At 38.7% G+C, this 124,220-nt stretch overlaps 3 protein-coding genes and 1 pseudogene across 3 annotated transcripts; 1 reads left to right on the top strand and 3 right to left on the bottom strand.

Annotated features, from left to right (window-relative positions):
• The first annotated feature begins 10,216 nt into the window (after nt 1-10,216).
• On the top strand, nt 10,217-47,207 carry LOC139713171 (uncharacterized). Its single transcript, XM_071624919.1, has 11 exons — nt 10,217-10,571; nt 13,279-13,620; nt 15,241-15,372; nt 15,896-15,970; nt 16,324-17,864; nt 19,434-19,595; nt 20,931-20,936; nt 34,106-34,288; nt 39,618-39,686; nt 41,305-41,369; nt 46,970-47,207. Exons 1-11 carry the CDS (start codon nt 10,217-10,219, stop codon nt 47,205-47,207), a joined length of 3,168 nt encoding a protein of 1,055 aa, XP_071481020.1.
• A 16,696-nt stretch (nt 47,208-63,903) lies between these two features.
• Nucleotides 63,904-85,216, bottom strand: LOC139713170 (XK-related protein 6-like; annotated as a pseudogene).
• Nucleotides 85,217-107,207: 21,991 nt separating this feature from the next.
• On the bottom strand, nt 107,208-114,164 carry LOC139713169 (XK-related protein 6-like). Its single transcript, XM_071624918.1, has 3 exons — nt 113,737-114,164; nt 109,449-109,633; nt 107,208-108,307 (listed from the first exon to the last, which is right to left on the bottom strand). Exons 1-3 carry the CDS (start codon nt 114,162-114,164, stop codon nt 107,409-107,411), a joined length of 1,512 nt encoding a protein of 503 aa, XP_071481019.1. The 3' UTR covers nt 107,208-107,408.
• A 5,630-nt stretch (nt 114,165-119,794) lies between these two features.
• Nucleotides 119,795-123,293, bottom strand: LOC139713168 (XK-related protein 4-like). The gene is made up of 2 exons (XM_071624916.1): nt 123,112-123,293; nt 119,795-120,871 (listed from the first exon to the last, which is right to left on the bottom strand). The coding sequence occupies exons 1-2, from the start codon at nt 123,233-123,235 to the stop codon at nt 119,823-119,825; spliced, it is 1,173 nt and encodes a 390-aa protein (XP_071481017.1). The 5' UTR covers nt 123,236-123,293; the 3' UTR covers nt 119,795-119,822.
• Between the last annotated feature and the right edge of the window lie 927 nt (nt 123,294-124,220).

Genomic DNA, 124,220 nt, shown 5'->3' with positions numbered 1-124,220 from the left:
GGGTATTCAACGCAGCAAATCTTTGAGGTGATAATGCAGGACAGAACGATTGTTTCATGAACATAAAATACCGTGAATGCCATGACAAGAGAGAGAGAGATAGATAGAGAGAGAGAGAGAGAGAGAGAGAGAGAGAGGGAGGGAATTAGAAAAAGGAGTATAAACCGCGGTGAGGAAGAAAGGACCATCAGAGCAAGGGAAAAGAAGAAAAGAGTGGGAAGGGCATTTGACTTTCTATAAAGATATTATTTGTTCTATTTTCCTCCACTTTGCTCCATGCAAATCAAATTTATTTTTGCTTTTAGCTATTTCTTCTTCAATCAAACTATATTTTTTTACATATTGCACAAAATGTTGCCTTTGAGGACATAAACTTTGATATTTACAACTTAAAATAAATTGTTTACTCAATAATAGTATGAAATTGTATGAAAAAACAAAATCGTTCCTCGGATGTATAACACCATATAACACCTTTTGACATGAAAACAATTGCAAGGAATCAATTTTCCTTTTTTCCTCTTTAAACAATGATTCCCAGAATACTGACACCTTCCGACAATCAAAAAACAAATGTTCTATTGTCTCCGGTTCACTTTTACAAAAGGAACATCTTGAGTCGTCTTTTCTTCCTATTCGAACAAGCCACGAATTAACGGGGATCAAATTATTCAATATCTTATATTGCGTTATTCTTACTTTTGTATCCTCCATTGTCAAACGGGCAGGTAATTTGAAAAGAGATTGAACATCTTCAAATCCAATGTCATACATAACGTCAAAACGATCAAAAACACTAGATTTTCCAGGGTTATTCAAATGCAGATATATATTACATAAATGCTTTGTTGTTACGTTATGTAATTCCAACCATCTACCCTTAACCCAAATTAAAGGAATAATACTCAGGGGTTTAATAAAGGGGTGATAATTTTGACGAAGAAAAAAAAAGCTTCCATTCACTTGGCATCTTCTTGAAGCAATCAAGAAGAGTGAAATACTGAGTAAACTGTAAACCTTTACCCTTACAATCCTTCCAACGCAGAGGTCGGCCGTATTCATCTAACATATCAGTTACCTTCAAAAAACCTTTCTCTACTATATGTGTATTAAACATAGACTTCCCGTGAAACAAAATGTATTTATTATTCCAGATTATTTGATTGGGTATGCTTAATTCTCTGTTCTGAAGGAGGGACCACGTTTCTAATACCTCTAAAAACCACCGTGAAACATTAATCTTTAGCTTTGAAACATCGAAGTTGCAGAAGAACAAAAATTCTCCTCCTACAGATGCTAACAAATTCAAACAAATGGATTTCCATCCTTTTGAACATGACCCAAATAACCTCTGCACCCATTTTATTTTTTGAGCTTGCATCATTGACTTTAAACAGCACATTTTCAAACTTCCCTCCTCATAATCTTTTACTAAAACATCGCGCCTTATTCTATCTGGGCCTCTCCAAATGAATTCATAAATAACTTTATTCACGTCATGTATAAAAGAATCTGTCACTGAAACTATACTAGCGATATATAGCAACTGAGATAGAGCATAAGTCTTAACAATCTGAATTTTCCCGTAGAGGGATAAATCTCTAAATCTCCACCTGTGCAGTTGAGATTTAATATTCATCAAAATTTGTTGTAATTGTGCCTTTCGGTCGTGAAAAGAATACGAAATATCTATTCCTAAAATAGTGAGAGCAGATACAAATTCTACATTCCTAAATTGTTGCACGTCCGTCTTAGGTGCAGTAGTAAACACAGATGGACCAATTCGCATCACTTTTGTCTTATCATAATTAATTGATAAAGACGAACAGATAGCAAAATCATCTAAAATCTTTGCCAGATTAAGAAAACATTGATCATTTGTTAAAAAAACTGTGATATCATCAGCATACATAGACAATTTTATTTCCTCTTGTACACTTAACTTTATTCCCATAATTTCTGGGCTAGATCTAATATGAAGTGCAAGTGTGTCTATGGCTACAATGAACATATAAGGGGACAAAGGATCACCTTGGCGGACGCTCCTCCCAATCCTAAAATACCCAGTTGACCTATTATTATTCAAAACACAACTTTCTATATCATTATAAAACACACGCACAAATCTACAAAATTGCTCTCCAAATTTAAAGAATTTTAACACTTCAAATAAATATTGATGATTGAGGGAATCAAAAGCTTTTTTAAAATCAAGGCTAACAATAAAACCACAAATATTTTTCAATCTAGAATAAAAGAGTGTCTCTGAAACGGTGCAAACCGCTTCACCTATATACCTATCTTTGATGAAGGCTACCTGGTCCGAATGAATAATATTAGGTAACACCTTCTTTAACCTCATCGCTAACACCTTCGAACATATCTTGTAATCAACGTTTAATAAAGTAATCGGACGGTAATTCTCAATAGATAATTTATCTTTGCCTTTCTTAGCTATCAACGTTATCATTCCTTGTCGTTGCGACGAACATAATTTACCAGACATAAAACTGTAATTCATAATTCCTACGAATTATGCATTTTATGCATTTTATCTCATTTGTGGATTAGGAGACAATGTGAGTGATATTTGTATAAAATGTCTTTACGTGTGCCTACCTGGCATGGACTCATAATGCACGTGATTGAAATTGAAAATAAAAGACTCTGCGTGGTAGGGTTCAGGGCTTTGACTGATATTTCAAATTCCGATCCTTGCTCTTAAATGTCCACATGCAATTGAGGCTGGCGTTATTGTTTAATAGAAATTCTATACCTTCCTCATGTTACATTTTCTACCACCTTAGATCTTCCACTCTTTTGTCGATTGGATGTTAATTCAATGTAAGTTAGTATAAGTGAGCAATAACTGAAGTAGGTTACCATATATATATATATATATATATATATATATATATATATAATAAAACTTGTTTATTTATTTATATATTTTATATATCATAAACCAATATGCATCAGATTACCTTATCTGTCAATCATTGCATGCTCCCTGCAAGTTATGCTGAGTCGAGAGGAAGGTGCATTCAAATGTGTTTTGTTAAACAACTCAGCACTTAAGCACTGATTGACAGATGAGGTCACAACAGGAATGTTGGTTTGGAAGGATTTTTTTTTTTTTTTTTTTGGGGGGGGGGAGCGTTCCTAAGTAATTTAAAGAAAAAAAATCGTTAAAATTATATGGATTATTTCTAGATATTCGTTTCACCTCAAAAGTCATGTTGAGGGTATCATAGATCAACACAAATCAACATGCATTTGGATGTCAGGGGCCTTTAAAAGCTCTGATTGAGAACAAAGGTCAAAATATGCACACTGTTTGAACGTGTGCTCGATAAGGTCTGTCTGTCTCTGTGTTTAGCACAAAGTCCAAATGGTAGAGTGTATGAATTATGTATATAATTCATCGCGTTAATTCAAATACCAAGACCTCATTTTCGTGGATGTCTTATCGTTCTACAAACTTTATATGCTTGGACACTTCTACGTTGTATAGATATTTCACACAGTAGACCTAGTCGGGGCATATTTTTTTTACACCTATAGGATAATCAAAGGCAATGGTGTTTCTGTGAATTATGCACATAATTTCATGTAAATAATGGAATGAATTACTGATAAATTTGAATACTTTGTTTACATGCTTTATCTAAAAATCACTTTTTTTTTGCAAATAACAATCTAGTAGATGTCTTAAAAACAAAGCACACAAAGCAAACAAACACGCAAAGAAGAGGTTTACCGATTCCTATTAGATTCAGTGGAGACAGACTCACTTTGTTGTTCATAAATATTCTCCCCTATAGCTCCATGCAATATCGACAAAACATTAATACGTGATGACAGTATGAATTGTATCAAATTTATTGAAGTCTGATAAACTATTCAAGACAAACAAGGTTAATCATAAATGTTTACACAACCACAAACAGTGTTACATTCACCTGTCATCATAAATTTCATCACTTGTACTCTTTCGATTCATATCACACTTCCAATATGTAATTTACGTCAAATTCGTACACAGCCAAAATGACAGCATACCAGAGAAAGAATTATATTTTTCTTAATTTTTGTCTGTTTTTTTATTAGCCCCTGAATTTCCCACATCAGAATAATATATATATATATATATATATATATATATACATATATATATATATTTATATATACATATACATATATTTATATATATATATATATATATATATATATATAATATGGTAAAGTAATTATGGGTGATGCTTGTTATTCCGAAGGTCCGTTATTCCATCACACACATTCCGTATTCCACCATGTTCGCTGATCCCCAAATGAAAATTGGGTTTGTTAATCTGATCATCTGACGCCTTATTCCCGAGGTTTGTTACTCAGAAGTTTCGCTGTCTGAAGGATATATTATTTGGAAGTTCGTACCATATATATAAATAAATAAATATATATATATATATATATATATATATATATATATATATTTGTTTGTTTGTTTATTTATACGGATTAATAAATCTTCGGAAACCCTGAAAGTACAAGAAAACCCGACACATGGGTTTATCTGTGCATAGGATCAATATTAAAGCTGACGTACTTCACAGAGTGGTGTATTTATTCTTGTGTATAACTTTTGTAGCCTAAGGTGTCCATATACGTGCCCTTTTTACATTTTCTTTATTTTTCCCCGCCGAGCAGTTATAACGCGATCACCGAAAACACTGCGTCGTACTGTTTATCTGTCGATTTAACGCAGTTGTTGGTGTTTGGGATATTACATGAACAACACCGGTACTAACTGGAAGCAACGTGTTGTGCTTTTGTCAATTTTTCAATATGTTGTCATTCATTTCTTTCTTTTTATGTCGATATGAGCATATAAAGAAAAAAAAATATGATAATTCTACCGAAGACACACTACTATCGTAAAGCTTACAAAAATAAGGACAAAACTGATGAGGCATTAAACATTACATTAACTCTCTATGTGCAATGGTGGAAACCCCCTGTTTGCCATATTATTCTGAGGCACCAACGTAGTCGTGCTTTGAGAAAACATTCTGTTTTTCAAATCTGTATAACCTCTATATAGATTTCAGTTAGGCTGGATATTTAGTGCGCAAAGTTGTAGAAAAAATACCTAGCTTTGCTTTGATGAAAATTGTATCAGTGTATTGGCGGATTTGTGAATTTGAGCAGAATATGCCAGTTGGCACGCCGTCGACTGAGTCGGATGTGCGACGTGGCACTTAAAGAGTTAAACTGTCAAGATTTTGCATTATAATATTGTCATCAATGTAAAAACTAGGACGTGGTTCCCTGTTTCATAACATGAGTAAATTTCCCAGTGCATTCAGATAAAGGTAAGGATATATCATATATATATATATATATATATATATGTTTATTATTATTATTATTATTATTATTATTATCATTATCATTATTATCATCAATATATATATCATATATGTATATATATATATATATATATATATATATATGTGTGTGTGTGTATGTGTGTGTGTGGTTGTGTGTGTGCGTGCGTGCGAGCGTGCGAGCGTGTGATCATGCAGTGGAGTCATCCCAACAGGGTCATTCCAAGATAGTAGTGCTAAATACCCACATTCATATTATACGGCAGGCGAGCTAAACATAGAAAAAGAGATCCATGGGTGATACACCCACGAGTCATACACCCTTAGACTAATTCAGCTCACAAGCTAGACACCAGGTAAAACAGACCAATGAGCTAGACACTTCTACGTATATTCTAAGATGTACCAGCTCGTGTCCAATTCTTTGGGCCTTATTTTCCTAGTGCCTAACTCGTGGTCTTTATTTACGTAGTGTCTAGCTTGTGCGTAGTATAGCTCGTGGGCCTCATTCACTTTAGTGTCAAGTTTGTGGGCTGTTTGACAATCGAGCTGTATCACTGATGACGGGTGTCGAGCTCGTGACCTAAACCACTCGCAAGTACCCAATTTGTAACGTGCTCATAACGGGAATACACAGGAATGGCGAGTTCTGTAGCAGTTATCTCAACTGACACTTCATCATAACTACAACTCATGTCGGCCATGCATGGATCTGAAGACTGTAAGATCTCTCTTTAATTAGATTGTACAGGTAGCACTCCCTAATTATATTCAGGTTGGCCTTTGGCCGCGGAAAAAAAAACAGAAATAAAAGGCCTAATTACGGTTTGTATGCATTGTATGGAAATCATTATCAAAGACGATACAAGCAGATAAAAAAGTTTACTCCTCACTGAAACTTAGACTATGACTCCTACGAACAAACAGTGCCAACAGAATGTTGTATGCTACATAATCTTGGAATATGTACAATATTTAACAACTTAAGAATAGCAAGCAAACGGCTGAGTCGCGGGCAGGAGCGTCACATCCACTCCCAGGCGCTCACAGACGAAATTGATTCTCTCCCGCAATGGTTTATTACTCGGGATGTATTCCACTATTTCCTTTTTTTAATATGATTATTGTAATTGCCTGATAGTATTTTAGGACATTACAGTCCAAACTTGTATTCAATTTATTCTTTATGAATCATATCAATCTCTGAGACTACCTGTGATGGATAAAATATACGACCTATTTCTCCTTTTTACACTGACTGCTACTATGTTCTGTGACCATTATATAAAAGGTAAGTGCAATTTGTTTTTTCGTGAATCTGCACTCAATATGAGTGTTGCCGAGTAATTTCCAAATATGATTGATTGGTTCAAAACGACAGATCCTTCAAAGAAATTACAAAATTCTGAGAATGTCATAAAACACTATTATGGATAGAGTTGTTCGTTATTGTTGTATCTTTTTCACTTGAACCGTTTGAAATTTAGCCAATACAAAACACTCGTGTTCTTGACTTAAATAATAAAGTTTCTTCGGTTCAACGTATCAAATTTAACTTGAAGAGTGAGTGTGTTCTCTCCTCAATTCGTACCAGGTATCAGTCCTAAATATTGGCCCACAGCAATCAATTGAGGGGGTCGGTGCAATAAAGTGCTAACCCACACAATAGTCATTTTGAGATAATCGTTTTTGAAAGTTTGAAAACATCCATGAATCAAATTACTACATTCATATTTGGGTGGATTCAAGAGGATTTTTCAAATCACATTTCGAATATGTGGCTTAGCATTTTATTGTAGCCAAATCCATCATGTATACAAATATTCTTTACTTTTTGAAATCTCACAAAACATCAATACCTCTTCGCTCAAAATGGTTAAATTAATGTGAGATTTGAGTTTCCCTTCTTTAATTAAGACGAGATATATTACTTTTTTTACCATTTCTGCATCGCTTAATCTGTGTGAACTTATGAAGACATACTTTGCATATATTTCAAGCGAGCACAGGGTGAATCGTGTACGCTGAAAGACACCGTAGAGTATGGAGATTTTAATGAACAATTCAAGTTTTAAAAAGACAAAGCATTTACTGTCATAATAGGGGTAATATAATTTGTCGGGAGGGGGGTTATGTCTCATACCATAAAGTAGACTTGTTATAGGATAGATGGGTTTTTTTGTCACCATCACCACTAGTACTCTACAATCCTTTTTTGTTTGAGGATGAATTTACCCCCCCCCCCCAAAAAAAAAAAGTGTTAAATGAGGTCAGATGATGTACAGGTCTCAATGAACCCCCCCCCCCCCCATTCATTGTTAAATGCAGGAATGTGAAATTGTGCAGGAAAGTTGTTATCACAAAATGAATGACGAACTATTAATTAAAAAAATCCATGAAGAGAACAATTCCAAAAAATAGTGAAAGATCTCTTTAGAAGTCTGAACACTTACTAGTATACATTTCTTATATTCGGACAGGGCATACATGCTAGATAAAATATGCTGAATAAGACCCCCAAAAAAAGAAGAAAAAAAAAGTAGATGGTATAACTGACAATGTAAGTTGATATGTATAATTATGTAAATTTTACCCATATGCAACATTGTAGAACACATTTGGATCACAAAGATGGTTTAGGAACAATACATTTGTTTCTATGTCAAAGCTACGATGACAAAATCATACATGAAAAACTAAAAAAAAAAAATCTATGCTTTTTATTGTTTCATTAATCACAAAACTCCAAACTAATTTCAAGGAAACTTTCCTTTTGTAAAGTAATCTGGAAAACAAGCGTGTGATGAACAATTCTGAAATATGTAAAAACCGAATGCAGCAAAGACATTTTTCTCTCCATAATGAAAATTTCTTTATAAATATGCATCAAAAGTGCTGAGTTTAAAGGGTACATTCAGTAGTGGAATAAAGGGAGCTATTGACTCAAAATGGAATTACGATTTTTTAACAAAATCAACAACTCTCAGAGTTCATGCTTTCAATTCCGCTTTTATTGCTTTCAACGTTTATTGATCGACATTGAGAAACGGCAGAGAAATCCACAATGTGGAACTATGACTTTTATACGATAGTATATATTTCATTCGGATTTTAAAAATGACACTTGAATTTATGTTGTAAAGGTAACATGCTTTCAAGGATGTATAAGTGTCTCTGTCATGTAAGAAACTGCATGGAAGCACTGCTGCATTAACAGCGGCGGGGATTGCTTCAGAACCTTGGGGTGAATGAATCGATTTTAGAAATGTATTTTTTTTTGGTCCATTTTGTACTGTCAATAGCTAATCCTCCAAAATATGGTTGTGAAAGCATAGAAAATTACATTTCATCCAAAAAAGACACAATTTCACGGAATAATGGCAATTTCAAATTTTGTTCCATTACTAATCTAACCCTGTGTAAGATTCACCGAGAGAAATGGTACATGTCCAAATATCCAGCTATCCGTACATATTTTTCAACCCATATGAACGTTTTTACTACGCACTTTCGACAATAAAATCACACATATTAAAATAATGAGGATTCATGTTTTCAATATGTTTCATCAATCACTTAACTACCAATAAATTTTAAGGAAGCTCTCCTTTTGAAGTAAAATGTCAGCATGAATAAAGTGCTAACACACTAATGAAACTTTAAGATGCTGGTGCAGACTCTGAACGTTGCTTGATTTTCTTATTGGTCATAAGGCACAATGCTAAACTCCTAAAAACCAATGATTCCGGTACTTTTCTCTTAAGTTCAACAAAAATGAAGAAACTGGCGAAAATGTCATGGTCTGTAGAATTAGTATGAAAATAGTGCTAACCCCAACAGTACCAAAAAATAGCAAAAATTATGCATTAAATGCTTCAAAATTCATTAATGTTTATCTCATCTCCACTTTCATTACTTCCAGAAGAGTATGGGTTATATGATGAATCAATATCAATTTTTTTTTTTTCAGATGAAAGAATCTGCTCACTGTCCTTTTTTAGGTTTTTGTTTTTTTCAGACACCCTTCTGTCTGCTGCCATGGTGGTCACCATCTTGAAAAGTGTGGCTTAATAGCCCTATTTTCCTGCTTATAAGATGTGATTAATTTTCTGGCAAAAAGGTGCCTGCATTAATTAACACACTTATTGATTAAATTTCAAGATGACATTTTTATGGTTTATAGAGGAGTGTTTCAGGATGGTGAAAATGGTGTTTTAGGATGGTGAAGATGGTGTGTAAGTCATTTTCTTAAATATTTATAGATATATATTTTTTATCGAGGACACTGCTGGTTGATTTCAAATCGTTCAAGAGTAGAATGGTAACATGATTATGTGCTTATGATGTCATTTGTGTCGTATTATTCTTACGTCTTATCTTTATGATCATTATCAACTTTAATCAGGATTTACCTATTACCATTTCAAATGGAGAGAAGAAAACAATATTTATATATAAGTTCATTACGAGAACATCGATTATTTTGATTAAAGCTAAGATTACCTACTATTTTCCATTCTTTCGGGCACCTTGGGAATAAGACTCAACTCATCCATAGTTTCAAACCTTTAAGTTATGTATGGAGAAGAAATTTTATGATTGAAAGCGTATTTAAATAAGGGCAATGAGTGAACAACTTTTCGCTAGCAATACCAGACAAACTGGGGTATCAAAAATAATAGTGATAATAATACAAAAATGATCTGTTCTCTTTGTTGCACCTTCCATTTTTTTTATGTATTTATTTTTTTTTGGGGGGGGGGGGAGCATGAAGACAGGCATCATGCATACAACAGGTTTAGAGTAGAAAGTCATATGTATGAATTTCAATGCATGCAAACAATCACGCGAACTCAAATTTCTGCCTTCTAGCGTCAGTGGTAGGCACTGCCCCCAACGTTGAAGGATGGAAAGGAGAAGACATCCTTTTGCGCTGTGACATCAAGGAGGAGCCTCTAGCTATGTACTGGGAAAAGGAGGACTTCTTTAACCCAGAACAGAAGACGCGTAAAGCTCAATATTTTGATGAAAGTTTTGAGAGCTTGTTGGAACGGTTTGATATCGACAAGAACTTCAGCCTCGTCATCAGCAGCTTAAAGATGGCAGATGAGGGTCGTTACTACTGTCAGGTGCTGCTGAAGACTTCTCAAAGTTTGAGAAATTCCACCATCATGACCATTAGATGTAAGTAACAACTGAAGACCTGAATATAAGAACGACCCAAGTCCAATTTTAGGCCAAATTCACTTTGACATGGAAAATAATTGTAGCTTAGCTATGCATGGACTCATCTTGTGTATAAAATGATAAATCCTAATTATCCCCGGAAGTGCCTGAAATGAATGAGTGAAATGTTATATGAATGTAAGAATGAAGGGCTTGGGTCATTTTAAGCACAAAGGTTAAGCACAAAAGACGGGCTACGACAGGAAGCAAGACTAGCACACCGAAGATAGCGATACACGGGGTTTGGACGATGGAAAACAAAACTAAGGCAAAAACAAGACAAGACGGAGAGAACTCCCTCATTATCTAAAACATATAGGGTGCAGATCGTGAGGAAAAACCCATCAACTGCGTTACTAACTTATACAAAAACTTTATTCACGAACTTGGTGGTGGTGATGATGATGATGATAAGGTCTTATTTACCCGGGGTGGCCTCTTCAGTGTTGATACTGCTCTACCAGAGGGCCTTGCTATCATTACTACCCTAGCATTGCCAGGTACCCATTTATACACCTGGGTCGAGAGGGACATTATGGGTAAAAAGCATCTTGACCAAAGACGTAAGCACTGGGCGGGACTCGAACTCGGGTTCTCCGATCGGGAGTCGGGAGTCTTATCCACTATGCCACAGCCCCCCCCCCCCCCCCCCTCCCCAACTATGCCACAGCGCCCCCACGCCAGTACGAGCGACAGTGTGTAAGGAAACTATGCGGATTTTACAAAAGGGGTATCAAAATGAATAACTAATCCGATTCATGACATATGTTATTGTAGAGTTGCCTATAAAAGTTTTAATTTCCGTTTAAATGAATACAAAGAAGGAGCTGTTTTATGTCGTGGTTCAGAGAATTCCAGTAGTTTGGACCAGTGTAAATAAATGAATTTTTCGCTAAAATTGTTCGAAAAAGAGGTAAATGAAATTCATTTGAACGTCGAGTGGGGTAAGAGTGAAATGATTGGTTTTTAAGGAACATCGAATCAAAAATAGATGGAAGTAAACTGTTGTTAAACATGTACATAAATTGACCTAAATTTAATAAGAACAACTCATTTATTTTTATTAACTTATTACAGGTAAACAGTAAATTTGTATGTGAACGTGTAGAAGAATGACATATAATACGGAGGGCCTTTTTCTGCAATGATAACACTCTATTCAAGAGGGTCTGATGAGTATTGCCCCAAGCTAAAATTCCATAATTCAAATAAGGCAATAACAAAGTGGAGTATAACATAAGCAATGACTTTTGAGGAATATAAAATTTCAATCTGTTCAAAACACCTATATTACGTGAAATGATTTTTACAGATATGATCAATACGTGTTTTCCAGGAAAGTTTGTTGTCAACTTTTATACCAAGAAATTTAAAGTCTGATGCTCTTTCTTAATTAAAGTCATCTAAATCTATATTAGAATTTAATACCTCGACAGATATAGAGAAATGCTGGTAGTTTTCAAGAGTAATCGTTGTGATGTATAACGACATTAATTGCAATCAAACCTTTTGCTTGAAAGAAATACAACATGACACATAAAGCATAATAACGTTGTTAATCAGAGCATGTTTACGTATTGTTCATTTTCTCACAAGCACACTCAACCTTTCGTTTAGTTTCTTTTTTGAAAAAGCATTACACTATTTATTAGATTTGCTACAATGACATACCTGAGACTGTTTTCATATCACAAGTTTCACAGCAAACAGATAAATCAAGACAGTAGAGACAACTTTGTAAAAAAAAAAAAACATAAGATTTTGTGTCAGAGAGGAAGATTTACATTTAAAACTATTTTTAGCAAAGGGACCTTGTCTTCTATTTCTTTTCTTTTCTTTTTTTTTTTTTTTTTGGGGGGGGGGGACTATTTCACTCTGTGGTGTCATAGTAACTCTCCTATTTAACATTACCGTTTATGCCTTAACACAAAATAGATGTAGACTGCGGACAGTCAGTGTGTGAACGTTCAGTATAAATCAATCATGAATAATGTTTTGATACAAATAATGTTAAGGCCTTTTTTTCTCCTAAAACAGCAGTTTCTATAAAGGCGTTACCATAACAACCACCAAGTTAAAACAAAGTCAGACTTTTGAAGACTGAGTTTTCTATGACAAACAAAATGTTCACTTACTTGCTCAGACAGGTTCAGTCACTTGTCTCACATTTGAATTTCGCATAATTGGAAACATGTTTATTTTATTACTAGCTTTATAACTACACTATGAATGATGATTCTTCTTTCTGTCTACCTTTGTTACGCTGTTCCTATTTGCGTTTTTCATTTTACTTATGAATTTTTAGGTATATTAACAGTACTTTTGGTATTAAGTCAAAAGCTATATAGATGTAATCATCCTAAATTTCGAATTCAAGTGTAAACAGGTGAGTTTTGTTAATTGTGTGCTCTCATCCCAAACAATATTGTCATAATTATGTTTCTTCTTCTGAGCATTGTCTAGGTTGTAGTCTTATTTGTGAAATAGCAAATCCAAAACAAATAAATAAATAAAACAAACAACAAAACAACATAAAATAAAACAAAGTTACATCTACGAAAATTATCAGGTGATATCATGTCATGTCAGTTATTTGCCGAGTAAAGATTTTGATCCATATTATAACATAAACGTCATTTCAAAAATAATTTTCTTCTTTTCCTAGCGATGGCATCAGAACATACGATTGAGGAGTGTGCTGATAGAAGTCAATCTCGTCAAAGCCGGTGTACATATCAATCTCCCTCCAACATCCCTTCTTTAAATTTTACGTGTGTCGTTAGTGGATTCAAACCTAACGTTTCCATGCTATGGACTGAGGGGTCGGGAAAGAGACTGTATTCCGTGGTTTCACAACAGAATACACTTTCTGACGGCACATTCGAGAGGTTTGAGACAATCACTGTTTCAGCTAAACATGGAACACAGCAAACCTTCATGTGTGTGGCTACCGGTGAATCGCTGAATGGAACGTCGACCAGAGAAATCACAGTTCTGCCTTCATCAGGTTTCGTGAAATGTTGCAAATTATATGTTTCTAAACAATAACTGGCAAGCAATCGATACTACTTAAACCGATGTTCTTATTGAGATTTGTAACGGGGAAGTATAATTCGCTCATTCACATTTTGAGCAAAGTAACCTTTCCGCACAAACAGTGTCCATTTTACTGGTCTCAATTCTTTAAAAAAAAAGAAAAAGAAAGATGCATTCATGAGAAATGTAACCAATTTCAATGAACAAAAAGTACGAGAAGAAGAAGAAGAAGAAGAAGAAGAAGAAGAAAAAGAAAAAGAAGAAGAAAAAGAAAAAGAAACTTAGGATAATAATTGACAGAGGTACGTGTCACAAGTCCGACACCAACGAGCTATAATACAGCACACGAGTCGCACAGTCCATGATATCGACACTTCTAGGCAAGTATGAAGGCCCATGAGTTTAGGTATTAAAAAAGATCCACGAGTCCGACATTTATTACTATCACAATCATGCAGTGTTGGTCTCACAAACCACTGTTTTTGTTTTGTTTTGTAGTGTTTTGTTTTCGTTTTTGCTTTATTTTTATTTTTGCCTATGAGGTCTGACTCTGACCTTTTTACCTAATGTCAAGCTGACAGGCTGTATGACTCGTGAGCTGTTCTATGACTCATGGACCTGGACCTTTTATCAGTGTCGAGCTCTTTGGCCGTATGTCTCGTGGGTGTCGGTCTGGTAGGGTGACTAAATTAGAAGAGTGTCCTTAAAATAATTCTTTTGTCATCATAATGATGATAATAGGTGACTGTGCATCACAAAACCACCAAAAATGTCGCACCCCTTAATTTTACAAGAGAAGCTGAAACAGGTCAACCAAGTCGATTTTAAGTTTTTATACTTTCTGTAAGAGCTATTCTTTGTCTTCGTCTTATTGTTAAAATTGGGATCGTATACCATGAATGGAACAGTGTTTTAAAGCAGTTTTTTCTACAACCATGTCTGGTAGAGAAGTGTGATGAAGTATGTCTTACATGTCCCATTTCATTTCACTTTCAACTCTTATAACTTTTGAAAGAATAATGTTACTGTTTTGAAAGCTTAATCTGATAATTCTGTGTTTATTGTTGTTGCTCTGATCGTTTACATCCTGTATTTTGTCCTTTCACTACACGGGGAATACGGCTTGATATTCAAACGATTAAGCACTTGAAAAGAATCTGTACTTTAGAGCCTCTTTTCTCAGTTCAAACTTTTCCAGAGTGTGTGTGTTTTTTTCCTCCTATATTTAGAAAGGTTAGGGGAGTCCATTTGAATTAAGTTATACACAGTTGTTAAGCTTAGAATTATCTCTTTCAGAATCTACCCTTAATTAAAATCCATGTATTGCGATTTTTTGTTGGTTTTGTGATGCAGGGTCAGATATGTATTCAGGCAATCAACCTCTTCGTTATCAAACATAAATCTTCTCTCTCTCTCTCTCTCTCTCTCTCTCTCACACACACACGCACACACACACACTCACACTCAAACACATATACTAAAATATTAACATTGTATTGCGTATATAAGTATTCATATGTGCTTATTTTACTGTCCTTTAAATTGCGTAATGAATGAAAACGTGTTTCATCGATTGTTTTTCTCTGTCAAGTTTCAGGAAAACGTGTTAATTTGGGTCTGATCATTGGACTCACAATTGGTGTGCCTGTGGCAATAGTCATCATATTTGTCTTTTGGGGGAAATATCTGCTAAGCAAACATCCGGACAACCTACCCCGAGAAGGTATTGGTTTATTTTCTTCAAGGTTAGATATTTGCATTCGTTGCGTTAATGATTATGCGCGTGTGTGTCAGTACGTGTGCGCGCGTGCGTGTGTGTGCGTGTAGATGTATGTTTCTTTGGTATATATATATGTATATATATATATATATATATATATATATATATAAATTTTTAAAATAATTTCGATACAAAAAATAAAATTATTACTAATATTTATCAACATTATTGTGACCGAACTATTGTCCCATGTGAGCAGAACTTGCAAATCTATTATCAACGATGATTACCTTATGTCAAATAGAAGAAATACAAATCTGTAGTACCATTCATGCTGAGGGGGGAATGCATCAGACCACACATCGAAAGCGTATATACTTGAAATGATGTTGGCCTGATAATCTGGTAGTGAAAAGAGGGGAAACGAGAAAGGTGTTAAAAATAAGTTGTGCTCCTGATAAACTGTACACGAATATGTTCATTTATAGTGATGCTCTTGTTGTTATTGATGATGATGATATTTCAGGATGTGGCTGGAATCCCTGCTGGCGAAGACCAAACATACCAGAGAGATTTCATGAGGAAGAAGAATTAATGCTGAGTAAGAAAAATATATAGATAATCACAATTGTATTCGTTGTCTTAAAAAAAGTGTAGTTTTCCATTATGCACAGCGACTTTTATATTTTCGAGATTACGAAATCTCATCTCTTTTAAGTTCATTCTTTGTACAATGATACAGCTGTATTATGTAACACAGATATTAGAAAGAACGATATATCACAATCAAGGCCTTCTTTCTTTTTCTCTCTTCACCCTCTCTCCCTCTCTCTCTCTCTCTCTCTCTCTGCATACAGTTTATTCCTACCTGCCTGCGGGCATTTATGTACACTCATTTTATAATGTTGATTCCATGTTTTTGCTTTTGTCTATCATTTTGGTTTCTCTTCTAAGAACCACCATCGCTTACAAAGGAACAGGTACAGCAATGCAAGGAAGATCTGAAGGCGCATTACCGTGTGTCACGAAGGAAGGTCATGGTGGATCCACTCAACTTTATGGAATGTGTTGAATTGGATGATATCTATACGAATTTAAGTATAATAGACCAAAGCAGCAAGCGAAAGACACCGATAACATACGACGATCTTCTGACAAACAATGAAAATGGAAATCTTTCAAAGCGACTTCTGATTCAGGGTGAGGGAGGTGTCGGTAAAACAACACTTTGCTCTAAGATTGCCTGGGACTGGTGCCACGGGAGGATTCTCCAGGATTTGGACATGGTACTCCTAATACCTCTTCGAGATATCAAGAACGCAACAAGTATTGGTGGTATTGTCAAAACGTACCTCTGTCATTCAAATACGGCAACAAAGAAGAAGATAGATGACTATATTTCAACAAATCTGAGCAGGATTCTCATTATATTTGACGGTTTCGACGAGTTTGACGAAAAATTAAGTGAAACGAGCAGCAGTGAAGTCATTCGCATTCTACGAAGAGAGCAATACGATTCATGCAAAGTAATTGTCACAACACGCCCTTGGAGGACAAATGAATTCATGATGGACAAGTGTCTTGTCGAAGCTTACACTTTTCTAAACGTCGAAGGATTTAACAAGGATAATTTATCAACTTATATTAGGAGATACTTTCGGATTAGAGAGAAGGACAATCTTGCAGAAAGTTTAATCAGCTTTATGCAGGAAAATGATGTCATCCGGTCAAACATGGCCCCGTTTCCTATTTACTGTGCAATGCTTTGCCTCCTATGGAATGACTTCAGTGAAGAAAGACGAAGAGAAATGCAAAAATTGCGCACTTTCTCCCAGATTTTTGGAGAAATGATCTCTTTCCTGAAAGAACACTACGCATCAAAAAATTGTGAAAATCTACAGAATCAGAACACTGTTGAACATTTAAAGGAAGCTGGTAAGGCAATTCTAGAAATAAGTGAGATAGCGTTCGAGGGTTTATTTGACAGGAATCTCTCATTTCCTGAAGAACAATTCAAAGAGTGTCATGATGCCATGGTCACATGCTGCAAAGTGGGTGTTTTGACTATAGAAAAAGATGGCATCACAAGGGGACGTTGGCGCGATGTCAACACTTCATCCTTGGTTACATCAACTGTTTCTTTTCCCCAAAAACTGTTTCAAGAATACATTGCAGGGGTATATATTGAGTATTTATTCCACAATGATCGTGCTAAGTACGACGAGGTGAAAAACAAACTTCTTAGTCGACCTGAGGAGTTTCGCTACGTACTCTACTTCACCTCGGCTTCAGGGAATGAACTCGGCCTGGATATCATTAAGGGCCTGGTGAAGTCGTATCCTAATCAGGAGTTCTGCATTGACGTTGCGTTTGAATGTCACACTGAAGAGGCAGCAAGGGCAGTGGGAGAAGGATGGAATAAATACACACTAAGGTCCTTTGCACCAGAACACACAGTGTCAGGAGTGGTGTTCATGGTGCGCTACAACCAAGTTGTGAGTGACGGAGCTTGAATATTGATATGAAATATTTCAGAAAATATTATGTCGAACGAAAATAAGATTCCTTGTGTGTATGTGTATGTGTGTGTGTGTGTGTGTGTGTGTTTCCCCTGTGCGAAATTTGCAGCACAATCTACAACCTCAACAGCTGTACTCAAAGTTGGTTTTCAGATCTGGAATAAGTCCTAATAATTAGGGAAATCGTTTTGAAATAAAAAATCCTGTACATAATTATAAAAACGATTTAAGTAAAATAAGGATTGTTATGTAAAATAATTGCCTTCCTCGCATGAGACAGTTATATGACGACTTAATGTGTGAGTTCAATCTGAATCGCCATGTAAATTATTTCATTTCTTGTTATTAATAGTTTTGGTGGTAAATTGTATGAAACGTTTTTCATCGTGGTTTTAGAAAGAAAAATAGTTATGAGGAGTCAAGCAATATGTTCTCATAGCAAAATAATTGGACTCCACGGAGAATATAATGCAGTTTCATTGTTTACTAAGAATCAGACCAATTTGCGAAAGTTGCAGTTGTGTGTGTTGTGTTTGTTTAATTTAAACACGGGTAAAAATACTTGCACTCATCCGTTAGGCTGTTTTTTTCAGCAAGTCCGTATGATATACACTGTACAAAGAACAAAATGTGGTACAATTAATCATCGTATAGGATAATACAATCAACGTATAGGATAATACATAGACAAAATCGGTATAACGACACAAAAAAATGAGAGAAAAATACATCTATACACAGCACTCTTTACAAAAACAGTCAGACAGAAACAAAAATTATTACTCAGAAATAGAAAAAATCATAAATCAAGTAAGAAAACACAATCGATATCCTTCAGAAATTGTGTTAACCTTGTACATGTTCTCGTGGCTTCCGGTAAAATTGAGCAGCTATGTAAACAGTACTACTTTTGCAAAAATTGGTCTTTGGTTTTGGTAACGATATTTTAAATCCCGACTTCCTGAGATTATAATTAGATACTTTTACGTTCACTCGATAAGTCAGAAAATTAGGTAAGAGGTTATTTAAGACTTTGTAAATCAAAACAACAAGATCCTTTTTTTTTCACTGTGGCACTGAGGTAGTCAATAGGCGACCTCCCATACAAATCTCTTCTATTGTGACGATTATCCACTTTTAGAACAGTGCGCAAAGCTTGTCATACTGCTCTTTGTAGCAATCATCCAAGTTAGGTCATACTAGAGACGCCGCGTATCTAAGGGAGATGTTAAACTAGATATGATTGTATGATTATAACATATACTTATATGTTTTGGGCATACATCTACTTAGGGCACATAACACGAGTATTTATGCAATCATATTCATCGCCCCTCTGCCTTTCTCATAATATATAAAATCGAAAATGCATTCTTTCCTTCCCGAGTTGTGATAAGTGAAATGACGATATGAATAGAACGTGTATCAAATGATCCTCTTTGCTCGTGAGTTTCAAACCTCCAGTCAACTGCGAGTATCTTATCAATCTTATTCTTCTGTGAATAATTACTCTCCTCTACTGTAAATTCATGTTTGGTCTGTTAGCAATCGCTTGATATGAACCACGTGGAGTGCGGAAGAACTGTGTCACGTGACTTGGCGGAGGGCATGTGTTCCAGCAGTGTACTCCGTATAGTACGACTATGGTTCTCACAATTTCACAAGGAATTCTACAAGATCCTCCGCGCACGGGCTTCAAACTGTCAGGTAAGAACTTATTAACATAGTACTACAACACGTATGTTTTATGCACAGACTATAATGGAATGTTACTAAGATATTTCATAGAGGCAATAACTGGATGAAAAGAAATGTGAAGAAAATAAGTAGGTGCAAACACTGTTTCCTTGCAGAAATATCTTTCCAAACAAAGAAAGCAAACTACATCTAAAAGTATATGTAATGACCATGTTTACTGCCGTAGGTTTGTTAGAATATCTTTTGTGGCCGTCATCTGTGCTTGTAAAGAGCGAAGATCATTAACCATTTTTTTTTCAATCATCACGAAGAATATAATGTGATCTAAATTATAATATGCAAGTTTGAGTAAGATCAAGGTCAACTTGTATGAACTGATGCACTTCAGCATGATTTGAAATGATCACTTCAGATATTTTGTCCAATCATAATTCATTGGTAAAATAATAATTATGGTAATATGAAAACATTATTTTGAGCATGAAAATGAGAAATTCCCCTGTAAGGATCTACACGGGGAGCCACCCGGGCTATACAGATGAAACAGCCGTATACTAGTAAGCAATTCGTCCCTACCGCGTTGTGAAAAAAAAAAAAAGCCTTGTGAAGTGTGACTGCCCACATCCCTTGCTGCATACGTCCACCGGACAGATTACAACCCCTTGTTTGCACCCAAAGAGACATTATACCTTTGGAGGTGGAAAGATCTAATTCATGAAACACGAGAGGGGAAATATAACTTCCCTGCTAATCTGTAAACCCTGAGACATACTGACTGTATCCTCAGCTTAAAGTTCTTTGGAATTTTTATTGACGATCATTTGAATTGGCACACCCATCTTGTTTATTTGAATAACCTGATTTCAAGAAATACAGGTTCAATTTGTAGATTAGAGCAGTTTCTCCAATTCAAATACGTTTGATGTTACATTTGATTTTACATTAAAGTATGAATTTGTCATATTTGATTCATTCAACTCCCGGTTGGTATGCATTCATGAATGCTATCTGGTATACTCGTAACTAGTACAAGTATCCGAAAACCGACTATCTATCAAACATGAGTTATAATGCTCCCTAAGCATTATACTGACTAGCAGTTAAATCCAGATACTTTGAATCATGGTTTCACTCCGTGAAATGCACCTAAACAGGAACTCCATTTCATCTTAAAAAATAAACTTTTAATTCTTTTGCAATACTCTGGTGAGAATGTCAATTGACATTGTGATTTAGCAGATGGTTTGAAATAAATACTGATAAAGATTAGTCGGCATAATTGTAGAAAAAGTCTACATAGTTTTATTTTTAATTCTTTTCTTTCATATTTATTTCCTCTTGCAGCTGCAGGTACTGTCATTAATACTGTCTTTATGGGGGTCTTGTTTGTGATTTCTCCTCCTCTTCTCTCATTCTCTTCTCCTTGTTGTGTGAGTGTGTGTTTGTACGTGTGTGCACGCACGCGCACGCACGCTTGTCTAGGTGCAGTTGCGTGTGTGCAGTGCGTGTGTGTATGTGTGAGCGTAACAGCCTGTGTTTGATATTCTACTCCCTCAAGCATCTGCTTCTATGTAGGCTCTCTCCACACACAATTTTATTCATCAGTCATAAATGTATACCATAGACCCTAACCATGCTGGGGCTTTTTTTTTTTTTTTTTTTTTTTTTTTTGGGGGGGGGGGTGTTTTGTGACCGGGGAGGGGTTGATTCAACCCCCCCCCCCCCGATCTCGACCTTCGATAGCGGAATCGCCATGAAATTTGGCACATGCATTACCTGTGGCGTAATCTACCAAACTATACAAACAGATATGTAAATTTTTGTCATAATAATTAATTATGCTAATATATGCATAAAATCATACATTTTGCTCTAAATCAGAAATTGTAGCTCCTAGAATCCTAATTTTCGTGAAAACATTCTTTTTACCATTCCTTGCAATGTACTTGAAGAAAAATGGTATCAAAATCAATTTCTTATGTATTCTATTGTTTTGTAACTTTCTTATGTATTTCGTTGTTTTTCGACCTTTTGTTTTATCATTGTTATTCCGCAAAATTTATGACAGAACCTATTTCAAGCATAATTATGCTAGAATTGATTAGTTTCAGCCAATGAAAGTGAAAATAATCATATCGTTATGAATAAGTAGAGAAAACTTAATTTGCGTAGACTTTACGCACGATATCACGTTTTTGAGCCATCTTCGATCTGACTGGCATGTATATAACGTCATGCAGCGTCGTAACAGTATGCGCGATTTTCGCGAAAATGGTGTCAAAAGATGCGTGAGACTTGAAAGTAAAAATTCAGCGAATGGCGTGGTCAAAAAATTTCGCGCGGCGGAGTAGTTGCGAAAAATGTCGAGGGGGGTTGATTCACCCCCTCCCCCGGCCTTTTTAGGGTTAAAATGATTTCAATTGATTTGTGCTATGTATGTATTATACTAATATGCTAAACTTGTAACTTATGATTTATGTGTCACTTTACATTATTCTGAATGAATTTAACACAACACTGTATGATTTGTGTGGAAACTTAATAAATGAAATGAAATAAATTAAATGAACCTGTCTCGTATAATTGTATAAATACTGCAATATAACATTCCTCTGATCCTGGGACGTTGCTGTCCCGATCTAACGGACCAATGGGGGGGGGGGGGGTGATAAAACTGTGATATCAAATGTATTTATTTTGATTATACGCTGTTTATTTACAAGGATGTAGTCATGCGAAATGTAAAGTTACTCATTACAACATATTATATCGTGTTCCTTAGTTCAGACTTGCCTAATGATAAAATTGGGGTGAAAGGTACTGAACAAATTGGCTTATGTGGTAAATCACTCTATAGGCACGGTAGACCTTGTATCACCATGTCAGCAACCTAATGAATACAAGTTCCGAGTCATCGAGGTATTACATACAATCCGACGATTCTACTAATTCACAAAAAATGGAAAGAGAAGCGGGTATATGAGTACAATAACAATCTTTTTTTTTTCTTCTTCTTCTTTGAATTGATGTACGGTATTTATAAATTTGATCAAAATTGGATGAAAAATAAGGAAGTTATGACATTTTGAAGTTTCACTATTTTTTTTTTTCGGGGGAGGGGGACAGTTATTGAACAGTCAATACGAATATGCAAATGGCAAAGTGAGCATGTCATTCCCTCACAGCAACCACAGCTGACCATAGTTTGTTCATAACGTTTTGAGATTTCTAATTTTTCATTCAAGCGCAATTATGCCCGAGGCTCAAATCCTTGTCCTATCTAACTGATCAATATTCTAAAGTTATTCAACCAGGAATAATGTCATGTTTCAGATTTCAATGACAGTATTATGTCGATATGGCTGCTTGACATATCTTGCTAACTCGACTTCCCAAACCTCATGTTGTCATTGTGACATACATATCATCTTCCAGGTCTGCTTCATGAAAAAGAATAATTGTCATGGTGACATAAATCATCTTGGTATTCAAAAGTCGTTTCCAAATACTAACTATGATTAACATTAAACCGGTTGGAATTTAGAAGGCAATCCAGGGATACAACAATCATGCACAAAGTGTCCATTTTTGAACTAGGTCATTTAGCAAACGGAAATGAAAATCAATTGGTTTTTGGTATAACTTCCCATCGTAGTAGTACACAGTGGCGAGGTTAGGATTTGGAATCAATTTCGACAAGATGTATTTGCACATGCACGATTGCCGCAAGAAATACTAACTGCACGTCATTATCCATTACTCCCCACCTCCAAATGTGACCCTGCACAAAACAAACAAAAAGTCGCCAGAAATGAATTTTTAGTTAAGACCATTATTCTGAAAGAGCAGACTTTACGCTTTAAAATGATACATAACTCAAATCAAATGGACTCTCCTAACCTACATGTATCTAAATATTGGAAAGAAAGCACAAACTCAGGAAAAGCGTGTGAACTGAGAAAAGAGGCTCTGAAGTACAGCTGTACAGTGTCTATTCAAGCGCTTTATCTTCACCAAACCGTGCTGGCTGCGCGATGAATTGGACAGAAAACAGGACGTAAACCACCGGAGTAACAACAATGAAGGGATTATCAGATTAAACTGAAATTGAGCGTGCCTCATTAACACATTCTGTTCATAAGTAATGCCATCTTTCAAAGCAGTAACGTTATCCTTTCAAAAGTTGTTAGAGTTGAAAGTGAAGAGTGTGTACAAGGTTTCTCGGGAATGAAAAGGGGACTCTCAAGACACACCTAATCACACTATTCTACCAAAAATGTTCGAGATAAACTGCTGAAGAAATAATCGAATACTTTCCTACCCATTTTACGATCCAAAATTTTAGCATAATGTTAAAGAAGACTTGCTCTTTCAGAAAATATGAAAAAGTCAAGATCGGCTAGGTTGACCCAATGCACTTATTTTCAGTCCTCAGGCAAAATAAGTATGTGCGACTTTTTGTTCGTTTTGTGATGTACGGTCACAAATACCAAAATGAGAGCCAGCACGTTTTATCATTTGTATCAAAATAAAAGAATGAATAAACAGTACATTCATGATGCATTCTTCTCTGATTCTTAGGGAATAATACCTTGTGCGTTTTCATATTAACATCACCATCGGAAAGTTTGATATCAGGAAAAAAAGAAATTACAACGTATTTTATATTCATCGAATTCTCGAACGGCAAAATCCAATTTGGTAAAATTGATGATCTTGGGATATCATATGAACATTAAAAAACAAAGCAAAACAAAACTCATTTTAGAGGACAACAAACACCGTAAGCAGCCACTCGATATCGTAGCATAACAGAAAGATGAAAGCGGGGAGATACAACTTTCTTTATCCCTCACGGTGAAGTACATCGTTGATGTTTCACACGTTTTTCAATAAACTCGCTATCCATAATACTATCAAGTTACAAGTTAGTGCCCTCATGCAAAGGTCGATACAAGTGTGATTTCCTTTATTCGTAGTATTTCCAACCTCTTTAGTCTGGTAGGAATGGGGGGTCCCCATGCACCCCCCGAACACATTTTTTTAACTTACTTTTTTGTAACCCTTAGGGTGTCTAGTTAGTGATTTTTTTTGTTCCCAAGAAAAAATCGTGTCCCATGGGGGTCATTGGCGGCCATCTTGGCAGCCATCTTGGATTTTCAGGGAAAATCATTATTTTCCATAACTTTTGAACTACACAGCATAAAATTATAAATAAAGCATTTCTTCAGGGTAAACGTGACACGAGGAATCGATTGCAATGGTTATTCACATGATAAAAGCAAGTTTGAAACAAGAAAAGCCTAAAAATATGCAAATTTTGGTGTCATTTTCACCTAAAAATACCCAAATAGTTTAACTTTTGAATTACACAACAAACAGGGACAAATAAAACAGTACTTCAGAGTTGATACGGCATGAGGAATAGTTTGAGATAGTTATTTACATGATTAAAGCAAGTTCCATACAAGACAAGTCCAAAAATGCAAGGAAAACCAGTGTTGTTTACTCTAGAAATATTCCAAAGTTGTCCATATACATGTAAATGACAATCTCATACCTTCTAAGAGTAACTAACCACTTTTTCTTAACAGTCTGGTAGAAATAGGGGGAGGGGGTCCCATGCACCCTTCTTTTTCTATCCCTTAGGGTGTCTATTTCATGATTTTTTATTTGTTTCCAAGTAAAATCGTGTCACATGGGAGTCATTGGCGGCCATCTTGGATTTGCAAGGAAAATCATTAATTTCTATAACTTTTGAACTTTCAAACATACAAGGAAAAATAAAACATTTCTTCAGGGTAAATGTGACATGAGGAATCGATTGAGATGGTTATTTACACCATTAAAAAACGTCTGATACAAGGAAAGTCCAAAATATGAAAAATTCTGTATCGGTTACACCGAAAAGTACCCAAATAGTTCAACTTTTGAACTATACACAACATACCGGGACAAATAAAACATTTCTTCAGACGAAACACAGCATGAGGAATCAATTGAGATTGTCATTTACATGATGAAAGCAAGTTTGATACAAGAAATGTCAAAAAATGAAAAATTAAGCGCTGTTACTCTGGAAATGGCCCAAATATTTCATGCTACATACATGGCAAATTGCATACCTCACAAAAGTGACTAACAACTTTGTCTTTAGATCATTGCCCAAATAGGCCTTTTTTGTTTGGTATCAAAAATAGAATCTGAAGAGAAAATTAATTTCAAGCATTGTCACCCCTCACTTGGTGAAATCGGATAAGAATGTAAGCACTATGGTAATTCATATGCAAATACCCTTGAAATAAGTGGTCAAAGGAGGTGACACATGATAATAATGTTGATCACAGCATGTGAAAGTGACTAATGGACAAAGATAAAACTTGAACTGAAATGTAACACTCTTTGCGCATTCAATTTCGTTTCATTTTGTATTTAAAAAGAGTTTGAGTTGGGATATTTTCAAGGAAACAATCACTGTGCCAAAATGTTGAGCCGATTTGAAAAAGTTAGATGCCAAAATGTTTCCACCGATTAGTGTTTTCCTGAACACAGTCACGTGATGGAGGTACATTCGTTATGTTTGCCCATGGGCGAACATTCTTGTAATGTTCTCCCATGGGAAAACATGTTCACGTAACAAATGACAGAATTAAGGCCTAGGACCGCACCGCAATTATAACCTCCCTTAATAGCATTTCAAGTATGTTCCCTCCGCCGCCAGTCATCATCTATTATATTTTAACATCTCTGACGTGTGTATATGCTTTTCATGAAGTATACGGAATTAACGTATATTGAAATAATGCCTCTGGCACCACTTCGTGACTTCACTTTTCTAAAAGTATTCTGAATTGTCATTCTGTGTAACTGTACAAACTCAGAAGCGGCTATGCGATATATCAGCTTTCCATTTCACACTTCTTTAATGTCTAGTCATCATCAAAACGATCATTGTAATCAATGTCTGGCTCCTCTTCTTCATCCTCCTTCATCTCCTTAGTAATTTTCTGAAGCAAGTCAATGAGGGAAGTCGGAAAGATAGGGCCACTTGACCACACTGGCTCCATCATAACAAAGGCTATCTTCTGCCATCCTTGTCCAGGTTCAAATGGGTCATATACAGAGCATCAGAAGATTGGTTGGTCAGCTCTCTTTAAGATGGCAAGGCGATGGGTCACACATTTAATGTGTGGGATAAGGTTGTCTCTGCAAGGTGTATATGAGCATGAAGAAATCCACATTGGAGTTTGTCGTCATTTGTTCGCCCTCTCCCATCATCTGCTTTGGATGATGCTGCTGTAAATAGACTTCTCCGGCTCTTATGGTCACACATTAGGCATGTGAATGCTCCAATGTCTTCTGTCACCTCTTACTGGCTCTACAGACCATCCATCACCAAGATTTATGTGGGGGACATAAAACATTGGCACATTTTAAAGTCATGTTCTAAGATTTCAGCAGTGTTCATTAGTATGTAATATTGAACAATTTACCACATTTCAGTAAAATATTGCTGAAATGATAATATCAGAATACTCTCACTTGAATGCTGTTTGATACATGGGGTGGCTTTGTAGATTCTTTAGGGGTCCGACTTTGCCCCTACTCTTGGAGGCACTTGTTACATCTTCCCCTGTAAACACATGTAGTCCAAGTATTGTGGTACAGTAGCCAGCTCTCTTTGATTCTGTATGCCAGTTCACCAACATTCACACTTATCACAATCTGGCAATGCTCGACAGTCCATTTATCAAGGAAGATAGTGAGGGTGACGGAGTAAGCATGGTGCAAGAAGATCAAGAAAATGTCTGTGTCTGGTGTCCTTACCACAGCTGCTTTGTACCCAACCTTAATAGTGGAATACTCGAGGCAGAGCGCTACCCTGGTGTCCTTCTCCTGGTTACAGCAGCTCATGGATAGAGCTTATTGTCTCGTGGGATGAATAATTGAGTGAACAAAAAGAATGTAATAGGAATCACTTAAGCTTCAGAGAATGTGATTTCTGTTTGTTTTGTTTACACAATGATGTGTTCCAGGAGACAATGGTGCGATATCCATGAGTGACTGTCTAACCAGTATAAGGAGACGGACACCACCGTGACGGTCGTGCTCTACCTCAAGTGCGCTGCTAAGCTTGGGTATAAACAAGGTAGCTTTGGTGAGGAATCCAGACACACATTTTCTTGATCCCCTTGGTCCATGCTTAATCAATTCTACAATGTAGTATCTTACTTAATAAATAGACTGTCGCGTATTGCCAGGTTGTGAATGTCAATTAACTTGCTATAGAGTTAACGGGAGCTCATTACTGTACCAAAATACTTGGACTGTATGTGTTTACCGGGGAAGATGTAACAATTAAAGTGCCTTCATAGGTTGGGAAAAGTTGGACCCCTAAAGAATCTACAAAGACACCCCACATGCCACATAGCATTTAGGTTGGGAAAAGTTGGACCCCTAAAGAATCTACACAGCCACCCCACATGCCACATAGCATTTAGGTTGGGAAAAGTTGGACCCCTAAAGAATCTACAAAGCCACCCCACATGCCACAAAGCATTCAGGTGAGAGTTGTTTGATATCATGATTTCAGAAGTATATTGAAATCTGATAAGTTGCTCAGTATTATATTATAATAAACACTACTGAAATCTTAGAATATGACTTTACAGTATGCCAAGTTGAGTGTTTTTCCTCATAAATCTTGGTGGTGGGTGGTCTGTGCAGCCAGAGGTGGCAGATGACATTGAAGCATTCACATGCCCAAAATGTACAGCAAGGCCAGGGAGAAGTCTATTATAATGGCGTTCGCAGCATCATGCTGAAACAGATGACCAAACCAAGGTGGATTTCTCCTTGCTCCCACCTGGCAGAGGCAACCTTATTTCACACTTTCAATGTCTGAACCACGTGTACCACCTTGCCATCTTCAAGCGATCTGACTAGCCAATCTTCTGGTGCGCTACCTCTTTGATCCTGGACAAAGGTGGCAGAAGACAGCCTTCGGTATCATGGATCCGATGTGATCAAGCCGCCCTATCCTTCCCACTTCCCTCATTGACTTGCTTCACAAAGTTACTGCGTAGATGGAGGAGGATGAAGAGGAGGAGCCAGACATCGATTACAATGATCGTTTTGATGATGACTGGAAATTACAGAAGTGTAAAACCAAAAGCTAATATATCACTTACCACATCTGTGGTTTGTATGATTGCACAGGATGAGAATTCAGAATACTTTAGACAAAGTAAAGTCATATTGTGTTACTTTTTCCGATATACGTTAATTCCATACTTTATATATAAATACATACATATATATATATATATATATATATATAGAGAGAGAGAGAGAGAGAGAGAGAGAGAGAGAGAGGGAGTGGATTTCTGGCTGTCAAGTGAAATTCATATGTTGATGCATGGCACAAAAAGTGTTCAATTACATTTTAGGTATGAATTTTGTCGATTAGTCACTTTCACATGTTGTGATCAAAATTTGTTTGTTCACCTCTTTTGATCTGCTTTTTTAGGGGTATCTTTTAATTTCTTTCCGAAGAATTCCGATTCCCAATAATACACTTCAAGCATTTTTCTCGTCCTTGTTGTCCCATGACACGTACAGAGTAAATTCGATTCTATTTGTATTACTTCCGCATCTTATCTTTCTATTTTCCCATATTTCCGTATCCTTTCCACGCATCTCATTATTTTTTCGATATAGTTCTGTCGAGGATCGCTGGATTTGTTTTGCCTTTCTGTCCGTTGTATTGTCTTTCTATTATGTCAGCCTTGTCTCGTTCTGTCTTGTATTTTAGTCCTCCTTTATAAGTGTTGTCGTCCCAGTCTCGTTTAATGTTCATTCGCCTGTGTATGTGTGTGTGTCTGTTACTCTGTCTGTTTATTGTTCTTCGAGACTTTTTTATCTGACTTTATTCTCAAAATTTTCCCCTCTTTGCATCAGTTCATTTCTATTGACATTCTGTACCTGAGGGGCTCACATTCTACAAGCATTGCCTTTTTAGTGGGTCCCTCAGTTTTCGATATTTTGTGTAATGTTATATCGTCTATATCACTTCAGTCAATTTTCATTGCAACATATTTGTTATCTCACGGTTTGACAATTATGTTTTCTCAATTTTCCTTTGTTTTGATTATATGTAACCTTATTCTCTGTTACCAAAGAAAGTGAAATGTTTATGTTCTTCTTTTCGAAAAAATGAAATATAAGTTTGAATTGAATTGAATTGAATCTGCATATGAATTGCCATCTTGCTTACACTTTTCATTTGAATTCAACAAGTGAGGCGTCAAAATGCTTGGAGTTGCATGATGCATGCTTTTTTTTATACAAAACACCATAGTTGAGCTATGGTCTAAAGACAAAGTGCTAAGTCACTTTTGTGAAGTAGTTTGTCATGTATGTATACGGATTTTGGGTACTCTACAGTGTAAATGACACTTAATTTTTGTATTTTAACCATCTCAATCGATTTTTCATGACACAGTTACCCTGAAGAAATTTTATATATATCCCTGTATGTTGTGAAGTTCAAAAGTTACAGAATTTACTGATTTTTCTCTCAAATCAAAAATGGCCGCCAATGTCTCCCCCCTCCCACACGATTTTCACTTGGAAACAAAAAAGAAAATCATCACATAGACACCCTAAGGGATACAAAAAATGAGGGTGCATGAGGATCCCCCATTCCTACAAGACTATTAAGACTTTAGTGGTTAGTCAATCATATGAGGTATATAATTGTCATGTATGTATATGGACTATTTGGGCAATTTCCAGAGTAAACGACACTTTTTTTTCGCATGTTTGGATTTTTCATGTATCATACTTGTTTTAATCATGTAAATAACCAGCTAAATCGATTCCTCATGGCACATTTACCTTGGAGAAATTATTTATTTGTCCTTGTATGTTGGAAAGTTCAAAAGTTATAGAAATTAATGATTTCCCTTGCAAATCCAAGATGGCTGCCAATGACCCCCATGTGACACGATTTTTACTTGGAAACAAACAAAAAAATCAAATAGACACCCTAAGGGATACAAAAAGGAGGGTGCATGTGACCTCCCCCCCCCCCCCCCATTCCTACCAGACTGTTAAGAAAAAGTGGTCAGTTCACTCTTAGGAGGTATGAGATTTTCATGTATACAAATGTATATGGACTACTGGGGAATATTTCTAAAGTAATCAACACTGGTTTCCCTCGCATTTTTGGACTTTTCTTGTATGAAACTTGCTTTAATCATGTAAGTAACTATCTCAAACGATTCCTCATGCCGTATTAAATCTGAAGTACTGTTTTATTTGTCCCTGTATGCTGTGTAATTTAAAAGTTAAACTATTTGGGTATTTTTCGGTGAAAATGACACCGAAATTTGCATTTTTTTAGGCTTTTCTTGTTTCAAACTTGCTTTAATCATGTAAATACCCATTGCAATCGATTCCTCGTGTCACGTTTACCCTGAAGAAATGCTTTATTTATTGTTTTATGCTGTGTAGTTCAAAAGTTATGGAAAATAATGATTTTCCCTGAAAATCCAAGATGGCTGCCAAGATGGCCGCCAATGACCCCCATGGGACACGATTTTTTCTTGGGAACAAAAAAATTCATTGACTAGACACCCTAAGGGTTACAAAAAAGTAAGTTAAAAAAATGTGTTCGGGGGGTGCATGGGGACCCCCCATTCCTACCAGACTACTTGTTTCGATAGTCATTTTCACGTCATTTCGTCAAGAAAAATGGCATTTTGGCTGTAATGAACGACAATGAAACCCGTCTTACCCGCAACCTGTCTATAGCGGCCAATGAAAAAGCCTAGGCACAACATTTCTGTACTAGACCGTTTATATAGCGGTCATCTTCCCAACGTGGATAGCGGCCACTCATTTTGTGTCCCGTGGTAAATATCTACCAGCGTATAGCGGCCACAAAAATTTAGCTGAACCGTTGAATCAGCCATGACTATACGTTGGCTTTCACTGTCATTGCGTAAATTGTACCGAGACATGATTAACAAAATCAACGCAGCTCGTCTTACCACTAACTTGACTAGATCTAGGTTCATGTAATGCCGCTCTAAATAGATGCTACAAAGGCCAAGACACAGCTCCTAATAACATCGTAGAATTTGACCAAAATGCCGACTAATTGATGATTAACATACCTTTGAACAAAGGAGATAGGGTAAGCCTACTCGTCTGAGTATTGTTTGTCGGTTACGTCAGCTTCGCACAATATCAATCCCCTCACACTCATTCGTGAACCCCGTTCATGTAAACCGGTATGAACCAGTGGAATTCTTCAGGCCCGAAATGCTGTTCTAAAAATCAAAAGAACAGAAATAGGCTAAACAAAAAAACAAATCAAATGAAGTAAATTGTAGAATAACCCATTATAATAGATGCACATGCAAACTTACTTACTTCATTTTTAAGAATAACATGAGGTACTTTATGATAATAATACAATGCAAGCGTTGAAATTTGAAATGGCAACAGACCTGTCTATAGCGGCCACTTTTGTTGTTTCACTTGGGTGGCCGCTATAGACAGAATTGACTGCATTTGTAACTACATATCATAATACTCAACAATATGATTTATGTCACCTTAACGACTTCGTGAAGTCGAGTTGACTATGTGATTCATGTTGCTATGACGACATTCACATTTTTTTGAAGGGTACTTGTTGAAATTGTGTAAGTACCTTCGGTAGATTTACACCTGTGCTTGCATTTGGAAACGACTTTTGAATAGCAAGATGATTTGTGTCACCATGATAATTATTCATTTTCAGGAAGCAGACTTGGAAGATTATTATGTCACCATGACAACATGAGTTTTAGGAAGTCGACTTAGCAAGATACGTCAGGCAGCCATATCGACAAAATATACTTAAAATAAAGTTGACCTGATAAGATGATCCTTTGAACTGCTTGAATAACAATGAAAGTGTACTATAGATGTATACACCAGGAACCCAGATCGCAACTTGCCAGGGAGCAGCGCACTGTACGAGTTTGACTGCAATTACAGACAGACAGAAGTGATCAATGTACAGCGTGAGCGTGCTAGTATGTGGAAGTTGCTTCATGTGGAGACAAACATTGTAGATGTAGTAGAAAGAAGGAAATTAGAAGTGTTACTTCATTGCTTTCTTCCTTTGATGCACTTGGTTTTTGCTTGAAAGTGTTGGGTTCTTTTTTCTTGAAAAACAATTTTGCTGTCCTCATTCTATTCTATGCATCAAACTTTTTCTTTCAGTTCAGTCGGGGAGTCTGGTTAAATCGGTAATATAATATTTTGAATAACGATATGCAATAAATCAGACAGTACGTTGTACCCTGCTTGCATTTGATAGCTACATTTCAATGTTAGATTTTCCACTTTACAACATATCCCTCTTGGTTGTTTTGTTTGTTTGTTTGTTTGTTTGTTTGTTTGTTTGTTTGTTTGTTTTTTGTTCATTTCCATGTGAGAAGATGGCTGGATAGCCCATATCCAGCTACGCGAAGCTGGTCTTCCTTGGGGTCCAGCTGGATGTGAGGTGGAACCACTTCACCGGATTAAGAACCCTGCTCTTTGCGATGAATGAATGAAGCGGAATCTTTTACGTGTATGAGTTGTTGCCTGCTCATACAGGGGGCCTGCATTTAATATCCTATCCGAGGGACAGAGCGTTTTGCCTCTTGCTGGAGGGGACGGTATGCTTACACACAACATTGCTCAGTCCAGACTCGGGTTCGAACCCGGGCCGCGTGATTGTGAGGCAGACGCGCTACCGACTGAGCCAACTCACCGCCCAGATTAGGCAACAATAAACTATGTTCTCTCCTTTGGCGAATGCTTTCTTAATAAAAAAAAAAAAGATATCGAGCGACTTTACTCCTCTTGCATGTCTTGTCTGTGTTCAAGGAGACTTTGCGACTATTTCGCCTAGCTGTCCCGCCTCTTTTAGTCCACAAAGACCATTTCACTCTTTTAACAATTTCACCCATTATTAATAATGTTTCACGTTATCATTTTTACTTTGATTCATTCGATGTACATTAATTTTGGATCGTTGTGACTGACAATACATGTATCGGTCCGAACCTGACCAAGAACAGTGTAGGAAGTCAAGTGATATCAACTGCCATTAAGTATGAGGATCATGGACTGTAGGGAATGACGAAGCCATCTTTCATCCACTGACTCAGCTGGATGGGTCTGTACACTCCTGTGTATAAAGGAGAATACATTATACTGCTTTCATTAACGTCGTTATTAATTTTATCGCAACATAATCATGTTAGTGAGTTGATTAAGTAAAAAAATAATATAGCTCGATCTTACGTCTATAGCTTGAAAGTATCCGACCTTTACATCACATGGTAGTCTTCTATCTACCTCTACAACGTTTTTTTCCCCTTCGTGTTCAATTATTCCCTCTTCACATTTTCACACCATTTCATTAATCTCTCTTTTTTAGTTTCACATTTCGATTCCGTTATTTTCTTCAGATTGAAGATCTGGAATTCTTTCTTAGCAGCAGTGATGGTGATATTCTAATGCACTCCTCTGTAGGAGAAGACTTGGCCCAATGGGTGTGTACTATGCCACGTCTTTCGAAATTCATCCTGATGTGCCCCTGCTTTCCCGATAGCTTCTTCTCAACAGCCGCCACCTTAGCATCATCATGCCAGGTATGTAGTACTTGACTGTAATTGATATGAGTGATTTATTGTTGGGAGAGGGCTGTATTTGTGTGGGGTGTTTTTTTTTTCGAGAAATGAAAAAGAGCCTGTATTGTACGGTACTGTAGTAACTCCTTTACCAAATTAATCCTATTTTACTTGATATTGACAAAAGTTATTTGTAACTCCAATCCTCCTTAACATTATGACTTTCAATGTATAAACGAAAGCATAGGTATGAACACTTTTCATGCAATGAAAAATGTATGAAAATCGAGTGCATTGCGTTTCTTCCGTTATCCGGATGGACTTTACCGAGTCTTTTCTTAACTGACAATACAATGTTTCTCTCCAATAGGTTTGATTATGCATTTTTTTTTGCCATGAAACACAACTTGCACAAGCATAGAGAGAGGGGTGGGGTGGAGGAGAGAAAGATGGAGAGAGAGAGAGAGAGAGTGAAAGAGAGGTCAGTGGGGAATCCCTAAATACGGTAACGATGTGGAAGTGGCGCTGTACTATTCTCAGGAAGTAAACATTGTACACACTTTTTTTTACCATAGAAAAGGAGAAGAAAAAGGATATCGTTACTGAAACAAAGACACACAGACACACATACATGTGTCGGGTTAACGAACAAAGAGTTTGGCAAATATAATTCATGTCCATTCATTTCATTTATAATCAAGGAAACATATATTGATGATATGTTGATCTTGGCTTGAAATAAATATTAAGTAGAAATAAATGGCATAATGATACAGTATCAAATCATTATCGTTATTTCTACTATCATCATCATTATTTTCTTATTATTCTTTAGTGATTTTGAATATTTGCATACGGTTTGATGACGCCTGCAGTGGAGGTACGAGAGTGCACGAACCTCGGTTTCAATGTACCATTCGTTCTCAAAGTGTGTTTGTGTGGGTATAAGTGCGTTGTGTCCATAATTATGATGTAAATACGTAAATTATGTCAAGAGTTTTCATCTTAACAGCAAAATGGTTTTTAAGACAACCAACGACGTCACTGGCTGTAGGTATTTCACGTCTTAAATGAATGTATTAGGCCCAAATGATAATCATATCGACGGGGAAAACTCGTTTTAACCCTAAAAAGACTGGGCTATTTTGGTAGCTCGAAAGACGGGGGGGGGGGGGGGGGGGGCCTCAAGGCCCCCCCCCCCCCCCCAGATCTCCCCCCCCCCCCCCCCAGTGCAGTTAGGGTTTTCTTCTCGTGCAGTTTATTGAAATCTTGGAATCCAAACACAGCACGCTACGTGTGCGACTACAAAATGTTTATGCCGCACAATAAGTCCGACTTTTAGAATAAAATGGAATAGAGTAACGATACTTAGAGACAACCTGACCGAGAATGACAGTGGAGGACTCTGTTTGCGAAAATGTGATAGGTGTTTGTAATCACATCCGCTGGCAAAGATTCCATCAAAAAGCAAGGTGGTGGAGCAGTAATTTGCGTTCGTAAGTCACAACTCATTATTTGGATCTAGACGGAAGCATTATACCGTAACGCGAAGGTTACTCATGTGTCTATGACTCTATATGCGGACGCCGAGTCATACAGTTACTATGATACGACTTCCTATCATCTGTCAAAAGTTTATTCTCTCCAGGCTTTACATTAATTGTTTCATGCTGCTGTCATTGACCATTAGTCATAGAGAATGTTAACTTTGCTGCAAGAATTCCATGTCGCGTAGCATTACTCAATAATGTAGCTCAATATACCAGACGTTGTGATTTTTGTTTGTCTGTTCGTTTGTTTGTTCGTTTGTTTGTTTGATTTTTTGTTGTTGTTGTAAGTGATGAATCCTTATCATCTACGCTAGAGACTGATTATTATCATTGCGATGTGTTCCACCGCGAAGATCGTAACAAATACACAACTTAGTGGATTATATTTCGTTGTCTACTTCCACCGAAAATAACTTATTTCTAACAATGACCCCGATTACAGTACAGGGCCGGGCCGAGCCGCGGCCGAACCCGGCCTCAATTGCGGTACTCAGCCCCGCAATTTTGTCCGTTTACAGTACCGGGCCCGGCCCGGGCTTTTAATTCTAACCTTTCAATATTTTGTCGTATAGTGGCGCTCTACTTGTAAAAAACAAACAAACAAAAAAACAAAATAAAACAAAACAAAAAACGGGAGAGCGCCGGTCGCAATTTGGTACCCCATTTAGCCCAGTTTGCGTTTACAGTGAGTAAAGGCTGAGCCGCGTTCGAAACTATCTCCAGAACTTGGTCAAATGCGCGGCGTATTTTGGTACTGCATTGTACCTTTTGCTCGTTTACAGTGAAATGAAGGCTGGGCTCGACCGCGGCCGGGCCCGGCCTTTTCACTGACTGTAAACGGAGTCCTAGTAACGTGTATAATACGCTACCAATGCTCAGAAAATTGCTCAGAGGGAGAGAGGGAGAGAGAGAGAGAGAGAGAGAGAAAGAGACAATCAAAAACTAAAGATGGACAATGGGTCGGTAGTGTTTAAAAATTTTGTGACTTTTTTTTTTCTCTCTCTCTTTCTGTTACAGATCCGCGAATTTGACATAGGTAATTCGGCTGCCTTGTCAAAGGGAATATTCGTCTCAGATTCAGCTGCAGCAAACCTGGCTGAATTTCTGTGTTGTCTGCCCCATCTTACACGTGCCAATCTCAATACGCGTAACCTGCCAAGGACATTCTTCTGGACAATTGCCTCTCAGGCTTCACACTGTAGAGTAAGAATCAGTAATTGTCATATTATATCCACACTTTCTTGTTCAAAATGGGGGGGGGGGGCATCAATTACCTTCAGCATGATATTTCAATTTATTTCACCATGCAGTTATGGCTATCTGGTGGCATTGATTGACGACATCCGCCAATTTCATAGATGAAAATAATATACACTCGTACCAAAAAAGTAAGTTCCCCCTAACATTTTTGGATATATCTAAAAAATTGTTTCACCGATTTCCATAATTCAAACCGGAGTGGATAGGGAATCTTATTACTCATAACATGAATGACATATCACTGCCACCAGATGTCATTATTGGTGTGGAAAAAAAAATGCATTTTATGTCAAAATGCATGGAAAAAGTTGCACTTAAGGTTGTATGTGACCCTGCACCACAAAACAAACAAAACGTCGCTATACATGGATTTTTTAGTTAAGGGCAGATTCTGAAAGAGCAGACTCTAAGCTTTAAAATGATGTATAACACAATTCATATAGACTCCCCTACTCTCTAAAAAAAATCGAGTGAAAATATTCACTCTTAAAGGAGTGAATGCAAAAAAGAGTGAATTCAGAGTGAAATTGGAGTGAATTTTGAGTGAAAATGTTCATTTTCACTCATTTTGGAGTGACCTCAAGGATCACTCGAAGATATTGGAGTGATCCCTAAGGTCACTCTAAAACGAGTGAAAATGAACATTTTCACTCCAAATTCACTCCAATTTCACTCTAAATTCACTCTTTTTGTTATTCACTCCTTTAAGAGTGAATATTTTCACTCGATTTTTTTTTTAGAGAGTAACCCAACTAAATACTGGAAAGAAAGCACACACTATGGAAAAGTGTTAACTGAGAAAAGAGGCTCTGAAGTACAAGCGCTTAATCTTTACCAAGCTGTGCTAGCTGTGCCGGGAAAGGGACAAAACACAGGATCTAAACCACCGGAGCAACAACAATTAATTGATTAGTAGATTAGCTGAAATTAAGCATGTTCTATTAGCACATTCTCCCCATGATTAATGCTAACTTTCAAAGCAGTAGCATGATCCTTTAAAAGTTATTAGACTTGAAAGTAAAGAGTGTGCAAAGGATTTCAAGACATAAAAAGCGGCCTCTAAGTCATACCCGTTTGTTCTACTCTCCCCCCCCCCCAAATAAAGAGTTGTAGGAAAACTGCTAAAAACACACTTTCCCATTCATGTTAAGATATAAAACTGAAGAATAATGTAGAAGAAGGATAGCTCTTTTAGAAAATATGAAAAACTCAAGATTGACTTGGTTGAACCATTTCGCTTTTTTGAGTCCACACTTAAAATCAAGGGGTGCGACTTTTTGTTTGTTCTGTGGTGCACAGTCACATTATGAAGTATATTTTGTACATTACCTATGCAAGTTAGCAAATGACCTTTTTAGATTGTTACGTAATTCTCGGGAATTTCTTCAGGGACGATGTGATTCCTTATTAAACAGATGTTATGTCAGAGTTGTTATTCAATGGCTCCAAAGTTGTACTTGACAAGGTCAGTCTTCCTTCTTTATTGAAAAGGCGTATTGTTTAAAAAGTATGCATAACATCTCTTAAATAGGGAGAAGCACATTGTCCCTGAAGAAATTCCTGAGAATTACATAATATATCCCAAATGCTGGGGGGGGGGGGGGGCACTTATATTTTTCGTTGAGTGTATAGTCGCATACTTCCCCAATTCCAATGTAAGATGTTGTAAAGTTTGAAATAAGAAGGAAACGTTTCAAGCATTGCCATTTGAATCATGTGTAATCTCAATCCGTACTGACGCTCGCCAATCAATGAAAGTTTTGTAAAAGAAAATGTATCAAAATGAACATTTCTTTGCAACGAAGGTGGATGTTCAAATTCATGAAATTCTTCCGTCGAGGTGCTTTTCATGCAACTGATTGACAATTTGATCTACATCGACGTAGATAAGCACTGAATTGATCAGTGTTTTAGTAGTCAGTAGTTAGCCATGATTAAAAAAAAGAAACATGAGCGTATAATTCGAGCAGGATTCGAACCTACAAATTTTGAATAATTACGCAGTACCCGCTGAATGCTATAAGGATTGGAACCACCGCTTGCTGTCGGGCGAAAGCTTGGTGGTCTAGTGGAGATGACGCCTGTCCGGAGAGGTCGTCGGTTCGAGTCCTGCTCGACTAAATACGCCCATACTTTTTTTTTTATCATGGCTACTACTAAATCACTGATCAATACAGTGTTTATTTTATTACTTATTTAGGGCGATTTGTCAACCAATTGCATTGAATGTGGATGTGCCATTCCATATTGGTATAAACATGTGATTCAAATGTTCAGTATGCTACCTATGAAACGATTTCCTTTGGAGAATATCAACATTTATCTATCTATAATTGAAGAGCTTACTATCAAAAGGCGCTAAATCCATTGAAAAATGATGATTTTAGCTCCTTTTGGAAGTAAGCTCTCCCTCTCCATCTCCCTCTCTCTCTCCCTCCCTCTCTCTCTCTCCCTCTCTCTCTCTCTCTCTCTCTCTCTCTCTCTCTTTATATATATATATATATATGAGCCTTTTGTTTATTCTTTCCATCATGCTACAGGTGGAATGCATCACCATCAGTGACAAGCCGTTAAACGAGTTGCTGGGTGGCTATCAAGGAGGCACTGAGGTATACATATTGTGTTTTTATCTCATCAATTATTATACCTTATGGATTATGAACTAGCATTGCCTAGCTTGACAAACAAAACAAAAATCAAAGCAAATGCTATGTTAAAAAAGGGCACACATTAATTGAACCCATTTCATCTACCAACCTCTGTACATGAGACAGTTTCGTGAATTTTATTTTTGATAGCCATATTTTTTCTCAGTAAAGAATCTGTGTTGTGCTATGCTGTGATGACGACATCATGTTTGGCACTACAGAATACGTCTTGAAGATCCCGTCCAATAAATTGATCTCTATTGCATTGTTGTTGATCATTAATGCAGTTCGCCCATTTTTATTCACAACTTAATTTTTGACATTATTTGTCTGCCAAATTCACGTATCAAGACTGGGCCGTGGCTTTCTATGCACCTTTGAGATTTTTATGTCAGGGCACACCTTTAGTTTCAACTTCGAAAATGTTTCAAACCTAAGTCACAATGGGTACGAACATGACATTAGGAAATACGGGTGACTTCAAAAGTGAATTATTGCAAATCGCTACCAGACACGTGCTGAAGCGACAGTCGGCCAAAGAATAATAGTTTGTACTTTTAATTGCATACTCGTATCACGTTTCCGACTCGATTTAGACAGTATATTCTCAGTATCGTATTTTCCATTTGTTCAGGATAATTTCAGGAATTTCATTTGGATTTGCAGTCTTAACCCAGTACAATTGATTCTTTCTAACATAAGTATATCAATATCGCAATGGTGATCAGTGAAGGGAACAAAGAGAAAGTTAAGGTGAGAAAAAGAAAAGAAAAAGGTAAAATACAGCAACGTTGCGTTTCATGCTTTTACATTATATATCAATATATCCTTCTCATTGATATCAAGGCCTACATTTTTTAACGACGTAATGTCAGTAACTTCAGAAGTAAAAAACAAAAGCAAAACATAATTACATAATACACTGCAGTTAAAGAAATGTGTTCCATTCCAAAAAATAATGAGTTCTAGGAGGTAAAATGCTTAGCATGAATTGGAAGAAATGTATCAAACAATATACTTAGTAGAAGGGAGACGAAACATTTCAATTTGTTGTGTATCATGATGGTATAGAAACAGTCATCTCCAGCAAAGCCTAGTTTCGGAAATGACGTGGGTAACCCAAAAGAGATGTATTGACGTCAACTCGCATGTTGTTGCTGAAAACATTCGCTTTTCGAGATCTTCTCCACATGCGCTGCTGCCTACGCAAAATATAAATGGAATTAGCCTTCTTATTTTGGTGCTTTCAAATTTGCGCAAAAGTAGGTTGCTAACTTCAGTTTCAGATATCATACGCAGTGTATACCCTGTAAAAGGTAAGTTATTTTGAGTGACGACATGCAACACCGCATATTTGCGTATTAATGACAGCAGTGCGGAGTTTCGTAAGCGAACAAATTTGGCTGAACTTTAAAGATAATATCACATGATTAACACTAGCAATGCTGACAATAAGAGTTCACGTAAACGAGGTATTTACATATTGTACTTGTTTGGATCAGACGAAAATTTACAAGTCATCCATAACTATCTGACAAAACTTGGTCATTCTATTCAATCTCCTCTCACTCTCCAATAGACACCCAGTGACGGAAACGACTCAGAAGGCGACAGCAGCTGCGAAACTGACCAGGGGTTTTGGCAGTAAAACGTGCACTCTCCGGATAAATCTGAAACAAAAAGTTAATGAAGCATGTTCCTATTCACGGAGTTGGTTTCTTTCAGAGGACCAGAAAAACGATGGACATAATCATGCAAGAGTAAGAAGCAAACAAACCCACAGAGTGAATTCAATGCTGGAGAGGGAAACTAACTAATGTTAAACGTCATTGAAAAGTCGCAGAGTTCTTAGACATTGATAGACAAGCCGCCGAAGGGGGTGGGGGGGGGGGGGGAGGTGAAGAAAGGAAATAAGGGAAGGGAGAGAATGAGAACATGAGAATGAAAGTTTGATAGCAGGCAAGAAGTAACATTCGAATCGGGAAAGAAAAGCAAGAAGGGGCAAAAATCAGTACGAAGGGAGGACGGGACGTATAGCACTGTACAGTGAAAGATCGGGGGAAAATCATTGAAGTGAAGGCCGGCAGATTGAGGGGATTGGACGGCACCCACTTTCCGAACACTTTCCTAACATTCCTAACACTTTCCTAACACTTTCCTAACATTTCCTAACATTCCTAAGGCTGCATTCACATAGGAGTATACTATTCGGCTATACGGTGCACGTTTTCGAGGGCACGCGAATAGACTGAATAGAACAATAGGATTTCCTAATACCGGTTCACATAAGAGGGCACTATTCGAAAATGCCGAATAGCTTAGTGTAGTACAGAATAGTGGGAATCGTGCTTGTCATTTCTCGAACAGCGTATACCATCTCTTGTTTATGAAATGATGAATACTTTTGTCTGGATTTGCCCTTTAGCAAAAATAAACATGTAGAATGACATTCTGATGCAGTTTAGAAAAAGATTGCTGGGATTGTTGGGCTAGGAGGAAGGATAGGGATCGAGTTGAAGGTGCGCCGGGTGATGGTGTACTGGGTCGACTTGCCATGCCCGAATAGCGTATGGCGAATAGCGAATAACGAATAGCGAATACCGTATAGCGTATACCGTATACTTCTATGTGAACGCATTATGCCCTGGTTCCTAGTGAGGAATCCACGTGCTGGACGACGCAACATCCAAGATTCAGAGAGCCTCAGTGAGCTAAGCTGAAATACAATCGACCCCGTTATAACGAAGTCCTAGGGACAGGTAGTTTTCTCCCGTTATATCGAAATTTCTTCATGACCAAACAAATAAACAATACAAACAAAATGAATTTTTTACTACGTTGTAACTGGAGTTTCGTTATTACCGTGTTTGTTGTAACGGGAGTGCATTGTAGTAATAATGGAGAGCTCTATCGATTTACTAGAAGCCTGTGCCTGTGCACTGACGAAAGTTGGAAAAAATAGAAAACGCTCACAAAATTAAATACGACAGATACCATCTTGAGTCGCTACTCCGACAGACAGAAACTTGCAAAGATGCTCTTTTATGGCCAAATGATTTACCTTGTTGATCGGTCTTGTAGATAAACTTGTGTTTCATGTGTTTACTTTAATTTGTGTTCCTTTTATAAGTTATCGTTAAAGTACAATAATGATTCTGTTTTCAAGAATTTTGTGTTTGTGTCATGCAGAATGATCAATTTATCGGTTTTCGAGGAGCAGAAATACGAACAGCAATCAAGACCTTGAGCTAGTAGATATATTGCTATAAAACAACAACCTACAACAGCAACACACACACACACACACACACACACACACACACGCACGCACGCACGCACTCACAGCACACCGGGCAACGTACTTAACAATATTATTACATTGTGTAGAAGAGCAATGTGTTTGGATTATGTTCCCAATTTCACTATGTTCGCACGTGTCCACCTGTTGATACAACATCCATAGTAAAACTTTTTACGTCAACATCAAGAAGTAATATCAACACTCTCACAAAGTTGCAAGAATGTTAGTAAAAAATTATAATAATTGACTTATGAATTTGCATTGTACATTTCGTACATGCAGTATTTTGATCAAAACTTTAAAGCGATCTTCGAATTACTTCTGAATCAGACAAGTGTCAGATAAGACGAATATTTTATCGAAAAACAACAAACAAAAAATACAATAACTCATAAAACCTGGAAGGGGATGAAGAACAAGGGCGTCACACACACACACACACACACACACACACACACACACACACACACACACAAAATGATTATATTACATTGCACACAGGAGCTTCCGCACAACATTCTTTTGTCACATAAAAAATTGAAATCTAAAATCATTATCCTACTCCAGTCATATCCGACTCCGGTGGACCATGCAATTCAGAATAATGTTCGTGTCCAATCAACATTAATGCGTACTGGTAGATCAGAAATTTGATTGTCACAATTGTCACTCTCATAGTTAATTGATTGACACGTAAATTATGATTAGCAATTCAATTATGATATATTTCGTATCTAGACGGTTTGACATGCTGAGACATTTGTTATTGAATTGCTTGTAATGCATGTACACGTGTATATAGAAAAATGTGTTGTTGTTTATAGACCACGAATACTATGTGTAAAGTATATATTAAAGAATGTTCATTGTAAAGATATTCCCTCGTAGTTCTTGGAAATTGCGTACAATGTGCCATTTCTCGCAATGGGACTCATCGTTATCATCCGTATAGCTCATAGGATGTTATCGCCTTTTGTCTTCTTCCTCGTTATGTATTATTTTCATGGAGACCTATTGCGTTTTGAAATGTCATAGATATCACTTGCTCTAGGACGTGCTTTCAGTCCTGGTTCTAGACTAGACTCGTTATTTTGTCATTTAATGAACACTCCTATAATGAGACTGTGGATTTGAATTTTAAATCGAATGAACCCAATCAAATCTACATGATTCACGGATCTGTACACTCCGGAAGTACATTAATATCATGCATGCATTGTGGGCCTTAGTCGATTGATGAAATTAGGTTTGCACCCTGCTCGAGAAATGGAGTTGGGTTAGAGCCTTGCTCGACAAGTGAAATCAGATTTGAACCCTGCTCGAGCAGTGCATTTGAATTGCACCTTGCTAGGAGTCAGATAGGGTTTGCAGTGTGGCTGAGAAGTGAACTTGGGTATATACTCATTTTAAACAGTGAACCTATTTCATTTCAATTCGAGTCATATCCGACTCAGGTCGCCCACTTGCATCATTGAATATCTAGATATAATATTCTTCTCGTCAAATCTAATTTTGGTAGCCGTTCAATCATGAAAAAAATACACAATTTCAGGGATATTTCAGTAACGGTATACCATTCCGATGAAAATACTATAATACATTCGGAGTCATTATGCGTTGCTGAATTAAGCTTTGTATAACTTGTTTCTAATGACCGGGACGTCCACGTTTCTAGATTTTACCGTTGCTGTTAATAGCGCGTTAGTTGTTAAAAAAGTACAGGAAATTGATATTGGTGTAGGTGTTTTTATATGCGTGTGTGCGTTGTTTATTCTATAATTCCATGTAATCGAGATGTCCTGCATAGGACATGTAGGACTTTTATCACATAATGTCCGTTATTCCGTTATTTAGCTGCTGCAATCGTATTCTCGAGTGTATTGTTGTCTCTCTTCAATGTATTTCCGAAATTCCTTCACAATTTTCTTTTTCCTCTGTACATTCAAAAACATACTGCAAAGCTACGGCTATAATTTTCCGATAAACATCATTTTGCAGGTCACTATCTCCATGGATTTACGTCCCTCTCCCCCTCTCTCTGTTGTCGTTATATGCCAGTGTTGTCTCTTATTGTCTTATTTACATATATTTCTCTGAATAGGGCTTCCGAATCAAAGTAAGTAGTATTGACTTTTTGTTTTCATTAGAAGGGCCAGTATTATGACAAGGGCTGGCTGTTCAGTAGGTCGATTCATTTTTCAAACAGAACGTATCTGTTCTAAAAGGAGATTTATTACAATGTTTGTTATGCTAATGATGTATCATAATTTCTCGCTATTGTCATACAAAGTTTCTTTATCAATTTGCCGCTAATGTATATTATGAAATATACATGTTATGTTTTGTCGAAAAATTTGAATAAATTTCCACTGACTTGAATCTTAAAGAACTCGTATTATAAACATGTCTAAAAATTCTTAAAACTCACCTCATAATGTTGTAAAAAAATTGATATCGGCTGCTTCGAGGCGGTATGGTTAAAATAACGATGAGTATGGTTACAAATTGCATAAAGGTAATTTCTCAACTTATGCCACGACTATGCCAATGATAATAATGCCAAGACTGGTATTACCCCATCTACAATGCCAGTCTGGCGAAGCCTGAACAGAATTTAGTCGGGGAAAGCTGTATCATTCTTACTGAAAGAAGTGGGGAAAACTAGTAATCAGATGTATGCTTGCCCAACCTCCAGATGCCCGGCAATGTGACATACATGTAGGTATATCATGTTCAAACATGACCAGAAGCTGTTTAGTGACAAAAAGGTGCACTGCAATATAAAAATCACATGAGGTATTATTGGATCTAGAAAGACCCTTCCACCAATTGAACATACACTGTAGCTACAAAAAGAAAAACCCTCAGCACCTTAAAAAAAAATCCTCTATGCAACAAAAAGAGAAACCCTTAGCCACATAAAAAAGAAAACATACATTTAAATAATGTCAGTTTGTAGCCAGATGTGAAGTTCCAAATTCAAGAAGATGAAGCAAAGCAGAGTATATTATGTATTTTGAAATATAAACCTTAAAAGCTTATGAGGGATTCTATTTTTTTATATTTGCAAGTCAACTATGTGCAGAGGTGATGAGAAGAATAGACTCTTTTTCTATACTAAGGAAAATATGCCTGGATATGCGTACAAGTGATATTTTATATTCTCATCCCTCGTTCAGAGATACATGTAAGTAGGAAAAAAAGATCATGTGCTTTAGAATATTATCTATGTGACATGAAAAGAAAGACGGATTTTTTTTTTAATCTGGATCAGAAACAGGAAAATGGATCAGAAAAATTCAGCCAAAAGTGAGACACCAACAAAAGTGGTGTTGTCACATTTTTGTTGTACACCTATCTCTGTCTTGCAGAGTGAGCTGGGTAGATTTAGGCGTGGGCCCTCTACACTGCAAAAAGTCCGGTGTTAAATAGTGAACACCGAGCTGGTGTTAAATTTTCGGTGCTCATTTATGGTGTTAAATTAACACCTCCGGGTGTCATTTCCAAATTTTAAACTGTTTTTTTGAAGAGTTTCTTATCCAACTGCACTTCTTGTTGATTTTTAAGTTAAACAAGACGATCAAGAATTTTACATTAGAATACTAGATTTTCGAAAAAAAATGTGAAAATAAATTTACACCACAGTAACACCAGCTGGTGTGGTCTCTTATTGAAGCTGGACGGGTGTTAAACCATTGATATTAACACCAACAAATATCAAATCAACACCATGTGGTGTCATTTTTGAATTAACACCAGTACAGTGTAAAAATAACACCAGATACAGTGTCAAATTAACACCACGAAGTGTCAGGTGAACACTTTTCAACACCATCACAGTGCATTTTCTACACCTGTGGGTGTGGTCCTCTATTGAAGTTTGATTGGTGTTAGATTTAACACCCGTGGTGTTAAATCTAACACCGATGTTTTTACATTGTAGTAGGAAAGTGTTCAAGAGCAAAGAAGTCGCCGCTCACCACCGCAAAGACAAAGTCCCATTGGACATGACAGCGGGGGAGTGCATGAAGGCCTACGCCCCCTCCCCGGGCTCCCCCACCAAGAGGGCCGTACCCGTGGTCCACTGGGTGCCCGTGCTGCCCGCCTCCCCGCCCCTCCAATGGGCCCGGGGTAGGGCGTGGGATCGGTGGAGGCGGAGGGGGAGCAACGACCTCACCTAGCAATACGGGCGATCTCAGAACATATTCCTGCTAACATAAGACCAGTGAGGGCGCCCTTACATAGTTTAGCAAAAGGTGTGTGTCATACCTGTCATTTCTATCTTTAATCCTATTGGGAATTGACAGTTCAGAGTTTACCCTAAATGTGAGAGTTTTGCTGAAAATGTGTTTGGTATCCCCACAAAGTGGAGTTAATTAGACTTAAAGGGATGATACAACTTTTGTTGAGATAGGGTTTCAATTTGTGTGTGTGTGTGTGTGTGTGTGTGTGTGTGTGTGTGTGTGTGTGTGCGTATGTGTATGTGTGTGTATGTGTCCAAGACGATAAGAAACTACTCATGAAATATGAAAGAACATACAATTATAAGAGAAAAGTTTATTTGATGAAAGAAATTGCTTTTGAAATGGCTGACATATCCAAAATTCAAAGTCCAAAATCAAAGTGGCCACAACCAAAACTTGTCATCCCTCTAACGTGTGCTTTTGTCCTTGTTTGATGGGCTCTTTCCTGTTTATGACATCATCGCACAAACTGTTTAAGGTGCATTCTTGCAATGAGAGTTAGATGTAAAATTTATCAATAAGTAAAACATTATAAAATCAATTATGATGCTACAGTTTGATTAGTTAGAAATGCAATTTCATATGAAGAGAGCAGGGCAGAAATAATGTTGGTTGGACGTGGATTTCAGATCCATGCACACAACTGTGAACTTGAACAGCCTGCGGAAAAAAAAAATGCCACATTTACTGAAGATTGACGTCTCGCTTTACATCAACAAAAATGCTCTTAAGATAGTAAAAGTAGTGGTTTAAGAAGAATTTGTCCACATTGGGTTTGGGACTCTTGGATTTGTTGTTGTTGTTGTTGTTGTTGTTGTTGTTGTTGTTGTTGTTGTTGTTGTTGTTGTTGTTGTTGTTGTTGTTGTTGTTGATATATATACCAGAGAAGGGAGTTCATTTAAGATGTCCTTGTACGTATATGTAGCCTTGCTTGATTAACAGTTATTAACTCCAATCGTTACTGCCACCTAAACTACCCGATCAGCTTTCAAATTTGTTGCATGCTTCCATAGCTCTCACCACTAGTTGCTCTTTGGATGAATCTCTAAAGCCATCTACTAAGAGCCTGACTGTAATTCTAATCCCGGATACCTGCACAAAGCCTCATGAGGCCCAGTACTCAATGAATACTAAAGTATGCATGAGTTTCATTTGTCGACAGAATGTCGTTTCTACTTTTGAAAGTTTTGTTTTCATGATTACAAGTCCGAGATTGATGCCTCTAAAGTTATCAGACTCAGTCAAACCGAAAGTTGGGCAGCCTGTGCAATGTTCTACCCTTGGAAAGTGTGTGGTGTCCGTTTCCTGTACACTTTGGTGGAAAGGAAATGCCTCAACAACCAAAAAAATAAATAAATAAATAAATACAAAATGAATAAATAAAGCAGTTTCTATTAAAAGCCAAAACATATATTAGGAGACCCATGCTTCAAATTGAGAGTCATATCATGAATATTGGAATTACAGCTTGGATATTTTTGTGACTAAAGTGACAGAGGTGAGATTGTGAATGCATGCACAATCCACAAAAGACTTGTTCTGCCTTTCCATTGCTCACAACGTCAGTGAATGACATACCGGTACTTACATTCATGCAGGTGTGGCTTAAAATTACGAGTGTGACCATAATCTTGTGAGATTGTTTTGTGTGTATATGTTATATGGGGATGGGGGTGGGGAGAGGGGCAGTAGTTTTGAGGTATGCACACACATACACACACAAATGCACACACTTCCCAGTGTCGTGTATGTACTGTGCAGTTATAACTTCAATTCCAAAAGATGTAGGAGAGCTACCTTGTACATGTAAACTGTAAAGGAATGAATTTGTGGCTACAAATAATGCAAGCAGTTATCCGTAATTTCAGCATAGCATAGTAGCGTCATTAGTCACATGAAATATAAAAAATATTTTGTGTTTTCTCTGCAGGTGATAACATTGCAATGTCACATTTTGTAGTAGATACTGTTTCTGGTTGTTCTGGTTTTTTTTTTTTTTAAGTATCCAAATGGGTCACATTTTCTTATGCAGCTTTCAGAACAAAGGAGGTATTAAAATGCATTAATGCAAATTCAACCGATACCACTTTATGACACGGGGTAATCCCAGTAGACCGACACTCACGAGTCATACAGCCTACGAGTTCGACATTAAAAACAGGTCCATGAGTTATACAGCTCACGCGTCATACAGCCCATGAGTTCGATACTAGGTAAATAAAGCCCATGAGACCGACACTGAGTGAACACAGCCCACGAGTTCGACAGATACAACACGGCGCGTAATGTGTCGGTCTCGTGGGCCTTGTTGGCTTAGTGTTAAACTGATGATGGTGGGCTGTATGACTCCTGAGCTGTATAACTCATGGGCTGTATGACTTGTGAGCTGTATGACTCTTGGAATGTGTGATTCGTGGGTGTCGGTCTCGTGACGTACACCCGGCAAACACTCGATGGGTATAGAAGACATTGTATTGATAGTCAAGGCGCTAATTCCCTGTACGGGCCTTAAGGAGTTCGTTCAACCCACCCCGCAGAAAAGGTTTGACCACACAGAGTGGTAGATGGGACCTCCAGGAACACCCCCAGGTAGTATGGGAGTCGAAATTGTGGTATCAATAAAATTTTACAGGCCATTTTTCATTGTTTTTAGTTGGCAAAAACGTAAAAAAGTCTGCGCGCACCAACACTACTAGACGCACCACTGGCACTTGCAGAAAGCTCTACGGGACGTACAGTGCCGGTGGTGCGTGTAGTAGTCTTGGCGCAGACATTTTTTTAAGACCAAAAAAGGGTTTGTGCATGAAAACTGAAGACCCTATCACACCTTTCCGGGTAAGCTACGCCGGCTTGTAACGAGTATGGATTTTCCAGCAATCAGGAAAATTTTCTGCGGACGGAAAAGGATGTTGGCGAATTCCGTACTTGCCTCTTACCTGGTAGATTCGTGCTACTTGCCTGGTACTTGCGTGTATTCCGTGTGACCTGCGTGAAAGCTTCGAAATCGAATCGTTTTCAGTTACGAGCGACATACGGGCGACTGCAAAGTACCTGCGTGGGAGCTGCCTGCGAGGTGCTATCACTTAGGGCCTCCTACTTGTGTTCTGCGTGTACCTCTGCGGGCAAACGCGACTCACATGGAACAAGTTTTGAGCATGCTCAAGGCCTTGTCAAACCGTGCCTGGGGAAGCCTTGCGGGTTCACTTGTGAGGAAACAAAAATAGCTACCCGGAATTCCTTGCAGATGGTCCGCATCTGACAGTATACTCACCACGTTTCTCGCCCGTAGTTGCCCGGAGGTGCGCACGCTAGTCCGATTTACCCGCAGCCAAGTTTTGAGCATGTCCATGCAAAACTTTTTTCCGAGTGAGTCGCGGGGATTGCCTGCAGAGGTCCACGCAGAACACAAGTAGGAGGCCCGTAGCTGCCTCAAGCAGTCACAAGCAGTTGGACCGCTTGAAGTACGTAAGTTGCCCGTAGATTTATGCAAATCAACCAAGCTTAAGTAGCATGGATTCAGCATGATGGACACACACGACACTCGCCCAAACCTAACCTAAGCCTTTTCCGCCCGCAAAAGAAAAAAAAAATAAATAAGATAAAATAAAATCTCCTGCGTCCTGGAAAATCCCCACTCGTAAACTACCTGCGTAGGTTGCCCGGAAAGGTGTGGCAGAGCCTCAAATTGATTGCAGGTAAATAGGACTTGACTACGTAACTCCGGGTTACTATACAGGCGAGATGCATACTAGGTACTGTCATGTGCGGGTTATCTGCGGGGACCTCCGTGTCGCAAAAATTCTTCTTCGCCAGTCGCACGCAAGGCTTGGATGTGACAGTACGTCTTTTACTTTTCATGACAAGTGGTAGGTGACGCTGGTCGCTATCATTTAAAAGTAGATTGTTAAGAAGCGGATAAGATTGAACAGAAAGTATCTTTCAAAAAGAGATAAAAGCTTGAAATTTGGCGTCAATTTTGCTAATGTGTCATACTTTGTGACAAAAATAACACACACACACAAAATTAAGATGGCAGCCATTCATCAAGGTTGTCGTCAATGTATACGTTACGTAAACGGTAATTCTCAATTTATGATTTGATTAAATTGTCACTTTTAATATAAAGGTAAAATAAAATATGGGCATTAGTTCTTAAGTATTGACAGCTGAATCTTGATTGGATATTTCTGGTTGCCATGGCAACAGGAAAAAACTTTTTTTTTTTTTTTTTACAATAATCAATAGAAATGTTTGTTTTTAATTCATCTATCTAAAAAAAAACCTGAACAATGAATACCAAAGTTTGCAGCAGTTGGAGGCATTTTTTGGATTATCAATCACCTGTATACATCTGGTTACCATGGTAACCATGCACAATATTTTAACTTACAATGTATCCCATTGTTTTGCTGACATCTCTAGCAACATATATATATATATATATATATATATATATATATGGTTTTACGGTGTTTTGATGAATTATTCATGAAACAACTGCAAAAAACTGTGAATATGTTGTAATTTTCAGTGCCAGCCGTAACCGACCCCAGTCTAGTTTCTAGTCGTTTTTATTTCGTTTTCATCTCTCCGAGTTGCAGCTTGCGCATGTGTAGAAGCCCACTTTATTGTGCTAAGCCGAGCGAAGGCGCGTACCAAGTGATTGCGACGCCCGAACGATTTGGGGTCACAATCACTTGGTACAGTATACAACCTCACTCGGCTTGCTGCAACTCGGAAGAAATAAACACGAAATAAAAACGACTAGAAACTAAACTACACTGACCCCAGCTAGTGAGTTTGCAGGCAAAAACCCTTGTTTGCCGAGGAAAAAGTCTGCGTGCGCTAAGACTACTACACGCACCACTGGCACTGGCGCCTGTAGCAGTGCTAGTAGTGCGTGTAGTAGTCTTGACATGCGCAGATTCTTTTTCGAACAATAAGGTCTTGTCGCAACTTAAATGGCCTGTAAAATTTTATTGATACCACAATTTCGAATCACATACTACAATTTCGAATCACATACTACCTAGGGGTGTTCCAGAGAGTCCAACCGACCACCCTATGCAGTCAAGCCTTTTCTGCGGGGTGGGTTGAACGAAGTCATTTTTTCTGGGTCCCTGCGCCTGGACTATGAACATCTAATATATATACATGTCATATTTTCGTCCTTGATGTCTGCCAATGCCTTAAAGGCGTCAATGTCCCTCAAGTTTCGCTTCCTTTCACACCGATGGCATGTTATCTCCACTGATTTTCCTTTTGTTAAACAAATGGATTCGAACTTTTGTTGTGATGAACTTAATCTTCTGCAGAGCCGGGAGGATCTGATTGTGCTTAAATTTCCCTGCTAATCTCATCAAGGAAACTCAAGAGCTGGAGTTCCACCTGGCTATTTATTCAAACTGCAGCCAGTTTTGTAGGGATGCTCAAAAGAATGCCAATTTCGTGCTTTTGATAATCGGGGTTTGATGCCACGACCTTCTCGAGCAATCTGAAGATTCATTTTGAACTCAAACATCATATGCCAGTGTTTGTTACTTATTCATAAAATGGAATGAAATTTTACGTACCGAATATGTCCAGCTGAGAATTTTATGTTTTTCTTACAGTACTCTTTGCGCAATTCTATTCAAGTGTCTTCTATTCTCTTCTATTCTATTATATTCATCCCTCTGTCTTTACAATATGCACCACTTAGGGATGGTGAAAAGAATATCATAATCTTGTGAAGACATAGTAATTATCTTCATTATTTTATATACTGGCTGACCATTGTGCAATGAAACATGGATAGATTGTCTTTCTATCATCAGAGGTGGATCTAGCAATCCAGTTGCCACATATTTGAGTGTCAGAGTTCATTTCAAATGGGTCCGCCAAAGGGAATAGGACAGTTGTTTCCCCATCCCTTACATTCAACTTCTTTGATCTTACTTTGCTCTCTTGTAAAACACGTGAAGCTGCTAAAATGCTTTGAAAGAGAAACTGCTTCATCATAGGGGTAGATCTGATGTGGATATGATAGAACGAGTAAAACCCTTTCTGTTGGACAATGTTAAACGCAGTGTGGCGTTTACGATAGAAATCGGCACTCAAAGCACACGAGTTTGGAATTATGGAATTTGGATATTTCAAGTGCTTTTACAGAAAAGTTCTGGTAAACACACAATCAATGCACTACAGCTAGGCACAGGCGACTCCCGTTATAACGAAATCCTCGTGACCAGAAGGTTTCCTTTCGTTATGCGATGTATCGAAAATTTAATTTTGTTGTAGCAGAACAGTAAAGTAAATCACGAAGATAGTATTACAGATTATTTTAGGATTGTAGGAAGTAAGTTTTTCCTGCGTTGTACAGTAACTAAGCATTTCGCCATAACCTATTCGGTATAACGGGAGCGCAGTGATCATTATAATAATTATCCTATCGCTTGTCATGATAAAAATGTGGCCAAACGCTCTCACAAGTTTTGTAGGCCATACCATATCGATATAATTTGAAAACCACTTAAGTGAATAATTCAGCAACATTAGTTTCCCTCTAATGCATAAAATTTTGAGACAGTCAATACTGCAATATCATTACATCTCTATAGGTAATTTGATGTGAAATATTTTTTACTCATTTAAGTTAGAAAAGTAGATTTTCAACACACACACACACACACACATATGTATATATATATATATATATATATATATATATATATAATATATATATATATATATGTATTTGTTCTTTTTTTTTGCAATTCATTCGACAACTGCGGGTTGTGAGGTGACGACGATACAATAATCATCTCATCTAATGTTCATACATTTTGTGACAATGAGCAATATCACTGTTTACAGGAAACATGTGAAACTAAATGAACAGACTCAAAGAAAAAATAAATGTGAATCTCTCTGTGAATTGTTCCCCTATTCTAATGAAACTATCTCGGTCTAAATTCATTGAATGTTACTCTTCTCACTACAGTAACCTTGTATGGAGAAACCGATCTTCACTTCAGAAGCAAAAGAGATCAGATGGTGAGAAAAGGCTTTTATTAATTAAGGAGTTCTTAATAGCGGTCATTTTGTTGAGACAGGTGCCCCTATCTAAGATGGTCGCAACACAATTGCATCTTGAAGGTGACAGAGAATTAAAGGGGATGGAGTTGAATGGAGGCAAAAAATCCTTCAAACGTCTGCGAAGTGTTAACTCATTGTATCGAGGGATTAGGATCGCCGCCAAGTAATAAAAATAATTGGGGTCAAATCGACGAAACTCTTTTCCTAAGACACAGTATCTTGTTATGAAACCTATATTCGATTGTTACATGATTTGAATGAGACACGTCTCTCATGGATGAAGGATCCTTCATCCAAGAGAGATGTGTCTCATTCAAACCATGTAAAAGAGGAATAGAAAGCTAGAATGGCGCCTCGCTCCGCCAGACCGTCCTCATCCTTATACACTGAAAACATTTTGATACAACTGTAAAACACGCCTACATAAAATTTGTTGGCAAAGGTACTAAACTGTACATGTGCTATCTAAACTCACTATAAATCTGGGGAACATCTATAGTTTCTATAATAATACAATTGCAACTCCGCCTTTCCTATCATTTCAGTTTTCTGTGTTGGTGAATTTCATGGTGAAATTTTTATTCATATATTAACAAGAGAAACATATGGTTATCCTTCAAGGAATATGTCAAGCCTCAAGAGGGCTGGATTACTTCTATAGTGATGTCACTGCCAGTGAGCTTAAACATAAGTATAATTGAAATAGTTTGCAAATTCATATCTGCATTTTCTTACTTTGTGCTGTGTTTGTATACACCTCCCAGTGCTTTCCACTAAAACAAAAGTAAATAAAACAAAGGAAAAAGGGAATTTTGGAAGCAGCAACAAGTCTCTAAATATTAAGATTTAGTGAGTGTATGAAATAAATTCCGACACAATTGTAATATTATACAAATTGTGTCGACCTACATTTAAAACACACTGAAAATCAAGTGCGAACTTTATCATAAAAATTAATGAATAAAATTTTCCATGAAAGGCGATGTGTGTGTGTTCACGTGCAAGATACAGAAATGGGTATTTGACTGATGATTGGTATTTTTTCATTGTTTCACCCTATGGAAATGTATAATAAACCAATGATCTTTTGGTTGTTTCTGTTGCTTTGTTTTGGGTGTGTTTCACGGTTTTGTTTTTGTTTTTTGCTATGTTTTTCTTTCTCTTTTTTTTTGGGGGGGGGGGATCTAGAGTTCTTTAAAATGTGATTAACTGATGGAAATTCAAGCCTAGATAAGGTACTATTACAATGATTTGGTACACAAAATCAGGAATAAAAACACAAATATGTTGATTCATATAATTGCCAGACATTGATATAGGCTGACTCATGTTTATTGCAAAATAACATACAAATTAACAGTCAAAATCCACCTTCACATACATAAGGATTGAGAGAATGCAGCAATATTAGTGGAACACATCAGTGAAAGTTTGAGGAAAATTGGACAATCCGTTCAAAAGTTACGAATACTTTAAGTATCTGCGCAGTCACTGCTGGGAGAGAAGACTACTACAGTGTATGATGTCACATGCGTACAACTATATAAGGAAAATAAAAAGAGAATTTCACAAAACTTTACTTTTTGAATAAAGTGCACATTTCTTCAACTTGCTACTGACGTATGTTAAGGGTAATATTATTCCCCCTGCCTTCTGAAAGAGAGAAGTCGAGTGTTCTTTTGTTATGCGAGAAAAATGGAAATATGTTGAATTTTCTTTATTCTTTCTTTATATCGTTGTACTCATGTGACATCACAAGCTATACTAGTCTTTATATCCAGCCGTGACAGAGCAGAAACTTCAAAATTCGTAACCTTTTGAACGGATTGTCCGATTTTGCTCAAACTCTCTCTGATGTGTTCTACTAATATTGCTGCATTCACTCAACCCACATGTCAATGAAGGTGAACTTGTCCTTTAATTTCATATAATTTCCCAAAGCATGTGACTGACGATGATGGGTATAATCCAGATTATCCATGTTCACTCAAAACATCATCTGCAACTTGCATGACATAGCAGTATGAAAGCCAAGGAAACCTTGAAGCTTTATGGAGGAAAAAAAAAACCCTGAAAGAAGCAAAACACTTAACATCTCTTTACTTGTCATTACAATACGATGACTTGATAGAATGCAACAGGTCCTACAGTGCTACCAGCACAATGGTTATAGCCCATATCCTTCTGTACTGAAATACAACGTACAAGTAGGCCGATATGGTCAATATTCAGTGAATGCCTCATGATTAGGTATTTGTCAGTTCCAATCTAAAACATTTTAGTCCCCGCATCCAGTGTGCATGTTTTAGTTTCTGCTATGTCATACAAGCCTCAATCATGCTGTGTAAGGTTTCTGGGATATTCCTAATCACCCACACACACAAAAAAAAAACAACAACAACAAAACAACAACATGATATTTGAATATATCAATTATGCAGCCAGTTACATGCAATCAACCACTGGTTTCTACAAGGACATTATTCATCTCCAGTGTGACTACCATTACTACCTGAGAATGTCATGCACAACATTAAATTGTAAACTTCATTGTAGTACAATGTACATCTATGGCAATTGGTCCTTTCTTGAAATGCAAACAGCTAACATTTGAAACCACAGACTGAAAAGAAAATTAGAAGAAAACTATACTGGTAATGGTAAAGAATAGATTCTCTTACATTCAATCACATGACATTGTCACATGATATTTGACAGGCAGGGCACAGTTCTCTCTGTTTTTTCATGTTTTTGTTTGTTTGTTTGTTTGTTTGTTTGTTTGTTTGTTTGTTTGTTGTTGTTTGTTGTTGTTTTTTTTTTGCTAATAAGTGAGATACAGGTAAAGAGGAATTCTCCATTGTGAAACAAAAATGATAAATCATGAGGTAAATAGAGCAGGCTTTCTACTATGGACTGTATATATATTATATCTCTTCTGTATAGAAAAATATATTGTTTGCACTTGTCTGCTGGAAAACACCACATGCATCATGTACAGAATCCTACAAATGTTTTTTTTTAATTCTTTTCTGCTTATTCATTGTACAGGACCATTTGGGCAATAATGGTGCAACACAACGACATGTACAACCTTATGCCTCTCAATCTCATGCAGTGTTTTCATTCAAACCAATTTACGACAGTATATCCAAGTTTTGGATAATGAGAATGAAGAAAGTGAAATATCTATATAATTTGATTGATGATTCTTTCGTTGGTGCAAGAAATGTCATAGGAAATCAGTTTGTTTTTAAAGAAGTTTTGGGTTAAAAAAGCACTACAAATGTAAAAACATGACTACTAGTTCCATAAAAAGAAATAAGGTTATAAGCCAATATGATAACAAGTATCAAAACATAATCAAGACAAAACAATAAAATCGAACATTAATTACTTGTACTATAGGGCCTAAAGGAGGTATTCCAATAAATTTGAGAAGACAAGTGAACCAGTCTATTGCTTGTAGCTTTCTCTCTGTCAAAAGCATACCTCTGCAATTTCAGTAGTGGATGCTAATTACAATCACAAACATCCAGACACACAGCTGTGTAGTTAAACAGCTGATGGCTTATCAAGGACAAGATTTCACTATACTACTTGAATTCATCAGAACTTAAAGTCACAGTCTCATCATCTTAAGAATGCCTGAAATAAGGTCGGAGAGTGTGTAGAGACAGCTAAAACATACATCGCATTTATACAGCGACTGGGCTGTGTATAGTTAACGCAGCCACAAATGCAGATATGTTTCTGACACATTTAAATCAGTGTCCATAGCATAACAACAGCAGCGACAACTTATAATTCTATATCTCACAGATTACCTTATATTGCCCCTGTATTTGCTTTTCATGGTTAAATTTTGGTACATTTCTGTAGTCTCAGCTGTAATTGCACCTTCACTGAGTTGATTTCTGACAAGATTATCTTATAATAAAAAGATTGAACATTTTCTGAGAATTCTGATTTCGTTTAATCCCCATGTACAAGAGGAAAAACAAACTCTTTTGTTTGTTGTTAAATGCAGCAATATAATTTGTGATATCCACTTATCTTTAGTTGATTCCTTGTGCACTTTCTTAATACATGTATTGCTGTACAAGCTGGGCCATTAATTCCAACAGCTTTCAAGTAATCTCAATATCCAAAAAGTTAGGCTATAAATTGACCTTCACCCTGCTGATTTGAGCAAGGTTGATTCAATACATTGTACCATGATTTTCACTGACACATTTTCCCACCAAAACAGGTTTAAATGAAAATCATCAAATTCTTCTTCACTTGACTGATAAGATCTTACCATGTCTCACTTTAACATTATAATAATAATAATACTTCAGTACTCATATATTGTGTAGAGCACATCACTTCTGCAGTGTCTCTATCCGCTTTAGGCTGCGTTCACATAGAAGTATTCGGTATTCGGTATTCGGTGTTCGCTATTCGAGTACCGAATACACCATCACCCGCACCGTCAACTCACCATCCCATGTAGTGAGGATTTCTTCCTCCTACATCGCAGCAAATCTTATTAAAAATTTCGAAACTGCATCAGAATGTCAGTCTTCATGCTTATATTTGCTAACGGGCAAAGCCAGACCAAAATTGTCATTATTTCATAAACGAGAGACGGTATACGCTGCAAGAAAATCGAACAAGCTCGATTCCCACTTTGCTATACTTTTCGCAGGTATTCGGTACTTTCGAATAGTGCCCTCCTATGTGAACCGGTGTGAGGAAATCCTATCGTTCGATTCAAGCTATTCGCGTGCCCTCGAAAAACGAGCCCGAATACCCGAATAGTATACATACTTCTATGTGAACGCAGCTTTAAGGGAGAGGATTGAAAACGGACAAAGAAATTATAGATCTTCTTCAGATCTTACACATGGTAGAGTATCTTGCTCAGCAAAGCAAAGATGTAGCATTCATACATACATACACAAAGAAATATTAATAGAGTTACTTGGCAATGCACGGCGCCACTAAATACTCACTGGATTATGGTCAAAAGGGAAACAGGATCAACATTGTCATTCCAATTGAATCCTTGTAAAGCATTTGTGCACATACTAAGAAAGTCATTGAAGGCTGGTATTTACAGCTGGAATTAAAACTCATATCTTTGGTCATAAGCTCAGTTAACTTCAATTTGTAATTTTTGCCTTCAAAATGTCAAGAGTCCCAAATACTCATTTCTCCCCTCCCCCCCCCCCCCCACACACACACACTCTAGCTGCTGTGATCGCATTGGAGTTAGCATCCCCTTGGAGGCCACACCCTTTTGCCATCCACCATTTTCACAATGCATTCAAATCAGCATTCAAACTGATGATTTCAATTACAACCAAACCAGTTCTTCTCATTAAGGTTTGATGCTAACAGACCAAAATCATTGTATGTGCTTTTAGTAATTGGAATATTGAAAATTCATATATTCCTAAGAGTCATTTCTAATTAAGGATGGACTGTATATAATTTGCACATATCTTTCTGATTGTAAAGCGTACCTGGGACAACTTGACTGTTATTAGGTCCCGAGCAGAACCTAAACATTGATAAATCTGAATACAATATACAAAACAGATAGGATATATCACAGCACTACAAAATATGCAAGTCATAGCAATTTGCATGAGTTCAATTTTCACAGTCTTGCATTTGTAATTGTTTCTATTAATACTGAAGAAAAAGAAAATTGCTCTGATAAAAGCCATTGTAATGCAGAAACACAAAAGTTAAGTAGACTACCATAAATACATTCTAATGCTGTTCAGAAGAATATATGGACAAGATTATATCATGCAGACAGATTTACTTGAAAGCATGTTACACACTATACAAAATATCTTCAAAATATTTTCTAATAGCATCTGCCTGTCTGAAATTCACCTAATTCAGACCAGTCAATTTGTTTCCAAACAGAGCATTTTTAATGTTTTTGTGACATCCTTTTGTACCAACTGTCAACTTACAAATATATCTGCCTGTGATACAAAGACTGCTTTCCGTATTTAGGATGGTCTTTATAAACAGGTTTCACAGTGCATGCAAGATACATGTACAGTAGTTGTGTGCGTATACAGGCAGGCGTATAAACAACATAATGGAAGATTCAGCATTATAATTAAACACATACATGCATATATCTAGATAGTTTTAAGAAGAAAAAAATGTTTTTCTTTTTTTTTCCAAAGATACAAAATTAATGTTGTTTCTCAAAGGATCTGGAGAAACACTGGAAGATAAAAACACAGTATATATATATATATAGGCACATCAAACAAAATATAAAATAGAAACATTATAATTCTCTAATACTTTGAATATATTCAATATGAAATGCTGTGTGTTGATAGACAGCAACATGAAAAAGAAACAAATGATTTCATGGGACTTTGGACCCACAAAAAAAAAATAATATGAATAGCAGTTCCTTGTTTAGCTCCACTATTTCCTGATCATCATTTCGAGCTTGTAAAGCAAGAAATTTTCCTGGCATGAAATTTTCACGAACTGTCACTGGCATTCAATGCAGACAGTGTAGACAGAACTTTAACATGTTTTAATTTGGCAAAATCAAGCTATTGCGAAATTTGCATTTCCAAATTAAAGTGCATGTAAACATTTCTGCTTATACACTCTACAGTAATCATCACGATAAACAATGACAAATGTCATAACTGATAATTCCAGATCATTTCAGTGTTGATCATCAAAACAGGACAAATGCTAATGACCTGTCCCTACATTGCTATTATTTTGCTGCAATCCATCATGTGCATAGAAGTAATCACTTTGAGAGAAAAATGAAAAATAAATGAAAGAGTGAGAATATGTGATCTAAAATAGTATACAAAATGAATTTGAAATCCCCCCCCCCACACATACACACACACAAAGAGAAAAGTTTGGTCAAAGGAAGGAAATATTTGATCTGCAAATTCGACAGTTTTTTTTCCTGTTCCCTTTCATATCTGTAGCCATGGCAATGCAAAATATTTGATCACTGGACAAGTGTGCAAATACACTCCGAGTCCTACAATTGACAAGTGTGACACTAGCCCTGTCTCACAGGTGGGTCTCCACTCAACATGTGAGGTCTAAGACAAGGAGAAGTCTACATGTATCACACGCGTATAAAAAGCAGAGCATGCGTTAGAGTGATGTGTGTATGGTGTGTCGCCAGCCACCTTTATTGAGGGCAAGTTGATTTTGCTGCTACACCTTTTTTTTTTTTTTTTGGGGGGGGGGGGGGGGTACTAGTCTTCAATGGGTTCAAAGAAAAAGAATCATGTTACAGCTGTATGTCCTTCCTCTTTCGTTTCACATCTTTACGATGTTAGAGTGGCCAAAGGGGGGACGGTGTCTATGTTTTTTCCTTTATCAGTTCTGTTACATGAGAAGCTTGTCATATACGGTGTACAGTTTGCTTCCATCCATGGTCTATTTTCATAAATACCTTTGTGAGCCAAAACAAGGTTATCATTTGCTGATAGACTCTAATCAAGTGGTGCACTGCATGAGATAAATTTATTCAGCTGCAAATTTGATGGCACCACTCTTAACCACAACTGTATGGTTAGATAGTCATGGGTCTTTATTCTGATGTTGGTGCATAATTAAATTTGTTGCTTCTTTCTTTGTCTGTTGATTACAAATTTGCATAAACAGTTCTCGGTTGATTTCGACATATTTCTAAGGGCTGGCAGATGCGATGGAGGTGACGAAAGAAATACGAATATTTTTGGTGATGATACAGATCACTGTGTGGAACCAGAAATTTTAACACTTTTAGATTCTTTACCATTATGAGCTTAAGACAGTTTGAACATTGAAGTGTTATACCTCAACATATACTGAGGAGGATTTTTGCATAGAAATACAGTGGACTCCCGTTATAAAGAATTCCACGGGACTGTCAGTTTTCTTTCTTTATATCGAAATTTCGTTACAACCACACAAATAAAAAAATAATAGGGCTGATAATTTTGCGACCTGGATGTTTACTTTGTTGTAACCGAAATTTCGTTCTAACCGTGTTCGTTATAATGGGAGTGCACTGCACAAAAAAGAAAGAAAATCGAGGACAAAACCTCAAAGCGGATAATACAACACCACAGGATTTAATCTGGGTATAGCGTTATTCTGGATCCCCAGATCCAGTTAGGTTTAAATCATACAAGTTATAAATTGAAAATAAAAATTAGATACTACAGTTTACTTTAGTTGCATAACCATTTAAGGAGAATGAACTGCCTTGACAGAGGTTGTGTTCTCGGAACATTGCTGTCGAGTTGTTTACTTCTCCTTCTGATATCTTGAAGCTGATAACTACGTATTGTAACTTTATAGATGGATGAAAATAGCCTCATGACTCAAGGCCCTGAGAATGTCAGATTCTGGCAAATCATTAATACGAGCACTCACTTTTTTTCTCTCTCTCTCTTTCTACAGCATGTTTGTTGTTTTACATGGCACAAGAAGTCAAAATGCCTTCTTTACACATTTTTGAAATGCAAAATAATTTTACAAATACAGCAGCGAGGCAGATAATACAATGAGTTTGAATAATGCCAACCAAAAGAAGCGACTACACTCACTATGGGTTTTTTTTTTCAAAAAAAGAAAGGATGGCAGGACAAAATTGTTCCATAACTTTTTTCACAATCTTTAATGAAGAATTTAAAATGGAACAAGATCAACCATTATTATCAATGTGTTCATGAAGGTATTGATAGCAAAACATTGCAGACACAAACATATCTTTCACTCACACACAAGACAAAAACCCTTTACTTTCTTTGGAAACTCCACAAAAGTAGGACACATATACTGCGTATGATTTGATGGTCATATTAACTATGGAAATCTAGTGGGCAGTAACAGAATCAACATAAGAACATGACGCATGACACAAACATGAGTATGTTTCTAGAACAGTCATGTACTCACATAGTGTATATAGATAGACACACCCAGGGAGCAGGTATCTTTTCGCAGCATGTCTTAAAGCATATAATTTATTTCTTGTCTGATATTTTTGGCTCTTGAAGGCATCTGAATTGCAAATTTAAACATCCATCAACACTGGCACATCTGTGAACTTATTTCAGACATGTGATTACAACATCGCACTTGACATGCACTGCAGCAAATTTGCCAAAAACATGCAGTAAACGGCTGACGAACGTCACAACGGAAATGGCTTTACAATGTGTTCTCAGAGACAGTTTGCGTTGTGACTTGGCCATTTACCATGCATAGGCCTACTGCATACGTGTCTATGATTTCAGGCTGTGTCCTTGGGGCAGGGACTTGGGTTGAGTGGGGAAGTTTGACGACGAATAAACGCTGCTCTAAATCTTGTGTCCATGCTTGAGAAGGAGATCTGGATGAATGCATCTTCGGCTCTTGTAAGAGAAAAGGTTGACTCGGCAGGGAAGTTGCTCAGGTTTCCTCACTTTATGTGTTTGATCATCTATATATGAGCTCTCGGGTCGATTAACGGCATCCACTTCATCCCTTCCTCACAACAGATGGTCGTGATCTACGTTTACTGGCTGTCCAACAGTTTATTCTGCACGTGTGGATCTTTCTCCGATATATCTTCTGGACTCTCCTTGCGGCGGGTGGGTGAGATGCAGTACGGCAGCAGCCCGTTGGGGTGACAGAACCCGTAGTATGAGGCGGCCATGAAGAAGATGCCCACGAAGAAGCCGCCCCAGACGAACACAAGTGCCGGGATGCTGTACATCTGCTCCTGCGAGTCCCGGTTGCTGTACCAAAGCCCGACCATGACGGTGTTTTCCACGAAGATGACGGTGTAGAAGAAAAGGGCGCGGTATCGCGTTGGGCTCTCCTTGACGTTGAAGAGACAGAAGATGTGGATGATGCCCATGACACAGTAAAAGGGGACCTTCTCAAATTTGAAGGACGTCTCCAGCCAGACCAGCCACACTGTGATGACCAACCAGTGGACGCCGGCCACCACAAACACCCACCACTTGTAGATGGTGGCAAAGAGGGCCATGGCAATGACCCGAGATGTTATAGTGAAGAGCCTCCAAGCCATACGCAATGCGACTCCAACGTATGTGATGTTATTCCGTTCAGCCTCAGGATATGCTTCCAGGGCCTTTGCCAGTGACCACAGTGAAAACAGAACAGAGGCACCTGTAAAATGCAAAGTATGTCTTAGTTCTATCCCTTCTGGTTCTGGAGAATAACATTTAAAAAGATTCCTTATTTTGGGGGGAGGGTGTATGGTCAAACAGGGGGTCATTTGAATAGATTGAGATCATAACCTCCTTGGTATGATACCTGCCAATTCTGATGAAAATTCATCATTGGCTTTCCAGTAACAAGATAAAAATGTACAATTTATCCCCCAATTTGACACCCCCCCCCCCCCAAAAAAAAAAACAAAAAACAAACAACAAAACAAAACAAAAACAAAAAAACAATGAACTGGGGAAGGGATGGACACTCCTGGATCTGCCATTAAAGAAACCAAAAAAATTTAAACTAATGTCATTGTAGATTTTACAGTATTAACTTGGCTCCATCATTTCTGGTTCTAAAGAAAATTGTCAAAGATTACTTAAAGGGCCCCGGAAATCCATAATATATGCATGTTGGTTTGTGTTGATCTATGATACCCTCAACATCACTTTTGTCGTGAAACGAATATCTAGAATCATTTCATACATTTTTCATGATTTTTTTTCTTCTATTTTCCTTCAGATTACTTTGGAAAGAACACAAAAAATCCTTCACAATCAATATTCCTTTTGTGACCTCATCTGTCAATCATTGCTAAAGTACTGAAATGTTTAACAAAAGACATTGAAATGCACCTTCCCCTCGACTCCGCACAATTTACATGTTCCCTCGCCATGTCTTTTTGTAGTCACATTAATATCACAAAAACATGCACCTGTGGGTCCACCATGAACGAACTTGAAACTACATGTAAGTACAGTCAGCATTTTACTTACAGTACCATACATGTATCAACTAAGCTCTATGATTGGTTCTTGAGAGGGAAATTTTTACAATTTCTATTGGGGGCCCTGATGGTGATCATTTAAACAATTTGAGACCCTATTGCCCTAGAAATGCCAATTGCTATTAATAGGTTTGGTAAGAAGATGTAAATGTAAAAAGTTTACGCATGATAAACGCCAGATGAAGAGCAAAGTCCGTTGAGACTTCGGCTCAGGGAAGCTAATGAATTAGCCTTGGAATCAAAAGGGATACTGATAAATGAAATAAGAAACGGATGAAAACAAACAGACAAGGAACCAAGTTTTGTGTTTTAACCAAACAAGATACATGTATGGTGTACCACACACAAAACTAGCATACAGCGCTCAGCACTTTCTCGATCTCAGATCTCGCACATACTCCCTTGTTTCTCAGTTCATTAAATGACTAGGATCTGGGGGTTTTTTAGGTGTTGCTTGTATAAAAAGCAAATTCTAAAAGTGTTTTTTTTTTAATTTCATTCTAGTACAGGACAAGGTATTTTATTTGGTGAAAAATTAAATTTTGATCCATTCAACTAGGCTGCTCGTCATTTGATCACTGAATTGATCATTTTCATATTTCTCTTTGAAATGAAATATTCAGTCCATTGCACTCATAAACATCCATCATCTTCATATTGACAGGTGGGTGTGCTGCAGTGAAATGAATATGAATATACTGCACTACTAGGCGTTACAAAAAACATTTCCCACTTTTTATCCTTGATAGTACAAAAAATACTATCAGATAACACTACCATCAATATGAGTAACAGCTGAAAAGTGTATAATTTAGTAAATGTTAGAAATGATTTGAATATGAGAGCATGCATCAGTTTCATTAAATTCATGTTGAATTTTTAAAGTTAAATTCTGATTGTGGCAAAATTTGAACTTTCTGTACAAAATTGGACTTTACACAGGAACCAATGATGTGCATGTGAGTGTGTACTTACAATGACCCTTAACGATAGACTTGAATACCACGAATACCACAATCACACATGGTGAACCGCAAACCCAGCATTTGTTATGTACACCAGCATGCAAACTTCTTCTTTCAAAGATCATCTGAATACCATTTTTCAGAGCTCTGCTGACTATGCTTCTGATCTCTTGCTCCAAGGCACACAAATGTCTAATTAATATTTATTCATGATGAATTTCCCTGGGCACTGCTAGTCTGAATTCATGGTACAAGGTAAAATACATGCGCATGAGAAAAAAAAAAGTAAGGACATGTTTTCATGTGCTTGCATACACTACATTTTTGGATGAATAAATACTAGCTGTGATTGTGGAATTTCTCATAAAAATGTTATCTTGGCCATTGTTCAGGACCATTGTCAGGGTGTTAACCCCACACTCCCATGCACATCAACTGACCCCTGTGCAAAGTTAAATTTTGTACAGGGGGCTGAAAATAAAGCAAAAATTGAACCTAAATAATTCTTGAATTTAATGAAACGGATATATGCTCTCATTTTTAAATCACATTGTACCTTCAACAAAATTGTACACATTATTCAGCTATTGCTCATATCAATGTCAGTGTTTTATCTGATACATATATATTTTTGAATGATATATTAAAGAAAACGCAAAGAGGAATGTGGATTGAGTGAAAGCAGCAATATCAGTAAAACACATCACTGAAAGTTTGAGGAAAATCGGCAAATAGATGAAAAAGTTATTAATTTTTACAGTTTTGGTGTTGAAACCGCTGAATAAGACAACTAGATATTATGATGTATGTGTGGACAACAATATACAGAAAGTGTAAAGGGAATTCTACAATTGTTTTTTCGTGAAAATTACCCATTCCATCATCTTGATACTGACATATTATGTTAAGAGCCGCAATTATTCCCCTTGCTTTCTGAAAGGAGTTAGTCAAGTACTCTTTCATCATGCTAGAAAAGTGAATCCTACATGGAATTTTCTTTATATTTTTTGATATTGTCCACAGTCACACATACGTCATAAACTCAAGTAGTCTCCTCATCCAGCAGTTCCAACACCAAAACTTTAAAAATTCATAACTTTTGCATCTATCGTCTGATTTTCCTTCAACTTTCACGGATGTGTTCTACTTATGTTGCTGCTTTCACTCGATCCATTTTTCTCTTTGGGTTTGGGTTTCCTTCACGGATCTAAAGTGGGGAATTTATTTTGTACGACCTAGTAGCATTCTGGAAAAGGAAACATAATTATGAGACCAATCTACATATTAGTTTAAAATGTGTGTGAGAATGAAGTGATTGGGGAGGAGGTGGATCTCGCTGCTTACCTGCAAGCCAGTAGAATTCCTCCATCTCCACCATCATGTACACCTGGATAACCAGCTGAGGGGCCGACTCCATGAAGGCCTGCAGGAGGCGCAGCATGGTGATGTTCCAGTTCTCAGAGCTCATCAGCTGGTCGTCTGCCTCCTTGCGGTTCTGCAGGCCAAACTTCAGGATGCGCCAGTATCTTGTGGGGGGGGGGGGGGGGGGGGCAAAATAGGAGGAATAACCATTATCGTAATGTGAATAACCACAAGTTGATATTTGTCATTGTATGTATGCTGTTTGTATGCTGACAAATATATTATCTTAAATACATAATGTCTAAGAATAGCTCACACCATCTGTCATTAATGTACATACTGGTAGATATGTATTGTATGGTTGCTTTTGTGTACGTATACCGACTGACAAGATTAGTGGAGAAGGTTCATATTGTAAAATTGCTAATACAGGTACAAAAAAAAATATGAGAGAAAGGAAAAGCTCACCAAATTGAGAATGTTCTAGGAAGTACCTGTACATTGGCTAAATTGTGAAATACATACTGTACACTTTACAAAACAAGTCTACTTCTAACCCAGTGGGTTTGGTAGCTATTTTTACCCACGCCGATGAAAATCGGCAGGGGGTTATGTAAAGGGTTCCGTATGTTTGTTTGTTTGTTTGTTTGTTACCCACGCCGATGAAAATCGGCAGGGGGTTATGTAAAGGGTTCCGTATGTTTGTTTGTTTGTTTGTTTGTTTGTTTTGTTTTGTTTTTTTGTTTGTTTGTTTGTTTGTATGTTTGTTTGTTTGTTTGTTTGTGTACAAGATAACAAGAGAACGGGTAAACGGATTTGCACGAAATGTTCAGGGAATGTTTGGATAATGACAGGAAAGAATCGATTAGATTTTGGTGATAATCGGTTGACCCTTGCAAATTCTGTGTGACCTTGAAGTTTTGACCCCATGGTATAGTGACCATTCCGAAAATTTCCCGTTTCTCACTTTGCGATTTTCCGCTACCATACGAAGACATAAACTCCCCAACGATCCGACTTCGCTGCTCAAATGTTCGTAAGAATTCCGAAATTTACGTTTAGGCCTATTTGAGGGACTATGTCCTTCTAGATTTATGAAAGTTCGTTCTCCGTCATCACAAACTGGCCCGTATTTTGATGATTTTTCAAATTAAAATTGATTGTTTTTTTCGTTGGAGGAGCATTTTGCTCGGTCGCAGTCACACTGCACGATATGCGCGCTCAATGTCAATGCGTGTGCAAGGCCGCTGAAAATGCATCGCGCTTTACACTGTTGGTGCAAAATTGCACCGGGGACGTTGCGGCGCTCGTTGGTGGCCGAATACTGGTGCAGTAGACATTTGCATTCAACCCTTGCATTGAATAATTCCCGTAGACACTAATCATAGGGGTAATTGCCTAGGGGGTACGTAAATTTTGTTTTTCTTTTTTGCTTTTGTGGATACCATCAAAGATCGTACACTCATACGACCTTTGATATCATCACACTCTCGGCTTGCTATAATCAAAATATCCCGCAAGAAAACGGCGTATTTCTCGATTTTTAGCGCTTTTTCCGCGACCCGTCGCGTAGACAATACTCTTAAAACTGGACTTAATTCGCGCGCGCTTGGAAAAGTTCCGATTCTGCACTTTTGACGGTGGAATTTGGGATTTTCGATGGATTTTTGGAGGAGACTTAAGGGCTTTCCTGTACGTGAATGAGTGTTAATACCGTATGTGTAATTATGTGATTTGCGTGTGATGTGACTGTAGAACCAAAGATCGTACACTTCAGTGTACGATCTTTGGTAGAACTCACTGGCTGGTGATAAAGCACCGAATTCTGGTAGATGACCGAATGCACATTATAGTCCAGGCTAGGCTCCATAGAAAGTGCACCTAACCTTGTTTTTTTGATATATACAATGTTTTTTGATGGTTTCTTGTCAATTCGAGGGTGCTGATTCCAAATCCGATTGATGCCACTCGCGTAACCTTGAGCATTTTCGGCAAAACGCAAAAATCCAAAATGGCCGCCAGATATGCTAATTTGGCCATGATAATCCTATTTATGTCAATTTTATGACAAATTATTCCATCAAAGTTTTTTAAATTTTTGTTCCTTGAGTAATTCTACTTGCACATGCAAGAAATTTTTCATTTGAAGAGGTACATTTAGTATTTTAAGCTTATTTTCAATTCAAAATGGCCACCACTCCTATACTCATGTACTATATGAATGGCAAAAAATATGCATAGAAATAGAAGACGAATTTTCAGTCACATACCTACGCTTTTATCAAGTTTTGCTTGTGCAATGCAAATCAGATGAGTGCCACTAGCAAAACAAGCAAACAAACAAGCGAAAAAACAGAAAGTTTATTGTTTTTAGGCTTATTATATTCTTCTTAATACAAAACTTCAAAATGGATGCCACTCATATACCCCTGCACAATATGAACGGCAGAGCGTGTGAAATAAAAAAAAATAATCTTTTTTTTTTTCTGTCACTCAGGTACACTGTTTTTCAATTTGTGTGCTGATTATAAATCAGAAGGTTGTTACTAATAAAGGCTGTTTTATTTTTTTTTTTGATGCAAACATCCAAATTTGCTACCTCAATCTGAATTTTTCCCCAGGTATTTGGAAAAATCCACCAAAACTTGAATTGACGCCAACATCAAGATCGTTTATCAGGAATTATTAGATATGAACATTTGATACTTACTCTCTAAAAAAAATCGAGTGAAAATATTCACTCTTAAAGGAGTGAATACAAAGAAGAGTGAATTTAGAGTGAAATTGGAGTGAATTTTGAGTGAAAATGTTCATTTTCACTCATTTTGGAGTGACCTCAGGGATCACTCGAAGATTTTGGAGTGATCCCTGAAGTCACTCCAAAACGAGTGAAAATGAACATTTTCACTCAAAATGCACTCCAATTTCACTCTAAATCCACTCTTTTTTTATTCACTCCTTTAAGAGTGAATATTTTCACTCGATTTTTTTAGAGAGTACTTGACTTGAGATGTTCAACATTAAATCATTCATTCTGATTTACTGAATTAAAAGGCTGAATCCTAGATGATGACACAAATGAAATTTCCAATTAACTGTCCTGTTCTACATTATCTAAAAGCGATATTATACAAACTTTTCAGTCCCCTCATCCGAGAAAGAACATGAGGCAGGGGAAATTGGAAAAAGGGACCACCTCACTTCCTGTTGTCAAATCTCTGAAATGAAAACAATGCCCCAAAGTTTTTAATGTTAACCCAGATGAATTATATATGGTAGATGAATTTTACCACCGTTTTTTCGGAGTGAATGTGTTTGAGTATAGGCCTATGATGTCGAGGGAGACTCTGAGATCTGTACAGTGCTGCCTCATTCTGAAAGCAGTGTTATAACAACTTCACATTGCTTGTCTTTAATCTTCAGCATTTGCAGATTCAGGATTGCTCTCGGTAACCAGACCAGCTGTGTTAGGACTCGGAATGATGGCCTCCTTACTTGTGGCTGTAAACTAACTCCACTAGAGGTCTTTTTAACATAGGCTATGTGGTGACATTATATTCACTTCACGTAGGAAGTTTGCAGATGATCTTGCCTTTACGTCTCATAGAAAGTCCTTGGATGACATGAGCCGAGTACTGACCCATCTCAAGACAATAGTGGAGTACATCATCTTCTGGAGACTTTGCCCCAACCTTTGTTAGATTATCATCAGACCCACGCCTTCCATCTTAGTAACCATCTTGCCAACGCTATGTTCAAGGTAGCTCTCTGTGGCAAGCCTTCCAAGCATAGGCTAAGGAAGTCCACCCTCTTTCACTGACACTCGATCACTCTCCCTCACACTGGAAGGAAAGGATGGCCAGTGTCACCAGTGCCGTCAACGCATACCCTGACATTCCAAACACGATAGCATGGGGGGGGGGGGGGGGGGGGGGGGGCATTTCATGAAGCGTTTTGTCTGACAAATTTGTCTGACAAATTTGCTCTCAGCCAATCAGATGCAAGGATTTAATAGCTTATAACAGTTTGTCAAAAAGAAAAGATCTGACAAAACACTTCATGAAATGCCCCCTTGAACAACCTGCCATCAATGCGCCTGAAATCCCACAAGCCTAGATTTCCCTACTGTAACTAGAAAACATTGACCCCAAAACAAGTTGGTGCAGATGCTGGTCTGATGTCATCTCTGATACCGCCCAAATTACCTACAACACTGTCTCTGGCCTTGCAACAAAGCCACAGGGCTTCAACGGGTGGTGATCAAGCAAGTCTTCATGTCTTCATCCTATTTCTATGGCAAGTAATCGCCCTCTAACCCCTGAGGAAGTGCTGAACATCACCAGATGTGGTTGCAATCAAAACAATTGCAGGACTAATATGCATCTTTAGCCTGAGAATTCTGCACATTTGGGGCTGATGTCGCCTGCTGCTAAACATACAATTAAAGGGTTCTTTAAAGACAATAAAAATGACAGTTTTAGTTTTAAGACAAGACTGAATGAGATCATGATGTCAAAGTGTATATTATCAACACCTAGGAACTGTGAGAGAACTGAAAGAGGTATCTCACATTGCTCCTTGGGTGATGTTTAATGAACAGTTTGTACGGTATTGCATTAGGACAGTTTCGTTTATGCCTTCAACAGTTTTTGTTGTTGTTTTAATTCAAGAAGAAAATCAGGTTTGCTCGATAATATCAAGGCGGCACTCCTAAATTAAGTCATATCAAAGTGATGGAGGTTATGATCCATTTCGAACTCGCCTCAGGACTGCTCCCTCCCCCCCCCCCCCCCCAACTCCTTGCTGGAAAAAAAAATCTACAGTGTAAAGGGTTTTTAGTTGTGTCATTAATGTCCGATGTGTTTTTGTCCGCAACCATGTATCTCTGCACTTACTGTATAGGATTTTTTTTTTGTACTTTGTTAATATGGTTTTAGGGGAATGCATATTACAAGCTTTGCTTTCTAGCTTCCTCTCCATTTTTAACATTATTTGATAAATACCATGTATCTAGGCTCCTTAATATATTGTGTTAGTATTACATTTTTATATTCAACCGGCATGTAGAATATGATGGTACATTGATTCCTTGCGAGAAATTGTGTTCAACATCGTAAGGTTTATGAATATTAAATGCTCATATATGTAGGCCCCCTATATATTGTAAGTGACACCCAACATATTGAACATGCAACACTTTATGATAGCGTAGGTACGGGACTGGAAATACAGTAAATTTGTTCTATATTTCCATGCATATGTTTTGCCATTCATATAGTACATAAGCATAGGAATGGCGGCCATTTTGAATAACAAAATGAGCTTTAAATGCTAAATGAACCTATATGAAATGAAAATTCGCTTGCAAATGCAGATGGAGTAACTCTAGGAATAGAAATGTACAAAGTTTGGTGGAATAATTGGTCATATAATGCACATTATTGTGTTTATCACGGCCGAATTAGCATATCTGGCGGCCATTTTGGATTTTTGCATTTTGTCGAAAATGCTCAAGGTTATGCGAGTGGCATCAATCAGATTTGGAATCAGCACCCTCGAATTGACAAGAAACCATCAAAAAACATTGTATATATCAAAAAACAAGGTTGGGTGCCTTCTAGCCTGGACTATTATGTTTACCCCGACTTTGTACTTAGGCGTGGGTCTGCCGCCTTTGACGGCCCCTCTCTAGTTTGTTTGTTTGTTTGTTTGTTTGTTTGTTTGTTTGTTTGTGTGTTTGTTTGTTTGTTTGTTTGTTTGTGTACAAGATAACAAGAGAACGGGTAAACGGATTTGCACGAAATGTTCAGGGGATGTCTGGATAGTGACAGGAAAGAATCGATTAGATTTTGGTGATAATCGGTTGACCCTTGCAAATTCTGTGCGACCTTTAAGTTTTGACCCCATGGTATAGTGACCACTCCGAAAATTTCCCGTTTCTCACTTTGCGATTTTCCGCTACCATACGAAAACATAAACTCCCAAACGATCGGACTTCGCTGCTCAAATGTTCGTAAGAATTCCGAAATTTACGTTTAGGCCTATTTGAAGGACTATGTCCTTCTGGATTTATGAAAGTTCGTTCTCCGTCGTCACAAACTGGCCCGTATTTTGATGATTTTTCAAATTAAAATTGATTGTTTTTTTCGTTGGAGGAGCATTTGCTCGGTCGCAGTCACACTGCACGATATGCGCGCTCAATGTACAATGTCAATGCGTGTGCAAGGCCGCTGAAAATGCATCGCGCTCTACCCTGTTGGTGCAAAATAGCATCGGGGACGTTGCGGCGCTCTTTGGTGACCGAATACTGGTGCAGTAGACATTTGCATTTAACCCTTGCATTGAATAATTCCCGTAGACACTAATCATAGGGGTAATTGCCTAGGGGGTACGTAAATTTTGTTTTTCTTTTGCGCTTTTGTGGATACCATCAAAGATCGTACACTCATACGACCTTTGATATCAACACACTCTCGGCTTGCTATAAGCAAAATATCCCGCAAGAAAACGGCGTATTTCTCGATTTTTAGCGCTTTTTCGGCGACCCGTCGCGTAGACAATACTCTTAAAACTGGACTTAATTCGCGCGCGCTTGGAAAAGTCCGCTGGTAAAAAAAAAGAATAAAAAACTTACCAAAAATGGTAATTCAAGGGTTAGTAAACTACTTTTGTAATCGACATGAAAGGGGGATCAAGAAATAAGATATTTTTCTAAGATTTCTTTTAACCATAATTAAAGAGATACAATATAGCGTGAAACATTGTTCAAAAAGTCCGGAGCCGACAAAATATTGCGATTCAGCGTGATTCCTGGTTGGCATTCTGAATATAAGCAGGATGTGCGCAGTGTGCTCAGAACATCCGAACGGCAAAAAGAGTCGCTGCAATGTTGCGCAATGTGATGTATATAGAATGTACACCTTTGTACCTTACGCTTCGTTATATCAAAGCTAGATCATTAATGATTTTGTTTTTGCAGTATTGCTTTATATACTATGCCTTGCATTGCCAATATTAAGACTTGACCTGGGCTTTTTCCTAACTTTTTCAGGTATATAAAACACACACACACACACACAAACACAAACAATAATATTAGAGGATGTTCTACAGTGCAGATTTTGGATATCCTTCCCCCACTTCGACGCCCCCTCGCTTTTCATACCTCCCCAAATCATGAACATTAACCGACACCCTTGACTACCAGTGGCGGATCCGCCCCCCCCTTAATTTCCAAAGCGAAAAAATATAGCTACAAAAAGGCAGTTTTTGGACTGCAAAATGTCAAAATTTTCAAGCTCGCTCGCTCCGCTCGATCGCATTTAATCGCTATGCCATTCTCCTGATGTTGCTGCCAGTAATTGCCAGCAGTTGCGCCCGGTGCGTTCCCTTATTCAAAAGTATAGCTACAAACGGCAGTTTTGAGACTGGAAAATGTCAAAATTTTCAAGCTCGCTCGCGCCGCTCGCTCGCATTTAATCGTTATGTTATTCTCCTGATGTCACTGCCAGTAATTGACAGCAGTTGCGCTCGTTGCACCCCCCCCCCTTAATTTCCAAAGCCAAAAAAGTATAGCTACAAACAAAGTTTGGGGACTGTAAAACGTCAAAATTTTCAAGCTCACTCGCATTTAATCGCTATGCCATTCTCCTGATGTTGGTACCAGTAATTGCCAGCAGTTGCGCCCGGTGCGCCCCCCCCCCCCCTTAATTTCCAAAGTGAAAAAATACAGCTACACAAACGGCAGTTTTTGGACTGTAAAATGCCAAAATTTTCAAGCTCACTCGCTGCGCTCGCTCGCATATAATCGTTATGTCATTCTCCTGATGTTGCTGCCAGTAACTGCCAGCAGTTGCACCCGGTGCGCCCCCCCCCCTCCTTCATTTTCAAAGCGAAAAAATATAGCTACAACTGGCAGTTTTGAGACTGTAAAATGTCAAAAATTTTCAAGCTCGCTCGCTTCGCTCGCTCGCATTTAATGGTTATGCCATTCTACTAGGATGTTGCTGCCAGTAATTGCCAGCAGTTGCGCCCCGTGCGCCCCCTTAATTTCAGGCTTTCAAGTGGCCCTACTTTTCCTACTTTTTCCTACTTTTTTACTACTGTCCCTACTTTTCCTACTTTTTTGCTCAAAATCCTGCTTTTTCCTACTTTTTCCTACTTTTTTGGTGAAAAACCCCGCAAAAAAAAAATTGTGCGAGGCTACTTGAATAATATGTATTCAGGAATGATGAGCAGACTTAGTTGCAGATTTTTACTGGTGGGGAGAGCCTCTTCAGCATGAAAGAGGGATAACACACACCAATCAACCACAAGACTGCTGCCAGCCTCAGCTTTTGCTCCTGTGCAGATGTGATTGATCCCACTGATATTGCAGCCTAGGACTTGGAGCAGTGCTCAACCAGCTCTCATCATCGCTCAAAATTACCAGGCTCTCCCAGGAGCAAAAGTGAGGCTGAGGCAGCAGGGTTGTGAGCACAAATTAAGATTTACATGTAACATCAAGAGTTCTGGTGAGTATCGACGAAAACTACTCCAAAAAGCCTGCACATGTCCTGACTTATTCCTACTTTTTTTTCTTTAATGCCCTACTTTTTCCCTCTTATGTCCTACTTTTTCCTACTTTTTTAGAGATTTTGTTCCTACTTTATTCCTACTTTTTTACATTATCCCGCGTGAAAGCTTGTTAAATTTCCAAAGCGAAATAATATAGTTACAACCGGCAGTTTTGGGACTGTAAAATGTCAAAATTTTCAAGCTCGCTCGCATATAATCGTTATGTCATACTCCTGATGTCGCTGCAAGTAATTGCCATCAGTTGCGTCCGGTGCGCCCCCCCCCCCCCCCCCCCACTAATTTCCAAAGCGAAAAAATATAGCTACACAAACGGCAGTTTTGGGACAGTAAAATGTCAAAATTTTGAAGCTCACTCGCATTTAATCGTTATGCCATTCTCCTGATGTTGCTGCCAGTAATTGTCAGCAGCAGTTGCGCCCGGTGCGTCCCCCCCTTCATTTCCAAAGCGAAAAAATATAGCTACAACCGGCAGTTTGGGGACTGTAAAATGTCAAAATGTTCAAGCTCGCTCGCTTCGCTCGCTCGCATACAATCGTTACGTCATACTCCTGATGTCGCTGCCAGTAATTGCCAGCAGGTTGCGTCCGGTACGCCCCTTTAATTTTCAAAGCGAAAAAAATATAGCTTCAAACGGCAGTTTGGGGACTGTAAAATGTCAAAATTTTTAAGCTCGCTCGTATTTAATCGTTATGCCATTCTCCTGATGTTGCTGCCAGTAATTGTCAGCAGCAGTTGCGCCCGGTGCGTCCCCCCCCCCCTCCTTCATTTCCAGAGCGAAAAAAATATAGCTACAAACGGCAGTTTGGGAATTGTAAAATGTCAAAATTTTCAAGCTCGCTCGCTTTGCTCGCTCGCATTTAATCGTTATGCCATTCTACTAAGATGTTGCTGCCAGTAATTGCCAGCAGTTGCGCCCGGTGCGCCCCCTTAATTTCCAAAGCGAAAAAATATAGCTACAACCGGCAGTTTTGGGACTGTAAAATGTCAAAATTTTCAAGCTCGCTCGCTTCGCTCGCTCGCATACAATCGTTATGTCATACTCCTGATGTCGCTGCCAGTAATTGCCAGCAGTTGCGTCCGGTGCGTCCCCTTAATTTCCAAAGCGAAAAAATATAGCTACAAACGGCAGTTTGGGGACTGTAAAATGTCAAAATTTTCAAGCTTGCTCGCTCCGCTCGCTCGCATTTGATTGTTTTGCAATTCTCCTGATGTTGCTGCCAGTAATTTGTCGTTTCACACCGTCATTCCATAATCCATAAGGAAAAAATGACTGCGCAGTGGAATGTATCATGCACATTCCGTTATGTATTGCAGTCCCCATTACAGTTTCCAGACTGACAGCACACGCACATACGCGCACACACACATACACACGCACGCACAAGCAAGCATGCATACACACCCTCAAAATTACTTTTCCACGAGGTGCCCCCCCATGTCTTGACCAACCCGCCACGGTACGCCACTGGCTGCACCCGTCCGGTTATGGGCTTGTAATCGTGGTGATGGTGACTATCGCCGATCATCCCCCCCCCCCCCCCCACTCCTCAGCACGGATTTACGCCGTTGACTCACAGCTGTGTCGCTCTAGGTTGGGGATACTTACAGAGCATTCAAGAAAGGGTGAATGCATCTATATGAGCCACAGAAATTATGAAGTAGACAGAGTACCCAACAACTGTGCTCTGAGAGTCGCATCTCTTCTGGCTCTGAAGCAAATCATTATGGTCAGTCCTGTGTTTACCTGGTGACCTGCTATATTTGTGGAGATAGGGCCAGAGAAACGTATTGCCTGTGGCGAATTGGTTTGCCTTCATTGGTGACCGACTCCATTTTAATGTTTGCGGACATTGCTACCACTGAAGCAGTGACTGGATGGATTCCTTCAACTGTAGCTGGATATCATTTGCTGGATTATCCTTCACAATGCCCTTACGAAAAAGTCCTGTGGTACTCCTGTGGTAATTACCACAGGACGGTACCACAGGACAGTACCACAGGACAGTACCACAGGAAAGTACCACAGGACAGTACCACAGGAATTGTCCTGTGGTATTTTGGGACATACCACAGGACAGTACCACAGGAATTCCTGTGGTATTTTGGGACGTACCACAGGGCAGTACCACAGGAAAGTACCACAGGACCGGTACCACAGAACAGTACCACAGGACAGTACCACAGGAATTCCTGTGGTATTTTGGGACGTACCACAGGGCAGTACCACAGGAATTCCTGTGGTATTTTGGGACGTACCACAGGGCAGTACCACAGGAGTAGTACCACAGAACAGTACCACAGGAACTGTCCTGTGGTATTTTGGGGACAGTACCACAGGACAGTACCACAGGTCGATCATTACCACACAGCATTACCACAGGGCAGTACCACACAGCATTTCCATGGTACCACAGGAGAGTACCACACAGGATAGATCGAAAAAAAAAATCTGGGAGACTTTTAGCCACATTTCAAGGAATATTCCTGATAGGTGAGTGATGGATTTCAGGACAAACATGGCCCTACTTAATAACCTGTCCTACTCCTAACATAACCTCAAACAAGAGTCTAATGGCCAAGTGCCAATCTAGTCCTATAATAGATCTATATAGTCATATTCTATTCCTAGGTAGCCATCGACCCTATCAGTACATATATATATGGCCGTCTATCCGTAAAGCATTAAGGCATGGTTACTAACTCGATTATACTTTGTTATCAAGATATGAAATTACACTTTCATAACAATATCTATGATATTGGGAATAACATAACATAATTAGACAATCTTTCATAAAGTTCAAAGTAAGTTCCATCATTAATACTTTGACTTTTTAAGTCATATATGTATTTTCTAAAATCTAGAGTGCTTTTTATAAATATTCATGAGCTATGTAAAAATTTGTACCACAGGAGTACCACAGGAGTACCACAGGAGTACCACAGAAGTCCTTATGAAATTTCTCATGCTTTACATCAGCACTTTCACTAAATAGGTAATACTGTAGGAGTATAGGACAGGATAAGTAATGGCAAATCAATTGTTATAATTCACAGCATAACTCATCTATCAATTAATTGAGGAATATTAATATGTGCTTTTTTGTTTGTATTTTTGTTATAAATTTCAGTTGATTCTGCCTTACAATTTTCCTGTGTGGTACTCCTGTGTGGTACTGCTGTTTGATATTCTCCTGATGTGATAGTCCTCTGGTATAAAATGTTAAGAAAAAAAAAGAATATCCTGTGGCATTTTTCTGTGGTACTTACGAATTTAATTTGCTGTGTGGTACTTCTGTGTGGAATAGCACCATATTATGATGTTCCTGTGGGATTTTGGACAGTCCCTGTGGTACTCTCCTGTGGTATACATCGAAAATTACCACAGGAATTCCTGTTGTACTGTCCTGTGGTACGTCCCAAAATTCCACAGGACAATTCGTGTGGTACTGTCCTGTGGTACGTCCCAAAATACCACAGGACAAGTCATGTGGTACTGTCCTGTGGTACTATCCTGTGGTACTTTCCTGTGGTATTGTCCTGTGGTACGTCCCAAAATACCACAGGACAAGTCGTGTGGTACTGTCCTGTGGTACTATCCTGCGGTACTGTCCTGTGGTACGTCCCAAAATACCACAGGACAAGTCGTGTGGTACTGTCCTGTGGTACTATCCTGTGGTAATGCCCTGTGGTACGTCCCAAAATACCACAGGACAAGTCGTGTGGTACTGTCCTGTGGTACTATCCTGTGGTACTTTCCTGTGGTACTGTCCTGTGGTACTGCCCTGTGGTATTGTCCTGTGGTACTGCCCTGTGGTACTGTCCTGTGGTACGTCCCAGAATACCACAGGACAAGTCGTGAGGTACTGTCCTGTGGTAATATCCTGTGGTACTGTCCTGTGGTACTGTCCTGTGGTACGTCCCAAAATACCACAGGACAAGTCGTGTGGTACTGTCCTGTGGTACTTTCCTGTGGTACTGCCCTGTGGTACTGTCCTGTGGTACGTCCCAAAATACCACAGGACGAGTCGTGTGGTACTGTCCTGTGGTACTATCCTGTGGTACTTTCCTGTCGTACTGTCCTGTGGTACTGCCCTGTGGTACGTCCCAAAATACCACAGGACAAGTCGTGTGGTACTGTCCTGTGGCACTATCCTGTGGTACTTTCCTGTGGTACTGTCCTGTGGTACTGTCCTGTGGTACTGCCCTGTGGTACTGTCCTGTGGTACGTCCCAAAATACCGCAGGACAAGTCGTGAGGTACTGTCCTGTGGTACTATCCTGTGGTACTGTCCTGTGGTACGTCCCAAAATACCACAGGACAATTCCTGTGGTACTGTCCTGTGGTACTATCCTGTGGTACTTCCCTGTGGTACTGTCCTGTGGAACTGCCCTGTGGTACTGTCCTGTGGTACGTCCTAAAATACCACAGAACAAGTCGTGTGGTACTGTCCTGTGGTACTATCCTGTGGTACTTTCCTGTTGTACTCTCCTGTGGTACGTCCCAAAATACCACAGGACAATTCATGTGATACTGTCCTGTGGTACTGTTGTGTGGTATACGTCCCAAAATACCACAGGACAATTTGTGTGTATACTGTCTTGTGGTACTGTCCTGTGGAACTTTCCTGTGGTAATGTCCTGTGGTACTGCCCTGTGGTACATCCCAGAGTACCACACGAGCCTGTGACACAGTACCACACAGTTCCTGTGTTAACATATATTTGTGTGGTACATTGTGTGGTACCAACCAGTACCACAGGGAGTACCACATGAGCCTGTAAAACAGTACCACACAGTTCCTGTGGTAACATTTATTTATGTGGTACATTGTGTGGTACTGACAAGTACTACAGGAAGTACCCTACAAGCCTGTGGTACAGTACCACACAGTTCCTGTGGTAACATTACAAGTGTGTGGTACATTGTGTGGTACCGACAAGTACCACAGGGAGTACCACAGGACTTTTTTGTTAGGGTGTTGGGACTCTACATGTATCGCCGAGATTTGTACTTTGGCTTATAGTAACCTGTGCCCATTGATTTATGTCTGAGGTATCATTAATCAGTACACCAAGGATCATTCATCTGTTCATCAAACATCACCCTTGGATATTTCCAGTGGGGATTAAAATTTAATTTCCATTTAATGGAACTTGTGATGTTTACATGCAACTGTAACACATGTACAAGCTTGTAAAACTGTGCAATCCTATTTATAATACATGTACATTGTACGTACTGATTGATCAGTGTCCCTACAGCAAATAGCACTGATAATAAACTGACTAATATATACAGTTTCTAGAGCATTCTTAGTGTCATCAAAGCAATGGCCCTACTACATGTAGCGACATGTAGTATTTCAAAGGCAGCAATGACAAGTACACTATGGTACCTACGGCTACAAGGTTATGCACTTTATAACACGTGCAGGCTTTATTAATAAGCACAGCTTGCTTTAAGGCCGTGTCACACCTTTCCGGGCATGATATACGCGGGCTTGTGGCGAGGAGGTATAGTTTCCAGCACGAAGAAGATTTTCAGCGGGCGAACAAGAATGTTTGCAATTTTCATTTTCATGCCTTGTCATACCGTATCTGGGGAAGTTTTGCGGCTTGACTTGCGGGGAAACAAATTTACTCCCCGGAGCTCTCCGCAGTTGGTCCGCACCTGACAGTATCTAGCGCGTATCTCGCCTGTAGTTGCCAGGAGGTGGTCACGCAAGTCCAAATTAAAGGGATCGTACAGTTTTTGGTTGAGACCTAATTTCAGGTTTCTAACATTTTTTAGTGAGATAATGAAAAAACCTCTTATAAAATATGAAAGAGCATTTCTATGAGGTATTCAACATTTATTTGATGAAAATTGGTTTTGAAATGGCTTAGATATCAAAAAAAGAGCGATTCTAATACAGTGTGGGACCCACACTTTATTATGATCGCTTTGTTTTAGTTTGTTTTTTGATGTTTCAGTCATTCCACACCCGATTTTCATCAAATAAACTTTGAATTCCTCTTAAAATGGTATGCTCTGTACTATATCATATGTGTTTTCTTGGTATCTCGCAAAAAGTTAAAAGCCCAATTCTCATCTCCACCAATACTGTACCATCCCTTTAACCGCAGCTAAGTTTTGAGCAACACCATAACTTTTTCCGGGTGAGTCGCGGGAATGCCCGGAGAGGTCCACGCAGAACGCCAGTAGGACGCCCTAAGCGGCAGCACTTCCCAGGCAACTCCCACGCAGGTACTTCGCAATCCCCGTATGCAGCTAAGATAATAGGGAGCTTTAGATTTTGACGCGCGGACGTTTGAGATGACGAGCGCGTTGGACGTTCTCCTCTCCCCTGCGTCGTGTAGAAAAGTAGCTTTAGATTACGCTGCCCAGACGCAACGTATAAAAAAATAAAATCGCACCCCCATATGATCGGTGCGTGAAGTAGCTCTCTACGTTGCAAACTGTGCGGACGTAAAAACAGCCCAGTACGCGTAGTGAAAAACTCAGGCGACGCAAGCTAAAAATAGATCGACTTGACGCGCGCTTCTGCGCACGCTCAGAACATGTTTCTTTCCTCTGAACGGCCGCGCGTCTAAAATCTAAAGCTCTCTAATTGACATTCCGTGGGACTTTGCCATTCCATCAGAGGAATTCCTTCACTGAGTTGTCAGCCCCTACGCGACTGGTATAAAAGTCACACAGTATACCCGCAAATAGAATTAAGTAGAACGTGTCCAGCAAGTAAGACACATGCACTGACTCTCCCGAATCCTTGTTCGCCATCAGAAATTGTCGGTATGCTGGGAAATCCCTACACGTAACAAGCCTGCGTAGCTTGCCCCGGAAAGGTATGACAGGGCCTTAAGGCCGTGTCACACCATAACGCGGGCTTGTAGCGAGGAGGTAGTTTCCAGCACGTAGAAGATTTTCAGCGAGCGAACAAGAATGTTTGCAATTTTCATTCATGCCTTGTCATACCATACGGGGGAACTTCTGCGGCTTGACTTGCGGGGAAACAAATTTATTCCAAGGAGCTCTCCGCAGTTGGTCCGCACCTGACAGTATCTAGCGCGTAGTTGCCCGGAGGTGCTCACGCAAGTCCGATTTAACCGCAGCCAAGTTTTGAACATGACCAAAACTTTTTCCGGGTGAGTCGCGGGAATGCCCGTAGAGGTCCACGCAGAACGCCAGTACGAGACCCTTAGCGGCAGTACTTCCCAGGCAATTCCCATGCAGGTACTTCGCAGTCCCGTATGCAGCCAAGATAATGAAATTCTGTGAGATTTCAGCCATTCCATTAGAGGAATTCCTTCACTAAGTTGTCAGCCCCCACGCGACTGGTACAAAGGTCACACAGTATACTCGCAAGTCAACGCGTCCAGCAAGTAAGATACATGCGCTGACTCGCACAAATCCTTTTCCGCCCTTAGGAATGTCCGGTATGCTAGAAAATCCCTACACGTAACAAGCCCGAGTAGCTTGCCCGGAAAGGTGTGACAGGGCCTAAACACGGTTGCGGGTAAAAAAATATGCGTGCGCACCTCCGGGCGACTACTTTTGAGATACATGCTAGGTACTGTCATGTGCGGATATCTACGGGGACCTCCGGGTAGTCAAAATTGTTCTTTGCAAGTCGCACGCAAGGCTGGTGTGACACGGCCTTAAACATGGTTGCGGGTAAAAAGATTTTCGTGCACACCTCCGGGTGACTACGGGTGAGATACATGCTAGGTACTGTCATGTGCGGCTCATTCCGGGGACCTCCGGGTAGTAAAAATTGTTCTTTGCAAGTCGCACGCAAGGCTTGCCCGGAAGGGTGTGACACGGCCTTTATGGAAAAACTCGAGGTTTGCGTGGGCATCATTTGCAGATTTTAGGAGCAATCATGGTTAGTGTATCTCTCTCTCATAAACCAAAATGTATAGCAATGTCACTGGTGTATTGAAGACTTTTTTTTTTTTCAGGCGGTCAGGTTGACATGAGATACAAGCCCAGAAAAATGCTGCAGAAATCAATCACCTTGGATGCCTCCATCTTTCAAGTCATCACCATATCTGCCACAAGTTAATGTCCCTCTGATGACCGTAATTGAAGCTTATCAATCTTGACCACTGACTCAGGATTAACGCAACTCTCCATGCCCTGCATCAAGGATACAGTTGCAAATCAAAGTCCGATTTTGTCCATTATACCACATAGAGTGTCCATATGCAGGCCGTATTATTGTGACTTGTTTCAAGCCGTGTTTATAATGACAAAATTGTCAAACCATGAAGAATTGAGAACCCATCACATCTAATGTATCCTACACCCTATGGGGCAAAAGAAAAAAAAAAGGAAAACAAAAGAAAACAAAATGAATAATAAAAATGTGAGGCTGGGTAATTCAAGAAAATATTTCTCCTCTACCGCCCCCCCCCCCCTTTTAACCTTACCTTTTGAGCATACCAAGCTGGAGAACATGCGTGGCCACCAAATCACACCAACACAGCAGCTTCCTTGCCCAACCTTTGTTCTTGTGGTCAGAGTCGTTCTTCAAGTCAGAGACGAACCACCGGAAGCTGAAACACTGGAGGACGAGGGATGGGATGAGCACGAAGATGAAGGTCAAGATGCCCCAAAAGTAATAGTCGCTGTGGAAATAGTGTACACCCATTAAGAGATCAGTCACCACGTCTGTAACGTACATGATCATCTCACCAAGGGGGATGAAGATGGCCTTTAATACCGTTACATGTACTTGGTTTTTGCAATACCGGTTGTCTTCCTTGCTCTTCTTTGCCATGTCTGCCTTCGTTTTATCAGAGCTGTCATTCTGGATGCGGTCCCTGGACTTAGAGGGAGGAGCATTGTTGCCATTTCCTGCGGTGTTGGATATTCAGAATCCAGCTCCCGCGATGGAGTCTTGCGCAGAGCATTGGTGGAATCCCCGATATCTGTGGTATCCGCTGTCATGGTGATGCAAGTCTCCTACATGAATCCAAACAGGAGTGATTTACCCCAAAATGTAAATAATACAATAACTGCTCTGGGAGGCATTTTTGGCATAACATTTCTCTCTGCTGCCAGCTGATTCAGTGTTGCCAACTGCAGTTATTACAGGTAAGTTTGTTTGTCACTTTTTCTCCACACATTGCATGTGACTAATCCTATAAAACTAGATGACAACAAAACAATGCTGTGCTACCCTGTAAGGGGATGTTGTATCCGCAGAGCTTCACTGATCGATATAAATAGGTCTTGAGCTGGAACACTCAACTATAAGGAACAGGAAGTCCCCGATACAATGTTCTTCTTCCAAATCTGAATACAATCTTCTTTTTTCCTACCAATCAAATGACCAATGAAATTAAGTTTCTTTGTGTCCCAGGACACTCTAATGTCAATCAGTAACTTACTCATATTACTGCACATAAATGACGGTACTGTGATCTAACCTATTAATACACAGATGCACTTAGAAGACAGATCAAAAGAACATGACAGACTAATGCCACAGACTAGAATAAACATTTTGTAAATGACTTATAAAAGATACCAAGATCAATAGAGTGCAAGTAAGATCCTACCACAATGCTTCCTTGTACATGTACAAGTTGTATTTGTAGGAATATGCACAGTACGATGACTTGTCCTGTATCCTCAACTGCGTACCAGTAATACTGGCAATGTGCACAACATTTGAGGAAAATCTGCCTCGACATGATTGTTTACTTCTCATGATGTACATTGTACTAGGGAGGTACGACCTCCCTCCCTCATTGTACCTTGAACTGATAACTGCATATTATGATTAATAAAGATAAATGAAAACAGCCTCACATTCATGACCCCGATAATGGAAGGTTCTAATAATTAACTCAAGCACTTAAGTTGACTGATCACTGTACACAGAAGCACATGACGATGGGAAGTAGATTGCAAAAAAAAGTGCATGTACCTCGACCTAACTTTGTTTATTTCACTTCCTTCTCTCATTTTTTTTTCTTTCTTTCTGGGTTGTACATTTGTACATGTATTGGCATGAAACATCAAAATGTCTTTAAACCACAATTGACAAAATCTGAAATAATTATAGGAATACTACAACAAGGTACATTTAGTTGTAATACAGTGAGTTTGAATGGTGTCAACTTACAGGACCAACTAAAATGCACCCAACACAATGTTCCCAAATACAACATCAGCATAATGTTTTTCCATTTTTATCATTCAGTCCATCCTCACAATTTTTTGAACCATTTTACATTAAACCAGCTAAATCATAGTGTATGCACGCATAGATCTACAGGAGACAAGAGTGCAATTTTACAGATAGTTTTGCGTGGTATAAAGTATGATACACTGTGTCACAGTAACAGTTGATGTATATTCAACAGAAGAAAATTATGGTCTAGATTTAACCATAAAACAAACACATTTTTGTGCAAGCACACTTGCTCCAGCTGAGATGTAACATCATATTATGCATAACATACTGAATAATAGTGTGTAGTCGACTTCTGTTACACAAGTACAGCCTCGTACAATGGAATAGGATGATATGACTTGAGGTACTTATGGTTGATACTGAACATCGATTACAATAAGTTTTTTTTTTATAAGTAACAAAAAATTAGTTGGATAATAAAACCAAATGCATCAAGATATGAAACACGACTGAGATGTTCACTTGTAGTGGAGGCAACATGCAGAATGTTCCATTCGAAGGGCCACATGCTACTGAAGGGGGAAGTAGGGGTCCAGTTATAAAGTAGCAGGATTTCTAACCAGTAACTTCCTCTTAATGACTGTTTAATTACAATTTGGACATTGATGAGTTAACAGGATTTTGAACCTTAGGGTTAGAAAATTCAGTTGATAATATACCCCACAACAAGAGCCATCATCACCACCATGCATCAAACAATTAAACAGGCCTGTATTAAAAGTTAAGAACTCTGACAGTAATACACATTTAAATATGAATTTTAAGCACCGGCAGTGTTCACAGATCACCAACATGCCCACTTAATAATGGCATGAAGTTTCAGATTACATTGTATTTGTCGTGCCCATGTGAAGTGCACATTGTAGTTTGAAGTTCATTAAGCAGTGCTTCCCTCATTTGCCATTAAACACTACAATGCTCTCCCACTGTCCAGAGAAAATGCCCTTCTCCTCAGGGGAGAATGGTACAAGTATGGCCCACCACGACAAGATCACGTTTATTCTAGAGCAGACCTCTCTTTGACTATTAACACAATAAAACAGAACGTTCCATCCATGAACAGAAATAACAAAATATTTGACTAGGACATGATCATGTTGATCAAGAACAGGCAGTTGATTTAACCATTTCACATAAATACATATGAAATATTTGATATTAGAGTGTGTGTCCCCTCTGAATTTTTCTACCACTTTTTTAAGTCATGTAGGTATTCAATTACTAGCGAAGACTAGGATCATCAGTTAGCAATATCAAACATGTAGGGCATCAAGAAGATGATTTCCATATGATGTCAACATTCTCCTGCAGTCATTGTTGATGGCCACATGACAGCTTACACTTTCACAGATGCCATCACACAGCACACACACACACACACACACACACACACACACACAATCACAGATACACACACACATTCTTACATACATGTGAACTCCATTGTTGAGAAAGCGATGTTCCCATATTGTTTGTTCCACAAGAATTGCTTCTTTGTCACTGACACTTCAAGAGAATCATACCTTCATACTCATGAAGCGTAAGGACTGACCAAAAGGCCCCCAATATCAATCGGCTCTGTATTGACTCTCGTTAAAATGTCTGCTCATAAAGCTATTAATGTGTTCATGAAGGTTTTAAAAGCAAAACATGGTAGACACAAAATAATACCGGTTTATCTTTCACTCACACACAAGACAAAAACCCTATACTTTCTTTGGAAACTCCATAAAAATATGACACAAATACTACGTATGATTTGAAGGTAACATTAACAAATTTTTGTTGGGCAGTAGCAGAATCAACGTCAGAACATGACGCATGACACAAACATGAGTATGTTTCTAGAACAGCCATGTACTCACACAGTGCATACATAGATAGACACAGCCAGGGAGCAGGTATCTTTTTGGAGCATGTCTGAAAGGATACAATGTGTTTTGTTTTGTTTGTTTTTTGGCTGGTATTTCTGGTGCTTGAACACATCTGAATCACAAATTCAAACGTCCATCAACACTGGCACATCTGTGAACTTATTTCAGACCTGTGATTACAGCATCGCACTTGTCACACACGGTAGCAAGCTTGACAGAAACAAAATCGTAAATGGCTGACGAGCGTCACAACGAAAATGGCTTTACAACGTGCATGCTCTCGGAGACAGTTTGCGTTTAGACTTCGCCATTTACCAAGCATACTGCATATTTGTCTATGATTTCAGGTTGTGTCCTGGGGGCAGGTATTTGAGATGAGCAGGGAGATGTGAGGATTATGTCGCTCTCACTCTTGCATCTAGACTCAGGAAGGAGATCTGGATGAATGTATCTTCGGTTCTTGTAAGAGAAAAGGTTGACTCGGTATGGAGCAGCCCTCGAGTTGATGCCAACATCTGTTTCATCTGAAGCCTTAGCGTCTGGACTCTCCCCACTACAGGTGGGTGAGATACAGTACAGCAGCTGCCCGTTGGGGTGACAGAACCCGTAGTAGAGGGCCATGAGGAAGATACCCAGGAAGAAGCCGCATCAGACAAACACGAGCGCCGGCAGGCCGTACATCTGCTCCCGCGAGTCCTGGTAGCTGTACCAAAGACCAAACATGATGGTATTTTCCACAAAGATGACAGTGTAGAAGAGCAGGGCACGGTATCGCGTGACACCGCCCTTGACATTGAAGAAGCAGAAGATGTGGATGATGTCCATGACACAGTCAAAGATGTTCGGTGTAATAATGGCAGAGGTAAAAATGGCAGAGGTAAAAATGGCAGAGGTAAAAATGGCAGGGGTAAAAATGGCAGGGGTAAAAATGGCAGAGGTAAAAATGGCAGAGGTAAAAATGGCAGAGGTAAAAATGGCAGAGGTAAAAATGGCAGGGGTAAAAATGGCAGGGGTAAAAATGGCAGAGGTAAAAATGGCAGAGGTAAAAATGGCAGAGGTAAAAATGGCAGAGGTAAAAATGGCAGGGGTAAAAATGGCAGAGGTAATAATGTCAGAGGTAAAAATGTCAGAGGTAAAAATGGCAGAGGTAAAAATGGCAGGGGTAAAAATGTCAGAGGTAAAAATGTCAGAGGTAAAAATGTTAGAGGTAAAAGTGGCAGAGGTAAAATTGTCAGAGGTAAAAATGTCAGCGATTTCGTCAGAGGTAAACGTATGAAGAGGTTTTGAATAATATCCTAGCCAGAGCAAACTGTATTTATCGAATTATCAAATCCAAACTGCAGATTTGAAGAATATTTATGGAATTATGTTTTTAAAAAAAAAAATTAGAGCACTCTCATTATTCTGAGTTTGATTCAAGTGCAGTGGCGTAATCTGTCTGTTCATTTTTACCTGGCACCGTCAAGGTTGACCTCCTCAAATTTGGCGTCGCAGAACGACGTCTCCTGCCAGACCAGCCACACCGTGATGACCAACCTGTAGACGCCGGCCACCACGAATACCCACCACTCATAAATGGCAGCAAAGAGGGCCATGGCAATGACCCGCGATGTAATCGTAAAGAGTCTCCAAGCCATACGCAATGCCACAGCAACGTACACGATGTTCTTCCGGTCGGTGCAGGAATCTCGCAGAGCCTTGTGGTACGCTTCCAAGGCCCACGCCAGCGATGACAGCGATCTATTTATTTATCTTTGATCTATCTTGACGTGGAATGTAGTCATGATTGGTATGGTTTTATTTCTAAATTTTATTGTAGACGGCCCGAGGGAAGTCATATCACAAGCAGCAACGGTGGTCTCCAGGTCTCAAACACTGGCTATGACTTTCTAACCACCATCGTCGGCATCAACAACGGGCTCGACGGCAGCAAAACCATAGCAACGGAGTCCACACTGCTATCGACCATCAGCAAGGACTCGTCCTACCAGATGGACATTCTGTCGGTAAGAACGGTCGCAGACGACACCTTCGAGAAGCGATTGGATGGGACATATGGGGCGCCCTCTAAGGGCAAGAGACGCAGCATTACCCTGGCCTCCTCGAGGGTCCGGAGCAGCCGCGACAGGAGCTTCGAGTACTCTGAGATTCCCGAGAGCACATCCCCAACGGACGAGAATTTCTACCACTTTGCCATCCTGCAGACGCAACAATCTAATCCCAAGGCACCCAAGCTTGGTGTCATAGGGCGGACCAAAGCTCTAGTGAGGAGCAACTCGCTGCCGTCAGGAAGAGTACGGAGAATTGTGTCAGCATTCGAATGGAGGGACCCTACCACATCACAGACCTTATCGGCAACGTTGCTATGGACAACGCCATTTTCCCCTCCATGGAAACAGTTATCTTCGACGAAGTCTCCACCCGGAGGAAGAGTAGTGTGAAGGACGACCAACCTCTACAGAATGTTCCCCAGCAGACTGACCCCAATGCTAACAGATGTGAAGAGCTGAACAAGTCGAGCAGCCGACCAGATTTGATGCTACAGGATAGTCCGAAGCGAGCAGTGGGTGGCCATCAACAGGCAGAAACTGATCAGCGCGTCTACAAAGAACTAGAAACAAAGGGTCGAGGCGATTGGTATATGATCTCCTTGATCACGTGTCATCTACGTCAACGTCACATGATATCAAGCAGTCTGAGACTGGAGAACATGTTTACAAAGCCCTCGAACATCGGCAGCGCGACCAAGACAACTATGATCTCTTGCAATCCACAAATTTGCATACGACTATTCAAAAGCAAGACATTGCGAAATATCACGTTTACAATGAGTTGCAAACACCACAGGACCAGGACAACTACGACCTGTTGGAACCGGAGAGTCCGCAAGTCAAGCAAGCCCATCGCGACCGCTCAGATTATGAAAACCCTTCAACCACTGGGCCCAAACCTGCTTCCCCTTTCGCTCCAAGACCCATGTCACCGCGACAAAATTGGCAGCCGCCCTCTACGGCCCAGAGTGAGACAGCGTCTCCAGCAGCAGCTGTCGATCAGGGTCCGGAAGGTTTCGTCATGGTTCGCGATCCGAAGTACTACACTCTCGTCCCCGACATTGTCCGAGACGCCAGCTACGAGTATCCCGCCGTGGTCTTCCAAGAAATCGACGGCTTCGATGACGACGATGCCAGCGATACGGACTCTAACGCCTACGAGAGTTTCGAGCGACCGGTTACGCCGAAAGACCGACGGCAGAGCTTGAAATCGAATAGCGCGAGCAACGACCGCATCCAGGAGCGACTTGGGAAGAAATCTCAGAGTGACCCTGCCGCCCTAAAGCAGCAGCAGCTGGCTAAATTCTTAGACGATGATTACAATAATATCGAATAGACTTCTCAGGCTACTCGATTTAGACCGCCACCTAACGATCGAGCAAAGTTAGTGTCAGACTGGCTAGCCAAAGAGTTGTTTCCCCAACAAACACCACGTGCCCTCTATATACGCAAATGAACAAAACAGCAGCAGCAGCAGCAGCAACAACAAAACAAAACAAAAACTAGCATTTTTTTTCCGACGACTGGGCGAATTTTTGAGGTCAGGTGAGGCAGATGAAGCAAAAGAGATGAAGTTATGGTATATATGATGCCCACAATATATGCAAGAATCTTCAGCCTATCGAAGGAGGGAGGCAGACTTAATCAGAAGAAGAAGAAGAAATATCAAATTGATGTGATCAGTGCAGGTCAGACTATTGCCGACAGTCCCCCTTCCCGTCCGTTTTGTTTATGATAATCATTATCAACTCCTGAGTCTTTTTTCTTGGGGGGGGGGGGGGGGGTAGGCATAAAGAGAGCAATGGATAATTGTTCTTGCTGCAACTGTAAGCTCTCTTGCAAACAGTATTTGTTATTAAAAGTCGCAGATCTAAATGGTTTAATGACGATGGCAAAACAGTTCTAACTCTACGCTACACTCCTGTATATCAGTTGTATTATGATAATCTCTTTCCCATGGAATCATACTAGTACTGCAGGGCTGGCCCTTGGTCCGACTTGTGAAGAAGGGGTGGAATTGATATTCACATACATGTAGTTATTCTTATCCGTTCTGACTTGGAATTACAATGTATCGGTTCTTGGAAGGATAAACACATTGTGCCAAAGGTACTTGTAAATGCCACTTCTTCTTTTTTTTACAATCTTTTAGGAGATATTTGGTGGTTCATATGACGACAAGAATAGAATGTACATGAATATATATATAATATATATATTTATATATTTTCCCCGTCTCAAGTCATTTACACCTCATTTTTGACTTCCTTCAAAGAAGCTGTCAAAGAGGGCAGTATTTGAGGAGAGACAAGAGTTTGTTTGCAAAAACCGATAAGTCCATTTTTGAAGATTTTGAAGTACGGTCTCTGTCATAAAGTACAAAATCATACCTTTTAAATGATATATTGGTCACTGCATATAAAGGTATATTTTTGAAGTTATGGTCAAAAGAAGCAAAAATTTTCTTATTATTCTCTTTATTTTTCTTGACCTTAAATCGCAAATATCTCCATTTGACAAATATGGACTTATCGGTTTTTGCAAACAAACGCTTCTATTCCTTTCTGCCAGTCGGGTTTTCTCTGGTGTAATTGTGGAACATTTCCGGTAATGAAATGAAATGAAGGTGATGCGAATTATTCTTGATCTCTTGTATGAGAGACACTACTTTGCAATGTATTTGCAACTGTATACGAATATTGTACAATCTTTATGGACAATATTAAGAATATGAAGTGTCGCGCTATTTATCTGGTATAATAGTATTATCTGTATATTATCTGTAATATACTATTTGTAAGCGTTAATATCAGTACTATATCTACTCTGACTGGATCAAAGATTATGTGTCTATCTGTGTATATTTTACATTAAAAGACGAATAAAAAGATATTGCACTAGAGCACACACATATACGACAACGTTCTTCTGATTTTGTGGTAATCCTTGCCTTAATGAGCGCGTTATAAGAGTCCCTCTATTATTATTATTATTATTATTATTATTATTATTATTATTATTATTATTATTATCATTATTATTATCATTATTATTATCATTATTATCTCTCGTAATTCACGTCATACATTTAAAGTTTAATTTTTTTTATTTTCACAGGTTGTATGCATGTACATTATATAGATATATATTCACACATAATTCGTACATGAACACACGCACACACACACATAGTATATACATGTATATATAATATATCATAAACCTAATGCAAGTATAGAAATATACAGATATTCTTCTAAGTAGGGATCTCCCTCCTTTTCCTGTCATGTCGTATTATATACCACGACAGAAGCATGGGGCAAATTATTTGTTTTATAGGGCCTTATCATTTTCTCTCTCTTCCTTTGTTTAAAACAACAACAGAAGCATAATATCTTCTCCCACTCAGTGATTTCCTCCATGATCGAAACGTATTCCACAAAGTTCGTTACATTCACATCTCTCACAGAATTAAAACCACTCTATAATATCTATGTAAATACGTGTAGATATTCGCAGGTTATTATACGGAGGCATGTTGCTCAGAAAAATAGTTTGATTATACATAGTTGCTAAAATCGATTTTTCATAGTGCATTTTTTTTTTCGCCCTCCCCACCTTTTCATCGCTTTTTTTTTTTTTTTTTTTTTTTTGGGGGGGGGGGGGGGCATCAAATTGCGGACTCCACTCAACTTACATTAGTGAAGATTCTCCAGCGCATTTTCCGCTAAATTTGTATTACCTCGTTAACGAACGACCTCGATGCGTAGTAATAAGCTATCCATTACATCTGCTGCTCTTAAAGGGAAGATTGGTTGAGACGGGGATTCAGCTTTTAACTTTTTGAAAGATAATTATACAACCACTCATCTGCTCATGAAATATCAAAGACCATACAATTCTTAAAGGAATTCAAGGTTTATTTGCTAAAAATCTAAGAGCTATCCAAAAACAATGTAAGACATAGGGATCCTAATAAAAGGGGGGTCCCACCTTTTATCAGGATTGCTTTGTTTTGGATATTGATTTATCTATTTATTTATATCCAGTTTTATTTAATCGGGGTAGCCTGTCATTTAAAGAACTGCTTTCAATGAGGGCCCTGCAGATGGGTAAAGACATAGAAAATACAGTACATAACATTTAAAAGCAAAAGTTTACAGATAAAACTGCAAGTGACAAAACATGGATTCAAGACATGATTTCACGTTGATATCTCATCCATTTCAAAACCAATCTCCATCAAATAAACTTTGAATTCCTCTTGGAATTGTGTGATTTTTCACATTTTATAAGCAGTTTGTCATTATCTCACACAGAAAATTTGGAAGCCTGAAGCTCCACCTCAACCAAAACTATATCGGCCCTTTAAAGTACGCTTTGCCTACAAAAGCATCAGCTACTAATAGGACAAGCTGCAACCTCCGTGGTTGTCATGGTTTCCATGACAAAGGATGCGCTGAATTGCTGATTAATCATGTCATTGTGAAATAACACGACTCGATCAATATCAATAAAGATTTGGGACTGCTGTAGCTAAACTTTCATTCAAATTTGACTGATATTATCAGTAATTTGTCTACTTGGTTTTAATGCGCGAATCGGACCACATAATTAGTATATAATATATGAGGCCTCTCGGGTTAGAAAATAATAGGTATAGGCTCTAAGTGCCAGTACTGGAGTGATAATAGAAGCACTGTCCCTCTGATTATACAGTGGCAACAGTGAAGAGGCTACCCTTGATAAAAACGAAGACCACAATCTTCAAATTACTATGGTAAAACAAGTATATAGGCCTACTACTACTTCTACTACTACTACTTCTACTACTACTACTACTACTACTACTACTACAACTACTACTACTACTACTTCTACTACTACTATTACTACTACTACTACTACTACTACAACTACTACTACTATTACTATACTGATAATATTACTATTATGCTATACAATCTGCTATACAATAATACTAATTTTGATATCATACATATTATGTAATAATGATGATCATTATAATAATGATGGCGATAATAATGATAATGGCAATAATAATAATAATAATAATAATAATAATAATAATAATAATAATATTAATAATACAGCATAGTGAAAATCGTTATTTCTATCATTACCATTATCATTATCACTGATATTTTCAAAATAATCACCATCGTCCTCTTCGCCATTAACAATCTTTTTACTCGAGCGAGCAACACTGCTCTCTGCACAAAGCACAGGTGGCCATATCTGCGCCTACGAAGGGCTCAGTCTTCGCCGACATGTGTTGCGCCACCTACGATGTTTTTTCTCAAGAAAGCGAAGCGAGGAATCGCAAGACACGTTTGAAACCAATGGAAAAGAAAGGCCTACCTACAATACGTTGTATTTACATAATGAACATCAGCTGCATCCTGACTTGACGAAAGGACCCCCACTGACACATCTAAGTCCTTGATGCAATGACTAAAACCTATTTTCTTAATTTACTATACATTCCTTACCTCCCATCCTCCTCCCATTAATGCATACATCCTGATCTCCTTGCTATTCTTATGTGCGATGGTCGACAAACATTCATGGATATTAGAAGTGAGAAGGCATTGTACCGAACAGCCCAAATCTTCGGCCTTGCTTTACCATTGCTGTAAACCCGTGAGGTAATGTCCCTTTTTTTCGCTTCCTTTCACTACTATGGTATGTCATCTAGCCTGATTTTCCTTTTGTCACTGTTTGTTATAAAGCTAATGGATTCGAACTTTTATGATGAACTTAATATGCGAAGCCGGAAGGATCTGAATGTGCTTAACATTTCCCTGCTAATTTCACCAAGGATGCTCAAGAGCTGGAGTTCCAACTGACTATTTATGAAAACGGCTTTCAGTTTTCAAAGGATGCACAGAAGAATTCGACAGGTGCATTTGCGCTTTTGATAATCGGGATTTGATGCCTCCACCTTCCTGAGCAATCCGAAGATTAATTTTTCATTCAGTATAAATGTCAGGCATATTTTGCTCGTTAAATGTAATGAAATTTCACGTACCGAACATGCCCAGTTGAGTAATTCAGATTTTTATTTCATTAATCGTTACGCAATTCTATCAGAGGATTCCCCTGTCTTTACAATCATCATGTACTGCTCATCCTTTATATAAGTAGAGATGGTGAAAAGTCATTGCAATCATAAGGATATACTTGTAATAGTGACTATACCTTCATTACTTTTAACAGCCAGCTGCTGGGCATTATGCAAGAAGACATGGATCGATTGTCTTCCTATTAATGAGGTGGATCCAGTCATCCAGTTTGGCCCAAACTTCAGATATGTGCAATCCAGTTTGGCCCAAACTTCACATATTATGTTTGAATGGCAGCTTGATATTGGTTCAAAGAAAATAAGACAGATGTGATCCCATACACATCTCTTCAATTTCCTTGATCTCACTGTGCTCTCTTATCAAACATGACATTGTGTCTAGCTGCAAACGCTTGGAAGGCGAAACTTTGCTCCCATGTGGGAGTAAATCTGATGTGTGGATATAATATATAAAACGAGTAAAGTCAGACAATCCGAATGGTGAAAGTTTCGTTAGCCCTTTCAGTGCCAGGGATGTTGGACAGTATTTTCAACGCTATGGGATTTACTACGAGTATAATAATCGGCACTCAGAGCTCACAGAGGGTAAATGCACGTCGCGCCAAAAGTGGTGCTGTTCTGGAATTTGAATATTCCATGTGCTTTTACCAAAAAGTTCTGGATATTACAATAAGATATACATACAGGCGGCTCTCGTTATAACGAAATCCTCGGGATCCGACAGTTTTCTTTCCTTATGCCTGGCCTTATGCAATGTGTCGAAATTTTGTTGTAGCAAAGCAGTAAAGTATATCATAAAAACATGATTATAGATAATGATTTGATAGGAAATAAGTTTTTACTGCGTTGTACCGATCATTTCGCTATAACCGTAATCGTTTTAACTGGAGCGCACTGCTATAATGTTATTATCTTAACATGATATTATGGCTTGACGCTTCTTTCATAGGTTTGTAGCCACAAATCGATATACAGTGTACAATGTACAATGTATAGTTTGCAAAACATTTGGGTAAATAATTTAGCAACATTAATGTCCGTCCTCACTAAATTTTGAGACAGTCATTACTGCAAAATTATTACAACCCTATAGTGATTTCATGTTGATTTTTTTTCTTTACTCATTAAGTAAAAAAAGAAATAGAGTCAGTATTGTTTGCGATTCATTTGACAACCGCAGGTTGTGAGGTGACAATGATACAAATTACCTCATCTAATTTTCATACATTATGTGACAATGAGCAATATCACTGCTTACAGGAAACATCGTGAAACTAAAAAACAAACTCGAAGGAAACAAATAAAATCACATGAATCTGTCTTAAAAATTTTCCCCCGTTTTAATGACCCACCCTGTCCAGTTTGAAGAATTTTACTCTTCTCCCTACAGTAACCTTGAATGGAGGAACAGATCTTCACTTCAGAAGCAAACGAGATCAGATGGCGAGAAAAGGATTTTATGAAGGAGTTCTTAATAGCGGTCATTTGTTGAGACAGGTGCCCCTATCTATCTTAGATGGTCGCGACATAATTGCATCTTGAAGGTGACAGAGAATTAAAGGGGATGGAGTTGAATGGAGGCGAGAAATCCTTCAAACGTTTGCGAGGTGTTAACTGATTGTGTCGAGGGATTAGGATCGCCGCTAAGTAATGAACATAATTGGGGTCATTACGACGAAACTCTTTCATGTCTTTCGTAAGATTCAGTATCTTGCAGGCTGTCTTGTTAGCATTGTACGATTGTTACGCGCTTTGAATGAGACGCGTCTCATTTGGCTCGAGGGACAATGGGAAGTATATAGAAGGCTACCCGCCATTACCTCCTCACCCACATACTGAAAACATAATTTTGACACAGCTGTCAATAGGACACGCCTAAAATTCATGTTAGCCAGGGTATTAAAATCTACTGTTTAAACTCAACGCAAACATGGGTACCAGATTATCTGCAATTGCAACTCTAGATTTTCTTTCATTTTAGATTTCTAAGTGGTACATTCACAGTGAAATTTTCATTCACACACCAAAAGGGAAATAATTATGGTCACCCTTCAAAAACCATCTTTCATTATCACTGTCCCCTTCTTCTTTGTTTTTCTTTCTTAGCATCACCTGCGTACATGTCCGTGTATGTTTTGTTGTAACTGTTTTTGTTGTGTAAAACTAGTTTGTCTTGTTGTAGTTAAGTAAACCGACAGTTGGTTGAACTGTTTATTTATTTATCTGTGTATGAGGCCCCAATATCAAGCTCGGCTTACTGGGGATCCTCCTGTATGGTACCTTGACTTTTTGTTTATTATCATTATGTCTTCGTTCTTTGTCACAATGATTTGATTACCTGTCATGTGCAAAATCAGCCATGAATTATTATGAATCATGTGTTTATTTCTGAAAGTGATCAGAGTTGATTATATTGTAGCATACAGAAACAATAAAATGAAATGAAATGAAAAAAATATATCCAACCTCTAAGAGGGCTGGATTACTGTCTTCCAGAATATGTCACTGCTACAAGTGTATAATGAACTTAAACTAAAGTAAAATTGAAATGAAAATTCTGTGAAATTTTATCTGCATTTCCTTCACTCAAGTTGAGTGTTGGCATGCATTTCACAGTGCTTTTCATAAAAACAAAACAAAACAACTTGGAACCAGCAACAAGTTTAAGATTCAATAAGTATACTAAATAAAAACCCCACACAATGTTGTAATTACAATTTTTCAACCCACTTTCAAATTACACTGAAAATCAAGTGCAAACTCCTTAAGAATTAATGTAAACAACTTTTCATTAGAGATGATGATGAAGATGTGTGTGTGTGTTTGCGTTTGTGTGTACGGTCATTTGCAAGATACAGAAAGGAATATTGGACTGACGATTTTTTTTTTTTATTGTGCCATCCGATGTATCACAAACCAACGACCTCTGGTTGTTTCTGTTGCTTTGTGTGTGTGTGTGTGTGTGTGTGTGTGTGTGTGTTTGTTGTTGTTTTGGGGGTGTCGTGTGTGCTTTTGTTGTTGTTGTTGTTGTTGCTGTTTGTTTGTTTTGTTTTTGCTTTATTTTTTCTCTTGGGGGGGGGGGGGGGGATTTGGAGGTTTTATATTGTGATTAATTGATGGAAATTCCAGCCTAGATTATGTGCTCATACAGTGATTTGACACACAAAATCAAGAATGTAAACACAAATGTTGATTCATATACTTGTCAGACATGTATAGGCTGACTCACGTTTATTGCAAAATATAACATGCAAATTCACTGTCAAAACTATACATTTAGTTAGTTTCATATAATTTCCCATGTAACAGAAAATGATAGGATATAATCCAGATAATCCATGTCAACTCAAATCGTCATCCCCTGCAACTTGCATGACATAGCAGTAAAAAAAACCTTGAAGCTTCGTGGAGGGAAAAAAAAAAACTGAATGAAGCAAAACACTGAACATCTCTAACAGCATGATGGCTTGCTTGCTTGCAAAAGGGCCTACAGTGTTACTTGTACAATGGGTATAGCCCATATCCTGCTGTACTGAAATACGGTACAAATGTAGGCCAATACGGTCAATGTTCCGGGAGAGCCTCATAATTAGGTATTCGTCAGTTCCAACCTAAGACATTTTAGTCCCCTCAATCTCATGTGCATGTTTTAGTTTCTGCTGTGTCATATAAGCCTCAAGCATGCTGTGCGGGGTTTCTGGAATATTCCTTATCACACACACAAAAAAAACAACAACATATGTAACATATTTGATGTCAATTATGCAGCCAGTTACATGCAATCAACCACTGAAGTTCTGATTAAACAGAAATATAATATGTATCTACAATGATTTGAAACCACAGGCTAACAAAATTAGAACAAAACTACTGGTAATGGTATAAAATAGAATTAGATGCTCTTACATTCAATCACATGACGTTGTCACATGACATTTGACAGGCAGTGACTGACTCTTTTTTCTTTCTTTCTTTCTTTTTTTTTGCTAATAAGTGAGAGACAGGTAAAGAGGAATTCTCCATTGTCAAACAAAAATGATAAATCATGAGGTAAATAGAGCAGGCTTTCTACTATGGACTGTATCTCTTCTGTGAAGAAACTGTAGTTCGCACTTGTTTGCTGGGAAACACCTTATGCATCAAGTGAAGATTCCTAGCATTTTTTTTTTTAAATTCTTTTCTGCTTATCAATTGCACAGGACCATTTTGGGCAATAATGGTGCCACACAATGTGTCTAAATACACATCTACTACCTTCTGCCTCTCAATCCCACACTGTGTTTTCATTCAAACCACAATTTACGACAGTATAACAAAGTTTGAACAATGAAAATTTAAAAATGTGAGATATCAATATCATTTGATTGATGATTCTTTAGTTGGTGCAAGAAACGTCAGATGAAATCAGTTTGCTTGTTTTTAAGAAGTTGCTGATAAAAAAAAAGGAAACCTTGCTAAAAAAATTAATGTCAAAACCTCCTTAACATAAAAAACAAATAATAAGCATACAGACCAATGTGATAACAAGTATCAAAATATAATGAAGACAAAACAATAGAATCGAACATTAATTACTTGTACTAGGGCTTCATGGAGTTACACCAATGAACCTTAACTGCTTGTGGCTTTCTTGCTGTCAAAAGCATACCTCTACATTTAGAGTAGTGGATGCTAATTACACATCCAGACACACAGCTGTGTAGTAGAAGCAGCTGATGGATTATCAAGGACAAGATTTCACTATACTACTTGAATTCAATTGAACTTAATGTCACAGTCTCATCTTGGTACATTTCTATAGTCTCAGCTGTAATTGCACCTTCACTGAGTTGATTTATGACAAAATTATCTTATGATAAAAAGATTCATTATTTTCAGATAATTCTGATTTCATTTCATCCACACGTACAAGAGGTTAACAAACTCTTTTTTTTTATGCAGCAAAACATAAATTTGTGAAATCCACTTATCTTTAATCGACACCTTGTGTACTGTCTAGATACATGTATTTCTGTAAAAGTTGGACCAATATTTCCAGCAGCACCCAAATTATTGAAATATCCAAAAAGCGATGCTACAAATTGACCTTCACTTTGCCGAATCAAGGTCAGGGTTGTGATGATATTAAGGATATGTAATAACACTGTTCTTCACCAAAAAAAGTTTAAACCGGTTTAAATGAAAACCATCAAATTCTCTTTCACTTGGCTACAAAATCTTACCATGTCCCATTTTTACATTATGATAATAATAATCATACAGTGCTTACTGTATATAGCACATATCACTACCGTACTGTCTCTAGAGGGTTCAAAAACAGAAAAAGGAAATAAAGATCTTCTTTAGATCATACACATGGTACAGTATCTTGCTCGGCTAGCAAAGATGTAGCATTCATACATACTCAAAAGATATATCAATAGAGTATACAATGTGCATGGCAGTTCATGGCGCCACTAAATACTCACTGGATTATGGTCAAAAGCCAAATAGGATCAAAATTGTCATTCCATAATTGAAATCCTTTTAATGCACTTGCGCACATATCTACTAAGAAAGTCACTGAAGTCTGGTATTTGAGCTGGAAATAAATCTTCCTTCTTAGCTCATCTGCTTAGTTGCTTTCAATTTGTAATTTGTAATTTGTAATTTGTGCCTTCAAAATGTCAAGAGTCCCAAATACCCATTCCTCCCCTCCCCCCCCCCCCCCCCCCCCCACCACCACTCTAGCTGCTGGGATTGCATTGGAGTTGGCATTCTACCCCCTTGGAGGCCACACCCTTTTGCCATCCACCATTTTCACAATGCATACAAATCAGCATTCAAATTGATGATTTCCATGACAACCAAACTAGTTTACCTCAGGAGGATTGTCATTAAGGTTCGATGCTGATGGACCAAAAGCATTGTATGTGCTTTCAAAAATTGGAATATTGAAAATACAATGTAAATTCCTTAGAGTCATTTCCAATTAACAATGTACTGTATATAATTTGCATATTTCCTTCTGATTATAAAGCGTACTAACAGTACCTGGGACAGCTTGACTGTTATTAGGTCCCGAGCAGAACCTAAACATTGATTAATATGAATACAATAAAAAAATATACTACTATATATCACAGCACTACACAATATGCAACACACAGCAATTTGCACCATGCGTTTTCATACAGCCTTGCATTTGTAGAGCTGTTTCTATTAATACAGAAGAAAAAGGAAAACTGCTCTAATAGAAGCCATTGTAATGGAGAAACACAAAAGTTAAGTAGACTACAATAAATACATTCTAATACTGTTCACAAGAATATATGGACAAGATTACACGCAGACAGATTTACTTGTAAGCGTGTTACACACTGAATGTGCACTATAGATACAAAATATTATCCTTATAACTATTTTCTAATGGCATCTGCCTGTCTGAAATTCACCTCACTCAATTTGTTTCCAAAGAGAGCATTTTTTATGTTTTTGTGACATCCTTGTGTACAACTGTCAGCTTACAAAAATATCTTCCTATGATACAAAGACTGCTTTCCCTATATAGGATGGTCTTTATAAACAGGTTTCACAGTGCATGCAAGATACATATAGTTGTGTGTGTATACAGGCAGGCCTATAGACAGCATAATGGAAGATTCAGTATTATAATTTAACACATATCATATCTAGATGGTTTTAAGAAGAAAACGATAGCTTTTAATTTTTCTTTTTCAAAGATACAAATGTTGTTTCTCAAAGGATCTGGAAAAACAATGGAAGATGAAAATATGGTATATATAATCATAGGCACATCAAACACACAGATAAATAGAAACATTAGAATTCTCTTATACTTTGAATATAATATGAAATGCTGTGTGTTGATACACAGCAACATGAAAAAGAAATCAAAATGAGTTCATGGGACTTCAGACCAAAAAATAAATGGAAGAATATAAATTGTAGTTCTTTGTTTAGCTCCATCACTTCCTGATCATCATTTCAATCTTGTATTTAAAGCAAGAAATTTTCCTGGTATGAAATTTTCAAGAACTGGAGCAGATGGCCTTTGCCCGTCACAAAATTTTCATGAATTGCGACTGGCATACAATGTATACAGTGTAGACAGAACTTTAACATGTTTTAATTTGGCAAATTTTGGCTCTCATGAAATTTGCATTTCCAAATTAAAATGCATGTAACGATTTCTGCTTATACACGCTACGTAATCATCACGATAAACAATGACAAATGTCATCACTGATAATTCCAGATCATTTCAGTGTTGATCATCAAAACAGAAAAAATGCTAATGATCTGTCCTTACATTGCTACAATTGTATATACTATTTTGCTGCGATCCATCATGTGCATAAAATTAATCACTTTGAGAGAAAAATGAAAAATAAATGAAAGAGTGAGAATATGTGATCTAAAATAGTATATAAAATGAATTTGAAATCCCCCCCCCCCCCCACACACACACAAAGAAAAGTTTGGTCACAGGAAGGAAATATTTGATCTGCAAATTCGACAGTTTTTTTTTTCTGTTCCCTTTCATATCTGTAGCCATGGCAATGCAAAATATTTGATCATTGGACAAGTGTGCAAATACACTCCGAGTCCTACAATTGACAAGTGTTACACTAGCCCTGTCCCACAGGTGGGTCTCCACTCAACATGTGAGGTCTAAGACAAGGAGAAGTCTACATGTATCACATGTGTATAAAAAGCAGAGCATGCATTAGAGTGATGTGAGTATGGTGCATCGGCAGCCACCTTTATTGAGGCGAGTTGATTTTGCTGTAACACATATTTTGCATTAACAAATGCCTGAGTATGGGGGTGGGTGTGGGGGAACTAGTCTTCAATGGGTTAAAAGAAAAAGAATCCTATTACTAGCTGTATGTCCTTCCTCTTTCGTTTCACATCTTTATGATGCTAGAGTGGCCAAAGGGTGGACGGTGTCTTTGTTTTTTCCTGTATCACTTCTGTTACATGAGAAGCTTGTCATATGGTGTACAGTTTGCTTCCATTGTCTATTTCAGTTCCTCATAAATGCCTCATGTGAGCCAAAACAAGGTTATCATTTGCTGATAGTCTCTAATCAAGTGGCGCACTGAGATTGATTTATTCAGCTGCGAATTTGATGGCACCACTCTTAACTACAACTCTACCGTGATATGCTCACCTCTACCAAGAATGTCATCATGAGTTTTTATTCTGATGTTGGTGTATAATTCAGTTTGTTGTTTTTTTTTTTCATTGCCTGTTGATTGCATCTTTGGTTTTTGGTTGATTTCGACATACTTTTAGGGGCTGTCAGATGAGGTTCAAGAAAGAAATATTAATATTTTTGATGATAATGCAGATCACTGTCTAGAACCAGGAATTATGATACTTCATGATTCTTTATCATTATGAGTTTAAAGACAGTTTGAACATGCTAGTGTTATACTGTACCTCAAAACATACCCAGGAGGCTTTCTACATAGAAATACAGTGGACTCCCATTACAACGAAGTCCTTGGGACCGGCAGTTTTCTTTCGTTATATCGAAATTTCGTTATGGCTGAACAAATAAACAATAAAAAACATAGGGCTGATAATTTCGCGACCTGGATTTTGATTTCGTTGTAACCTAAATTTCGTTATAACTGTGTTCGTTAAAACGGGAGTGCACTGCAAAAAAATAAAAAACAAAAAATCAAGGACAAAACCTAAAAGCGGATAATACAACACCACAGGATCTGATCTGGATATACATAGCAGTATTGTGGATCCAGTTCGGCTTAAATCCCACAAGTTAATATGAATTGAAAACAAAAATCAAACACTACACAGTAGTTGCAAATCCATTTGAGGAGAATGAACTGCCATGACAGAGGTTGTGTTCTCGGAACATTCCTGTCGAGGTGTTTGCTTCTCCTTCTGATATCTTGAAGCTGATAACTACATATCATTGGAACTTTATAGATGGATGAAAATAGCCTCATGACTCACAGCCCTGAGAATGTCAGTTTCTGGTAATCATTAACACAAGCACTCAAGCTGAACTGATTACTGTGATACACAGAATCACATGATGCTGGAGGATTGAAAAACAAAGTACTGTACATTGTAGACCCCACTCAATTTATTTTGCTCTCTTCTCTCTCTTTCTACAGTATGTTTGTTGTTTTACATGGTGCAAGAAGTCAGAATGTCCTCTTCACACATATCATGAAATGCAAAAAAAGCATAGGAGCAAGGCAGATAATACAATGAGTTTAAATGTCAACTTAAAGAAGCAACTGGACTCAGTACATGGTTTTTATTTCCAAAAAGAAAGGATGGCAGCACAAAATTGTTCCATTTTTATACCATTCTCACAATCTTTGATGAAAGACTTTAAAGTGGAATGAGCTAAATTACAGCGTATGCAAGAAGTATTTTTGCATCTTTACCTTATTGGCCCGAATTCATGCAGACCATGGTTTAAAGTAAGCATTAAATAGGTGTACCTTTATAGTTCAGTTTTAGTTCATTACTGGACGTCTGTTGGCGTACGCAATTTGTCAAGTAAATCTTAATTATACAGAAGGAATTTACATAAACCACGGTTTAAAATGAATTTAAACCAACCTCTTGAATTTGCGCCACTGAGTTTTGACAGTTTTTGGACAAGTATGGTATCTTGGAGACAAATTCTAACTCCACAGCTTGGTGTTATATAAAATGTTACAACTGTGACAGTGGGAATTCAGAGAATAGAAAGTGAGAGTCAAAACAAACAAACAAATCAAACCAAATATGTGCGATCACATTGCTTCAGCTGAAATAATGTCTTACATGTTCAGACAATTAGTTTGCAGGACTTCAACTTCCACTGTACAGCCTCATATAATGGAATATGACAGGACTTGAGGTATTCATGGTTTACTGAACATGGATTACAATGAGTTTCTTTCTGTTTTGTTTTTTCTAAGCAACAAAGACATCATTTGTATATAAAATCAGACGAATAAAGATAGCCAACATGACTGAGATGTCGATTTGAGGTGCAGGCGAAATACAGAATGTTACACCCAAAGAGCCTCATGCTATTGGTGGAGGTTAGGAGTCCAGGCGTTTCAAAGTAACAGGATTTCTGACCAGTTAAATCCTCCTAATGACTTACCCCCAGACATTGATGTATTCATTAAACAGGATTTAAAACCCAAAGGTTAGAACATTCAGCTAATATATTCCCCATAACAAGAGCCATTATCACTGCCATGCATCAAACATGAACGTAAAGTCAAAGAACTCTGAGAGTAATACACATTTATATGAATTTTCCGCACTGGCAGTGTTCACAGATCACCAACATGCCCAGATTATAATGGCATAAAGTTTCAGACTACACTGTCTGAAATTAACTGTTCAAATGTCCACTCATAAATCTATTAATGTGTTCAAGAAGGTAAGCAAAACATGACACTCACACACAAGACAAAAACCCTATACTTTTTTTGGAAACTCCACAAAAATATGACACATACAATTTGTATACTACGTATGATTTGATGGTGATATCAACAATGGAAATCTGGTGGGCAGTAGCAGAATCAACATCAGAACATGACGTACATGTACGACACAAACATGAGAATGTTTCTAGAACAGTCATGTACTCACACAGTATGAATAGTGCATTATATAGACACACCCAGGGAGCAGGTATCTTTTCGCAGCATGTCTCAAAGGATATAATTTATCTCTTGTCTGGTATTTTGGCGCTTGAAGGCATCTGAATCACAAATTCAAACATCCATCAACACTGGCACATCTGTGAACTTATTTTAGACATATGATTACAGCATCACACTTGTCATGCGCAGCAGCAAGTTTGACAAAAACAAACAGTAAGTGGCTGGCCGGCATCATAACGGAAATGGATTTACACTGATGTGTCCTCTGAGATGTGTCCTCTTTCCGTTGTGACTTGGCCATTTTCCCTGCATACTGCATACGTGTCTATGATTTCAGGCTGTATCTTGGGGGTAGTTACTTGAGTTGAGCAGGGAGGTTTGCCAACTATGCTGCTCTCAATTTTGCATCTAGGCTCGGGAAGGAGATCTGGATCAATGTTTCTTCGGCTCTTGTAAGAGAAAAGGTTTACTTGGTACGAAGCAGCTCTCGAATTGATGCCAACATCTGTTTCATCTGAAGATTCAGCTTCTGGACTCTCCCCGCCACTGTTTTTGTTTTGTGAGATGCGGTATGCCAGCTGCCCGTTGGGGTGACAGAACCGGTAGTAGAATGCCATGAGGAAGATGCCCAGGAAGAAGCCGCCCCAGACGAACACAAGCGCCGGCAGACCATACATCTGCTCCCGCGAGTCCTGGTAGCTGTACCACAGCCCGAACATGACAGTATTCTCCACGAAGATGACAGTGTAGAAGAGCAGGGCACGGTATCGCGTGGCGCCGTCCTTGATATTGAAGAAGCAGAAAATATGGATGAAGCCCATGACACAGTCGAAGAGGACCTCCTCAAATTTGGTGCCGCAGAAGGACGTCTCCTCAAATTTGGTGCCGCAGAAGGACAGCCAGACCAGCCACACCGTGATGACCAACCAGTGGACGCCAGCCACCACGAATATCCACCACTCGTAGATGGCGGCAAAGAGGGCCATGGCAATGACGCGGGATGTAATCGTGAAGAGCCTCCAAGCCATACGCAATGCCATAGCAATGTATGTGATGTTCTTCCGGTCAGTGCGTGAATCTCGCAGAGCCTTGTGGTACGCTTCCAAGGCCCATGCCAGCGACGACAGTGAAACCAGAGCACAGGCAGCTATAGAACATAAAAGCGTGGCAAACTGAGTACCGATATTGAAAAACTATCATTATTATTACCATGATTATAATCATTAATTCAACTGGACATCAGATAGGCTGTACATGGCACTGCCATATCACAGCATTTAGAACAAAGAAATGCAGTGTCCATTTTAAATCAGACTTTTGCTCAAAGAAGATAATTCCTTTTCCCATTTTGCATCAGTCCTGGGAGTCATTTCTTTATTCTCCTTTGTACTTTGTACTTGTGCAACACTTTCTGAGGGGTCTAGGGCAATTATCTCCTGGGCAATTACCCTGGACCCTTCCCTTGACTCTAATCCTAATCCTAATACTGAACCTAATCCTAACCCTAACCCCAACTCCCAACCCTAAACCTAACCCTAACCCTAATCTTTACTCTAGCCTTACCCCTGACCAGTATTTAGCCAGGAAGTGATTGCCCTCTGGGGATGTTTTCTGAGAACTGAGACTATACAAATCGTTTTTATGAGCTATTCCCACATTTTCAGTTTAGACAAATGAGTCATTTATTGCTGCACATACTTACAATGTACATAAATGTAAATTATGAGAGAAAAAAAATCATAACAGGTGGCAGATCTTCTTTGGGCATTGCATGAATACAGGCAACTCCCATCGAAACAACATCCTCTGGACCTGCAGTTTTCTTTTGTTATATGGAAATCTTGTTATACCCAAACAAATAGAGTATTTACAATGATATACAGATAACATTTTTGGGACCTGAGTATTCACTTCGTCATGCGCACTGGACTGTAACATAACAATGCATTATCATGATATACCTTCTCAAGAAAATATTTTTTGAAAATTGGTACATGCAAGACAATTTTGCAAGTGATACTGCAGTGACACAATAAGATACAAGTATCATCCTTTTCAAGAGGAAAGAGAAATCCTCACCTTTGGACCAATATACTACATGTTTATCTAACGGGAGGCAATATTTTTGTGAATACTGTTCACTTCACAAAAAAATTGTGATGATAAAGCCATTGAGAAACAGACTGCAAATACAGCATTCTTGAAAAGGAAATGTTGAGACAAATCTACATCATTTGTGTACGAAAAAGAGAAGTGAAAAGGGGACGTGGATCTCGATCCCTGCTGACCTGTGAGCCAGTAGAGCTCCTCCGTCTCAACCATGATGTAAACCTGGAGAACTAGCTGTGGAGCCGACTCCATGAAGGCTTCCAGGAGGCGAAGCATGGTGATGTCAAGGTACTCATAGATCATCAGCTCGTAGTAGGCCTTGTCCTTGCGGCTCCGCAGGCCAAACTTCAGGTTGCGCCAGTACCTTGAGGGGAACAGGAACAGGACAGGGGATATCGAGAAGAAAAGAAAACATGAAAATGCAAAAGAGACTGATGTGGGGATATAGAAAGAATCTGCATCACTGTAAATGACCACAGGCGTAACATACTGGTATTAACCCTAACTTACCTGGGCTATTTAGTGAGCTTGAATTCCTGGGGGGGGGGGGGGGGGCCATTATGGCCCCCCCTTCAGATCTCGGCAGTTGATTGCGCAAACGCCGCAAAATTTTGCATGAACATAAAGCCGGATGTAATCTACAAGACTGTAAAGTTAAATTTTAAAAAAATTTGCATTTTCTATTTCAGATTAATTAATTATGCAAATATATGCAAAAACCCTCATTTTCGTCTGTAATTGGCTTATAAAAGCTTATGGAATGCTGATTTTTGGTGTAAATATTCCTAGTGACATTCCGAACATTTGTGCATTAAAAAAAATTCAGTATCAAAATTAAGTTCTTATGTTTTTTATTGTTTTATCAATTTTTATGTATTTCATTGTTTTTTCCAACTTTTGTTTTTGTTGTTTTTTCAGCAGAATTTGTCATACACATTTTTTGAAGCATAGTTATACTAAAATAAATTGATTTCAGCCATTAAGATTAAAAATATGAATTTTTCTATGAATTAATTGAAAAAACACAATTTGTATTGACTTTGTACACAAAATCACGTTTTTGAGCAATTTTGGGGTTGACGAAAATTTTTTGAAGGGGCGTGGCTTCGGAACGGTATGCCCGGGCGCGACAAATTTGGTCTCAAAAGTTGCACGAGACCTGAAAGTAAAAAGTCAGCGAGTGGCGCGGTCAAAAAATTTTGCGCGCCGGAATGGTCGCGGAATTCGTCGAGGGGGGGGGCCATTATGGCCCCCCCCCCAGGTAAGTTAGGGTTAAGCTGTTTGATAAACCAGGGAGGTGAGACAAAAAGGAGTGGGCACTCTGCCCTGAGGGTTTTCCCTATCACTCAACACAGGATTACAAGGGATCAGTGCCCCAACGAACAAGTAAACGACCTCTTACGTAACGAGGTCAGTCTGATCGTTATCACTGCTGTTTGATGTTCGATCCTCGGGGCCGCGGTGATTTGGCCCTCTATCGTTAGGAGTATGGACAGGCCAGTTGACTTGTGTGTGTTCACAAGGACGTGTATGAGGGTTTTACATTCTTTATGCAGGCTCACACGGCATATACTCTTGGGACCTGCTAGTCTAAGAATTCAGCTCTCGATAGATACAAAAATTTTGAAAATCGGCCAAGAAGAAGTTGAGTTTTGACAATGTAACTGTTTAACAATAGCCATTGTTTTGTTCTTGTCTTAATCAAATTACGACGCAATGTCAAGTGTAAATCCTGACTAGTGCTGACGAAATTCACCTGTAGATCAGCAGATGTTGGGGTTTTTCTTTAGTCTGATACTGCACTTCATTGTTCGCTCGTGTTGGTTCTCTTGTCATATTTTTTGGGAAACTTGCGTACATCCGCCAAGACATGTTTTTTCTGGTCCCACTAACATATTTTTGTGAGCAATTTTAGTTCTCCAGGGGATGAAAACACTATTTGAATGTTTTTTGTTGTATGCTGGGGATATATTGAGGCAGAAGAGCTCGAATCTACAACAGAGTGCTCATGATGGAGACTACTATAGGACCTAATCTTGGTGAAATAACTTGCCTCCTTGCCTGCATGGTGTATGGTGAAAACATGTGAGAGTTCAGTGAGAGCTGAACTATCTCATATGTCCTGTATCACTGTATGCCTGATAAGATATTCACCATGGCGCTTTTTTTTTTGTCTGTCTCTCTGTTTTTGTTTTATTCTTATTTGAAAGCTGAATGGATATTTTTATGATGGTTGTTGCTGTTGTGGTTGGTATTTTCTGTGCTAGCTTGGTATTAAAATTATTATTATCATCAGACATTATTAGGGCCTGTGTTCCACTACTCAGCTGTTCATGTTTCCTTCATATTCTTACAATCAGTATATTATTGTTGGTGCTGCTAGTCATTATTATTAAATGTTTATAAGTCTGTGTTAATTTGTTTCCATTTCATGTAAAAGTTATTTCACCATAATAGCATGCAAAGTACCGGTACATTTGTTCCCAAGAAATTTTATAGTACATGGACATGTAAATGCACATAAATTATAATACCTTGAATACTATAGCTGCAAAATTCAAAATGTGACCATGCAACCAGTTCACTGCACATCACAATGCACCAGTGTTGTTTGCAGCAGGGAGGTGAGACACTCACCTCCCTGTTTGCAGGCACAGCAATGAGTTGAAATGCACCAGTAATGCACCAGTACACACCACCCATCCAGTACCACGTGGAGTAATCCAGGTTCTGGCCAGGGAGGGGTGAGACCCACCAGCCTGTTGACAAGGATTGCGCATGTGCACTGTGCGGCCAAGCGGCAGTAATCTAGTTAGTGGAGTGGTCTCTTGGGGAGTGCGGCTCCGAGGATGGTTCAAAAGACACTAATCCAGTGCCCACTCCTTTTCCTCTCACCTCCCTGGATAAACGAAGTATCTTTAAAGGGTGTGTACAGTTCTGGTCGAGGTGAGGATTTAGCTTTTAACATTTTGCGAGATATTCAGAAACCACTCTACAACTGTATGAGATGCCAAAGAGCATGCGATTCTAAGGGGTATCAAAAGTTTATTCGATGAAAATCGGTTTTGAAATGGCTGAGATATCCAAAAACAACGTGAAACAAAGAGATCCTAATAAAGTTGTGGCATGTCGCCTTTTATTATTAGCACTTTTTTGGATACATATATCTCAGCCATTTGAAAACCAATTTTCATCAAATAAACGTTGAATCCTTCTTAAAATTACATGCTCTTTCATATTTCATAAGAGGTTTCTCATTATCTCACTTAAGAATGTTCAAAACATGACTCCCCACCTCAACCTGTACTGAACAGTCCCTTTAATATGAAAAATGCAAATACTCTGTTGATATCTTTCTAATTCTATAATAAGTCAAAGTTACTGTTGTAGCACACAACATCATATAGACACATTGCAAATGTGCTCAGCAATGACAAGTAAGTTTGTAATTACAGGGTCATCCATCACTATACATTGTACGCGGGCTCTTTAACCCGTTGAGGACAAGCTGATTTTGCTATAACATGCATTCCCCATCGATGCCTGTTCGAGTATTAAAAACTGGGGACTAAAGTAACAGGCTAAAGTAATCACAGCTTTTCTTGAGCATGCAATTTGAAGCTTTCGCCTCAAATGAAACATAGTTGTGATTGATGGCATTCAGTGCAATCATAATCCCAAGACTAGCCATGCACTAGACACAGCTGCAGTCAGTTGTAATCTGCTGCAATACATACTTTTTTCTTCAAACCTCTGGCTTGTGCCTAGTCTACCTTCAAGAGTTTTGTTTTTTACATATACAGAAAATCACGTTGCTACAAATCACTTTGCACTGTCTAAATGCTGGTTCAGTGCATCTCTCTCTCTCTCTCTGCATCTCTCTCTCTCTCCCTCCCTCTCTCTCTCTCTCTCTCTCTCTCTCATATTAAGCAATGTTGTGCCAGTAAACACCAGCTTCATCTGACGAGGAATGCTTCATTATTTTCAAATATGGTTTGATATACATCCAAATGACTGGAGACAAGACTACAGCAATTCGACTGCTGCAGGAAGTTGAAGCTCTGCTTTGAACTACTGCAATCACTATACGGTTATGTGCCATATAAGTAAAGGCCCCTTCGATGAAACTCATTTACATTATGATGACGCTCATTCATCTTGACAACCGACTACAAGATTATACTGCAAGTTCTCTGCACACAGGGTAGTTTCCAAGTGAATTCCATCCATGAAGACAAATGTCATTAACGTTCCATTGGACTTGTTTCAGGCTACGTTCACGGTAACAAAATGACATCCAAGGTAACTTTAACAGTAACATTTGAATGACCACAAAAGCCAAAAACATTTAATGCCTCCTGCATCCTACGGGGCAGAGGCAAAATAAAGACCAAAAAAAAAACTACAACAAACAAATATTATGTTGGGATGTAGTGAAGAATAGCTTTACTCCCTTTTTGCTCTTACCTTTTCAGTGCACCAAGCTGGAGAACATGCGTAGCTAGCCAATCACACCAGCACACCAGCCCCCCTGCCAGGCCTTTATCCTTGTGGTCGGAATCTTTCTCCAAGTCGGAGACGAACCACCTGAAGCTAAAATACTGGAGGATGAGAGATGGGATGAGCACGAAGAGGAAGGTCATGATGCTCCACAAGTAATGGTCACTGCGGAAATACTGCACCCCCACGAGGAGATCGGTCACAATGTCGGCAACATAAAGAATCATCCCGCTGAGCATGAAGATGACGTTCAATATGGTGAAGTGGTCTTCCTTGATGCAGACGAGGCAACCGGACCCATCGCTCTCCTCCGCCTTTGTGGTCTCAGAGCAGCTGTTGCCATTCCCCTGCAACGGTGCCTTGCGCCGTGCATACCCAATATCAGTGGTATCCATCGTTGTGGCAATGCCAGGCTCACCCAAACAGGAGCCAGTAAACCCTCTACGATTGATCCTGTTAGAAACTAGGGACTGACTTTTGCATGATGTTTCTCTCTGCTGTCAGCTGGTTCAGTGTTGACAACTGCAGTTTTCCTTGAACATGCATTTCATGTTCTCTTCATGACTTGCCTGAGACAAGACCTAGGCAATAACTACTGTCCACTTTTTATGTTATATGCCCAAAGAATTGTGTTGTATCTGCAGGCCATCAATAATTGATCTCAAGAGGTCTGCTAGCTAGTTGGAGCAATCACGTTTCGGAAACAAGGAGTCCCCACTGCAACACTCTTCTACCACATCTAAATGCCACTTTCTTCCTCCTGACATTGAGCAAAGAAATTAAGTTTCTTCGTGTCCCAGGGCACTTCTATGTGAATCAATGACTTACTCAGACAGTGAGAGACTGCACATTTCTCACATGGACACAAACACAATAGCGAGACAGACTTCAAAAACACAGCAGACAAACTAGCTGTACATCGTATGCCACAGACTACAGTAGAATAACTGCTGACTGATTAATCCGAGAAATAGAATTGACATCTTAGTACACTGTAATCCTTCCCAGTATTCATTCACCTCTTCTCTATCTAACTGCAGCTTATGAGTACCGTATCACAAGTCATGCAGTTCATGTACATTGTACCTGCCTTCACATACAGTGTGGGTTGAGTTCTCTGAACAGTACAGTGCTGTTGAGTTGTTTGCTTAACCCATGATATCTTGAAACCGATAACCACATGTTGTATTAGTATGGCGATGAAAATAGCCTCATGTTCAAGGCCCTGATAATGTAAGATACACTGTGAGATTCTGGTAATTATTAACCCAAGCACTCAAACTTGACTAATCACTGTTAACAGAATCATAGGTAATATGCTGGAGAATTGAAAAACAAAGCACACTGTACAACGTAGATCTCACTCAGTTAATTTTGCTCTCATCAATTCCTTTCTTTCTCTCTTTTTTTTTCTGTGTTGTTTTGGCATGAAAAGTCAAAATGCCTTTAAACATTTGCCAAATCTGAAATATAAGCAGAGGAATACTGCCACAAGACACAAACAGTTGTAATACAATGAGTTTGAAGGGTGTTAACTTATAGGACCAACTAAATGCACACAGAACATTTTTCCAAAATAAATGTTAGTACAATATTGTTTCATTACCATTCACTCCATCCTCAAATTGTTTGCTGAACGGGTTGACATAGAACAAACTAAATTTACAGTGTAGAAAGTATCTACAAGAAGAATTCACTTTCAAAGACAGCTCTTGGTGAAATATCTATAAGAAATGTTACACCCATGAAAGTAGATATTTAAAATAGAAAATTGATAGTCTAAACAAACAAAAAGATAATCCACATTTGTGCAAGCACATTGCTTCAGCTGAAATAATATCTTGCATATAATGCGTAGTCAACTTCTGTTGTCCAGCCTCGTACATTGGAATATGATAGCATATCTTGAGGTATTCATGGTTTTGTGTTACTGAATATGGATTACAATGAGTATTATTTTTTCTCTTAAGCAACAAAGAAATCATAATGTGTATGATCAAATCAGACCAATGCATCAAGAAATGCAACATTACGGAAATAAAGACTCATGGTGTAGGCAACATACAGAATGTTCTGCCTCAAAGGACAACTCATGCTACTGAAGAAGGTTATGAGTCCAATCACACAAAGCAGTTGGTCTTTTGAACACTTATCTCTTCTTAGAAGGATTTTGAACCGTAAGGTTAGAACATTCAGTCGATAAATTCACAGCAAAAGTCATCATCACTGCCATAGTTGTACATCATAAGGGCAAGTCAAAGAACTCTGAGAGTAATACACATACTATACACATAATTTTTCGCACTGGCAATTTTCACAGATCACCATTGAACATGCCCTCAGTTTCAATACTTGCACTGTTTACCTGCAGTCCATGTTGTAAGATGTGTTTAACTGTTGTAGGTCATAAAAGCACTGCTTCACTCATTTGGCAGTTCAATACAATAATGATCTCCCATTGGAGAAAATGCCCTTCTCCTCAGGGGAAAGCTGTATAAGTATGGCCCACCACTATGTGATTATGATATTTAAGAGCTGACCTCTCTTTGTCTATTCATACACATTATAACAGAATGTTCTGCCCATGGGCAAACATAACAAAATGTCCCACTACCACACGAGCATGTTTAGGAAAGACTGGCAGTTAAAGTGAAAACTAAGTTTCGGTAAGTGCTTGAGAACCCGTCTAGCACCATTTCATTTTTTCTTGCAATATATCGAAAGAGTCCACTAAGAAACTTACCTGGCTGACGCGGTTTGCCGGAATGATGAGTCGGTTTGGAGTATTTTGAGAAAAATAATAATAGTAGGAAAACCGACTTTTATTCTAGAAGGCTCCAGACTAACTCGGTCTCGAGAAAAATTCGACCCTACTTCAGACAATTCACACGCAGTTCGTGATCGCCACATTCTACTGGCCACTGCATAATATACCAAATGAGGCCTAACTGAATGGACAGGAAAATGCGTGCTAACGTAATCCTGTACAAACAAAACAAAAATGACAGCGCGCGGTCTTCAGCTCAGTTGCTGAGACGCGCGGTCTTTGGAGTTTTTGTTGTTGTTTATTAAACGCCTTTGATTGTTTTAGAGGTGCTTGATAGGCGCACACTAATTCTGCATGCGCGCAAAAGAGGTTTTTGATGCGCGCGTTGTAGCAACTCGGACCATTACTGCGAGTAGCCAGAACACGAAGCGCTAGTTTATACAGGCCGCTCTCATAGGACAACACTGTACAATCAGAGGGACAACCATTACAACTAATCCCGCCGTCAAAGCGAAGCCGAGTTATCACCGAGTCCGAGTTTAGCCTGACCCCGTTCGGGTTAGTACCGAGACTGAACCTTTTTTGTTAATATTTCGCATTTTCGTCGTTACCCATCGAATATCTTGTCATAACATCGTTATCCTGCACATTTCCTAAGCATACGTTCACATTTGGGAGCGAAATTTGACAACTTTTGCAGGCGTACCAGAACTTTGTTTGGGCTTTAACTAAACTATTTCATACATGCCACCTTTCACAGGTACATATGAAATATTTGATATCAAATTGTGTGTCCCCTAAACTACACACCCGTCATCCCTTTTCAAACAATGTTTTGTAGGTGTTTAAGACTAAGATTTATCAGTCATAATATTAAACAGGTTACTATGGCACCATGGAAGATATTCATATGATGCACTAGTATCATGAGGAACTAGAATTATCACTGAAGGTGATTAATACCCCCGCCCCTAGTGTTTCTTTAAAGTATGTGATCTCATGAGGGCAATGAGGTTAATACCAAGTTTGAGCACTCGTCGAATTGGAAACAGAATAATTTTAGTTTACTGTACAATTACAGAGTTGACACTGAGTATAAAACTTACAGCAAATGGAAACATGCTTTCCCCCAGCATCACTACACTTGAAGACCATCATACACACCAAATTTGACCTTCATAGCTTGGTTTATTTTGATACAAAAATGAGTGGTTACCATGGCAACACATTTTCCTTAAACTAACACATTAGTGTCTTACAAAACTACACTTCTAGATCGTGATACATACTAAATTTGACTTTAATTGCTTGAATGATAGAAAAAATATTCGATCTGCAAGGTTTTGGTAAAATTGTGGTTACCATGGCAATGGTTTGTGACAAACACACAAATTATGTGTTCCACATCTATACCTCAGGGCCATAATGCCTACCAAATTTGGTTTCAATTGCTTGAAAACTGTGGAAGAAGTTCACTCCACAGGATATAAAAAAAAAAAACTGGTTACCATGGTAACGCATTGTCCGATACAAATAGAAAGGACATTTTCCACGACTACACTTAAAGACCATCATACACACCAAATTTCACCTTTATAGATTAAATGGTTCAATTTGATACAAAAATGAGTGGTTACCATGGCAACACATTTTTCTTACATTAACACATTGGTGTTTTGCGTAACTACACCTCCCGATCATCATACATACTAAATTTGACCTTAATTGCTTGAATGATGTGGAAGTTATTCAATCCACAAGGTTTTGGTAAAATTATGGTTACCATGGCAATGCTTTGTCCGACAAACACAAAAATTATGTGTTCCACATCTGTGCCTCAAGGCCATACTGCCTACCAAATTTGATTTCAATTGCTTCAAAATAGTGGAAGTTGTTCCCTCCACAAGATTTCAAAGAAAACATGCGGTTACCATGGCAACGCTTTGTCCGATACAAATACAAAGAGTGTCTTGCATAACTACACCTATAGATCATCATAGATACCAATTTTGAAATTGATTGCTTAAATACTATGGAACCACAAGGTTTCGGTAAAATTATGGTTACCATGGCAACGCATCGTGTCTTGCACATCTATACCTCAATATCATCATTTACCCCAAGTTTCATTTAAATTGCTTCAAAACTGTACGAGGAGTTCGTGACGCAAGATTTTGCAACAGACCGTCCGACCGCCCGCCCGACCAACATCACGGTGATTCCTATGCCCCCTTCACACTATGTGTGGCGGGGGTACAATGAAGATTAAATCAGCAGTCTCCTGTAGCCATTGTCAAAGGATAGGAGATTATATGCAGCATGTACACTTTAATACACAAATGCACACACACACATACACACACACACACACACATTTTTCCATAAACATGGATTTCAATGTCAGGAAAGCGATAATGACCACATTATTGTGAGTTCCACAAGAATTACTTGTCCGTCACTGACACTTCAACAGGAATCTTCATTGCTCATAAACACAAGGATGTCTTATGACCAAAAGCCCCTATTATTCTTCGGCTTTGTGCTGACTCTCATTATTCTTAGCTCATGAATCAATAAAACTGTGACATTTGTTTCTCTGGTAGGACTGTATGTGTATGGCCGACACAAAAATCTCATTCACACACACACAAACAAGACACCAATTCCATAGCTTCTTTGGGAATTCCACAAAAATATGACACATATATAACATGCTGGCACCATGTTTTAAAAAGTAGGGGCCCACTTCTGTGTTTCATGAGCTAACAAGCAAAAAAAAAAAAAAAAAAAAGGCTTCAGCGCAACTCCTGGCGCCACTTCTTCCGGGTTTCTTCAGCTTTCTATTTCTTTCTAGTGCTACTTGAGCACTTCCGGGGTAAAAAAAGTGGGGGGGGGGGGGCCAAAGTGGGATACCTCTACGTATTCCTTTGTATGGTGGAAGGCCCCCCCCCCCCCAGCTCCTGGTTCCACCAGCCCTGTATACCATATATTGACACACAATACTATAATTCAGTCATGTATAAGTCATGTACTCACAGTATGAACAAGCTTACAGACACAAAGGATACAACAAAATAACTCTTTGCTGGTATTTCTGGTGCTTGAAGACATCTGAATCGCAAATTCAAACGTCCATCAACACTGGCACATCAGTGAACTTATTTCAGACATGTGATTACAGCATCGCACTTGTCATGCACAGTAGCAAGTTTGACAAAAACAAACAGTAAATGGCTGATGAGCATCATAATGGAAATGGCTGATGAGCATCACACCGGAAATGGTTTTACAATGTGTTTTCAGAAACAGTTTGCGTTGTAACTTGCCCATCTACCCCTCGTACTGCATACGTGTCTTTGGTTTCAGGCTGTGTCTTAGGGGTAGGTACTGGAGTTGAGCAGGGAGGTTTGTGGACTATGCTGCTCTCAATCTTACATCTAGGCTCGGGAAGGAGATCTGGATGAATGTATCTTCGGCTCTTGTAAGAGAAAAGGTTGACACGGCTCACTTCATGTGTTTGATCATCTATATGAGCTCTTGGGCTGATAATACCATCCCCTTCATCCTCTTCTTCCTCTCCTCTCAACTGGTGGTTTGTCTGGTAGTGATCTATGTGTAATGGCTGTAATTCCACCAGTTCAGTCTTCACATCTGGAGGTTTCTCCAATACAATTGTCTGATGCCTTTGATCATTTGCACCAGCTCTTAAAGCATGGGTGTAATCCCCTTTGTCTGACGTTACAGTGTCTGGACTCTCCCCACCACAGGTGGGTGAGATGCAATACGGCAGCTGCCCTTTGGGGTGACAGAACCGGTAGTACAACACCATGAGGAAGATGCCCACGCAGAAGCCGCCCCAGACAAACACGAGTGCCGGCAAGCCGTATATCTGCTCCTGTGATTCCTGGTAGCTGTACCACAGCCCGAACATGACAGTATTCTCCACGAAGATGATAGCGTAAAAGAGCAGGGCACGGTATCGCGTGGTGCCCTCCTTGACATTGAAGAAACAGAAGATGTGGATGAAGCCCATGACACAGTCAAACAGGACCTCCTCAAATTTGGTGTCGCAGAAGGATGTCTTCTGCCAGACCAGCCACACTGTGATGACCAACCAGTGGACGCCGGCCACCACGAATATCCACCACTCATAGATGGCGGCAAAGAGGGCCATGGCGATGACGCGGGATGTAATCGTAAAGAACCTCCAAGCCATACGCAATGCCACAGCAACGTATGTGATGTTCTTCAGGTCGGTGCAGGAATCTCGCAGAGCCTTGTGGTATGCTTCTAAGGCCCATGCCAGTGACGACAGCGAAACCAGAGCAGAGGCAGCTGTGGAACACAAATCATAGCAAACTGAGTGAAACTATTAATCATCAATACAACTGGGCATCACGTTCCTGCAGTTTCAGTAGACAAATGAGTCAATTCTTGCTGCAAAGATTTCAATCAATTACTTAAGTATTAAAACTAGAAATATGCCTCCGCCATAATGCATGATTCTCAAAATGGGTGTATAGTACAATGTCTTCATAATGGGTGATGACAGTTTTACATAACTGGCAAAATACTGAAATGACAGGTTTGTCAGAAATATCTTGAATGTTCACTTTCTTCGAACTGGGTTTGCTATAATTGTCTAAGAGTGCAGGTACACATTTTGGGGGAATTGAGAATTTTTACGTGACTTCTGACCGACCCTTTTACAAGTTTATGCATTGAGTGATTTTCAAGGTATGAAGAAAGAGTGTAATTACAGAACAAAATATTTTTTTTTTTGCATTTAAACCTGGCCTTTGACCCTTAACCTTTGACCTTCTGGCTGGAAATTTCCAGGAGAATCTCCATTAGGTAATACATGTATATATTAAGTTTTAAAACTAATAATGCAAGCATTGCATATACTAGTATATGAGGGAAATAGCAAAGTTTTGAGGAGTTGACCTTGACCTTTGACCCCTGACTATTGACCCATGACCCCTAAATTCCCTAGATAATCCCTGCCAGTCAGTGCATGCGCATGTACCAAGTTCCATGAAGATACACTGAACCATTTGCGAGAAAAGTGATATTGCAACATTTTCACCTAACCTATAAGTTGACGTTTTGACCTTTGACCTTATAACATGAAACTCTCTCTGGAAAATCTTTACGCAGTAGTACATGTCTACACTAAGTTTCAAGAAAATACCTTCGGGCATTGCATAGATATGGGGTAAATAGGAACATTTTTAGCATTTGACCTTGACCTTTTGACCTTTGACCTCTTGCCAATGTCACTAAAATCTACTCAACTAATTGCCCCATCATACAACATCCTTGGACCAAGTTTGGCGAAAGCTGCTTCATCCAGTTTTGAGTTATCACTTAAACAGATAAATTTTAGGATTTGACCTTGATCTTTGACCTTTGACCTCTGTCCGATTTCCCTAACAAACTAATCAAGTAATTGTCCCATCATACATCATCCTCAGACAAAGTTTGGTGAAATTTGCTCAATCCAGTCTTGAGTTATCGCATAAACGGATACAATTTCATGATTTGACCTTGACCTTGACCGTTGAACTTTGGCCGATTTCACCCAAAATCTACACAAGTAATTCCACTATCATACTTTATACTTGGACCAAGTTTGGTAAAATTCCAGTCAATATTACTCAAGTTATCGCATAAACGAAGGCAGACGGACGTAAGCATGGACGTACAGACGGACGGACAACCCGAAAACATAATGCCTCCGGCACCACTTCGTGGCGGAGGCATAAAAAATGCTTCTTTGGGAATTTTACATGAATACAATACAGACAGCTCCCATTGTAACAATATCCTCTTGACCTGCAGTTTCTTTCATTAAATGGAAATTTTGTTATATCCAAACAAAGACAGTATTTATAAAGACAAACAGTAAATACTTTTCGGACATGAATATTAATTTTGTCATAACAGGAGTGCACTGTACTGTATAACTACACGTAGTATCATATATATTTTCTTTGGAAAATATTGTTCGCGAATTGGAACTTGCATGAAATTTCTGCCTGTGGTACTGCAGTGACAGAATATTAAAAGAAAACAAATATAATCCTTTTCAAGAGAAAAGAAAGTGATATCCTCACCTTGGGAACAATATGCAACATGTTAGTCTCATGGGAGACAATATTTTTGTGAGTACTGTTCACCTCACAAAATTTGTGATGACAAAGCCATTGAGAAACAGACTGCACATACAGCATATTTAAGTAAACACTGTGGCATAGTGGATAAGACCCCCAGACTCCTGCTTGGAAGACCCTGAATTTGAATCCCGCCCAGTGCTCACGTCCTTGGACAAGATGTTTCAACCCATCGTGTCTCTCTTGACCCAGGTGTATGGGTACCTGGCAACGCTGGAGTATTAATAATGGCAGCGCCCTCTGGTAGAGCAGTGGCAGCACTGAGGAGGCTACCCTGGGTAAATAAGACCTTATTATCACTAATGTTATTATTATTATCAAATGTCTGAGACAAATATACATCGATTGTGTAGGAAAGAGAGAAATTGCAAGAAGGCGTGGATCTCGATTGCTGCTGACCTGTGAGCCAGTAGAGCTCCTCTGTCTCAACCATGATGTACACCTGGAGAACCAGCTGAGGGGCCGACTCCATGAAGGCTTCCAGGAGGCGCAACATGGTAATGTCGCGGTATTCGTAGATCATCAGCTCATAGTATTTCTTCTCCTTGCGGCTCTGCAGGCCAAACTTCAGGTTGCGCCAGTATCTTGAGGGGAACAGGAACAGGACAGGGTCACCAAGAAACAAAAAAACAAACCAACAAACAAATGGGAAGATGCAAATTATGCATCATGGATGTATCAGAGATGTGCTTTAAACATGCAGCAAAGTGATTGATGTGTGAATGAAAAAGAATGAGCATTTTTGCAATAAAAACTCCACAACCGTAATGTACCGTATAAAGCTACACGTAGTTGATAGATAGTATCCTTTGAAATGCATAATACTCTGTTGATCAGGAGAATCAGTAGTGATTCTCTTATCTACGAGATACAACTTGCCGCCTGTCTCTCAAAAGTATGCTATTCTTAAGGCTAGGCCGAAGAAACCCGAGAGCCTATAAGCACAAAGAAACTAAAACAAAAACAGTCACTTGCGCCTGGCGCGCACGCATGCAGTGAGCGGGAGACCGCCATTGAATCATCATCAGTATTGACGCGGAAGAGGACGCAGAAGAGGCGGGTATGTCCTTCAAATAGAAAGAGGTGAAGGTGTTTGAGGGGGACCAGTAGGCTGCTGACTGGATGTCCTCGAGGGGGACGCCGTCAAAGAGTGCCAGGAGGCACTGATGCCACAAGTGTCATGGGCACGCGGCGTGGTATTGGCGAAGAGAGCCGTAAGGCCTGCGGCTTTGATCGCCGCCACAATCCATGTGGAGATGGTGTCAAGCGCGGCAGGTATGAAGGGCTCTTTAGTGATGATGAAGAGTTGATCACCCTGCCACTTTAGTGCCCGAACGGGACACCTAATTTTGTCCTCGGGGACAGAAGACAACAGAAAAACAGTGAGATCTCTGAGGGATGCCTCAGTGAGAGGCTCAAAGGGTCTTTTAGAGAGAGCTTCGAGAACCTTCAGCAGACTCCACGAGGGAAGGAGTCAGTGCGAAGGGGGCCGTTGGAGGAAAAAGGCC

The sequence above is a fragment of the Diadema antillarum genome, unplaced genomic scaffold (assembly GCF_040938485.1).
Source record: "Diadema antillarum isolate AM-2024a unplaced genomic scaffold, OU_Dant_1.0 seq00001920_RagTag, whole genome shotgun sequence".
In the NCBI taxonomy this organism is placed as follows: Eukaryota; Metazoa; Echinodermata; class Echinoidea; order Diadematoida; family Diadematidae; genus Diadema; species Diadema antillarum.
Note: the sequence above shows the minus strand (reverse complement) of the source record. Positions and strands in the feature narration are given on the sequence as shown.

Coding starts and splice junctions, on each gene's coding strand:
- LOC139713168 (XM_071624916.1), bottom strand. CDS start 123,235: ATGATCTACGAATACCGCGACATTACCATGTTGCGCCTCCTGGAAGCC. Junction 120,872..123,111: donor GGAGCTCTACTGGCTCACAG/GTCAGCAGCAAT, acceptor TGTGTTCCACAG/CTGCCTCTGCTCTGGTTTCG.
- LOC139713169 (XM_071624918.1), bottom strand. CDS start 114,164: ATGGATACCACTGATATTGGGTATGCACGGCGCAAGGCACCGTTGCAG. Junction 109,634..113,736: donor CAGCTTGGTGCACTGAAAAG/GTAAGAGCAAAA, acceptor GTTCCCCTCAAG/GTACTGGCGCAACCTGAAGT. Junction 108,308..109,448: donor GGAGCTCTACTGGCTCACAG/GTCAGCAGGGAT, acceptor TATGTTCTATAG/CTGCCTGTGCTCTGGTTTCA.
- LOC139713171 (XM_071624919.1), top strand. CDS start 10,217: ATGCATGCAAACAATCACGCGAACTCAAATTTCTGCCTTCTAGCGTCA. Junction 15,971..16,323: donor GGAAGAAGAATTAATGCTGA/GTAAGAAAAATA, acceptor TTCTCTTCTAAG/AACCACCATCGCTTACAAAG. Junction 17,865..19,433: donor TGGTGCGCTACAACCAAGTT/GTGAGTGACGGA, acceptor TTGGTCTGTTAG/CAATCGCTTGATATGAACCA.